General features: G+C 41.0%; 4 protein-coding genes across 5 annotated transcripts; 2 read left to right on the top strand and 2 right to left on the bottom strand.

Annotated features, from left to right (window-relative positions):
* Positions 1 to 20001: 20001 nt before the first annotated feature.
* Positions 20002 to 22226, top strand: HTR1E (5-hydroxytryptamine receptor 1E). The gene has a single exon (XM_059468914.1). The coding sequence runs from the start codon at positions 20102 to 20104 to the stop codon at positions 21194 to 21196; it is 1095 nt and encodes a 364-aa protein (XP_059324897.1). The 5' UTR covers positions 20002 to 20101; the 3' UTR covers positions 21197 to 22226.
* Positions 22227 to 52621: 30395 nt separating this feature from the next.
* On the bottom strand, positions 52622 to 55505 carry CGA (glycoprotein hormones, alpha polypeptide). Its single transcript, XM_059469260.1, has 3 exons — positions 55406 to 55505; positions 54286 to 54470; positions 52622 to 52840 (listed from the first exon to the last, which is right to left on the bottom strand). The coding sequence occupies exons 1-3, from the start codon at positions 55503 to 55505 to the stop codon at positions 52763 to 52765; spliced, it is 363 nt and encodes a 120-aa protein (XP_059325243.1). The 3' UTR covers positions 52622 to 52762.
* A 20680-nt stretch (positions 55506 to 76185) lies between these two features.
* On the top strand, positions 76186 to 128545 carry ZNF292 (zinc finger protein 292). 2 transcript variants are annotated; one of them, XM_059467316.1, is made up of 8 exons: positions 76186 to 76357; positions 102104 to 102258; positions 102736 to 102814; positions 104151 to 104286; positions 111265 to 111467; positions 114208 to 114344; positions 115519 to 115660; positions 117348 to 128545. In XM_059467316.1, exons 1-8 carry the CDS (start codon positions 76196 to 76198, stop codon positions 124515 to 124517), a joined length of 8184 nt encoding a protein of 2727 aa, XP_059323299.1. In that variant the 5' UTR covers positions 76186 to 76195; the 3' UTR covers positions 124518 to 128545. The 2 variants fall into 2 exon arrangements, with proteins under 2 accessions (XP_059323299.1, XP_059323300.1); XM_059467317.1 differs by lacking the exons at positions 76186 to 76357; positions 102104 to 102258; positions 102736 to 102814; positions 104151 to 104286; positions 115519 to 115660 and having other exon boundaries at positions 111266 to 111467.
* Positions 128546 to 131180: 2635 nt separating this feature from the next.
* On the bottom strand, positions 131181 to 132003 carry GJB7 (gap junction protein beta 7). The gene has a single exon (XM_059467318.1). The coding sequence runs from the start codon at positions 132001 to 132003 to the stop codon at positions 131209 to 131211; it is 795 nt and encodes a 264-aa protein (XP_059323301.1). The 3' UTR covers positions 131181 to 131208.
* Between the last annotated feature and the right edge of the window lie 12176 nt (positions 132004 to 144179).

Genomic DNA, 144179 nt, shown 5'->3' with positions numbered 1-144179 from the left:
ATGCAGAAGTCACGCTTTCACTTACTTTCTAAGCTTGGTGTTCCCTCTCCCATTTCACCATCTCTAATCCAAAAATCCCATCTCCAATTTAGCATCATGTGTTTGAGACTGTTGAAACATGCTTAAGGAGATTTAAATGCACAGCTGTGTGACTCAATCCCCTAGATAGGTTTTATAATCAGCCTTTATGCATAGCTCCAAGTTATTTTGAATAGAGGACTGCTGAAAATAACCAGAAAAAGAATTAAAGAAATTTTAAATGATCTCTTTTCCCACACCTCCAGATTAAGATACTCTCTGGTTAAATATCTCTGAATAAAGCTGTCCTAAATTAAATACTGGCTTTGGTAGAATATAAGATGAAGCTGGCAATAAAAAGTACATAATATCCCATCGAGATGCTGAAGTCTTAATCCAGAACTCAGTGGGAGCAGTGTGCACTGCTGCCAGCACACCTGGCCACAGTAGCTGTCTCACAGAGTGCTGTACCCTGATGTGGCCCATTTCTGCCTGCCTGGATTTGCTGTTCAGATGTCCAGGGCAGATTGCCAGCTCCTTCCCAAATGACACCTTGGGAGGTGGTGGTACAAAATTAAGTCACTGTTGTGACTCAGTCAAAGAGTAGTGAGAAACCAGTGAAGGGTCTGGAGCAAAAGAGTCTTATGTGGAGCAGTTGAGGTAGCTGGGGGTGTTTATCTCGAAAAAAAGGAGGCTCAGGGGAAACCTTATCACTCTGTACAACTAACTACCTGAAAGGAAGGGCATGTTCGTCCCTTCTAAGTAATAAGCTAGAGAGCAAGAGGAAAATGCCTCACATTTCGTCAGGAGAGGTTTAGATTGGATGCTGGGAACAATCTCTTGACTGAAAGGGTTGTCAAGCATTGGAATGGGCTGCCCAGGGAAGTTGTGGAATTGCTGTCCCTTGAAGTGCTTAAAAGCCATGTAGATGTGGCACTTAGGGACATGGTTGAGTGTTGGACTTGGCAGTGCTGGGTTAATGGTTGAAATGGATGACCTTCAAGGGCTTTTCAATTTTCCAAGGGCTAAACCTTTCTGTGGTTCTGTGACTGCTACACCTGGATAAGATCCAGCTTCAGTCCATGGGGCCTCCAGAAGGGTCACAAATTTGGGTGTTCTTCAAGGGCTCTCAAAAACCTTTGGGTTCAGCAGGGAAGCTCTTCTGCCTCTGGAAAAGCAGAGGCTCCTGCCAAGAGGCTTGCTCCTGGCTGCTATACTGTGGAGGCAGTCCAGTTATCATAGGGCCTTAGATGAAAATAAAAAGGCATATTTGAATCCAGTTGTGCTGAATACTTTAACTTGATAATTTGAAACATTTATATGATTCTCTTGAAACCCTCATTTTAGTTGATGGGGTTGTTTTTGCAAATAGTTCACAATTTCAGGTCACTTTTGAGATGGAAACATCTTAGAATTGGTTGTAAAAGCATTTTTAAAGTAACTTGTGGTTTATTTACTCTGTCACCAGATCATTTCATGTGCTAATGCACTGGGAATATCAAGCTGTGCTAATAAGAACAGTTTTCCTTCTATTTGTTGTTACTCCTATGTAAATATAATTAAGACAAAAAGTGTCTGAGGGGTGCCTGATCACATGCATTGAATTAGCTTCCTTTTTGGCTCCTAAGGCAAACACACCCAGAGCTGCAAGGTCTCTGGGAGAGACCCAGGGCTTAGGGCAGCACCTTACCTGCTAGCCCTGAGCCCATGTCTGTGCTGGCTCTATGCAGGAATCATGGAGGGTGATTCACTGGGAACTAAGTATGTGTCTCATCTTCAGCATGACAGCAGATCCAGCAACTGCCTCTGGGAGTACTGTCACGTTTCATGTTAGGCTTATGCTGAAGGTTTGTGTTGCAGCAAGACTCCAGCAAATGTGGAGTCTTGGGAAAACTGAGATTGGAAGATTTGGGAGTGAGTATTCCAAAAGTTGTGTGAAAATTGAGATTTTTCCACTATCTGCCAAGAACTCTGTGTTTGTCTTATGAAAGAAAGGTATGGAGTGGCACGTGCCTGCATATCTGGAGAACATGAGCCAGCATGCTTCCATGTAGCACAAGGGTAAGTACACAAGGGCACACTGAAGACATCCAAGATGCAGAGGAGGAAAATCTTTGGACTCAACTATATCTTAAGGGTAAACTTTGAAACTTGCTAAAGCACCACAGGGAACTTGCAGTATTCAGTGGGATTCTGGCTGGTCATGAGGCATCCAAAAGGCAGCTTCATCCATCTGCTGGAGGCTTCTGTGTGTCAGAGACCAGGCACACAAAAGGGAGGCTTGAGCCCAGACTACCTAGCAAGCAGTCTTTTGAGGTACTCTCACCATACAGACAGTCTTTTAGGCACTGGTCTGTGCATGCTGATGACTCCTAAAAAGCAGACTGCTTTTGATTAAGTACCCAAGAGTGGCTTCAGATGCCTGATATAAAAGCTTTTCAGATAAGGAGCCTAGCATGACCTGGTCAAACCACTCCATCACTACACCATATAATTTGAAGCGTATAATTTGACACTGCGTAATCCATCAGAGTTCATCTATCTCAACTAAAAATTACTTTTGTACATGAATACATGAAACCCTAATGCTGTCCCATTTTCCAGTTCCCATAAATTAAATGTGTTCAGGAGACGACTGAGAATATATAAGTGAAAGGATCAGCTCTCTGCCCTTTTACACTGGCAAAAGGTTGTAGCAGACTACAATTAAAAAGTAGTCATAACTTGTGCCACAAAAGAACCCTGAGGTGAGCACAATTAGAAAAAGAGAAATGATGGTATGTTGCCTCCATATGACAGAACTGCAGATGGACAGTGAAGTGTCAGTAACTTGAAGTGAGACTTACTGCTGTTGTTGCTATTTTTTTAAGCTACTCCAACATCCTGTGCCAAATAATTTCAACAGCTTCCAGCTATGAGGAAATACATTGGCAAAATTTATTGCTGTAAGCATATATTCAAGAGGAGGATGGAGTAATTCTCTGTGCTAATCACTGTGCTGTCAGCACACTGCTGAGTTGTGAGTGTTTACTGGATGATGAACATAGTGTTAGGAAAAAACCATTGTTTTTCTGTTTACATGGCTTTTTTTGTACTAGTTTCACCATCTTAACAAAATGTCAGATACAGTTGCCTCACACTGGTTTCAGCAGAGAGATCAAGTGGAATAACCTGTCAATACAATAATGCTCACAAAGATGCAGGGATGAAGACAAACCGTAGTAAGATCGGTAGTATAGCAGCATCGTTAACCTTTTTTTCTTTCCTGCACTAAATTTTCCACAGACAAGAGTGTTAGTAATTTTAGCTTTGATTGAGAACTGCTATTATCCACTCACAGCATGTGGGAGCAAACAGGCACTTGGATAAATCACAAAAAAGAAAACCACTTAGCATGCTGCTTCCCTCAACAACACCTTTTTGTGAAGGTGCAAGGCCGAGTGCTGCAGTGAGAGCACGCGTGAAGACAGAAGCAAAGCTGCAAAAGCCTCCTGAAGCATGCTCAAGGTCAGCCCCTCTTAAAGAAGACCAGGTCACATTTGACTTAAAAGGTATTCTGATGTGCTTAAAAAATTTAAGTAATTAAATAATTCAGTGAATGAAAGCCACCAGGATTCTAATGCAGTGTTAATGGGGTCTTTCAGAAATCATGAAGATGAGTTTCATGAGTGACACAAGTGGAGCCATTAGCAAACTCATCCAAGAGGAATCGTCCATTGAAGGTGAGTGCCTGCACCCCCTCAGTGCAGAGGAGCAGGAGGAGCAGCACAAGCATTCCTGTTTGTGACACCACTGCAGAGAAACACCCACAGGTAACTTCTGAACTGCTTCACCTTGCTCCTGCAGGCACTCAGCCCTCAGGTGTGTTTGTCACCCTTCAGCAACAGATGAAGCAGACAGTGACTCCACCAACATGAGTGTGCAAGAGGTCAGCTTCTCTACAACCAGTGCTGCTCCAGGAGATTGCTGGGTGAGAAGCAAGTCAAACTGATTTGAAACATGGAATACTTCACACATGGTCATTGAGAAAAGCACAACTTGCTGGACACTCTTCACAGAACTTCAACACTCTTTTGGAATGGCGTTTCCTACCAAGTGTGCCAACTGTGTCAGCGTGACAAAAGACAGCTAGTCCTAGGGGCTACAGCTGCTCCTTTGACATGGTTGGGACAGCCTCCAGAATAAACTTTCAGCTCCTACTGGCTCTTACTGGGTGTATCTTTGATGCCAAGGCCTCTGCAAAGTAACAGAATCAGAGGATATTTGGAACTATTTCTGTGCTGTGTAGAATCCAGCAATAAATTATTCCAATACAAAGGTCTAATAGAGTTAATAGAGCATATAAAACTGTCTATTAAGTGTCATCATATTTAATTTGCTGCAATAACCTGGAGATGTCCAGGTTTCAGCCTCCCTTTTGCAACCACCTCTGAGAAATGCTGTGCCAGCTGAGCAGTGTCTGTGTCACCAGCATCTCTGCATCAGCAGGCAGTGCAGTGCTTCCAGAGCTTTTGGCTGCTTCTCATCTTCCATTATGGTCCCGATGTGAAGCAGTGCCCTCAGCACTATGGGGAGAGCCGCAAGGGACCTATGGCCTGGTCATCCCCACAAAGAGTGGGCATTGAAGAGGGAAGACCCAGCCTTCGGCCACCCCCAGATACATCCTCTTATCTAAAAAAACTTTCCTAGGTAGATAGGCATTTTTATTTAAACTAGAATAATATTAGATGGCTGGCTCCCTCTTGTATTTTCTTGTAATAAGTGTGGCAGTGGCTGTAATCATAAAAGTCATGTAAGTTGGACCTTCAGAAGTCATGTAGTCCAACCTCTTTCTCCAAACATAAAGGATAGATTACTCTCCTGCAAGTATGTTGTGCCATGTGAAGGATCACATGAAATGATTGTTCAGGAGAATAAAGGTCTCTTGGGAAAGGGCAGTAGAGACATGACCCATCTCCTCATTGGGCAGGAGTGTGGATCTGCTGCAGGGTAGGAAGGCTCTGCAGCAGGATCTGGAGAGGCTGGATCAATGGACCAAATCCAATCATATAACATTCAACAAGGCCAAGTGCCAGGTCCTGCCATTCAGATATAACAACCCCACGCAGTGCTACAGGCTGGGGGAAGAGGGGCTGGAAAGCTGCTCAGTGGAAAAGGACCTTGGGGTGCTGGTCAACAGGAACCAGTGTGTGCCCAGGTGGTGAAGAAAACCAATGGTGCCTGGCCTGGATGAGCAGCAGTGTGGCCAGCGGGGCCAGGACGATGGCCAGCCCCCTGCACTCAGCACTGGTGAGGCTGCACCTCAACTGCTGTGTCCAGTTCTGGAGCCCTCACCTTAGAAAGGACTTCTTGGTACTGGAGCAAGCTGGTGAAGGGTCCAGTACTATGAGGGGCAGCTGAGGGAGGAAGGTTATTCAGCTTGGAGAAAAGGAGGCTCAGGGATGACCTTATCACTCTACAACCTCCTTTCAGGCAGTTGTAGCCAGGTGGGTCATGGCTTCTTTTCCTAGGGAACCTGCAACAGGACAAGTGTGTCACATTCATATTTTCTGAAAAATCCCTTTGCCCAGGATTTTTCTCCTGGGAAGCTGAGAAGCATCAGAGAAAAAGGAAAACAATCTTATCTCATTTGCTTTTCCTGTGCTGTGCTCACATGTGGAATGTGTTTGGAGATTGTTTATCCAACAGGTGATTGTTCCATTGGTTTTTGCTGTGAATAATTTTGACTCATTGGCCAATTATGGCCAAGCTGTGTTGGGGCTCTGGAAAGAGTCACAAGTTTTCATTATTATCTTTTTAGCCTTCTGTAAGTATCCTTTCTGTATTCTTTAGTATAGTTTAGTCTAGCATTCCTTAATATAATAAGTATCATAAAATAATAAATTAGCCTTCTGAGAACATGGAGTCAGATCCATCATTCATTCCTGCCACAGGGCACCCCACAAATACAATACAAGAGGATATAATCTCAAGATGTTCCAGGCTGATTCAGACTGGACATTAGAAGGATTTTCTTCACAGAAAGGGTTGTTGACTTTGGAACAGGCTTCCTAGGAAAGTGGTGGAGTCATTGTCTCTGGAACTGCTTAAGCAAACAATGGACATGGCACTGAGTTCCATGGTCTAGCTGACATGGTGGTGTCCAGTCAAAAGTTGGACTGGATCTCAAAGGTCTTTTCTAACTTAACTGTTTTGCAGCTCAATGCTACCAAGGATGCTGCAGCTGGAGACAAAGGATAACAGGGGACAGCCGCTACATGTCAGAGTCTGCCTCTGAACCTCTCATGTCCTTCCTCAGTGTGTGCAGGTGGTGCAGAACCACCTCCCAGCAGAAAGTGCCCTGGACTTACTGATGAAGTCCTCAGCAGGACAGGACAAACAGAATGCCCTGGGCTCTGGGGTCAGTGTGCTGAGGAGATGTTCCAGCAGGGGTAGAGCGCTCCTGCAAAGGCCTGTCAGAATTCCACATTCCTTTGGACATATTCTCTTTTGGTGACTTCTGAATTGTAAATTCTGTATCATAAGTGGTACCATATAAGCCCAGAAATAAACCCAGATAGCAGTGACACAGAATCACAGCAGCTCCTTTTCTTAACCCAAAGTCTGCTCTGTTTCCTTGGTACAATGCCCTAGAGACTGCTATGTGAAGGAAGAATATTTACCCTGCACAAGTTTTGACAGAGGAGATTTGTTTCTGCCTGGTAGAGTCTTCAGGACCATCCTGTTCAGAATCTAACTCTGTCCAGTTAATGTCATCCAGGTTGGTATATGTTTGCTTTAGAGACAGAGACGTGTTGCCTAGTGAGCAGTGTGCACATTTCACAAAGCAGGAGGGGTGTTGGGCCTGGCAGCCTGTTCAGAAAGGATTACAGGCGTTGTCTGTGTGGATGCTGCCCAGCATCTCCCACTGCAGGTAATGCTGGGCTGGGTATCAGCTGCAAAGCTGACAGAACCAAGGAAGTGAGACAGCAGCAGCTCTTCCCACGTGTGATGAGGAAGCCTCAAATGCTGTGAAAGAGTTGTTCCAGCCCCTTCTGGGGTGAACAGAGATCATGCAATGTCAGCTCCTTTCTTTTTGTTAGCTGGGGGGGGGCAGATGAGTCAGCACAGCTGTGGCATTCATGATTAGAATCCAAATTCTCAAACTGATGAGGATCTTCAGGTCCATGGACTTTCTTTAAGTGTTTAAGGAATAACATACTGGTTGTTCAATTTCACAGTGATATTGTATGTACAAAACATACACAGTGCACACATTTTTAGTGCCTGTATGAGTGAGAAAATGTACGCTGCTTTAATGTTATAGAACTGATGAATTTTAAGACACTTTGCTATATTTACCTTTGATCCCACAATAAGTTCTACCCAAGCCTGTATATACCCAAGCTTCCTGAAGCAGGTGTCTTGTAAAGCAAAAGAGACAAACATCTTCTATTCCCTCATCTCCCCCTTCATTTCTGAGGCAGAATAAATCAAGGCTTTGCTTGTGCTGCTGATTAAAGTATTCTGGTTTATTCCAGAAATTAATATTGTTCTTAGTGAGAAAAAATATTTGAAATGCACAGAGTAGGTGTGAAATATATTATGCCCTTAAAATCAGTCTTCTACCATTGAGAGAAGCACCTGGAGGAGCACTGAGGTGGAATTCTGGTTAATTCTTTTTTCCCATGACCCTGTTCTTGTTAGCATAATATTAATATATCTTAATTGTTTTGAGTGTGAACTGCTGCAGCAAAATCGAACCCAGGGCAGGACAAATGGTCACATAAGCATTTTTCAGGTTAAAAGGGCTATGTTGTGCTGGTCATCATAGAATGTTATTAGCATAAACCACAGTCTTCTGTATTCAGTATAATCAATTCACTGAAGAAGGGGAAAGTATAAATTTGGTATAAACAGTTTGTAGTTGAAAAGCAGGGGCATTGCCCTTTTTATTCCTACATCACACACACCAATTCCTGCTACTTTAATGTATACTACTTTCAACAGACTTTGATTCATCATATTTTATTGCACCTGCAAAAGGACAACTCAATCTTTGTAGTGAGTGAAATTTTGTAATTACTCCATATATGTGTTGTATCTGTGGGTTAATTTTAGTGTGCCTATGGTTTTTGACAGCAAATTATCACTAATTCATATAATGACATGTCTGAAACAGTTGACATTGAATAGTTTTCATAATGTTTTTTGATTATTCTGTATTTACATGATGCTCCAGATAAGTAATTAAAGTGCCAGTCATGTGAGCTTATTTGCAACTAAAAGTCTCCAAAAGCAGACACGTAGTTTAATTATTCCTAGCAATTCACAAAAGTAAACATTTTAGTTTGGTTGTGTGTATTGCAAGGGTTTCAGGGAAAAAGTATATCTTCCTATGAAAGCTACAGCTAGACATGGCTATTGCTAAGGCCCTGAATTATGTAACTGCAGTGGCTATTTTATTTGGGAAACCAAAAAATTGTTTGTATGTGCTGTCAGCTCAGGTCATGACTTCCACTACCAACAGCAAAGTTCTGGAAATAAAAGCAGGAACTCATTTTCATGGGATTTTTCAGGATCTACCAACCACATTTAGCTGGAAATTTTTTTTCAAATCCCAGCTCAGGACCCAACCCCTGGAGCATTTGCCCTAAGAATGCAATGCTAACATGAGTTCAGTTCAAATACAAACTTATACGGCCATAAATGTACGGCAGCAGCTTTGGACCTTCTTCAACTGGAAAACTGAGCGTGCGTCAGGCCACCATGGAAGCCAGAGCTCAGCCAGTCTAATATCTGAATGTCTCTGCCTCAGCAGGGTTTGCACCTAGGGCTTGTACAAGAAGTGTTTTCTCATACTAAACACGAGTCTGTCCTTGACCTTTATGTTGCTGTACAGCACATGTCAGTAATTCATTTCTCTTGTGCTTGCAGCGAGCGCACTGCCCAGATGGAAATCCCACGCTCACAGTGCCAGGCAGCAGGCTCGTGCCATCAGCCCAGTGCTTCTCTCCAACATGAGACATTTTCCTACATGATTAAGGACGCACAGCACCTTCTGCTACAATAAAACTATTTGTTCAGTAAGAGAATATTCCTTTCAAAGCAAGTCTAGAGCCATTGTGTGAGTCATCTCCTTTATTTTATCAGTGCAAAATAACGAGGATATTCACTAAGGCTTAATCTGAAATCTTTCTGCTCACAATGGTAACTTTTCCGTTGATTTCAAAGGATCTCAGATTAAGCTTCAAGAATTACTAAGTTTTAGTCTTTAGATTTGTTCATTTGAGGCCTTTATGAATTGCAGAGCAGTTGTGTACAGAACCAAGTCATGTGGAGATTAAATAAACTCCATTGACATCAGTCTCCTGACACAGAATAGCAGCAAGAAACAAATATTGACTAGAAAAACAACACATGTACAGTGACATTTAGCTTGTATAAAGTCATAGTCTCCACATAAATGCAAATAGCACCATTTCCCCAGAGCTGAATAAATGATATTCATTGGTAAATATTTGTGTGTCTTTGACATGTCACTAAGCAGCAAGATGAGAAATTGAGATGGAAAATACATTCACAGGTGAGAATTCAGTGCAGATTTTTCTAAAAGTTTTTCTCTCGATGCATTTGGGAGACCTTGAAAAGCAGATGCTTCCCTTTCTACTTAGTCACTTAAATGCAAAGCATCAGAACTACAACAGACCATAGCAGACTCAGCTCCTGTCAGTAGTTTCCTGACCCTGCCACTCATGCTGTGCTACATGGCAGGGCTCCAAGCCTGAGAACACTCCTCAGAAGAAACCCTAAAGCAGCTAATTAATTTAGAAGCTTCATACCGATGCTCAGAAGGGATTTATGCACCAGGAAGCCATTATTTAACTATCTTTATAAGAGATATAAAGAGAGTAGGGGATTTTATGGACCAGGGTTTCAGTGACCTATGTGACCTAAGCATCTTCAATAATGTAACACCTGTAGAAAGTACGTGCAGAAGCTCTATCCTCTGTATGAGGAGCAGCAGCACACCTCATCAGTGTGAGGAATGAGTGCTCAGGCTCTTCAGTTAGAAAAGAGAAGACTGGGAGCCCAAATTATTACAATAGAGGTCTTTAAAGCCACAGGTGGCACAGGTAAGGTGGCTAGGTAGTAACTGTTCACCATAGAGAATGAGTCTTCCCTACAAAGTTGCACCCTTAGAATCCTATTTAGGTTTGCTTCAAACCATAAAACAATGAAATTAAATAGGATTTCAGGCACATGCCTAGAGATGATAAACCCACTTCATGGGCAGCTTACAGTGCTGCTGAATTTCTAGAACTGACTCAGCATTCAGCCAGCAGGAGCTGCAAAAAAAGTCAATCCCATTGTGTTTACATGGTCTCCTAGTCACAAACTGCATTTGCCTCCCCAGAGGTGCTAGCAAATGAGGCATTGGACTGTGCCTCCTGCCAGGCCTGTGCACAATATGTGAAGTATTAGGCTTGCAAACTGTGTTGGGATCTTCAACTCAAGGAAGTAAAAATAAGGATTATCAGCATGTAAGAAAACCCAACTGTTCCCACAGCAACTCTTTCAAGTTATATTGGACATAGACCTCTTATTCTTCTCCTCAATTTTTAAGATGTTCCAGTGAGGTTCTTTAATAGTTTGCAAATGTAACAGACTTCTTTCTAATGAAGGATTCTTTTTTAAAAATAGTTTTCCCGCATGAGATTTTGCTCCAGCAAAACAGTCATGGTTTACAACAATTTCACAAGCTCTGCATGATTTCTGTTCCAAAAGACCATGGGAGGAGAATCATTACAAGGCAGTTTTGTTTCTAGTTACAAAACAGAATATTAGTTCAAAGGATACTAAACTTCAAAATAACTCATTTTAAAAGTTACATAGAGGTCTATGGATCTGGAGTTACCTGGAGGTCTGGAGATCTGTGGACAGTTCTTCCATTCTCCACATAAATGCAACCAGGGCAAGTCAAGAATTTTTTTTAAGAGTAAATATTATTCAAAATTAGTTTGAATAATGGATTTTCTTTTCTTTAGCCTATTCAAAAGGAGAAACAAAGATTTTTTTACTTAGAGAGACTACACTGTTAGTGACCAAGGGGACACTGAAACATTTTGTCCCTGGTGCCAGTTTTTCAAGTAAGACTTTTTTCAGAAGAAATGGAGTGAACCCCTCTCTTTCTGAGTCCTCCAGCAACTTTTCTGTGGTTCTGTATTTCTTTCAAACACCAAGAAGCTATCTTTGCTATTCCCAGCTGAGAAACAGGGGATCACTTCAGCACCAGTTTTCCAGTGCCTTGACAGCGTGGTCTCTGCAGTTGGAATTACTGTGGTTTTGTTTGGAGTTTTTTAAGGTGAATGTGACTGCTGTTTATTTTGCTATGCCAAAATGTTTCAGGGAGCTGTTATGGATGGATCTTCATCTTAGCTGTTGCCTGGCAGACTGAGTCATGGCTGCAGGAAGAATTGCAGGTTTGGGGGATGGACTCACCTGCTCAGGACCTTTCAGATGTTGTGTGCCTTCACTTTACCATTAAACCTTACTAACCAGCTTCATGAATGTCTGTCCCTGGGCCACTCATCAGTGAAGCACCACCCAAGTGTTGTTTTCCTAAGGAGGTCTGTAAGTGCTGGTGATGGCACACACTTGTCTGCCCTCTCCCCTTACCAGTTACAGGGAGTGATCTCGCACAGTTTAGCTGCCAATGTCTGATAGCATATCCCATTATCCAAGCTGTCCTCCCACCTGTATTTCATCTGATTGCAGGTTTTAGTCATACAGTCAATGAATAAATAGTCTGAATGGAAGGTCGAGCAGTAGGAGGAGGGATTGTGAAGGGCCCCAGGACCTGCCAATACCCAGCGTCGATGCTCTTTCCTTTGTGCCTGCGTGCACTTTGCTGAGCCATTCAGCGGAACAGAAGGGAAGAGCAGAGCAAAACAGCCAGGCCAAAAGCAGCAGTGGGTACTGGCAGCAGCGCAAAACCCTGGACAAATGTCTTCCCTTGCCATAACCACCTGCTCCATAGCCAGTGATTTGGGTCTGTCACCAGGTCTTTGAGGTTTTCATGTTTTCCTGAGGCATGAATAGATCCATAGCAGGGATTGGTGACATGGTCAACTTCATAAAACATCAGAGGCTAAAAGAAAATTTAAAAGCTTTAAAAATTTAATTAGAGGAGAGGGAATTTTGGTGACACAGCATGTTGTAAAAAAAAATGTGTGTACAAACTGAAGTAGGACCTAAAATAGAGAGGAAAAGTCTTTAGTAGTTAAAAACTTAGAAGTATGAAGGTCAAGAAACACAGTCTTAACCACAAGTTTTCTAAAACAAAAAATTAATCAGAGAATAATGTCTCTGTAAGAGTGACTGCTAAGCATGAAGGTTGCAAGGGTCAATAACAGGTACAGATTGTTTTATTACAGATTATTTTTCTTTCCAGATGAGAGGTTAAGTCTGTAGGTTATGTGTCTTCCGGGCCTGGCTATTTACTAGACTGGGATATCACCAGGGATCAAGAGCACTTTTGCACTGAGAAAAGATCAGGTGGGAAGCACCGCTCTGGAGGCGTTAAATGCTGCTCTGGGGGAATCAAACAAGCTTGCTGCCTCTGTTAATATAGATGTCATGCATGTACCAGGGGAGAGCATGCCAGCTAAATTTAATCAGGTTAACTCCTGTAACAAGGCTGTCTAGCTGTGGGAATCAGGAACTCCATGACTGAGAATTTCCAGTTCTTATCTGGGTGAATTAACCCATTCAGCTCTCCATGCTAGTGTAACATGATGTTTCTGTACACAAGCTAGCTCATTTCAGCACTTCTACAAAAGCTGTCTGCAAAACAAATGGAGGCAAATCACATCATCTTTTCATTTTCTGTTCTTTCAGACACAGATTTATAGTGAAAGAAGGTTTCTATCTCCATAAATAATCTCTGGAGGCATAATAGGTACAGTATAGGGAGAAGTTCTTTCTGCCACAATGTGGTGGAAAAGGCAGCACTTACATGTTTTAACAGTGTAGGGTTGTACAAAACTGATTACTATAAATTCTACCTCAAAAGATTTTGCAAGATCCAGCTACCCATGTCTCTTGGCTCTATGGTATGGGAAATTAGAACCTCTGGTGTCCATATGTTAAACATCTCAAGATATAAGGCAGGGCATGAAAAGGATATGGTGAAATGAACTACCAGGAATGAGCTGAAGTTTACACAGGTGTTTTGTGTAGTGTAAAACAAAAGAGACTTTTTATAAGTACAATGCTAAGGGTCTAAAGGGATGTGATGATGAGTTTTGAAGTTATTTTTTTATTTGATAGTCCCTTGAAAGCAAATTATTATAAATTTAGAGTGTTATTTATTGCAAAATATTGCAAGTACAGTAGGGTGCTACTCTATTTTTTATGAGAAATCTGTGTGTATCACTACCCCCGAGAATTTTGTCTGATGAAAACCAGGATTCAATCTGTATTGAGCCCTAGTTTGTATCAGGTTGCAGCTCAGCAGCATCTTGCCAGATTTCACTGCCTCAGATTTACTAACTTTCATATTGAAAGTAGATAAAAATGAGTAATCATCTGTGAATGATAATTATACCACTGCTTGTGGGAGGGAGCATGGTTTGAAGATCATCACTAATTATTGTTTCTCATATGCATGTGCCAAGGTCTGCACCACAAAAGCTCACCTCTATAGTGTAATGCTGGTGGAATTATTTTTTTAAAAACCTGAAAAACTGCACCAAGGGTTTTTGGAGGCAGCACCTCCTCTCTCCCATCAGTTTTCCCCCAGGCTTCTAATTTGGGAAGGAAATCCTCCAGGCTGTCAAAGTTCAGTGGGAAGGAAAGTAAAGTCTTTCTGATATGCAAGTGGAGATCCCCTTTCTGATGCTGATGGAGTTGAAACATCATGGTCACACTGACATTTACCCTGGGCTCTTGAGCAAAAGAGACAGAGAGCAACATCACAATATAGAGTATACAGTGACAAGACACAAATAGCAGTGCCCAAGCACTGCTTTGCAGCTTGACACTTTAGCAACCTCCTAGACACAATTTAGTTTTCAGTGGAAAATAAGCAGTGCCACAAGGGCTCCTGCACACACACACAGCTGGCCTGCAAGAACACTTGGTTTTGCTCTTGCAAGAGGACAAGAGGACACAGACTCACCACCTCTTTGCCCTGGAGAGGTGATGGGTGGCTTCCAAAGCCATCAGGCTTGGGGCAGGCATCAACACAGCAGCACCAGAGTGCTGCATTCCTCTGTCCCCTGGGTCCTCTGCTGGGTGGGAATGACCCAGACCTCCCAGCCTCCCAACAATGGTGTCAGGTTTGACTCATGTGCTCTGGTCTGAGAACAAGTTGGGTTATTTCCCTGATTATGGCTGTGGTTGAGTGAGGCATACTCACTTTTTCCCTTGTTATCTCTTCTTCCTCTTCTTGTCCTTTTTACTAGACTTGACACTCCCTTTCTCCATCTCAGCCTGCTCCCAAAAGAACAACTGGCCAAATCACTTCCTCTTCATCCATCCCAGTTTTGCAGCAAGCAGTGAAATCTGGTTTCTGATAGAATTGATATAGGCACGCTCAGCTTTATATGTGATTACTATTGGAGCAACTGAGGTGCTGTGGGTTCTGCAAGGCTGTGCTCCCAAAAAGCCCTCAGTGCTCCCCTCCGCTCTTCTGTGAATTTCAACCACTTCTCATGTAACTCCACTTGCAAAACCTAGCCATCCTTTGGGGCATCATCTGTGACTTGTGTCAGGTGCCTGTGCTGGCACCTGCCACGTCCAGCATGTTCTCTGCTGTGCCCAGCAGGGTCCCCAGTGCTGCCCACTCAGCCCATCCTCTCTGGCCAGACTGAAGCACAGATCTACATTACACAAAGACAGGCTGCAGGCCACTACATCCTTGATTACAACATGCTGTGCTTTGTCTGTTTAGGACAGGGTCACTGCATGCATGAACATTAGTAGGATGCCCACAGATGCAAACTCGCAGCTCTGCCTCCACACACCTTGCTTGCTGCTGAGTCCTTCCAACCTGTCTTTCCATCATGCTGCCTGTTTCAGTGGTGTGCACAGGGTGAATCTTAATTTGAAGGTCAATTCTATAGGTCAACTCGTACAAATTTCGTAGGAATTTCATTCCTAGCCTCATCCAGTCTGTGTAGGAAAAGGTTGCATCCCTAAATCTATGGCCCCATAATGGAGCTACAAATTCCTCAGGCACGTTCTTGTAAAATTTGGGGTTTCACACAAAAATAGCCATTTCCTTTATTGTCCTTCCCTGGTTTGTGCTTCTGTAAGGCAACCCCAATGCAGCTTTCATTCTAATAGTTTTCTTTCATTTTGCCTACAACTGGCACCAAAATATCATACTGTGGCTGTGAATATGAGCTGCTTGGTGACAACAAGATTTTGTTTTGCTGACAATTTTGCCACAGGTTGGTGTGATTCTGACCATTTCCATATTCTCAGCTTTTGCATGCTGCTTTTCCACATAAGGCATGTTACAAACAGCATCAGTGTCTGTATAAATACATAACGTGACCTCTGCAGCACTGACATCCTTAGAAACCCAAAGCAACACCAGCATGCCAGGATACAATACTTAGTGTTTGGAAACTTATAATCTTCAGTCAAACTCAGCTTATCATTTGATTACCAAGGAGCCATGAAATCCAAGATTTGTTGACCCTACAAAAGCAACACTAGAAAGTTGCAAGTGAAAGGCCTGAATTTCAGGGCTTTGTAAATAAAATTGGAAGAGAAAACCTCTTTGAAGGAAGAGCACTGAAAGTTTAACATCTTTTCATAGTTTGAAATATTAGCATTATCATAAATGTGCTGTCATATTTTCCATAAACCGTCTCACAAATCATGGCACAGATTCTTGACCTTCATAGCTCCAATCATGGAACTATTGAAGGTGAAAAGCACTCAGACCAATTCAGATTTTAACAGAGTCAAAGTGATTTATTGCTGTCTAGGGCACAAAGATGTAGCAGTCATAGAGTGCAATAATTGCTTAGAGGAAATGTAAAACCATGAATGCAAAGGAACCAACCTACCTTGTACATACACGTGTGCAATGCCAGTTGCACTTGTTTCCTCCAAGTGATATTATTCCATTTGTTACGAAATGGTGCAAAGTTTAGTGGCCAAGGAGTGGGAGTCAGTCCAGCAGAAATTCAGAGTACTCTGCCACACTGTGCTCTTCTGCTGACAAGAGGGAGATTTATTTTTTTTTTGGCAAGAGACATGGGCATTGCCACCTCACAGCCTCAAGTTGTCCAGTTCCTTTTAAGGAACAGTTAATCAAAGTCTTTCCCCTTTCTTCCTCCTAAACAGCACTCAAAGCCATTACCAATAATCAGCTACATGAAACATGATTGATTCCCATTTGGAGGAAGCCAGATGAGTTTCTTGCATCAAATGTGGGAAATTAGTCCGTGTGTGTAAAATCCTCTCTGTAGGAAATGACTGACAGCCTAAAGTGATACAGCTGCAAAACATAAACACAGCAGTGCTTTTAGTGAGAGCACTTTAGATAACTGTTATTAATGTCCCTTCCAAGATGTCACTTAGAAAACCACAATCAATTACTATAGTGATAGCAATACTATATATAGCAATTGTATGCAAGTGATGGAGATGCTGGAAACCAGCTATTATTGCTTAGACAGAGTAAAATTCTCCTTGTTAACACTCATGTTATAACCACAAACACACCTGCATTTTTAAAAGATTGATGATAAGTAGCATTTAAATCCTGCCCTCCTAGCAAGGTCAGTCACTGGCTTCTCTTTGTAAATCACTTCCCAGTTTAAAACATCATTTCTTTCCTGGGCCAAAGTACTCTCTATGTGTGTCTTCTTATTCAGAACTAGAGGGAAGTCAGTTGGACAAGCAAGGCCAAGGGGAGAGTGGCTGGGGAGGAGGCACTGGGGGAGAGTGGACCTGAGCCCTGGCTGAGCCCCGGGAGGCAGTGCTGGGATGGCACCAGCAGCTCAGGAGAGCCTCAGGCTGCCCTGGCACAGGAGCTGAGCTGGGAGGTGAACAGCCAGGGCCACAGTCAACTAATTATAGTTATAATGGCAGTGTGTATCCTCATCATGTGGGTAAAGGAGGACAAGAGGCACAAATTTAATCTGTAGAAGAAACCTTCAGCTCTCAAAAGCTGAAATTACTTTTCAGCATTTAAATATACTTCCCTAATAATACTGGTTTAGTGCTCTTATGTGGTGTTTATGTTGTCTGAATTGCTAAGGGCTCACTTCCCATGAGGAACACAGGAATTAAAACTGAATTAACTCTCCAGTGATGGGTTTGGATTACTGTGAGCTTGTGGGGTCTGAGGTACCTGCAGGCAGGCTTGATGCTTTGTTTTATATTTCTCCCTGTCTTCAATTATTGCAGTGATTTTCAGGCAAAAAAAGTTGGCCCTCCTGAGCAGTAGCAAACTTGTAAAGCCAAACTCCCCTGTGTTATCAGTGGTATCTTTTGTCCTAAAGGAAACCTGATGTTTGGATCTGATTAATTTTGTTTAAATACAAGTTAATTAAGGAAAGCAAAAATTTATTTTTCAGAGCATCCTTGAGGTACAGGGAGCAGGTAGAGCACTGAAAGGATTTTCCTTGGGATACATCAGTGTAGGCCATCTGGGGGGAGAACCACAGCAATTCAGGTCTTACTGGATTAAACCTGTATATAGGCAGAGAAAGTGGTGGGAACCACACAGGGTGGGGGGATGTCCCAGGGCCATGAAACTTCAGGGTCCCAGAGGAGTGAAGGACAAGCAGAAAGAAGTGCTGCTTACATCAAGAAGAATCACAAGATCCCCTGTGTGTGTGCAACAGATAACAAGTGGTTGTGGAGGAGATGTGAATTCCATGGTGTCTTCCCAGTATCCTTGAGTGTGGGCTGGGGTACACTCACTGAATGATAGTGCTGAGGAAAGGATGTGGATTACAGTTGGGTTTGGTCTGTGCTCCACGTGTGCAGAGAGGGAGAGAAAGCCTCTTTGTTTAATCCTCTGATTAAAGCATCAGACATCATGAGGGTGTAAACTAAGGAAACGAGAATCTGGCTTGACAGAAAAGACTCCCATGAACAATTTATGAAGAAGGTTTGAGCTGATATTTTGGCTTTAGGCCTAAACAATCAAATTGACATTTCCATGTGTGGTAGCCACATGAATACTGATGGATGGATTTCCATCTGACTTCTCTAGTCAATTTTCAATAAGCAGGCCTAATATTTCCTCCAAGGCTATTTGTAGTTTAAAGCTGCTTAAAGTAGTTTCTGAAGAATGGAGAATGCTTTGGGGGGAAGGCAGTTCTGCTGTTCCTTGAGCAGAATTAAAATTCACATTTTGCTAACCCAGAGACTACAGCAGTCCGGATCTGCTTTTCTAGAGCCTATCCACAAATGGAAGTTTTTATCTAAAGTCTCTATTTTTAATTTTTCCTCATTCAGCTCATTTTGAAATGGCACTCCAGTTTCTGAAGAAGAGCATATGTACACAAAGCTAAGCAGTCAACTACCTTTAAATACATAATTCCTCATTCAATTCCTTAATTCCTCATTAGCTTGCATGTGCAAACTCAGAGCCTAATCCAACTCCCACTGGTATCAGTGAGAATGGGTTTTACCTCTCAGATTTAGCCATCTAAAAACCAGGCATGTATTCTAAATGCAACTGTGGAGGAGCCGCTTGTAGTGAAAATAGAGAAAGATCAGCATTTCCAGGATATGATTCATAGCATCTTCCTTAAGGGTTGTATTGAGAGGGGACAAGTGTATTTCCAGCAGCCGCTATCTTTTTCCCCTGCTTGTAAAGGGAGCCTGTACAACTAACCTGGAAGCCTCCTTACTCTGATAAATGAAGCCAGGGAAAGAAATCTTTCTGTTTATTTCAGTGGATAAAGATTCTGACTTTCAGTTTTCCACATCCTTTATGCCAAGATAAATTACAAATGAGTAAGCAAGGTCCCAGAGGTCATCCCAAGCTGCATCTCATGGACTGTTAACTCTGGCTTCAGTGAGCATTTGGGATGTATTGAAAAGACATGTGAACTTCTGAAACAAAATTAAACTTTTTGTTAATTGTTGTTCCTTGCATCATGCTGGACTCCCTGACAGGGAGCACAATTAGATGGAAATCTCAAAGCAATGGCAGAAGCTTTTTGTCTGTCTCCTCTAAAGACACTCACAGTGGGATATGTGAAATGTCAGGAATAATTAGACAAAACTATATGAGCTCCTAGCAACACTGATGTGCTGTGTAAAACCAAGCATTTGCCATAAAGCTTTAAACGTTGTTGAAAACCTGCATGATAAAAGTAACCCGAATAATTTTTAAGTACCGTTCCTAATATATTAATACAGACATGGATATGAAAAAGCAGAATAGAAAGGTATGAAATGCTGGCATGCCTTTACTCAGGTAGGCTGCTCTGCTGCTTTTTTTCCAAAGGTGATATATAAAAGTAATTGATGCTGCTCATATAGCAATTAAAATGAAGAGGCAAATTCCCTCAGCTCTTCATCTGCTGGAGTGTATTTTAACAAGCAGGAAAAGGGCTATCTCCTGGTATCAGTATCACAAAGATCACAGTCATGTTTGTGAAAAGGGACCTGTGGAGGTCCCTTAGTCCAGCCTCCTACTTTAAGTAAAATCTCCAAAATGAAGAAGGAATAGCCATTTCACATCAGCAGGAAATCTGGCCCAAATTGCCCTTTAGAGAAGAAAAAAAAAAATGAATGATGAATGCAGAGAAAAAGCAAGAGAAGAGAAAGGAAAACAGACCAAAATTTTATTTGAGATGACAATATTAGAAATGCAAAACTTTTTTACCAAAAGGTGGGATTATCCTAGATTGACTAACAGATGTGCTTTTATCTTCTAGGAAAACAATGAACAATTAATTTCTTCTTTCCAGGAAGAAACCTGGAAGCTTTTTTGCTGCTCCGTTGAATATGGGATTATAAAAGTTTTTTAAAATTGCACATAGAACATCTCTTTCAAATGGATAACTTCTGAACCTGGAACTCTTCATTACCAACTTCTTGCATCCTGGAGGGGAAAATGAATTTCACAAATTGCACCACTGAAGCCAGTGAGGCTGCAAAGCCAAAGACAGTAACTGAAAAGATGCTCGTTACCCTGACCTTGGCCACAATCACAACCTTGACTATGCTGCTGAATTCTGCTGTAATTGCAGCAATCTCCACAACCAAGAAGCTCCACCAGCCGGCAAATTATCTCATATGTTCACTGGCTGTGACAGATCTCCTTGTTGCTGTTCTCGTCATGCCCTTGAGCATCACTTACATAATGATGGATAAATGGACTCTGGGGTACTTCATCTGTGAGATCTGGCTCAGTGTGGACATGACCTGCTGCACGTGCTCAATCCTTCATCTGTGTGTCATCGCGCTGGACAGGTACTGGGCTATCACAGACGCCATTGAGTACGCCAGGAAGAGAACGGCAAAAAGGGCCGGGCTGATGATAGTCACCGTGTGGACCATCTCCGTTTTCATATCAATGCCCCCCCTGTTTTGGAGAAACCACCACAGCGTCAGTATTCCCAGCGAGTGCCGCATTCAGCATGACCACGTCATCTACACTATTTATTCCACATTCGGGGCATTTTACATCCCCTTGACTCTGATCCTGATCCTGTACTACAGAATTTACCACGCTGCAAAGAGCCTTTACCAGAAGCGGGGTTCAAGCCGCCACCTCAGCAACAGGAGCACCGACAGCCAGAACTCTTTTGCCAGCTGCAAGCTCACACAGACGTTCTGCGTCTCGGACTTCTCCACGTCTGACCCAACCACAGAGTTTGATAAAATCAACGCATCCGTGAGGATCCCTCCTTTTGAGAATGACATGGACCCGGCTGGAGACCGGCAGCAGATCTCCACGACACGAGAACGAAAGGCTGCTCGCATCTTGGGGCTGATTTTAGGTGCTTTCATTTTGTCCTGGTTGCCCTTTTTCATCAAGGAGCTGCTTGTGGGCCTCCACATTTGCACTGTCTCTCCAGAAGTAGCAGACTTCTTGACCTGGCTTGGGTATGTCAACTCGCTCATCAACCCTTTGCTGTACACGAGCTTTAACGAGGATTTCAAGCTGGCCTTTAGAAAGCTCATCAGGTGTCGAGAGCATACTTAAAAGTACTGAGAGATGATGATGCTGGCATGACTCCTGGCCTTAAAAATGAGCAAAATGATTTGACTCTGCCACTGTTTCCCTTGATAAAGGGGATTTTGTGTTTGCCTATCTTCTTGACTGTTCTTCAGCCTGTAATTCATTATGCCATTTTTTAATCTCTAGTGAAATTCGTAGTAAAAGGTTTGAAATAAATTTATTCTACAAAGGAAAAGATTTTTTAGAAATGCAACAACAAAAAATATCACTAGTATTAGGTACTCATGTCTCTAAGACATTTTGTGTAATCAATGATTCAAGAAGAAAACAACCAAATTCACTTTTATACTTTTTCCATTTAAGAATCAAACATCGAAATTATGTACTGTATGAACTAAACCCCATAAATACATATTCAAAAATTAATAAACACTTCATGATCATGACAGTTAAACAGCACCTCTTTACTGCGGCGTTGTGAAAAAGCTGTAACAGCCATTTAGGAGGAAAATTACCACCATTTCCACCTTGGGTTGAGGCAGAGTAAACTATTCCTTTTTTCAGAAATACACTCCCAAAACAGAAAGCAAAGTTCAGTTCATTGCATCTAGAAATGATCCCATTTCATAACCCAAAGGCATTTTTTAAAGTGTCTCTCTTTGTGTAATATTCCAGATTTACATTCAACGTATTGGGCAGACAGTTGTGAGATTGTGTGGCAATTGAGAGGATGAAGCGAGCAAGTGTCATACTTGTGATACTAACTGCACATCTGAGCAGCCACACTTCCAATACCACTAACCCTATTTCTTCAGGCCTTGTGCCTCAGTCAGTTCTGGGGTGGTATTTTTCACTTGTGCCACACTTCACCTGAATGTTGTGGTGCACAACCCTAAGGATCTATGGATCTTACCTCCACCAACTCAGACAACTGGATATCTTCTCAGCAGGCCAGCTATATACAGAAATTCAAAAACATCAGTTAAACCTAATTATTTCTGAATATCAGGAAAAAAATTCAGTAAAATAATTCATTTTAAATAGCAGTCTGCACATATGCCTTGTTCTCATCTCAGAATTTCCTATGGCCATCTTGCCCACCTAACCTATGGTCAGGTGCTCTGGTAGGATTTCTTGCTCTGGGAGTCCTTCACAGACCTACTTCCCTTGTCCTGCGAGTCAAAAATTCCTTTGTATCCTATCTTTTCTGCTTATGGAAGTTAAAATTTTCTGATTCAAATTAATTGTGGAAATCAATCTGGGAAGAGGCAAAATCAAAGCTGAGAATTTGGTATTGTCCTTTTGAAACTCCTAAGCATGATTTAAATATTTATTACCACCTTGCACCCTTTTCTTCCCTGTCTATTTTTCTGGACAAATTCTTTTTGAATTACCCCAATACACAACAAAGGCAACACCACATATGTCAACCTGACATCCAATAAATGTGAAAGCTATAGTATGGTGGCTCCAAATCCATCAAAACAAATACTAGAGGTAGCAAAAGTGTTGTAACAGCACTGGAAGCCATCTCTGAAAAATGTTTTGGAAATTTACAAGATGACAATCATTTTTCTTATCAAGAGTCAAGGAAGTGTAAGTAATATGTGGGTAATAAACTGCAAATGGAACTGGGAAATGACATCCTTATTGGTGAGAGAAAGCATTTGGCTGGAAAGATGCAGTGCCACAAGCTGAGTGCAGACCAAGTCTGAAGGTGACAAAAGGGTGACCTGCTGCTTACCCACATGCAGTGGGACTCTTCCTCCAGGATTCCCTGCCTGAGTTCGGGAGGTCCAACTCCAGCTGTCCTTCTGAAGCTACTGTTGCAGTTGCCTCCAGCAGATACCTTTGGATTCCCTACTAGCAAACACTAATACCTAAAAAGAGAGGAAAATTATCTCAGCCACTAAAAATTTCTTTTAGTGAGGAAGCACAGACATCCGTTATGGTTTTTCCTTTTTGCAGCTTGTTGGAGGCGGAAATTGTTGATTGGAATCAGGGAAGTGTGTCCTGACCCTGCCTATCAACAAAGCTTCCAAAACAGTTCCTCAGGGTTGATATGCTAATAAGAAAAAAGAAAAAAGAAAAAAAAAAAAAAAAAACCACCCTGGAAATTAAAATAAAAATGTGGTATTTGTAAGAAGTGCTGCAGCATTTTTTTTTCTTTCAGAAAGAACAACAGAATTTATTATTAAAGAACAAGGATTCAGCACAATTTCTGAATTTCAGAGAAAACAGGACATACAAGCAGTTATGGCTAGAAGAGAGTAGATTTTGGTGTCCCTTAGGTGCACAAGGGTGCCCAGCTGCTGTGATGACCAGAAAGGGAAGAGTGAAAGTGCAAGACTGCCCCAGCAGACTGTCTGAGCCACCCCAAGGAGCTCAGCTGAGGCAGAAGCTGCACCCAGCCAGGTTCTTTGGGGCTGTCTCTGGCTCACCTGTGGGGTGGGTGGGCTGCACAGGGCTCTTTGCCAGGAGAAGCAAAGGGGTGGGAGTGACAGTGCTGGTGAAAGGTGTTTCAGAGGGGAAAACCAACAAAATGAGAGATGGTTCCAGCTCTGACTGCTGCTCCTAAGGACACACAGAATAATTTAGCTCAGATGGGACCTCTGGAGACCAGCTAGTCCAAGCCCCCTACAAACAGCAAACCTCAAAATGGGACCAGCCTCACAGCTCAGCACTGCTCTGACATGCTGTGTGCAGTCAGTTTTCTCCTGGAAAAACAACAGCTCAGTCAACTCTGTTGCCAAGACTGACACTCAATTAAACCCCTAAGTGTGGCTGAAGGGCTGGAAATGCTGGCTGTGACCTCCACAGCAGCTGCCATAGGCAGGTAGCAGTGCTTCAGAAACAGGGGTGAAAGCTGTAATACACAGGAGCTGCATCATCTTTATTTCTACTAAAGGATTCCTTTTAGTATGTGAACACTGTTATTACCACTCCAACTACCAATCAGGTTGAAGGCTGTATTCAATTTTAATATTTAGAGGTAATTAACAGGAAAAAACAGATGGATGGCTAATTTCCGTGCTTTCCTGTTAAATAAAGACTCACCATTCACTGCCAGCTGACTACTGATTTTCTAATTAAGTCATTAGCTAAACACAGAGAATGTTTTCCAACAAATGCCACTAGATTGATGAAGATGTATGTTTTCCCCATGATCAGAATCAAAGTCAGGAACAATATAAAGGATTGGCTACTTAACTCAACTTGATCAGAAATTACCAGTCTTCCCATGAAAATGAAAACTTTTGCTAGTCTGACACCACTGTTTGACAACATCTTTTCTTTTTTTTTTTTTTTCTGTTGAGTTTTTGCTGCTTTTACAATGGGTTTGGAGACATTTTTTGATGTGTCCATGGCAACTCCCCATTCACACCTCTCCTGGATCAGGTCCACCCACTCCATGCTGTGCAATAGAAGGTCTTCCCAACAAGCTCTTAGTGATGTATTCAAGACCTACAGACTACCTCCATCTTCATCAACCTCTCTAAACCATCCTGCAACCTCAAAGCCTTATTTTCTCTAATGGTGCCCTTGCAAAGGTGTCTTGCTGTACAACCCTCACTTCCTGCCTGTCCTGCCTTTGAGTTTCTGACTCTGTCTAATCCCTAAATTTATTGTGGTCCTACTGGAGCAAGCCCCTGTTCTCCCCTCCTCTCTATGTGGTTATTAGAATTCCCATGATTGTGGCTGTTCAAGTCTGCAAGATTTTACTGTCTTACATGTATCCAGGCCATTTCCAGGAGATTTTTACTCTCTGTAAGCAGCCAGTGCTTTGGAGTGAGTTCATACATCCCTGAAGACTGCATCAATCAACAAGTTGTCCTCCCCAAAACACAGACTCCTAAAATGCTATTTTACCTATTTTTTAATCTTCTTGTCTTTCTTCTGTAACCTATCTTTTTGTTCCCTTTCTTCCACATAAAAATTGACCCTTGTATTGTTCTTATTTGGACCATTATCTTTGCTTTTAGGGACCTGCCCCTGCACAGGTTACTCAGGTTTCACTCAGCTCCTACTCTTCCACCTGTGCCAACCACAACTCTCTTCTCTGCAAGGTTTGTCCTCACCACTTCCATGATCTTTCCACATCTCTCCTGTTCCTTGCAGCTAATGGGTTTTTTCCCTTCTCAAAACCATTTCTGATATGGTAAAACTCCTGAAAGAAAAGCAGTCAAACTCCTGAAACAAAAGCACAGTGTGTGTGTGTGTGTGTGTGTGTGTGTGTGTGTGTGTGTGTATTGCCTGTCTTTTTTTCTCCACCTTTCCCATACAGATCACATCCTTTTCTGAGGTGAGCTGTCTCTCTGAAGTGCGCAGCATACTCAGAGACAGCAAAAACACATTGAGAGTTGCATATGTCCTGAGCCACTTCTTTGATTTGGCACATGCACAGTACTTTAAAGTTGTGGGTTCCTCACCACAATGATGTACCAAGTTGTTCCAAGATAATTTGGTTTATCCAAGACAAGATATTAAAAGAATAAAGGAATCTTTTTTAAGGACTCTATTTCCACTCCTGTGTTTTGAATTCCAGTTATCAAAAAGTAAAGAGCATTAGAGTGTTGAGGGGAAATATAAGCTTCCAGCTTAAGTGCAGAGATACTCCTTGTGCCTGGTTATTGTTTAACTATTGCAAATATCAATAAGAGACAAGCTGGTTTATGTTAATCCTTTACACACCCAAATGATTTCTATGAAGAATTATCTCAAATTGCTTTATTGCTTAAGTAGGCACAGTAAATCTTGTGATATCTTTTATTGTTCAAGTAGTATTTCATAAGAGTCCTGCACAAAATATAGTCACTCTTTCTAATTACTGTTTTTCACTTGGGGCCAATTTTTTTTTTTTTTTTATTATCTGACTTTGGATAAATTCCAGCTTCATCAGCTGTAAAATTATTCTTCAGCATTCTCAATTTTACTCTGTGTACTTTTGCAAATATTGCTCCCTTCCTCTCTTATACTGCCAGGGGATCTTTACTTCTTCATTAATCCCGTGCAGGTGATCACCTATGGATAATGTTATATGATTAAATTACTCCTTCCTACGCAGCTAATTTCTATGCTTCTATGAATCAGTGCTTAAATATAAATTTTTGATGCTGCTGCTGTGAGTAGAAGATGTAACTATGAATGAGCTGTCGGAAAAAAATCACGATTAGAAAATTATATTAACATCTTTTCAAAAACCTAAGGGAGAGAGACTCATTTCAATTTTTTACCTTCTTAATCACTTTTCTTTCCTTCTCATTTCACTGTTTCCTGGCCTGTGAAGCCTGTTTGTTAACTTTTTCCCATGTTTATCTTTTTCTCCTTCTTTTCCTTGGCAGCCTTCCTCAGCACCACAGAGGCATCTGGTAACCTGTAGCAAGAAGCAAAGCCGCACTGTGCTATGTTGATACACATCACCTAAACATCTACTCTTGGTTTTAGGAAATCAGGCTGCAGGCTCTGTTCTTTGGCACTGTTCTGCACAGCCTCTACTTCAGCTTTACTGCAGTTTTACTACAAAACATATTTCTAATGTGCATCGAGATTGTTCCAAGTGAAAGATGCTTGTATTAAACCATGGTTTCTTCCCATTTGTCAAAATTTTTGAAGACATTTTTATTATAATTCCCCCTCTCTTCTACTCACCCATGGGGCTTCTATCAATAAAAACTAAAGCCACAGCTAGCATGGTTTCCAGATGCAGTAAGTGGTGCTGGAAATGCCCACTCCACTCCTCCCACTGCCCCTCATATTTCGCAGTCTTCCAGTTGCTTCCACTGCATACTTAAAACACATTAGCATATAGAGCAGATTTCTGACGCTTTTGTGGGTTAATTTCCTGCATGACAGGTTCTGAGCCTCGTTTCTATCTGGTGCAGGATCCCTTATCACTGGGGTACTCAAATTTTCCAATGTACTGCATCTCCCATATTCATTTTGTACACCACATAACTGCAGACAGCACACACTTCTATGAGGTGAGGCATAAAGCACCGTCTCCTTGCAACTACACTTTATAAAAGATGCATGTTTTGTCAATTAAGAAATAAAACATAACTTTTGGGAAAAGAGGGGACAGAACTCCTATTTATTTGGAAATCATTTTGTGCACAATTTGAAATGACTTCTGGATATTAGTTTTTAAAAAGAGCACCAAGAAACAAAACATAAAATCCCACGTGCGTGCCTGAACAACCTGCAACATGAAGAGTGACCCTCCAGTGGATTTTACAATAAAATATTGTTTCTCTCCAAATGACATTTCCAAGGGAATAAAAAGTTCCACACAAAAGACTTTCACCTTTGTAATACCACAAGAAATATTACCTCAGTCCTTTGTAGGAGGAACAGCCCTCCAAGCTGCTAGACTGCTGGGTTAAGCCTCACCAAGCTTATTTCTTCAATAAATAGAAAATGAGGCTAACACCTCCAGCCTGAGAGTTTTAAATTGAATTGACCACTAAAATAAAGTCTATCAGCTAGAGTTTTCCTTTTGTTCATACATGTTTCAGTTCAATTCCTCATTTGTTTATTGATAAGCCTGCATATGAGAAATTAAAATAATCACTTTTTAAATTCAGAGTAGCAAGAAAATACTCTCATGTTTTTCTGATTTCAAAACATTTGTGTATTGTGACTGGACAGTTGTGTTGAAGCTGGCAGAAAGAAAAAATTAATCCAATTAGATTCACAGAAGTTAATCTAGGACTGCAAAATTAAGTGTGGTTGTCTTGGTCTGCTGCTTGCATATACACACAAGTCACAGATCAAAATCTTTTAATTTTTCAGTACAGCAGTTTCACTGCTTGCTGAAGAGCAGGTTATCTGTGGTTTTAATTAGGATCAGTAGGAGGCTGTACCCTTTCCTCTGCATGTACCATGCATGCAGAGCCCACAGCAGGAAGGGGACTGAGACTGGGCCTTCATGGCTGGCCTAGACTGTGCGCTGGGGACATGGTGCCACCACTGCTCCCTGCCTTCCTCAGAGCCCAGTCTTCCCCCACACAAACCGTGGCTTCCACCTTCACCCAGAGGACCTCTGACCAAATAAAAGTGAGAAGTGTGAAGGACTGACCCACACTTCCTCCTGGGCTGTTCACTAAGTACTTGGCTGGAATTGTGTTCCCCAATGCCATCAAACCAGCAGGCACATGACAGGGCAGGACGGTCATCTGGACAGTGACAGACTGCAAACAAGCCACCTGCACAACCACCACACCCTGGGCACCTCTCAGCCAGGCACTGCCCCAAAGCTGTCACTGTCCCTCTCCCTGCAGCATGGTCCAGCACACCAAATGTGCTCCACACCTGCTGCAGGAACTCCCAGCAGAGCAGACCTGCCTGGAACAAGAAAAGCTGCCACATTCATCAAGCCCTTCTAGCACACTACAGCAGGGCACACAGCAGACAGGGCTCAGCATCATCCCTCTGTGGGGCTGTGCTTGTGTGTCAGCCTTGCAGAGGCTTGGACTGCAGCATCCTGACCAGCAGTACCCTGGTTAATGCAGAAAGGACACAGCACACGTTACAGGGATGCCTTCACCCTGCCCAGCTGGGCTGCTTTCCACTGCCAAACCCTTCTTGGTATGGCAGGCAGGCACACAGCTCTGGGGGAACACCAGACCAACTCATGGGGTAAAACAGCCACACAAGGGACAGTTTCTAAACCTCCCCATTCCCTAAAGCAGACTAACAAGTTCTGACAGTCTACAGATCAATATAGTCCCAAGCAGGAGAATCAACCCTCCTGTAAAAGGAAGCATTGCTGCCCTGCACATCCAGAGGTCCTGGCTGGAAGTAGAGTGTGTCTCTCCTACAGACACTGCAGTGGCAGCTCTGGCTGGCAGGGCTGACAGTGTTACTGGAACAAAACCTCACTCCCACACAAAGAGAGCCAAGGCACACAAAGACACTGAGACAACTGAAAGGTTGTGTGGGCAAAACCAAGGGAAGGGCTGATAAAACCCACCATCCAGTGACAGCATTAACCCCCAAGCTCTGTGGCTGGGATTCCTGACACCTCACACAGCAGCCACCAATGTTCCCAAAACAACCACTGCCAAGGCCTTACCAGTCTTTAAGAGCCTCTTGAGGTGACAGCAACTTCTCTGTTCAGTGCCCAGCTTAAACAGCTGAGAAAATGCAATGGAAAGCACCTTTTTTTGCCCCAGGCTGGGGAGCAATGAGCTGCTGCCACTGCAGCCCCAGAGCAACCACAAGCCTGTGGCTTAGCTGCTCTCTACCCCCAGGATGGGGACAAGTATGGAATAAGGCAGTTTTGGTCCCTAAAACTGATAGTTTTGTTTGCCCTTGAATGTGCCATGTGGCAACCACCAAGGGCAGCCTTGGCACTCAGCAAGAGTCAGGCATGTAAAAGTTTGTGGGGCACAGAGAGCACTGAGCAGCTCCCACTGACTCTCCTGCCTAATTGACATCCTCTCGCTGAATTTGTTCCTTCTCCTCTCCCTCTTTTGAAAAGCAGTCATTATTGATGGATCCTGCTAGAGTCAGCACAGTCTGACATTGACACATAAGTCTTAATATCAAACCCCTCAAGGTTTGAATCAAACTTTGCAATATTTTTAAAGTACCTATAGCGGGACTGTTGTGATTAAGCAACTGCATTGTGAACATTGTATGCTTGGCTAATCTTTTGTTTTAAGGAAGAGGGAAGACAATTCCAAGATGAATGGGCTGTCTGTCTGGGAGTGAAGTCAGCAGAACTGAGCATTAACTGAGGGAAAGTTAATTCTGGCTGTGGGAAATTGCAGTCACTGACTCATTGACCAAAAAACAGACCCCAGACTCAAATGGAGGAGTGCCTCCAAATGCCTGCACAGGCAGGCTAATTAGCATGAGAAACAAGAGGTTTAGTTAGCAAATAGGGATTTGAGTACTAATTTAAAAAAAAATGTAATCTCTAACCAATGGATGCTGATGCCAATGTTATGAAAACAGTGTAAAGTTTTGATGCCCAGTAAACCAGCCTTTTGCTCACCTAGCTCCCTACTTTGCACAAATTAGAATGAAAAATTACAATACCTCACCTTGGTGTGTAAATTGGTTCCATGTATCAGATAATGAGCCCACATGTGGGACAACAGTCTGACACTGACAGCCCAAGTCAATGGTAATGACTAACAGCACACAAAGTGTGGAGGTCCTCTGGGCCAGCTGCACTCCCTTTGGAGATTACAGTTACTTCCATACTAAAGAAACAGCTGAGGTGTTTCCTAAAGGAGAATGTTTTGAGAGGACAAAGTACTGAGAAGTTCTGGAGTGTGGTGATCTGTTCACCATGTTTATGTTTCATATATTGTACACCCATAAAATTTTGGAAACTGGATCCAAAGTCAAAAAAGCCAGTGTTGGAAACTAGATCCAAAGTCAAAAAAGCCAGTGTTAGACCTAGTACTGTCCTTAACTACCTTTGAATGAGTCTCTTGGTGTGCAAAATTTGGAGCTGTTTTTGGAGGCTGTTTGAAAACTTGCCCTATAATCTGCATTTTGGAGTTACAATAACCAGTTATGTCTGGATGCTGATTACCTTAGATGAGTGGCTTTTTCTTGGTCCTCTCTATTTTCTCCCTCTTCCACACATTCCCCCATTATACTGTTGGACTAGTATTTTACTGTGAATCATTATCTTCAACCCAGTGGGTCAGTTTGACTTTGGCAGCAGCACAGAGACTGGAATGTGATTTCCTCAAACTTTAACCAAAAGCCACAACAAACACGAGAAGCAGGATGTTAAACAGCAGCAGAGGTAGGGCATACCTTGGATGAGGGCTGATGAGTCCTCTAATATGCTCCTTACATGTCCACACTGAATTTCTTGACAATTTTGTATCTCTGCAAGGCACTCTGCACTTGGTGGCACTCTGAGATCAACTCTTCTGTCATCATAACGACAGGGGAAAACGCCAAGAAAACGGAAGAAATGACAAGTGAAATGTATTACGCTTTCACATATGTATGTGCACCACGAGGGACAGAACTGCCATCACCAGCATGAAACCCACAGGCTGCTGTCATCTGAGCTAAAAGGAGTGCTTCCCTAATGAAAAGCCTTGCCTCCTTGGCAGGCCAGCAGCTGGAGGCAGAGGGAATGTCACAGCCCCACACAGACCCTCAGTGCAGGGGGCAGGGAGGGCTGCCCTGGCACTGGGCTGTCAGGGAGCAGGCACTGCCCTGCCACCCCCACGGCTCTCATCGGGGATGCTCTGATTGAACAGTGGCACAGCTCAAGCCTGGGTTTAACTCACACTTGCTGAGTATTGTGCTCCTCTGCATAGGAGTGTGATTGCAGGGTGGAGATAACAGCTGCAGGGAAAACAAAGGTATGGAAGTGAACCTCCTGCCAAGGACTGTTCCACATCCATCCAGCTGCCGTGGATTTTGCCATGGGGCTGTGGATCCCAGGGAGGTTGTATAGAGTCAATGCATCCTGGGGTCTCCTGTACCATAAGCTAGAGAAAAAGCACTTTTACCTATATGAAGTTCAACTTTGTTTTCCCCATTTCAACAGGCATCACATATTTTTAACAGCATCACTGAAGAGTTTGATTTGAAGAGGCAGCCAGGACCAACCCCTCCAGGCACAATCCCTGGGTTCAAAAGCACAGCTGCCAGCCCCCATGCACATCTGCGTCATGGATGTCACCTCTCTGAGCTGGGGCAGGCAGTGGGAAGGCAGCAGCTTCATGCCCAGCACTTGCACCTGAAACTCCCTTTCTCAGGATGGCCATAAGCCATCTTCAGAAACATTCCTAAACACACTGCCTGCTCTATAGTGTGGACAGGTCTCTGTGTCAGAGCTCCAGTACCCTGAGGGTAGCTGTGTCTGAAAAAAGAAAGTTACTGTTTATTAAGTTAACTAGTAAGTTCTGCTTATTAAGAGGGTGTATTTCACAAGCAGGCTTCAAACATCATTTGTTAGATATGTAACTTGCCAAAATGTTATCAAAAATGAACATGCACAAGCCTAATAATAAAACAGATCCTGAAAATAATTATTTTAAAGGGAATTTTGAGCTAAGTAGAAGGAAACAGCCAGGGGTGCTCAGAGATGAATCTTTCCTACAGGCTTTCACTTAGGTTGATGAACTGCCTCCATGCTCTGTTGTTCCCTGTTACTTTACACTGAATACTTTCCAATGGTAGTTTTCTGGCTTTTAACCTACTTAAAACACAAGTTGTTTCCACAGCTCATCAGGTCTGCTAGTCACACAGTTCTTCACATAAGTCTTTCCATTTTCCCTGGAAACCCACCATCTCATGATCCTTTTAACCTATCTACCATTCTATGTAAGGTGACTGACAAGTAAGCAACTTGAGAAGCTGCATTAATTAGAAGCAAAAATCAAATACTTCCATAGATGTAAGACCTCTCTCTGGCACTAAAGCAGCTTTGCCACTTATCTTTCAAATTCCTGCCAGAGTAATTGCTACATTTTGCCTTACAAGAAGCTCATTTTCTTGCTAGCACAGGAAATGTAGTACTTGGCTTTCTTGGGATTCAAAGCTTTTTGGTGTCCAATTTGTGAGTGCATTATTTTCTAAAGGCAAAAAAGGAAAGTTATGATCATTTCACTTACCCTTCTGCTTAAAAAGAAGAAAGCTCAGTTGCTCTTTACCAGCAGTACAAAATGTATTGAAATACCAAATTGTCAAGGCTGCCTCATACCCCCAGCTTAATGAGGCTGAGACTGAGAGCACAAGAGGGATATCAGGGACTGTCTGGAATGGAGACAGGTGGGACAGGACATGGCTGCTTATGAAAACACAAAATTGAGATGCACAGAAACACCTATATGTGTGCTGGCTCTGTCTGCTCCCCTGACATCCAAGAGGGATTTGTCCAACATAGACTTTGGAATCAGGGACTGTGATTCACTTCATCCTGGAAGATACACCTGCCCCCAGGCATGACACAGGCCTCTCACACAGACCTGCAAAGCAATAGCAGGATACTTTAGGGCACCTCAGGAGTCAGTGGATGCCTACCTGGGGCAGTGGAGTTTAGCCCTAGATTTTCAATGTTTCCAAAGGGAGCTTGGACTCCTGCAAGGAAGTGCACATCAACTACACTTGAACACTGAAACACAGTCATGCAAGAATAAGTTTTCTACTTTGACCTTTTAAAAACAAAGTCTTTTAAAAATACCCCACACTCTCTGTGAAAAGCCCATTTCTTAAGTAAAAATAGTTTTCTTCTTTTTCCAGCTAAGCACTTGCTTTGCTCTGTCTTTGAATCACATAAAAGAATTTTCTACTGCACATTTTCAAGTTTGTCATGTGTAGGTCAACAGGGTGCTGGGAACAGCAAGGCTAGCCAAGGAAATAAAGGTGAAAAAATATATGAAGGAAATGGCCACCTTTTTCTTATAAATACATGAACATGCTGGAGAAAAGGGATGCAAACAAAGTCAGTCTTTCAGGTCACCTAATTCCAAGACCTGGAGATAAGAATAGGTTTCTGCACGCACACACACACACACACACGCACACACACACACAAAGAGAGGCTTAAAAATAACTGTTGAAAGGTAAGACAGTACAACTTCTCTGCTCACAAGCTCATGTGATACATGTGGGGCTGTGTTAACACAATTTTTATTGAGTGCATATTTTTATCTGATAGTGTATCTGTGTTGCTGAAATATTTGTTAATGATCTTTTGGTCTATAGGCAGAGATAGGAAATGCAAACATGGTGGAAGCTTCTTGTCTTGACGCTAGGCATGAATCCATGTGTGAGCTCCAGCCTGCTGACCGCCTGGGCAGCCCAGAGTCCTCAGCTGCATAAGAGAGAAGCACCAGTGCCTTGGGGAGCAGCATGGTTTGGGATTTGTCTCCAGGTCCATGGCTTCACCTGGTTCTGTCAGGTCTTCAGGACTGCCTCAACACTGATGTGCTCATGAATGCATGAGGTGATCAGGCACTATCACAGGGTAATAGTATGGTAATATCAGAAGCATCCCCACAGATGTTTTTAACATTCCAGTTAGCTCCCATCTTTGTCTCATCTCCATTCAGAGACTTGTGCCTACCCACAGGTTCCTGATCTTGCTGTGTTGGCCTCCCCACCTGCTCAAAAAGGGAAGGAAAAGCAGCAGGGAGTGCTTGCATGCCCCAGGTACAGGGGCATGCCACAATTCTCTGTCATCTGCAGATGTCTGCAAGTAACTGCAGATATCCCAGGGCTATTTTAGGAGCTGGAGCTCCAGCACCAGCACCAGCCAGTTTTTCACACACCAGAAGTATGGCGCATTGATGAGAGCTGTTGCCATCAATTGTAAATCTACTATATCTTACTACTAGGGACTGCTCCTGTTGGGAATACCCTGTACTTCTGATTCAGAAGAGTGCCAGGCTGCTCACCTGAGGATGTGGATCTTCCCAGTCCTGGGCTCAGAGCAGAGGAGCCAGCAGCTTTGTAGTGTCAGTTCACCAATGGCCAGCCTCAATCCCTCAATACAGATGCAGGTAACTGATTTCTTCTGAAAGCTCACATCAGTGACCCATCCCCACTGCCCCTGTAGGTGCTAACCATCCTCACCACAGGAGCCACACAAGGCATCTGCTGCCTCTGCAGCTTGCTCCCCCTGTCCCAGCCCAGGCCTCACCTCCCTCCCCCTCCCATGTAAGCAGTGCGTCTGACTGGTTTGGAGCTGCTGGGACTGGACATCCGTTATCACAATCACAATCACAATCACAATTTCTTCTTAGACCGAGGCCTCGGCAGTCACTGCCAAATGCACTCACAAAGCCTTTCTCAGAGACAGTGCTGGCATACTCTGGAACCCCGCTCTTCCTCCGACACATGTACCTATAGTGACACCTAGGGTGCAGTGACAATGACACTTGCCGATTTCACCACCACTTCTGGCATCCTAGCAATCATCGTGTTCCCTGGGAGACCAGCCTTGTTGTCATTTCCCAGCTGATGCTGTCAAGCACAGATTTCGGTGGCCAAAGGCCATCTGGCACTAACTACAAAACCACAGGGAACTGAGGAGGCTGCCTAGATCACTGTGACCAAACTGCAGTACACACACTCTGGCAAACTGCGGGGAGCAGATGCTGAGTGGGTGGAAGCTGACTGGATACTGGGAATGTACTTGCCCAGCCAGCTGACCACCCTGGACACAGCTTTGGTCCAGCAGGCTTCTGTAGAAGACATACATCATGTCACCTAAGGCTCTGATCAAAAATGTAGTGAGAGAAGGACAGACAGCAAGGGAAGCACAGGGAGAATGCAGGGAAAAGGCAATGTGCACCAGCAGTATCAGGAAGATGCTGTAATTCACACAGGTCTGCTGTACACCACTCAGGTTATGAATCAAGAGTAACTCACACGTGAAAAATAATCAACCTGCCCCTCTCCTGCTCGGTTCTTTAAAAACTGTAGTGCTGTATGAGCCAGTCTGCAATGTTAGAAGCAGCAAGTGTTACACTCAGACTTTTTAGAATAAGCTTCCTACGTAGATTCCTCCATCCCTTACTTCATTTTAGAAAATAAACTTCAATTAAATGTGAAGCATTAAACTCATATCTGTTAGGCTGACTATTTGTAGTCACAGTGATCCAATAGTCTGACAAGCACATTGTTGTGTTTACTCCAACAGGCTTGTCTGAATTAGATAATCCATCTCAGAAGGAGCAGATCATAAGGCTGGAAGGGCCTCATCCATTCCCTAGCCTCAAGGGAGGGTCACCTACAGCTATGTCACTTCTGACAAATATTTGTTCAATGTGTTCTCAGAGTTCTCCGGTGATGGAGATACCTCATCTTCCTCAGATAGCCAATTTCCTTGCTTCATTTCCTTCAGCAACAGAAAGCTTTATTCACTATCTAAACTGAATCTCCTCATTTGCTACGACTGGGTCATGTTGCTTTTTATCCCATCTACCACCAACAAAGAGAAAAAAAAAAGCCCTATTCTTTGCATCAGCCTCTGAGCCCTTACCATCCAACAAATCTTCCTTCATATTCCAGTTATGTCTTGCCCATAAGCAGATTGTGGCTATTTGGATATTACAATATCAAAAATTTCCCTCAAAATGTCATGCATTTTAAAAACTTCCACTGTGCAAACTGCTGCTGTGCTGCATTTGCTTCACAGACCTCCTGAGGCCCCTTCTTCTCAGCTCAGCCTTGGAAGGAGGCACTAATACTCCAGTCTCTGCTGAGAGTGTTTGCTGACAGCAAACTTCAAATTTGCTCAATATTAATAATTGCTGAGTAAACTTTGGCTGCATGAAAATACATGGAAAGTGAGCCAGAAAAGTTGGCTGTAGACAGACACTTGCTGTTCAGTGGAGGAAACCATGCACTGCAAAAGATGGTTAAAATAAACCAGTTAAATAAACAGCAGTCTTCACTGTCACTTCCTACCTGCACCCTCATGCAGGGTCCGCCTCCTGAGATTCCCAGTAATCTCCATCTCCTGGCCCATCAGCCTTCTCCTTGAGGCACCATCAACAGCCTCATCTTGTTCAGTGTCCTTCTGTCTGCCCCAGGCCCCAGGCAGAGCCACTGCCCAGGCTGAACCAGCGAGTTCAGCACTGCTCTGCAGGGCAGATGCTGCTCTGCCATCATGACATGTAGTGGTGGCAGCACTTCCAGGCTCATCTCACCAGTTAGCCAGCACTCAGGTGGGATTTATTTCACCTAGTTTTGGCCACCCAGAAATCTTGTTCACAACACAAGGGCACAAACGACCCCCTCTACAGGGACATGTCTCTCTGTACTGGTTATAGGGGTGATTTAAAAAATTCCATTCCTACTGAAGAGAAATAGCTTCCTTCATCAGTGCCCAAGTCATCAGACTTCACACAGCTTCTAGCAAAATTCAAACAAGAAGCAGTGTTTGAAGAAAATACTACTATCTCACACCTAACAATGGAAGGGTCAAGGTCAGCATCAAAGCCTCACTGCATAGACAATTACATTTTCTTCAGATGCCTGCTTTTCTGTGTATCTCAGTGCACAGGGAGCCTGAGGCCCATGAATTGCTAGTGAAAAAGATCATCAACTTCACCTCAGGTCAAGGGGAATAGAAGACAAGAAACCAGCCTACATTCAGTAAACAGTTCAGAATGACATGCTTTCTTATTATTCCTCTGCAGCGGGTGCCTATTACAAGAGGTACTTACAAGTTTGAAATGCCCCATCCAGCCTACACTTAACTATCAGAGCACTCTTCGACAACTCTTATTCCTGGAGATAAGTATTATGGGAAGCACACAGCTTAAGAAAGGACATGTGTACCAGAAAAAAAATAAAAATCACCTTTAGCAGCAAAAGTCTCTGATTCATACATCTGAGCTGCAGGCTTTACAGCCAATTGTTTTTCTTATGTCTCACATATATGCATGGAAAAGTTGCTTTTTGGTGAAGTACATAAGCCCTGCACATAAAATAACATTTATCCTCAGGTGGCATTCTCAAATATCCCAGGCAGGCACTGATTAGGAGAGGAGAGCACAAGTGACTCAGCTAGCAGATGGGTGGCAATCCAGGTGTCCAGCAGGTCTAGGACTAACTGGTACAATAGTGACAGCTCTTCTCATTTGAGATAGTTGTTAATTACACAGAGGTGGCTTTGACTGGCTCTTTCCATACTTGTTCAATCAGGCATGTTCAGCCCGACATAAACTGATCTTTTCTTTACCCATTCTCTCAATTATTTTTAGTCTATCTTTGATCACTTCTTGCCCTTTCTGACCTTGATGTGGAGAAAAGCAGAGAAAGTGCAAAAGTATCAGGACTGTCCTCCCCCCACAAATATGTTCTTCTTCAGGAGGGGAAGAGGAGGGGCAGGCACTGATCTGCTCTCTCTGGTGACCAGTGGCAAGGACACAAGGGAAAGGCCTGAAGCTGTGTCAGGGGAGGTTTAGTCTGGGTATTAGGAAAAGGTTCATCACACAGAGGGTGGTTGGGCACTACAACAAGCTCCTCAGGGAAGTGGTAACAGCACCAAGCCTGACAGAGTGCAATAAATGTTTGGAGAAGGTTCTCAGGTCCATTGTATGACTCTTTGGAATGGTCCTGTGCTGGGACAGGAGTCAGCCTTTGATGATTCTTGTGGGTCCCTTCCAAATCAAGATATTCTGTGATTCTATGATTCTATGTCAGAGAATCATAGAATCACAGAATATCATCAGCTTCTGATGTCTGATTAGTTTTGATGGCACCTGCTGGCAGACACAGGATGTGCCTCTGCAAAGCAGAGAGGAGCCAGCAGACAGACACAGACTGTCAACAGGAATACACGACGGAAACCAAAGTAAGGCAGAACTGAAAGGATAGGTCCTGCTGAAAATCATGATATCTTGTGAGGAAGTTATCTCCACTCAGCACCCAAACTTGTTCCTGTGCTGGTGGAAACAAGACCTTAACTGTACTACATGCAAACAGAGAGGAGCACTTCAAACAGCACAACACTACACAGAGTCAGAGATCTGAGGAGAGGCTCCAGGCTGAAGCCCAGCTGAAAGGCAGAAAACACACCTGTGTGGCAGTAGAACAGCATGGGTCTCGATATGGCTGCACAATGTATCTGTCAGCTTCTTCAGACATGAGAACCACGGCCTCTGGTTGTGCAGGACTGACAGAAAAACCAACTGCTAGGACTGGTGATCTGTGCTGCCTGCTGGTACTGCCACCATCCTGAGCACCAGCAGGACTGTCCAGGCAGGCACAAACACCACAGACATGGTACCTGTCTCAGGATTAACTCAGTGTAGCAGTCACATTCCTTCCCTGCTTCCTGAATCACCTTCCTTTACCCTTCTGCTTGGAATTAGTGGCTAACTCTGAAACTGGAGTGAGATACTGAGCCCCCTGGACAGCCTGAGGAGCCAAGGGAGATGGTGGAAGGACCATAGGCAGCCCTGCCAGTCTCTGATTGTCTCTCTCCACATGGGTGCAAGGGTACAAGGAAGGCAGGGAAGCTTAAAAGCATGGTACCACTAAGGGCTGTAAAACTAGCAAGCATAAATAAATAAATAAACTTACAAATGATTGCTGTGAATAATTGAATTATTTTTACACCAGGTTCTTAAATTTTGAGGCTTGATCTGTGCTTATTTTTCAGCACTTGAAGAACTGCTATCAATCCTGGTTTCTAGGAACACTTTGTTCCTTGAGATATGTGGCAGATAGAAGATAGATGCAATTTGCCTCCTCAAGAGAAGTGGATGCAAGATCCTAATGGAAAAAGCATAGGGAATATGTCTGTGAGAGCAAAGAGTAAAGAAAAGTTATACCAACAGGGCTAAGTGATACCTCTTCATTGGGATCAGTGTTCAGTGGCAGGCACACTTGGAGTGTGAATCCCAAAATGTATACCACTGCTGCTGCAATAGTTTCCCTGAAATTTTTACCTAGGGAATTCAGGGGCACTTCTGATCCCAAGGTCCCCAACCCATAGCAATCCTGACAAACATGCAAATTGTTTTAAACACTCAGAATGAAATGAAAATTTATTTCGTGCCTGGGTAGCCCTTAAGGCCAATGCCAAACATAACCTTCAACAGTGTCTGGGATTCAGGAGATGTTTGAGTACTATATTCTAGAAGTTCAGGACCTATACACAAAAAGTACAGACACTCAGCCATCTAACACCACTGGTCCTTGCTTCCAGCTCCTAAGGTGAGCTCAGGAGTTCTCTGTCCCTCTCCAAACTTTCCCTCCGAAACCGGAACCATACTGGAACAGTTCCAGATGTTTTCTGCTGAACCAGATCAGGTATTTCTGCTACATGGCATAAACTGACAACTGACACAGTGTCCTGGGTGTGCCAGTAGGCCACCAGTATGAATGTCCAAGTAGATGGAATCTGCTCAGATAGTGTCTGACAGTAGCCAGGGAGAAGGGAATTGTTAGGTGAAGACCATGAATATCCATTCATCTCTGCACCCCAAATCCTTGCAAGGCAATCCTTGAGGAAGGTTCACGAGCCTGAGGCTTCAGAACAGGGGCTGACCCTCATTGTTGGACTGATGGTTTAGCACCAGGCACCATAATGGGTCACAACTCAGGGTGAAAGTGGGGAGTGCCACTGGAGGGCAAGAAATCTGGGCAATAACCTCACTGAAAACCAGAAGTGACTGGGCAGAGAGTGTTTTAAATTTAAAAAGTCCCCAAATGTAATGAATTTTAAAGGAATGAAAATTCAGTTTTGTGGAGATGGAAGAAAGAACATGCTCTTCCATGTTAGAAGAAACAAGAAAATGAGGATTTGGTGGGGTTTCTTGTTCATTTAGAGTGGCTTTTTGAACTTTTTTTCTGTTTTTCCAGCGATTTCCTCTTTGTTCATTCTATATTGCCATCGTTAAATGGCAGTGTGAGGACAAAGCAGAAACTATGTGAGGAGAGCAAACAGTGAAAATGTGGCTTTAAATTGTGGTTTAAGAGCTGAACCGTGATAACTATTTGAAGAACTTCACTTATTCTATATGTTTGTTGCTTTGAGGTTTTTATTAAAAAAAAAAAAAAAAAAAAAAAAAAAAAAAGAAAAAACTTCAAAATATATTTCTGACTTCCAAACAAACCTGGTGTTTATTTGACAGGCTGAACTGTCTTTGTTGTTATCTGCAGTCTGTGTTTTTGTAATTGCATAGAATCGAATACTTACTGAATCCACACCATAGGAAAGGCAGGAAGTGCTATCACTTAGGTAATAATGTACTCTCAACAAGGCATATCTTGCAATCTCTGCGTGTTACATTTCCAAACACCCAAATATTCCAATGTCCTGCATGGAAATAGTTAACAAAGCTGTCTCCTTCCATGGCAGCTCACATTTTAGCTCTCTTGAGCAAGCAAATCCCAAGAGAAAATTCTGCCTTAAAAAATCATGATGAAGATGAAAAAGTCAGCCCTTTCAGTTGTTTGAAGCCTGAGCTTTAAAGCCAATTATAATTCAAATTATAAATAGTCTATTTCTGCCTCACATTTTAAAGAACTGTGAAACGCCAGATGGCTTTTCTGTCGCTGTGCCCTGCCATATAAAATATATTTTTATGGTTTCTGATCTCACTACAAATAGGGTATGAGAATGATAAGCTGTTAATGTAAAAATAATTTTCCGTGTGAACTTGCCGTGTCTGGAGGCAGTTTCTCAGCAGGCTGGGAGATGCCCTGCTTTTCCACCACTGGATGGCATTGAAGGGCCATAAATACTCACACTGGGAACTGCAGAAAAAGAAAATTAGAACAGTGTGTCCAAAGCTTTTGGATTCTTAGTAATGCTTCTGTAATGTATGCATGCTTTCAAGGTTCCTAGGAAATAAATCTGGAAAGATAAAAAAACAGTTTCGGAGGAGAAAGGAGCTTTCCTCTGAGATGAAACTGAATATGCATGTAGGATGTGGGACAGGAGATCTGAAAGCAGCATTCCAATAAGGAGAATCCAATAGTAATATCTCGGCATCTCAGTCTACATCAACATTAATACAGGTTGGCAGGAAACAATATGATGCGTCTTCTGTTTTTCCTACCCAATATGGACCCAACGGAGAGAGAAAAAGTGAAAAGTATTACTTTGACCTTGGGTCTACACAGACACGGTCGTGCAACACCTGCGCACACAAAAAAGCTCTTTAAAGGGTTTCTGCCTTTGTGTTCCTTCTTTAGAGCTCAGCCCCGTCCTACCGCCGGGCAGCATCATTAAATCCTCCCCATCTCACGGCTGAGCGGCTGAGAGGAGGCTGGGCCCGAGACCCCCTGGGGCCCCTTCCCACCTGAGCCGCCCTGCACTTCCAGCCCTCATTAACGATAAAGACAGACTGACCCTTCTCAGGGATCACACGAGCCCCCAGAGCGGGAGCAGCATTTGTGGGGGTGCAGCCCTGAGGGTCTGGGGGCGCGAGTAGGGCCGGGATTGCAGGGACAGCGATGTCCCACAGCAGCGTGTGTGCCCAGAGAGGGTCTGGGAGTGCGAGTAGGGCCGGGATTGCAGGGACAGCGATGTCCCACAGCAGCGGGTGTGCCCAGAGAGGGTCTGGGAGTGCGAGTAGGGCCGGGGTTGCAGGGACAGCGATGTCCCACAGCAGCGGGTGTGCCCAGAGAGGGTCTGGGAGTGCGAGTAGGGCCGGGGTTGCAGGGACAGCGCTGTCCCACAGCAGCGGGTGTGCCCAGAGAGGGTGAGCGCTGCTCGGACCAGGGGCTCCGCAGGCTGAGAGAGCCCAGCTCGCTTCAGGCCGGCAGCATTCGCTGGGTTTTACCAGGTAACACCTTTAAAGAAACACAGAGTTTGCACCTCTGCGGTACAAAGAAAAGTTTGGAAGAGGAGAGACGACAGAGCCACGGCCTCTGCTGTGTGAAGATGGAGTACAAGCAACAAAACACTCATCGGGAAAAGCTGTGATATTCTGGGCAGCCAGTGTTGCTGCCAAGTCTGTAGGGTTTGCTACGAAGTCTAGCTATGAATTTTTGTTCCCTCTTTAATTTTTTAAGTCTGTCTTGGGAAATCAGCCTTGCTGCAGCTTGCTGAGAGTGCGGTTGGTGGTGATTCTGGCCACGCTTGCCCAGAGGTGTTTGTGTTCCTCAGGCTGTGCTGCCTGGAGTGCTCCTCACGGTGTTTGTGGTGGGGTGCCCAGGACTCTTTGCTGCAATTTAATTCCATTTGGGGTATGATGGCAACAGGATATGTTGCCTTTTGGTGAGGATTTAACTCAGGTGCCTGCAGGTAAAAAGGGGTGAGGTCTAAGGATACCTAGGTTAAATGGTGATCTTCTCTAGTTGTTATACAGAGTGTCTTACAGCAAAAAGAAGTTGATGTGGCTAAATCTTCCTATTGCAGTGAATATGTCTGTAGTATTCAAGTATCTTATAAAAATATATGTATACTCTATAATAAATACAGTAAATAGTGTTTAATAAAGATATAAAAAAGTATTATGTTATATATTTAAATATTCATGTCCCTAAAGATGTGTCCTTTGTTCAGAGAAGATCCCCAGTGGCATGTGGGGTGAAGTCCTCACAACAGCCTGGTGGAATCTTAGCACCCAGTTACAGACAGCTTTTATGGGTGCTTGGTTGCTGGTTGTCTGGAGAGGCTCACATGGGTCCCTGGTTCTGACATGATAACGTGTAATTATCTCTCCAATGTAGTTTATGAAGCCTAAAAAGAAAATAGAGGAGGTACAACAGTCCTGCCTGTACAACCTTTTTCTCCCAGCCTGGGCTCTGTTCAAACCAGGGCTTGAGGGCAGGGAGCTCTCCCAGGGAGCAATCTTCTGGTCTTCTTTCATAGCAGTCTGCTCAGGAGACTTATCAGACATGGATCTTGTCCAAACCCTCCTCCTGTAAGGCCTATTTTATCTTACCTGAAGAGGTGGAAGCAGGTGGAGTTGTTATCAGTCTTAAACTACTATCGACTATGCACAAGATTTTCTACCCAGCCCATTGAAACAGGGTTTTACAATAACAGAAGCAGAACAACTTCTTTTCTTCCTGTGGAAGAAAACAGTAACCATGTTTTTGGCACTTAGTAGTATAGTGCAATGTAAAACAGAAGAAATAGGAAACATCAAGGGCAGAGTTTTAACTCTAAGTATCAAAACACTGAATTGGGTTTTAGAAACTACAAAGCACAGTTCAAACACATAGTAATTTCTCAACAGAGATTATGCACACAACAAAGGCATTGTGTTCTGACACATTCCCCATGTAGGAATCCCAGCGTTATCTTTGCCTCATGGCCATTCTGTAATGAAGCAGCTAAAAAGGAACAAATCTTCCTCATTACCTCCAGTACCCTCACAGCCCTATGGACACCCAGAATCACATCAGCCACTGAGATCAGTTGTTCTATGGTCACCTCCTTTTGCCTGTGGAGCCCTTATACCTAGATCAAGAGCCAGGAACTCAATTCATCCTTGAGGTGATCTGCAACACAACGCTGGATGGATCCAGAGCATAACCACTGGAATAATTTGTATTGTCACCAGCTTTCTCTTCCCAAGCACTTCACAGAAACCTAATACATCCATGGCACCAGCAAAAAGCCCCTGGGCTGATGCAGCCCAAGGATGGAGAAAATGAAGAGCACAGAAAGGCAAGTTGTTATAGTAAATAGCACCATGCTGTCTCCATGTTTATTATTCTGAACACTCTGCTGGTTTGCAGTCTCCCCACTGCTAGACCACACATCTAGAGAAAAATTATGTTTTCTCTTCTGCTTGGGACAGAAATTATTCAGTAATGCCAAGAAACTAGAAGACATCCTTATTAGGAATACTGGTGCACTGTGAAACCCCGTATCATTGCCCCAGCAATGGTTAATGCCTCATGCCCAAGAAAAGGAAAAAAAAAATTAATAAAACCTATCAGAAACAAGTATTTGATCTGACCAAAAAGCAATAAAAAGATCCCATTCCTTCTAATGCCTACAGGGCCAAAATCCTGATTTGTTTATGCTTCCCATTATCTTTGCATTTATGACTGTAAATGTTACTAATGGCTATGCAATTACCCATCTCTTTTAAGCATTAACTTAGAGCTCTTTCAGACTTCTACCTCCAGCTCTGTGCTTGGAGGCTCCATCAGCTGGAGCTATTTCCCCTGGGCTCTCAGGCAACTGTGCACCCTTATGTCTTCCAGTAATACATGGCTCAGTGTTCTGCCCTTTTATTTATTTTGTGACTTTTCAGAATTGCTTTGCTGTTGTATCCTCCTCTGGGAATATATTTACATGAAAGGAACATTATGAACCACTTAGTATAAAGACTTAAAAGAAGTGAAATGACAAACACATGTACAAACATAGTTATTCCAAATCAAGCTAACTCAAAAACCTGCAGGGGAAAGAAAAATCATTCTCCCTTCACACCTTCATCTAGCCTTACCTTACTTAAATTATCAAGTGTAGACTTGTGTTAAGGTGTGAGAACAAGGAATAATATTCTCTATCCCTGTCTGCTGAGGATGACACCTGATGGGCCTGGCACTCACTAGAGTATCACTATGAAGGAGATGGGCAGAAAATAATGATGGGGAATAAAATGGAAATTAAAAATAAAACAGCAAACAAACGAGAAATAGAGCATGTTGGCTTTTCCTCTTTAAACACTGATTCCCTTTGCTGTGATGGCGTGGTAGAAGTTACAATGATCATACAGGCTAGCAGTGACTTAGCAGTTACTAGAGTCATTTCTGGAAGAAGGAGAAACAGGGACAGGAGCTGTGTTTGGAGTGCTGGTTTTGTTTCTGGACTCACCCTTCTCTAGGCTGTCTCCATGCAGAGGTGTAGGAAGTTCAAACCTTTCTGTCTCTGAGTCAAACTATAGCTAGTCTTGCTCCAAAAGAAAATACCCGAACAAAATGTTCAAGAAACGAAAGCTGACTCCAAACCCTGCAGCAGAGGATAGGCAGTCTCAGCAATCACCAGGGGATTGTTCAGTCTCTATCAAGCAGCAGTGTGAGACAGCTTGAGCTGGATACTAAGATTTGGGGTGTTTTACTATTATAATACTGCAGAAGATGGAGACATGCCAAAATAATGCCTAAAGAGTGTTTTTAGAGAAGCTTAAGTTGCCACAAAATTGGAGAAAAAGTTTCTTTTACAAAGTAAAAGCCAGCTAAAGGATAGAAAACAAAGGGTAAAGCTGACTTGGACCTTTTACTTACAAGAATCAGTTTTAGTCAACATAGTAATCAGAAAACTAGAGAAGGAAATCCTCTGTGACAGTTCCAGATTCATAGATTGTACTAAACCCTTGTTCAGGCAGCCAACATTTATGCTGAAGGTGAAGAAACCCAGAAAGAGCAGACAAACCAAAATGGTCAAACAGATGTTGGATGAACTTCAGAGCATATAAATATAAGTTAATACTTTTAGGGAAAAGTAAGCCAAACCACAGATGATGCCAAATGCAGAACTGGAAGTGACATGCCAGAAAAAAAAAAAAAAAATTAAGAGTCATTATGTACAAGTCTCTGGTCTCACAAGTCTCTGGGCAGCAATATAAGATAAAACAGTATCATGAAAAAGGGAACCAGAATAAGACAGAGGGTATCATTTTACTGCTTCATGTAACTTTGGTATTACCACACTGGAGTACAGGTCAGGGTCTGCTTTCTGCATCTCAGGAAGGGTGAAGTAAAGTTAAAGCAGGTATGGGGGAAACCAATCAAAATGATCAAGCAGCTGCCTTACAAGGAAAGCCCTAAAAATTCTGGGGTTTTGTGAAAGAGAAGACAATGCTAAAAACAGGAACAGTTGAGTATTACAAAATAATTAAGGGAGTATCTAGGAAATTAGTTTAAAATAGAGTAAGTAATTATTATACTTCTCTTACTTATTGTGACAGGAAGTTATGAAAGCACATAATATCAGCAGGTTCAAACCAGAGTGGATAAATTAATACAAAAGAAATGCATGGGTAGATCCAAAAAGAGCAAGGCAGAGATGTAATCCCTAGCAGTCCCCAGTAAACCAGTGTGGGTACTGGCACATGTGGGAGTGATTCTGGGATACTGTGGGAGTGGCACAAGGGAAACCAACTGCAAGAAATGGCCAGAGTCTTGTGATCCCACAAAAAACATCTGATACTGCCAGAGTCAGAAACTGAGTGCTTGGGTAGAAGGATGATTGATTTGACCTGAAAGATGTTTCTTATGCTTTTAGACCACCAAAATTATTCAGAAATACAGATTATTTTAAAAACAAATTATAAAATCAATAAACCCCAAATTCTCAAGAAATTAACACCAAGCTGAAGTCCTCTCCCAAAGCAAATTTCCTGGCCTTTTGTTTCCCACAACCATAAGAACAGTGGTTTCTCTCATACCCCCAGACCTAGCATGGTTTGGCAGAGCAGTAACTATTAGATTTACTGCTTACACATGTGTGCAGATAATGAGACGGCATCTTACTCCAACCTGACAGCAGGCCAAGTGCTGGGTTAACATATGTCAGAGACGTGGGAGACTGCAGAGCAACTGCAGAGCAAACCCCAGAAATGGTGAAATCCTCCAGACACCTGTTATAACAGACACCTGATTAACTGTTAGTTTTATTTCATCACCAAGTGAGTTTACAAGTTTCCTGGCATCATCTTCAAATCAATCTTTTTTTATGGCAATTTCCATTGATGCCCTTCCCGCCACTGCAAGAGACTCCTGCTATGCATGCATATATTTAAGTGAATTCCAATTTAGTAAGGAGCTTTTTCCCAGCTATAAAAGGGAGACAGCCTGTGCTTTTCCAGAACAAGCCCTGGGATAACCTCTTTTCCCCTCACCACTAATAAAAAACATTGTTCAGGCAGTGTTAAAGGAAGGGAAAAGGACTTCTCACTTGGAACTTATCAGTCTTGCTAGGAGTAAGAGGTCTGGTCTGAAATGTCAATTCATTAAAATCCCTACAGCTTGAGAGCTTTATCCTTCTGCCAAGCAGATGCCCTTCCTGCTCTCACCTGCTGTGGACTGGAAATGGAAAGTCTTGTCAGCCTGGCACCTGGAAGCAGTGAGGTCCTCACAGTGTCTGTCTGTCCACCCAGGTGTCCAACAGTTGCTCCTCAGCAAATGTTTAACCCTCTGGTCAGTTATGAGTATTTTTGGATAAAGGGTAATGACCTCAGCTCTTGGCAGGTCTTAGCAGGTCTGTGAAAATAAACACCTACTAGTGGTAAAATATAAAAATTGGGATCTGGCCAAAAAGAAGTTGGTAGCACCCCTAAGAAAACATGCTGGATGGACAAACAGCAGCCCTGGCTCTGGCTAATGGCTCTGCAGCAGCTCAGGGGGCACCTGACAGGCCCTCCAGGTGGAAGAGGGGTTTGCTGAGGACATGGCAAAATGGATTTTCAATGAGACGTGGCACAGATAGTCAGGAAATCAAGCTTCACTAGCCCCTCTGCTCACAGAACGAATTTGTTATTAGGACTGTGGTGATATAAGTTTATATAGGTCACTGTGACAGCAAAAATATATCATTTTTATCTTCAGTCTGCTTGATATTCAGCATTTTTTATCCACAGTATCAGTCTGACTGATTCATTGTTACTTATAAACCACACTGACAAAGACGTCATTTTATCTCCATGCACAAATACCCTGTTCCTAAAATGTAGAAGATGTACATTGGCTATCTACATAAACAGGGGATTAGTTTCTCTTCTGATTTTATGACATTGTTTGTCCGTGCCCTCTTGAATATATATGACCAACTGAGCCTCTATTTCAGCCATTTTATAATGCAATGAAATTGTATTGTGCTGGTTTTACTGTTTTTCTTTTTTTTCTGCAAATATGGTATTTAATCCCTACAAATATAAATCTAGTCTTCCAGCACTCCTATTCATATCCCATTTATTCTTTATTATGGTCTGCTGTATTACCTTCCTTATAATATGTAGCATTGTTTTTCCTAGTCCTGACTGTAAGTGGGCCCACTGATCTACCATTGCCACTCCTTCAGCCATGGCCTGGATTTTTGCTCTTACTTTCAAATGTAAAGAAACACATTCTGACCTCATTCTGACAATGACCTAAGAAAATGTATTCAAATAATATACGCCAAAGATGTACAGTTTGGCTGCTGAATCCTGTGGACTTCAGGACTCAGGGATTTCTCTGGGCTTACTGGTGCAGCCCAGCTGTGGGCACACAGGGACTCTCCATCCCAGTCTGTTAGACACAGCTCCTGTCCTTGTGTGCAGGTTTGTCCAGCAGAAAAGATGAGCATTTGTCCCAGAGAGGCACCAAGGAAACTGCACAGAGATTACCCAGCAGACCACTGCCTTCAGCCATACTCACATAAACACAAAAAACCCTCACCCTCCTCCCTTCCAGCTGATGAGGACTGAAATCCTCTATGAAAACATATGTATCCTCACTTTTGAGATTCATGAGTGCAGTTGCATTCGCACTTCCTTGAATATCAGCTCAGCTTGCCTGGGCTCCCCTACCTAGACCAAGTGGGTCTCCTCCTACTCTCCAGACAGTCCAGCTTGAAGTTTGCTAGCAAGAAAATGTGTGGACCACACATTCATCTCACAAGCCTCTCCACAGTCATGGATTCCTTGAATTTAGCACAGCTTCTCTGTCCACTCATGCCCAGATCCTGTGTCGCTTTATTCAGCATGATCTCAGACCTTGAATCCTCCCAGGTTCAGGCTTCCTCCTGCTCATCAATTAGTCCAGCTTAAAATTTGTCATACAATTACACATACATGTCCATACAGGATTAAATTAACTAGGGGAAAAAGAAGAATATTTTTTAATTTACATGTGCTAATATTTAAACCTCTCCCACATAAATATACACCCTGGTCCCTTCAATTGCTGACAACTTGACCTACCCACTGTCCCTCCAATTGGAACAACCCTGATGTCTAGAGGAAAATAATTCCATCCCAGACGATGAGTGTTCTCTTTTAGAATGATAGAATCGTTTCACATGGAATAGATCTTTAAGATCATCTAATCTAGCCATTAACCCAGCCCTGCCAAGTCCCTTACTTAATCATGTCCCTAAGTGCCACATTTACACGTTTTTTAAACACCTCCAGGTTTGGTGACTCCACTCCCTGTACAGCCTGTTCCAGCGCTTAACAAGTTTCTCTGTGGAAAAATGTTTGCTAGTATTCAGTCCAAACCTCCCCTGCTGCAACTTGAGGCTACACCTCCTGCCCTATCACCTATCACCTGTTACTGAAAGGGGAAAGGGAAAGAGATAGAGCCTCACCTGGCTACAGCATCTGCTTAGGGAGTTCTAGAGCTTGGTAAGGTCTGCCCCGACCTTATCCTGCTGGCATATTGGTCTCGCTAGTTGCTGTCACCAAGAACTGTGGGTTCCTTCTCCTGTTCACTTAAATCTTGCAGCACTCACACATGGGATACAAAGTTTTGCCCAGTCCCCAAGCACCCACGGAACCGACAGGAGGCTCATTCCCCCTTCCCACTGTTTAGGAAGCCCAGGATGCCCCGCACTGCCCCAGTGTCATCCCTAATGGCCCATCGGCCGGGGGCTGAAGGGGTCTGGTCTGTCTCCTTGTTTCCCTTACCCCCTGCTGATAAGTTTGTGTATCTGCGTGCTTATTCCATCCCTTTCCTTGCTCTGTGTTGCTACTCCTGAACCGAAAAGTTAGAGCCAGGGAACTTAAAGAGGCCGGCGCTCCCCCATTCCACACAGCCTCCAATACACACTCTGCAAGCTCTTGGTGCCCGAGGTCGCCTGAAGGGGAGAGGGATCCGTGACTTGAGGAGTTCACGACTAAAGCAAAAGAAAAGTCCCTGAAAAAACGCCAGGCATCCTAGCAGGACACAGGGCTAGAGCATCTCTCTCTCTGTCTTTTTTTTTTTTTTTTTTTTTAATATAAATCATGGATTTCACTCTAATTGGTATTTCTATGGTTTTACAACCCGAAATATGGACGTTGATTCAGAAGTTGCAAACACAAGTTTATTGTGCGGCTACTGTGGGCAGCACAAGCATAGGTAGACAAGCAAGTGTTGGATTCTGCCGGAGGAGTTGATTGAGTAAGATGTCATCCAGGAAGGTCGGCAAAACAGAAAGGCACATCACTCCTGCAAGCAAACTTCAGGGAACCTGTTTCCCTGCTCTCCTTCTCAGTCCTGTCAAAGTTATGAGCAAACACAATACCATTCCCAAAGGTAATCATCAGCTTCAAATCACTCGTCTCTCATTGCCCAGAAATCCCAGGTAGGACCTGGCTTTCCTGCAAAAGTAGCCACATCAATCACATTTAATAAAATTGTACAGCAGCTTGGAATTGTGAGTCAGCTACAGCAGCTGCTTGACATGTATTCCCACAATGTTCGAGTGATGATCCAGAATGAGAAATTAGACTCCTCATCCTGAGAACCTGTACTGCTGGTGTTACTAAGCTAATCCTAAAGACTATCCTACTGAACTTTCTCTCCTCTGACCAAAAGTAACGTGGAAACAACTGAGACTTTGATAAAACACTAAGGGGAAAGCTTTCCAGAAAATTTTCCAGAATAATAAGAACAGTGAAGCAACTTGATCAGTCTCCTTCATAAATCGGTTTTTTCAAAAGCAAGTCAGGCAAAACATCTCCCAGGAATGGCACGGTGAAGCTGGACATAAGAGAGGGTTAAGGGGTTAAGGTGTGGAGATCAGCTTGGTAAAGTTTATTGAACATAAACTGAAAAACGCTTCTCTAAGCACCTCATCTCCTCTACAAACGAAAAGCCTTTTCTTCTCCACAAAGCCCCGCGATTGTATTCTTAGCAAATAGCACTGAATTTGCACTCCAGTAGACAGAAGGGGGCGTGATTGATGGGTTTAAACCATCATTAGAAACCAATCTTTAGCTCCTCAAGTTCCCCATCACAGCTTAGCCCTGGGGGTCCGTCTAAACTGCTTCAGTCATTTGGCATCGGCACAGGTATCAGGCACGGCCGTGGCCCGGGACACAGCAGCCACCCTCGCAGCGTCACTCAGGAAATCCTCCCTGACCCCACTGGAATCTCTTACTGCTGTCCTCACAGCTACAACTGCAGAGAAATCCCCCACAAATACATCTGAGGCTTTTTGGGTCACCACATTTAAACTCTTGCAGCCAGTGACCAAAGCAAGGATGATGTGTTCACCCCAGAAATTAGGATGAAGAGCAAAGAAATTCATTCACTTCAGTTCCCATGGGCAGGCTTCAGACCTGAGAGCAGCTCTTCCAGAACCCCCGATGCAACCCACTACAATTAAAGTTTTTGATACTAATGTCAGGTGTAATGAGTACATATTCTGTGGTCCTCTTCTCACCTAACACATTTCCTACCTTTTCCATTTGTATACCTGGGTCTAGCACAAGGCATTTGGGAATTACTAAAGCTCTATGCCTTGATGAAGACAAGCAAAAGGTAAGCAGCTTAAACAGCTAATACTCTTGTATGACTACTCTATTCCACCATTGCTACATGAAAATGTACAAAAATTCTTTATACTGTTTGATTTTGCATCATTTGCCTATCTTTATGGGAGGAGATTAAACTCAGAGAAATATAAAAGATGGCACAGAAAGACAGAGTACTGTGCATAGATTATATTATACTATACCATTATACTTTCTGTCCATTAGGTAAAATAAATATGGAAGAAAAGCAGGAGGAACAATATATTGCTACTTCAAAAAAATTAATCATTAAGTGAATAAGGGGAAAATAATTCTTCTGTTCAGTTTCCCATCCTTCTCTCCCCTTTTCCCTCTCTCTCCCATTAAAAAAAAAATCTAGAAATCTAGAAATTTAAATTGCATCAGAATATAGTTTTTTCTGTTAAGTTAATAAATCACCATTTTCCTCAATAAACATTGATGATTTAAGTGACAGTTTATTTTAAAAATAGATCAAGCATTTGGTCATGCAAGTGCTGTATTTTATCCCTAATGGAAATAATTACACTTACTTAAATGCATGAAGAAGCAAGGAGGAAATAAAATAGCCATCTATCTTATCCAGAGGTCTACCCAGAGTCTTTACCAGAAAACATAAGGTTTTACACTGTGGTGCTGTAAAAGCCGAAAACAAATGTTCCATTCACTGTTGTCCTGTTGTCCTTGACCATTAACAAAGGGACAGGCTTTAGGATTTATGGTAGTAGCAGGTACTGCAGTGACAATCTGTATGGTTCTCTATCTTCACATTGTCCTTAAGGGTAATCTTAAAAAGAGAAAACACATACATAAAACAAATAATTAGGATCAGCTAAGCAGTAAAAACAGTATTGTCAAGTAAAATATGTCTGAAAACTTCTTCTTAACTAAAAGTACACAGGCCCTTTGGGGTACATGTACTAGAATGACCTCAACACCAACCTATGAAGCTGCATCATCACTCTTCTTGGAGCTGTAATGTGAAAGTTTTCAGTAGTGACATGCACAGTGACACAATATGCTGCTCTTTAACTTGGACATTCCTTAAAGTGTCTCATTTTCCAAAAGCATCTAGTAACCAATCTATGGAAAATCAGAAAGTGTCCTTAAAATACATCACATAGGAATTACAAAAACAAAGGCAACAAACACAAGAGTCACCTTTATACTTAATCTCAACCAAATTCTAGCTGCTGCCTCAGGGCACATATAGCATTGTCGGTGTAGAGTAAGATCTATGTTGTCCTCAGGTGAAGAGCCCGGATTGGTTCAGCAGAGTTTAAAGTCAGGTGTCCAGCTCTCATCACAGCCAATGGAGACCCAGTGCTCTCCTCAGCTGCACCCACTGAGCTGTCCATTGTCATTTGAGGGGTCAGAGGGGATCTCACCAAGCCTCCAGCTGTCACTCTAGAAACACTTTCATGGGTTCTGTGTCTGCCAGCCATACCCATATGACTTCAGTACTCTAAGGTATTTCAAATGCACTGAATCTGTGAGTGGGTAACTGAGCTGAGCCTCTAGCCTGATTCAGGCCACCACAGGATAGACACCTTAGCTTGTTTCAACTAGCTCACCATTTATTACATAAAATGTAAGGTTTCTTCACTTGGAGCAGAAACACTCCCAAAATAATCAGAGTTAGAAGAAATTTTAAAAGATCCTTCCAGGTGAATGTTAAATGCTCACAGTACTTGCACACATTTACAGTTCCCTCTTGGTTATACTATGAAAAAGTAAAACACCATCTCAATTAATCTAACGAGCACAGATGGCTTTGGTCCCTCATTCCCATACATGTAATTGATAGTATTGACCAGGCACCTTCCCAGAGAACTCCTTTCTATGCAGGAAAGACACAAGGCAATTGACTTATTAAAATCACATAAACACTGCATAGCATTTAAGGGGAGGGTGCACATCCAGGAGAGCTGAAAATACTGGGACAAGTCCACCACCAGAGCTGCAGGTGTCATGAGACAAAGCAGTTTCACAGAATTCAGTGTCACTGCACCAATTGCCTCATCCCAGCTGAATATCAGACACATACTGGTTGATGATTTAATTTCTTCTTTATAAAAAAGAAAGAACCAAGGCATAAAGGACATAAATGACAAGGATTCTTCAAACTGCTCTCCAGTGTCCTCCAGCAAAACCATATTCTTTACTATTCAGTGCTTCACCTTAATATTGCATTCTAAAAGAAGCTAAAGCAGACCTCATTCTTACTCTCACCTTGGTAAAAGCCTTTGCTACACAGCATGTTGCTTCTGATGTAATGTTCTTTGGAACAAGCATGGTCTTCTTGGACCTCATTGGAGTGGGATAGGCACGGGAGAAACAGCACCCAGTGCACTGGTAAATGGGTGCTCCTGGCTTGGAAAAGAATCTGTTCTCCCCTAGCTTGCACTCTGGACAGCCTGCCATAAAAATATAAGGAAGAGGATTTTACTTGGTTTCCAGATGTACTTTTATTTTCAAAAAGAAAGGGAAAGTGCAGGCCATAAGAGGAAGCACAAGCCACATTCTGTTGCTTGATGTCTGCAGAACAGAAAAGCACAACACAAAAGATCTCTTCAGGTTTTTTCAACTCTGCAACACGCACCAGCTGTAAAACTAGGCTGTGACTTTCTAGGTAAACCATAAGCACTACTGGATCTTTTCTGGTTTTCTTTTCAATTTTGTTGATACTTGGGAAGGTTTGTTTCTGTCTACAGCACTAACTATTCCTAGAAAACTTCCTACTAGCTGTAGACAGTTAAAAGCACCAGCAGGATTTGTAGTGCTTCTTAAACACTGCCTGTTTTTAGCAAGATTTTGTTATAGAATACTTTTAAAGCATTCAGTGGTACCAAGATTTTTGTACATCACAATTTTTTATATTTTATTTAAAGCTAAATAAAAAACCCTGCAACCTCCAAAGTACCCTTAAAATCTAATATATGTCTTTCATAGAATGCTACACCACCAGCATCCCATATTCTGGGATCTTTGTAGGAAAAATATTCTGCATATTATGAGGAAAAGCTGTGGTTCTGCTGTTCCTATTGTTACATTGTAATTTAGTTCACAGGAGTACAAGAAACCAAACATTTCTATTCAATAGTGTTTCAAGGATTAAGTTTACCCATATCAACTTGAGGACATGGTCATCTCGGACATCGTTGACCAGGAGAAATTAAATTTAGGGAAGAAATAGGAAGCATGCTCATAGTGAAATTATCTTGATTTATTATACCCTCATTGTCAATAAATGCAACTGAATAATAAAATTTATGACCACATTTATAAAATGTGAAAATTTAATTAATACTCTTTATAATTGTTCTATTTCTGAATGCTGAAAGCAGCTTACCCTGCATGAGAAACTCTCCATCTGGGAAAGTATGAAGAAGATGTAGAAATACAGACAAAATGGTCAATGTGACAGCTGCATACTTCCCATAGCAATCCATGATCTGTCTAGAAATACAAATACACACATTTTTGAAGGCTGAGACCAAAGGCAGCATGAAAAGAACATGGCTCCTGCCTGACAGGGGTTACTAAATTGGAAAGAAACAAAGCTTATGAGCAAAACTGATATGCAGTGCTTTCCAGTGCAATGAATGAAGGCAGTGGAAACAAGCATCTTCCTAATAAGATAGAAAAAAAAAAATTAGAGGAAAGAGAATGATCTGGTGCTGAGCTAAGCAGAATGGCTAAGAGGCTGATGATGTGGTAGTCACCAGGCATCAAGGCTGGGTGCTGGGTACAAGTAACTTCATCTCCTCCCTCCCACCTGCCCAGTGAGTCAGTTCATGCTGGCAGAAAACAGAGGATAAAGGAATTAAAAGCAGCCAATAACAATCAGGAGGAGAAAACATTGGCAACAGTTTTGGAAGCACTAGAAATAAGCATTTAGAAGAGGCATCCAAAAGTTCTGTGTATGCATGTAGGTTTGCATCTAGGCTCTGTGAAACCTGTGGTTTCCCTTCTCTGCTTGGACTTTTCCTGAAAGCTTTGGAAGCATTGAACATGGCTGTCAGGTTCCTGAGGAGCAGCTGCCAGCCCTCTGTGACCTGTTCCTTCAACAAGAGTCAGCTGTGTCTGCAGGAGAAAGGCAGCCCTTCACACCATTTAGATCCACAACCTCTTATTGTCCTGCCAAGCATTTTGGGAACTGAATTGTACTCAACAGCATCTATGGAGCCAGCAGAGTGGATTGGCTGGACCTCTCCCTCCAGAAAATAAAGCACTTTTTATAAGGTTGTTTTCTGTATATCCTCTTTCCAATCCCTTAGAGGGGTGTGACTGCTGGCAGACTTACTTGCACCGGAACACAATTCCACAGTTTAAGGTTCAGCCCTGCTCCATCCAAGGGAACATTCCCCAGACTGCAAGAAGTCAGCTGGAGGGTCTCATGCACCAGCAGAAGACAGACAGACTTTTCTAAATCTGTTGCTACATCATCGTGAGCCTTTTGATAGCCTAAATGCTTCAATAGCTCAAATAAAAGAAGCCAGCCACAGGAAGAACACCACAACACTACACAGATTATCCTGTTTTTCATGTTTTTTGCTGAAGGCACTGTGGCATCCTTCACCCTAATTTTTCCGAGAAGATATAATGCTATAATTTGGTACATTGTAATGTCTCAAGGGAATCCCAGAGGGAAGGTGTTTTACATTATATTAACCAAAAGGGGAATTGAAATTGCAGTTTTGCACTTCCTCTATTGAGTCAGATTTTCAGGCTCATACCAAAACCACCAAAGAGACCTGAAAATAAACCACAGATGTGATCTTCTCTACTTTTCCAGAGGAATAGCTGTTTTGTCTGATGGTCTTACTTGAATTTTCTGACTGTGCCCATGCTGCTAAACCAGTTAATGTTCTCACCACTCATTGCATCTCACTGACAAATCCAAGGAAGCTTCTACTTTGTTCTATTAAATATTATCTTTCTTGAGCTACTGGAACAATACATAATGCCTGAATTTCAGGAGCTCTTTAGAAAGATGGCAATTTTAAATCTTTCCCAGCAGATTAATTCTCACCTCATTACTTACAAGATCTTGTGTTTTTCTGTTAAAGACTAAAAGATGCTCTAATACCACAGGTTGTGTAGTGTTTGATATTTGACATCAGTTGCCACCATTGAGAAGGAGAAAAACACAAAGTTACTAATGAAGAAGTTTGGGACCCAATCCAAAATCAAAAATTATCAATGTTTAGCTGCAATTTAATTCTAGAGCCTCATTTTCTCTTACTTATAAAGTAAGCTCAACTCTAAGCATTGATGTTTTAGTCCCAAAGCAACTTTTAAGTTAATGCTCAAAGCAAAAACTTTGACAGAATGGTAGGAGGAGGAAACTTCTGGAAAAGAAGGAAAAGAGAATGTCAAAACATATGCAATTGTTCCTCTGTAGCAGTAATGAAAAAATAAAAATATATTACCTCCCTTGTTCAACAAGAATAAATGAGAGAAACTGCAGGATGGTGTTTGAAGATGAGCTGTCCTCAATGCTTGGTGGTAAGTTGCCAAAACTGATGTATGAAAAAGTTGCACCTTTCTTTTATACCAGTAACAGCTAGATCATATTCCTCGCCCACATCTAAGCCATTGGATCAACTGTACAATTTCTCTAATGACTGAACATCACTTTATGTAATTACCAGCCCACCATGCTGATCTTATCTTCAACCTGACTTTCATAAGGATTATCTTTTTCTTATATAATGAAAAAAAGGTCAGATTGAGAGCACAAAGTCAGTGCTGTATGAGTTTCTGGGGGAACAGAAACACTGAACATCCATTTTTTTGCTACAGTTTTCAATTAATAGAAGCTCATTTTCAAAAAAGAACAAATTAATGTTTTCTAACACTTCTTTATTAACTGGGGAATATTATTAAAAATATATTATAAAACACTACTATAGGAATGGCATTGTTTTAGCAGAGAATTAAAAAAAGTGGAACAGTGATTGACACAAACACTTAGAAGAAATGTTCGCTTGTAAATTCCCCATTTGAATTTAATGCCCATAAAATGAATGCATGGATGAACATAAAAATGTAGAAGGAACACCTTTGTAAAGGTAAGATTTCTTGCAGGATCTTATCTTGTTTTTAGAATAAAGCTAATGCAATGGAGGGACTTCTGAAAACTGCATCAGAGTGCAGGTTAGAGACTTGTAAGTCCTCAATTTCAAGTGTCAAGAGTCTGTGTAGAGCTGGCTAAATAGGACGGGTCTTACTCTGCCTTCTGGCACCGAGGCCAAGCGGTACAGCCCGGCTCGCATCCATTGGATGTTTCCCCTCCTCTTCCCAAAGGGGAGGCCAACATTCAGGTGCCTTTTGGGAACAGCCCCTGGCTATGCAAACAGCCTTGGGTCCGTGCTCAAGACCCTGCTGTGTTTCCAAGTCCTGGAGACCTGAGGGAGGTTCACTTCAGATGTAAAAGCTCACTGCAGAAGTGAAGTGCCTAAACCCTCGTTACTCACACTGGATTGCCCTTACAGACAGTGCAGAGAAATAGCCCTAAACATCTATTTCAGTGCAAGATTAAGCCACTTTTACCGTGTGCTTATTTTTCATCATTGAGAGCCCAGGGTAGCTGCCTTGGACTGATCACTGTTCTACCCGGAGAGATTTACAAATGTTTTATAGTTTAAAAAAATTCTTAAACACCCAAAGGCTTAAAATTACCTTTTAAGGACCTGCTTTGTGTCACACACTGATGGAGATGGGATATTGAAAGAGACCCCCTGCAGCTTCTCGTGTTCCTATGAAAATGAGGCTTTTATTCACAAAACAATCATTCTCTTACAACAAGTTTATTGTATAGTTGGATTTGGTGAATTGCACCTCAGTAGATTTCTGCTCTTTGGTTTTCTTCTCCCTTGCCCTGACTCTCTTCTTAATAACAACAACACCCCCAGACTCCATTTGCTATTTCAGACACATTTATCGCAACCTTTATCACCTCTGCCTTCACTAACAACCTCATCTGCTTCAAAGTGTCAGACACCTTTTTCTCTTCTATTTGTTCAACTCATCACTGTAACAAAGTTAAACTCAAAACGATTGTCCCTAGCCTACGCTTGGCTTGAAATTGGCTCCTGTTCCACAACTGAAGACTGATTTCTACCGCTGTAAGTTTGTCTGGTTTTTTTTTTTAATGTGTGCTGGTCTAATAAAAGATAAATGAATTTTTAAAATGTCTCTCTCCCCACAGTTTTTGTTTCATTTAATAACAAAAGCATACAGCTGAAATCTGAGAGCTATTGGTAAACATAGTTTATTGAGAAGTGCTTCCCTGGAAGAGAGACGCTTAATATTTCTTGTCATTCAAAGCAAATTGATGAAAATTGCTGAAGTTTATGGAGTGCCTCTGTCCTGCCCATTTCATACTCACCTCAGCTTGCAGTCCTTTGGGAAAGCCAGGATGGCTTGTAAAAGCCAGAAAACTGTTTTCATAACAATGAAAATAAGTAAACTTTGTATTGTATATTTAATATTTTCCTATGAATTGTAGCAAATCTTCTACTAGTAAAAAGCAAAAGCTATGCAAAACATTTCTTTCATGAGAAGGATTCCAGCACAGTGACAATGTTATCCCCACAGTGAAAAAAAAAAAAATAAACCCACAACCTGCTACTCTTTCCCTATGAGAATGTATTAGGAAAAAATCTTGTGAAGTCAATGGAATTACACTGGCATAAAAGATAGTTTAAAAAAAGCTCCTATATTTATTAAGAGGATTTCTTACTTTAGCCGCTCCAAATCTCCAACTAAAAATACTTGGTCAAATCTGTCTTAATGTGTGAGTGAATGAGAAATGAGAGAAAGTGGCTCACTGTTTTGGAGGGGGAGAGGGCACCCTCTAGTTTATTAAATCACTTAGTGATACTCTCACAAGTATTTTTGCCACACTGATATCATGATTTCATGGCCTGTACAAGCACATGGATGAAAACAGAGGTAAATACGTACCCCAAACTAGACCATCGAATATGCTTTGCCAAGATCAGTATTTTGCCATTCTGCACTAGAAAAATGCAACAAATTGCTAAAATTTTCAAGTTTCTTTGAGGCCAGTGTGTTCCTAAATTGAGCTGGGACTCTATTAAGGAACATACATGACACTAAATATAGCACTTGTTAAGGCTGAAATCAGCATGAGCTCAGAACATTATGAGTCTGCAGAACTTTCGGCTCTTTTCTAGGAGCTGGGTCCCTACAGCTCCTTCTCTGGCTGTCTCTGGAAAGGAGAGCTCACGTCTCCTCCCTGGCTCTGCCAGATGCTGTCTCAGGGTATCTGTCCTACTTCCCTACTTAGCGATATCTGCTTATCTGCACGCTGCCTCCTGACGCTGCCTCTTCCTTGCTAGAGGAAAGATTTTCTACTCTGCCACTCAGCACTGACACCCAGCACTGTCTGTAGAAGACTGGGAAAGGGCTCTCTTGCTTCAGAAAACAAATGCTTCTATTAAAAATAAGTCCACTCTATCAATAAACAGAAACACAACTCCAAGTGTGTTTACATACTAGCACTGTTAAACAGAATCTGCCTACTTTATTAAGGGTAATACCTAAATAAAGGTTTACCATACCCCAGCAGAAAATACTGTAGAGCACACACATAACTTTTGGTTTTTAATTACTGCTGTGCTCATCCCTGCCTTCTTTAATGGTCTTCCCAATCCCTGCTGACAAGTAAATGAGAAGGAAAAACCTTTAAAATGAAGTTTTGATAGCATTTTTCGCTTGGATGGACAAGCAGGTTGAGCTTTGGAGGATATATTTTTTTTCAATAATAATTAAATTACATTTCAGAATTTCCTCCAAATGCAGCCAAAATTCACCATTCATCACTTGTGCAAAATCAGAAAAGAGCACTCTTCCATCTGAGAGAATGGAATCAGCTCAGCAGATGCCAGAAACTCCTCTTTCCTTCTCCCTTGCAATCTTCAAATGCCTCCTTGATATCTTTGTCCAGCCCTGCCCTACAGGCTGACACAGCACCCACAAGTGAGAGCCTGCACCAGAAGGCATCCTGAAGCACTGGCACTATCTTTTGCATTTTGGGTGTCACTTCCTTCATTTCTTATGCTATCTTCCAGACATTCCTAGGAGGAGAGAAAATCCCACATATCCCAAGTCACTCCACACCGACTTAACCAAATTATCAGGATGGCTGAAGAGATCAAACAACTAGAATGAGTGACAGCATATCTTGAAGAGAAAATATTTGCTGGGTATTCAAGGAACAAAAGAAGTAACTTGAGTGTTCAATAAAGAGATATGCAGGTATTTCAGTATTCCACAGAGTCTCCCTACTCCTTGTCAGTTTGATCCTAATTTTTTTAGCTGCCATCAGTTTATTCCCAGAGACAGTAACACCAGCTTAGTGCATACATGTGTGTGTGTACATATATATATATGTATATATATACATACATTTATATCTGTAAAAAAGGCCCCCCAAGGCAACAGAAAATATACATACACATCATTAGGAGGTCGCCTCTGCTAAAATACTTCATACTGTATTATGCAAAGAGTGAAAGTCAAATTTTCTATTCTTTTATAGATGCTTTAAACTGATTATCTAAAATTATCTCTCAAAGCAATACTTCTTGGCCTCTGCCTCCTTTGTTTAAAATTGACAGGAGTTCTGCCATTATTCAATTGACACTGGATCAAGACTTTTAAGATCAGCTATTAGTGTTCTCAAGTTTCAGCCAAACATTGATTATTCTGAGATAATAAGTCTTTCAGTACTTATTGCACATAAATAATTGACTGAAAAGCCTCTCCTGTTCTAAAACCATAGTGTGAAGGTGGTTCACTAATATTTTTTTTTGTCTGTTCTTAATGGAATTAATATTACAGACCATGGCACTTCAGAAATACCTGCAATAAACATTACTTCATGCAAGCTAAGTAAAAACTATGCCACTGAAGAAAATCAGAAAGATGATAAGAACTAAATATATTTTCCCCTGTCTTACTGCGATTTTCAAGGTCAAAATGTTTAATCATTGCTTGTTATTAGGCAACATACAGTACTAATAGGATGATGACTCTTGTTTAGCTCTGTTTTCATGCTTCTTTTATTAATAGGTTTATTTGAAATCCAATTCCTTTGAGCAAATTTAGAATAGATAATATTACAATTCTCACAGCATTGTGGGACAGGAAACAAAATATCATTAACATGTAGGTTTAACTTCAAGGGCTTCAGAGATTGCATGTCAATATTCTTATTCTCTACTTTAAATTAATAAAAGTAACTACACCTCATATGATGACTAAACGAGATCACAAGGTCAGGAAGGTCTGTTCCTGTGATGTATAATGCTGCTAAGTTGAAGTAACAGGTTTGTTAGACTCCTGAAACATTAATTACTTTTATTATTTATTATCAGACAGAGGTAAACCACTGGACTGAATAGACTACTGATCAAACCAATTATGTCAATGAATATGCTCCTGAACCACAAGGGTAGCCCCACAAGGATAGCCCATGAAAGATCCTGCCTTACTTTAAACATATTTCAACATTTCTCCCTTTTCTTGAAAAAAAAACCCACAAAGTCCACATACACCCCAAACCATACAAGTGCATCATTGCATGTGAGGTTTAGACTTGATAAATAGCCATGTAAAATTGAAATGTATGTCTCTAGTGCAGCTAAAACAAAGAAGACTGATCAATAATGCAGGATGTCTCATTTATACAACTAGCTATTTCAGCAACTCCCATTATCTTATACAGTAATAATTGCTCAGACAATTAGCTATTATCCTTTTCTAGTCCCAGATCTGAATGCTTTCATTTGCTCACTGTATCACCTCTTCTATTAGTAGAGGTTTATATTATTAATTGCTTTCACATTTCATAGAACTGTATTTCTTGATTTAAAAACGGAAGCAGAAAAAATGTGCAGGTTCCTCAACTTCCAATCAAATTGCAGCAAGCAAGAAACAGCCTACATTGCTGATAATAAAAAAATGCACTGACATAGAAACTTACCTGGGAAAAAGTTTCTGAAGAAAGTTCTAGAAAGAAGTTCTTTCTATCACATCACCAAGAGGGTCATTACCAGGTTGCTGTTACCCTCTCTTACTGTCCCTGCACAGAGAAAACTGGCTGCCAGGTAATCTGGCTGAATAAAAAACTCACCATACTTCAGTTCCATACTGCAGCAGCACCTAAGAAACCCACAGAGAGAACAAGCAGACAATGATCCTCTGCCCTGGAGAGTCACCACCTCATACTGGCTTTGGGGGACTAAAGTCCTTCCCCTAAACTCCTTCTGTTCAACCCACTTGGGCATTTTTCTTAACACATCAGATGTCAAACTGATGTTCTGGGCTTCACCAGAATTTTCAAATGTGGCCTTAGGTCTACATAGTGCAGCAGATCATTTCCCTCACTCACAGTGGTCGCTTCTGATCATGTCTAAGCTATCCCTTCATACAGCCACCTGCCCTCTGGAGGAACTGTGCACAGCATTTGTTTCACTTTTGCCAGAGACTATCAGAGCAACTAAGAAAGGAAATTAGACATGGTATTTGGCTATTGGTGTGAGTCAGCACATGGAAAATGGGCTAGAGAGTTCTAAGTAATGCCACGTTGGAAAGCAAAGTGGGCCAGTGTTGCCCACCTCCGTACAGTTGTCTATCAGAAATAAAAAGGGCTTACATTTACATAATAATGCTTCAAAATAGAACATACAGTGCTTTGAATGCTGGATATTTAGAGTTTATTTCCCACATTGTTGAAATTTAGCCATTCTCACATAGCAGAACAGTAAGCATTTGCTGCCAACAATACTGCATGGCTGTCTTCAGGGTCCAGCAATTCATTAAATTTATATCTCAAGTTTAGGCTAAATGTCTATCTAAGTAGACTATAAAGGTCTAAGCTGTAAATTTTAGAGGAGGGAGAAGGCAGGGAAGGTAGTCTGAAAACCAGAAAAGTTTTAAAGCTGCTATTTTATATTATTTTGTGATCTACACTATTTCTTAAGGTAAGTTAGAACACAAAATGAAATGACTGAATAAAGTCTCCTGATCAGATGGTCTAGATGGTGTGTGTCTCCTCTTTTCAGACATGAGAAATACAGTAAGAAATGCTTCAGGAGATCATTCCCTGCTTCAACACTCAGGAATTACTTTGTTCCTGCAACATTCTGTGTGCGCTTCAGTAGTAAACTGTCAAGAAGTATAGATTATTGATATTTTACCCTTGCACAAGTGCACAGAAGGAAAAAAAGCTACCAGAGTGGGATTCAAATCCCCTCAGCTTTAGACATCTGCAGTACACATGGGCAATGTCCATGCTGGCTGCTCTGGCAGTCAGTTGAAAGACACAGGCATGGGCTGTCAGCTCTCACCTTAGAATAAAATGGGTGATGCCCTACAATTGCTTGCTCCACTGCTTACACACAGGTCTAGAGAGCTGGCTTGGATAGTCATGCCCATTTTTTAAGATATTCACAATGAACTAGATCCAGTGCAAAGCATCTTTAATGTTTTGTCTAATTTGCTGGAATGAATATAATCATGTTTTTCTTTTGCAGTCAGATAACCTAAGAGACATGCTGTAAGTAGTTCTCTGTAACTTCCCACAACATATCCTGGAGGTTAGAAAGGGGAGGAAAGTGAGGATTGATCTTATCTGCTAATTGCCTCCCAGATTCTTTCTCTTTGTCTGTGTTCTTTGTAACCTTTTGTTTCAGTGGGTACTTAGCTTGAAAATTCTCTGAAGCAAAGGCTATCCTTTTATCCAAATTATTTTTATTCATGATGTATGGTCCTAGACAGTATAACAACTACAGACCAACACTCTGCTTGCTTGATACTGAGAAGGGAATGCTCTGTATCCTTTGAAAGGATGGTGCTGCAAGTGCAGCAGACTTTCAGGAATGTAGTCATCTTCCCACAGCTATTCACAGGTAGGAGTAACTTCTCTAGGACCTTGAGTCAGATAGACATAGATAAGTCCACAGACTAACACAAAATGCATTTAACAATATCAGGTTTGAAATACTAGAAATATGTATTGAAGATTGTCAGCTTGTAGAGTCTTTAGTAGAGGCAGATACTTACAGACTGGCAAAAAATCATGCTGGCATACAAAATCTTTAAAATGAACCTTCAGCTCCAGTCTCATGATGTTGATATCTGAGACTGAACTACTTGCTACTTTAAGAAGGCAATCAGACCGTTTGACTAGCAAGCTAATAAGAATATTTCAATGTCACCACTTGTTAATTGACTGTATTTTTTTTTCTTGCTAATATTCTTTACTTTTTTTTTGTATTAAAAAAAAAAAAAAAATTTTAAAAGCCATACCTAGATATTAGGTGGGAAATTCAGAGGCAGTTCAGTTTTGCTACTTCTGCTGGCTAGGACCAAATACTACCAAGCGAAGTACGACTAGGAAACAAATGTTAACATTTGATAGGCCTTGTCAAGCTGAAACTTACATTTTTAATTTAAACAGAGCTTCACTGCAGCACTGAACCAGGCAGAGTGTACTGGCCAGATTTGCTGCTGTTTGATATGCTGCAGAACACAGCAATACAAGTGATCCATTACAGCAAATAAGGTCATGAGTTTACCATTGATTTATTGGTTTAAAGGGTTGTGTGTGTGAAATCAGCTCACCCTGACAGGGAAAAGTAAAGCTCAGTGCCAATATCTTTGTGTTTTAACAGTTTCCTGGCTATTTGCTTTAAATCTTCCACCAATGCTGCTTTAATGTGCAGAGAAACCAGAGGAAGAAACATTCTTGGCAACTTTTTCAGACTGACATCCATAGCAGTATGCTTTAAAAACCTATATTAAGCAAATCATGAATTACTCACAAACATATGATTAGTATTCCTCAGAACACAACTTGCAGAACTGCTCAGTGCAAACAGGGAGGACAGGGAATGTAGTGAGTGATGAGTTCAGTTTCCTGGGGTGTATAAAAGAGTCCTCTGTGATTACCATCAGTTTATGTTGGAGTCACTCATCTTGCTGTGAACTGGGTCACAGTACTAGGTTACAAGTTTCTTGGTGGTGGTCTAGCAAATGTTTCCAAAAAGAAATATGAATCCTATGCACATGCTTTCCCTCCCACTCAACCAAATCCTACATACAAAGTTGTGATCAGTGCCAGTTACAAACAAGGAATGAGCAAGTGCTAACCATAAAGTAAGTGATTCATCAGTCTAGCAAATGAAAGTCTAACAAAATAAAATTGAATGCAGAGGAAAGTGTAGGGAAGGAAATTAGGGGGGGCAAAAAGCATGCATGGATATCAACTGATACTTTCATTATTTACCACATTTGGAATGGATCTATGGCTACACATAATCTGCAAAGTTTACTTGAATGAACCTGAGATTCACCTCATCAGACAGAGGCAACTGCAATTCCAGACAGACACCTGAACTGAGTTTCTAGACTCCCTCAGAATCAAAAGTGGGGGAAAAGGCGCTTTTAGACCTTTTTTTGACAACTATCTCAGGCCAAGACAAATTTGCCAATCTCCTTGGTTATAAGGGGAACCTAGACATCTATCTCAGATGTAAACATGTGCAGCTGCACTTCAGATTCTTACATTTGGCCAGATAAGGTTCACAACAAGCCCCAAAATACTAAAACTTCACCTTCTAGTGGCCCACCTAAATTTACTCTATCTACTCCCTATTTCAATCACTACAGTTTTTGTCAGAGCATCACTACAGGCACCAAGGCTCTGAAAACAGGTTTAAAAACGCCAAGGCAGGTATCAGCAGAGGATCCAGAGGTATTCTGCAGGCACCAAACGGCCCCAGGATACCACCGCTGTGATATGGCCCCGTATTAACACACCAGCTCAGCCACAAAAGCCTCAGAGACTCGGCACATCTGAATTACTGCGCTCGGCTGAGAAGCGAGGCTTGTCACGGGAGTCCCCGCAACACCGGTGCCGTCGGGTTGCTGCTGAACTCAGCATCAGCACGTTGCAGGCGCCTCCGCACAGCTTTCCCCGCTCGGGCGGAGCTGACACGATCGATGGGCCCGCGGCCCCCGGCAGGACTCGGTGCCTGAGGCGAGGCTGGCACACCCCGCAGCAGCCAGCCGCGCCTCCGCTCCCTCTGCGCTGCCAACACCCCTTCCCAGCCACGCCGGTATGCTCAGGGATAACACCCCACAGCAAGCAGCATTCAAACACAGCTCAGGGCAGCGATCACACCCGCTCCCCAGCGAGCAGTCTGCACTGTGTGCAGAGCAGGCGCTGGTGCGAAGTCTCATTAAGTTCGGCAGTGTCTCAAGTCCCAGTGACATGCCGATTTCAGAGGCATTTAATCATGTACTTACACGTTGGCCGAGCGGGGAGTACACCAGCGCACACGCTTTGCTGATTACAACAATTTTTTGACACTAAGCACACACGTTGCAGAATGGTATTGGAATTGTCAAGTACAAGTTTAGATCCAACCTTTGATCTCACGATACTTAGGGAGGGGAAAAGTTAGAGGTGGCTAAGTTGGGGGGTTGTTGCATTTTTAGTGGGCTGTTAGCGGGCTTTTGCATTTTCCGAGCTAGGCCCACGCTAGCCGGTCCTTTTCTTGGACGTGGCGTGGTGTGATAGCCTTCTGTAATTTAGTTGTCTTCATTATTTAAGGCAAAGGCTTGCCTGTGGTATTGGCCTCACTTTCCCTACCCTTTTGTACTGGGAAGAGTTCATCACAGATAGAAACCGACCCGGATTGCTGCGGTCTGAACTCAGATCATGTAGGACTGCCAATTGTTGAACAAACGAACCCCTAGCAGCGGGTGCACCACCAGGGTGTCCTGATCCAACATCGAGGCCCTAAACCTCCCTGTGGACACGGACACTCTGAGGAGATTGCGCTGTTATCCCTGGGGTAGCTTGGTCCAATGATCAATTGTATTGGGTTTGGGTGCTATTAGCACGTTGAGGGGTTGCTCTCAGATGAAATTAACCATGAATGTTCACAGAACTAACTGAAGTAATGTTTGAATCATTAATGATGATTTTCAAGAAGTAACAGCAAGCAAGGAAGGTTCAAACTGTAGAAAAGCATAAATGCAATACTTATTTTTAGAAGAGAGAATAGAAAACATAGAGCATTTTATACTGTCAACCTAAATTTTATCCCCTGAAATGGAACAAAGTATTAAATAAAAAATCGGTAAGTACCTGGAAGATTATGATAATTATTAAAAACCAGTTGAAATGGGTTAGTCATGAGAAAAATTTTATCAATTGATGCTAATCTCATGCTCTGACAAGATAATTGCTTTAACAAATAAGTGCAAATAGCAGATATGATGCATCATGACAATGACAAGCTTTTGACATTGTTCCACACAGCATTTTACTAAGTAAGCCACATCAGTGCATTCCAGAGATAAGTAGCAACCCTGTAGGTGCACAACATTTGTAAAATTGTTCTCAAAGCACAGTAATTGATGGTTTGTTGTCATTCTGGGAAGCTTTCTCAGGAGGAGTCCCGCAGCACATCATCCTGGGAACAGTTTTATACCCCACATCCATTTAACAGCCTGGGCGATGGCATGTGAGTGCACTGACACAGTCAGCGATAGCAGCTTGGGTAAAGTGGCAAAGTGCTGTGAAGGATGGAAATAGCACTAAAAATGGGTCTTGAAGAATCAGCCTAAAATCAATCAGACAAAATACAAACCAGGCAACACTCTGGAAAGACAAATCTAACGAGGGCAGAAATTTAAATATAGAATAGGAAACGACTGTGTAGGCAGAAAACAATGGGGGAGATCACAAACTAGAGCCAACAATGTAATAGATGACACAAACAGTAATCATTCCACTTAGCTCTGGCAAAGTGCCAGCAAAGGAGAACTGAGTTGGGCACTGGACACTGTGCTCCAAGAAATAAAAACTGCAGTCCATCACTGAGGGTGAGAGACACATATGCCAGCAAGGAAAGCAGGAAATACCAGCTGTGAGGAAAGCTGAAGGAATGAGGTTTATGCGGCTTAGAAATAAGGCAGTAAATTGCGAAATAAAGAGCTCAAGGAGAGGTATTATAGTGGCACTCAAAAATGTAGTAAGCTGCCATAAAAGATTTGGTGGCTATTGTTCCACCGTGACAACTAGAGAAAGAACAAAGATCAGATGAATTTCCAGCAGGGATTTAAGTAGAATACTGTGAATCCAATCAAACAGTTCAGTTTGGGAAGCATTTAAACAAGACACATTAGTCCTGAGCCTGCATCTTTTGAAATGCCACACAACAAATTTGTTTGTGTGATTAATAAAAATACTAAAGGTGTACATGGTCAGCAGTGAGTCTGAAAGGCTGTTTGGTCTCTGTAAGGCAAGTTACCCAGTATTGCTACATCATTGCAAGTCCACATCTCAATGATTTGCTTTCCTGTAAGCATGGGCTTGAACAGCAACAGGACCAGACCCACATTTTTCCTTGCACAATGGTGCCTAAGTAATGGCATGCACGTCTCAGATCTTTCAATGTAACATAATTTAATGCAGGTTTTGTATTTGAATAGCATGCAAAAATCACTGCAAAAGAATTGCTATCTCACTGTAAGAAAGGAGCTACTAAACTGTGTGTACTAGACAAAGGAAATATTTTTCAAGAGGTTTGCCTGAGGGAGGATTTAACAGAGGAAGTTAATGCATTCCAGCAAGAATCTCCATCACCATACCAGTGGATTAAATGTAAGTAAATCTAAGGGTCTGAGTGAGGAAAATTTGTAGCATAAGGAATGTAGATGAAAAGTGTGGGATGGCTGTTGAAGATAAATACATAGTCTGAAACAAATTCTTAACCAGCTATATTTTTTTCAGCATTTTGTTATTTCCATGACTAACTCTTAGCTATAAGAATGAGGTTTTGATTTAATTCCAAGAAATCATTTTTCAATCAAGAATTCATTAAATTGCCATCTTTTCATTTTCACTGCAGTGGTTTCTTTTTCTGTGCAATGATTTTATCATCTGATTGCAATCAATATTGCTGTAACTGGCAGTATATGTAGTTCATCATCAGTCAGAGAATGGTAAGGGATTACAGAACATTTATACTATCTCTTCTTAAAGTCCCTCCCTCTACCTCCTCCTCCTCCTGTCATTTGCAGGTTGTACCATTTTTTCCTTCTATTGACACAGGGATCTATGTTTTATCAAAGGCTTTCAATATTAATTTGCTGAAAAATTCAATGAAATATTTTTTTAAAATAAATGTGTTGCTGTAAAACATGTTCTTGAGAAGCAGTTTTACACTTCATCATAGCAAAGAGCTGGGTGTCAACACTAAGTAATTAACTGGTTATAAAACAGCTATATCCTGAAGAATCAGAAATCATGCAGAATGCAGATCAACATGAAAAACAAAATGTTCTTTTAACTGACCTTACACCTACACCTAAAGTAAATTCTTCCTTTACCTATTAGCAGGATTATGTTTTTATTTTAAATATACTCTCTCTTCTCCCTCCTTAACTTGTTCACAAGAACTGCCCTATCCGAGTGCCCAATCCCTTTCCTCCATACTCATGAAAAAGATTCAGCTCTTAGACACAAAATTAAAGTAACCACCAAAAAAAAAAAAAAAGTGTTTCTTTGGAATCCTCCTACTGAAAAGCCAAATCTTGCCAAATGGGGAAGAGAATGAAGAAAAGAATACAACGATGGGAAAACACATCCATCTCCAGGACACCCTTCCTTTCTCTTAATAATTTTTTAAGGTATAGCTAAAAGTCTGCTAGATTCTCTTAATGAGAACTAAACTATTGAGGGTTTAGGCAGTGTGCACTAAGGCAGGGAAGCGAACAAAGGAAAATGATAAACAGAAAACACAATTGGAAAGGTAGAAAGGCACCATTAATTACAGGTATTAGCACTGTGGTTTGTATTAAATTATGTAAATGAGAACACATCCACTCCCTTGCTTTTAAGATGGCTCTGAAAATATTTTGTAATATTTCCTTCTGAAAAAACAGCTCAAGCCATAACCCAGGCTGTATTTTCAAATGTGCTGTCCTCCCTCATCATTAATTTGCTCCTTTCTGCAACCTGAAAATGGATATTGCAAAAACTTTTTCCATTTCTCCCCCCAGCTTATGCAGAGACTCTGCTCAGTTGGTTTTTTCTTGCTGTCAGACATATAGGTCATGTTGATCACTGAGTGATAGATAGACCTATATCAGTGATTTTGAATACAGGTGAATGTGGACCCAGCCTTGACAGAAGGCAGCAATATCATTAAAGAAGATGTGACTACATAAGATTCATTTTCTTGCCTTTTTTGGAGTTTATGTTAAATTTGCAATTAATTTTCATTATCAGATCCCTTTGCACAAATCTACCACTCTACCATTTTCATGACATTTCTTTTTGTAACCTTGTGAAGGAACACTTACATGCCTCAGAAATAGCACTATTTATTGTCTAACATGACAGCTATGTCTATTTGAACATATTCAGTAATCAGTTAACCCATTTTTCTTCACACACTACCACCCTTCAGCTTGAAAAGCTTTTCTCCTAACTAATGCTTACTTCTACTGTTTCCAGAATGAAATTACACTTCTTTTCACCTTTTGTTTCTCTAGGCTAAATGAACCATTTTTATTCTCTTCTCATGAAACAGATTCTCCATTTTACTGATCTTTCTTTGAGTCCTCTCTGTACCTCCTGTGGTGCTATCTCATCTTTTCTAAATAATAGTGACCAGAATTGCATAAATCATTTCAGATGAGGTAAGACCACTGGTTTTTTCTGCAATATCTAATGGAAATAGCTGACCTGGCATGTCATGTGATTTTAGCAACTTTTTTTGCAGCTGGATTATATCTATGACTTGGTCATCCTCAACTAATGCAACGAGCACATCCTACCCACTGTTACTTCCAACTAATGAGGTTCTTCTCCAGCAGAAAGTATTGCTATCAGTCTCCTTGCATGTTGTGTTATTAAAATTAATCCATTCTGTTATTAAGGTTCTGCAGGTCATCTAGTCTCAATCCTTCTCATATTGAAATTGTCTCACTGTTTTGTATCATCAGCACATTTCATTATTATAGCTCATTTTTTTTCCCCTACACCATTAATGGAAATTCCTGGATGAATAAAGATTTTCTGATGTTTCAGATGGGTATGTGATAGGTTCTTTTCCTTCATCTCAAATGTGAAAACTTTTCATATCTTCTTTCTCATTAGCCCCTGCTTTAATTTCCTTTGTAAAGGAAGCTGAGCTTCTCAAAATTCTCACTTTACTCCTACCCTTCTTAATATTTTTCAAGTAATCATATTGTTCCTTTCCTTCCAAGCTTTTGATTGTTCCCAATAATCCTTTTGAAGTGGCTATTTATCAAGCTGGGACTGACTGTCGCTCTTGTTTGAGACTTGAATTACAGATATGTTTTTTCAGAGAGATTTGGCAGCTGCCAAACTTTTTCCACAAGCAAGTTCTCAACCACCTAGATGCATTTGTCACCACCAGCTCATTCCCTTAACTTCTCAAAGTTTGACCTAAGAAATTAAGAACCTTAGTTATCAATCTATTTTTGTTCCAAGTAGTATTTTTCCTAATTATTCTTCTATTTCCCTCCAGACTTGAAGCCAAACATGTCCAGCACATCTTCATGCTCTCCAACAGAAGTTCTTGGACACATTTTCCCAATAACGACTCTAACAAGTTCTACTTTATTTGTCCTGTTGCTGTTTGTTTCTTAAATATCTATCACACTGCAAATTCTAATCCTCCATTAATCCCCTTAACTTCCCAAACGCCTTGAGTGTTTTAATATTTGTGTGATCCCATCCTAATCTTTATTCTGTCATATCTTCTGTTATCCCTAAAAGATCTAGTTTTGTTGCCAGGGCTCCAGTGATACACACATATCACAGCTGTTTCTTGCTAACATGACATTCTCCCGGGAAGAGTTACTCCTCCTCCCAACTACTGGCTAAGTACAGTCTAAGCTGCACTGTCATCATTATTGGAACCCTCTCTCTTCGCTGTCATCATTCTAACCTCTGATACTTCTTATGCTACTTGCTCCATTTCCCTCGTCCACTACCTAAAATCAAATCGTGGGAGACTAATTTTTTAAATTATTTAAAGGTATTTCAAACAACTTGTCATGAAGACTCCCTTACCTCTTATGCATTTCTAACCAGGCCCTGCATCCCAAACCATAAAGAGTATCTGATGTGCCTCCTCTAAATGACAGCTTTGAGACATGAGATTCAAAGTATGGAGCCAGGAAAACACCACGCTGTGGAAATAATAAATCAGTCAAGGAAGAAGCAAGAGTAAGAGAACAGGGAAGAGTGTAATTGAACCCCAAAGCACTTTCTGATGGTGAGGAGCACTTACTGCAACAAGCCCTTATCTTAAATATTTATTTCTAGCACACCAAAGTAACAAGCCTTTCAGGACTTCTTGACAAAAAATTCCATCTTTGAACTGGTGTAAAAGTCAGGTCCTTTCCCTTCCAGTCTTTCTTTTTTTGTTCTTTCTCACCATCATCACAGTCTTTGTTCTTGGACTGTTTTAGCTGAGTTCATTTTTTTTCATCCCTCCTTTAATCGTCCATCCCAATACACGCATCTTCCTTATCTGCTTCTCTCTTCTCTGTATTTTTCTGTTTTAACAGCAAGCGAATTATTTGACTATAGTTACAATTACAGTCAATGTTTCTTCTTCTGCAATGTAAGCCTCCTCTCTCTTATATTCACATTCTTCCACTGTCACACAGCCTGCCCCACAGGCCCATGAGGAAAACAGGTATCTGAAAAGAACTTCTGCTCTGCACAATCTCTTTCTCCTGTCAACATTAAGCAACAGCTCTTCTCTTTCATGAGCTGTATCCACCATAGTGTAGCTTCTGTCAGGAGTCAAATACAGGATGAATAGCAAGGCCTTGCAGTTGCTCTTTTTTCTTTTCCTCTTTCTCAGGCCATTGCCACACTTGAATCAGTAGCTGTCATCACATTCTCACTATTGTCAAGAAAAAATAACTCCTTTGTTTTTCACTACTGTTTGTGGTCATTCCTTCTACTTAATTATTTTCTGTGTCTCTTAGATATAAGATTAGCAATTCTCTGCCTGTGAGTCATGATTAAAGACAGGAGTCCTCCCTTGCACAAAGCTCTTGGAGGTTAAAGTGCAAGTCCTCTTCAGGGCAGCATTGAAGGACTGAAGGACAGGCTACTTCTGGCTTGACCCCGAGGAGAAGAAAACAAACAATGCTTACTCTACCCTCTCCAAGTGCTAACCATTGGCATGACTGAGAAACCCATACTCCCCTTCTCCTTCCTTCCTGGCCTGGCCTCAATTCAGGACACCCCCTGGTCAAGGCAGAAACAATACAGCAAGCTAAAGCAAGGACAGATTATCAATTGGGGTATTGTGATTCACCCTTAAGTGAAAATAATTGCAAATGGCACAGTACAGGACAGAGTTATCCAGAGGAGGACGTATTTTAGATCCTGCAGATATATTAAGTGATTGAGAAAGAATAACCAGGTCTTCATGCCATTGTTTCTAGTATTTGCATGGTTGACTAGAACTGGCATTACAGGTGGCTCGGTAGCAAGGGATACATGCAAACCAGATTTACTTGGTGCTACACTAACCTCAAACGGAAAAGCTGGAAGTTTTCTCTTCTGCTGCTTGTAACAGAATGGATTTCCTGTGCAAAAAAAGTCAAGAAACTTAAAAATGTTTCAGGCTTACAAGTCACAAATAAGATACCTACTTGAACACTTGTATGGAAAACAAGAAACATACCACTTTGGGTTCACTGCTATGACCCAAAATGTGGTCATTTTTGGACCAGATTCCCACACCTGTCTGAAAGGCATGATTAGGGGTCTGCTGGTAGCCTCTTCCAGTCAAAATGCTGTTACACCCAATATAAGTTAGTGCAAAGTACTGGCGTTCCTAATTTTTCAGATGATGTGAAATGCCCAGTTTAAGACAGCGCTGGCTGGCTATGAGAAATGATCCAGTTCAGCTCAGACAGGGCTCTCGCTGCTGTAACACATTTCCTCCTCAATTCCTCAGTGAGGGCTGGCAACGTGAGGAGTGTGAAGCCATCAACACACGTCAACCAGTGTTGATTGCAAAACATGTATCCATGCCAATTCAGCATCCATCAGATCCATGTTTTCCTTCTCACCAGAATCAATGCCTCAGGCCCATCTCCAGTACTTCCAACACCTGTGACAGACGAAGGAATCTCCTCAGCTAATTCAGTAGATGCAGGGAAGGACAATGTCCATGACTGGAGCTTGGCACCATTGTGAGTACATCACCAGTGTGTGAGAGGGTGTTTGGCCTAGCATGCAAGGGCAACAAAGCCCTCCAGAACCTCCAGATCTCAACTGCTTCATTTGAGCTGCCAAGCTGCACTTCCCATTTCCAATTACGAAAGCAGGATGATCCAGGTGTGAAGACAACTCAGTGGCATCCTTGAGGCTAACACACTTCCTGCAAAGGAAGAAAGGTGAGGTAATCAACAAGCCACAAAACCTCGGGGGTGTGGGCCACGGCCCGTCCAGCAGTGGCTCACACCATACGGCGGTCTCAAGTGAGAGGAAGGATTGGATGTGACCCTTAGTGCCACGGTCTAGTTGACCTCATGGCGCTCAGTCATTGGCTGGATTCGATGATCTGAGAGGTCTTTCCCAACCTAATTGATTCCGCGATTCTGAACTCAAAGATCAGCGGCCAAACCGGAGCAATCCAGCGCTCCGTCACCGCCCCCGAGGCCGCCGCCATTTGCGGCCGCTTTGCCGCCAAAACGCGTCGCCGCGCGGGCGGGGGAGGGCCCCGTCACGTGGCCGCGCGGGGGCGCGCCCTGGCGCGCGTGGCGTGGCGTCACGTGAGGCGCGGAGGCCCCGCCCCCTCCCCGGCCCCAGTCCTTTGCGCCGCGGGGGGACGGCGGGCGGTGCGCGCGCGCGCGCGCCGCGCGCTCCCGCGCGTCTCCATCTCCTCCGCACGTGACCCCCCGTCCCTGGAACGTGGCATTGTGTAATCACGTGACCCGGAGCGGAGCGGGGGGAGCCGGGGGAGGCAGGCAGGGAGGAAAGGGGGGCGGGGGGGCTGCGTACGCGACGGAGCGGGGTGCGAAGATGGCGGACGAGGAGGCCGAGCGGGAGAGCGGCGGCCCGGGCGGCGACCTCCTGGAGCTGCGGCGCCTGCGGGAGCGGCTGCTGGAGCTGGAGACGGGGCTGCGGGAGAGCCGCGAGCCGGCCGTGCAGGCGGCCACCGAGTACTGCAAGCAGCTCTGCCAGGTCAGGCCGCCTCTTCCCTTTTCCCTTCCCTTCCTCCGTGCCCTGCCCCCGCCCGCTCCCTCCCCTCCCCGGCGGGGTGTGTGTGTGTGTGTGTGTGTGTGTGTGTGTGTGTGTGTGTGTGTGAGAGAGAGAGCTTGGCCAGGCCGGAGCGTGGGCGCCGGGCGGGACCAGCGCCGCCCCCGCCGCGGGGAACCCGCAGCCGGCGGCCCGGTGCTGCGGCCGGCGCGGGAGGGGAGAGCGGGGACTCGGTGCTCGGGACCCGGCCGGGCGATCGCCGCCGCCGCGCGTTGTGGGCTGAGGCGGAGTGGCCCCCGCGCCCGCTGCCGTTCCGGCCCGGCCCGTAATCCCCATCCCCCGCTTCGCCTCCCCCCGCCCCGGTTCTCGCGGTCTCCAGGCCCCTTTGTTGTGCTCTGCGGCTCGGCTTATCGAAGGGCCCTTTGTTCCTGGCGGTGGCGGACCGGGGGCCCCCCCGTCCCCGTGGCTCCGACACCCCTCCTCCCCTGGGGGCGAAGGGAGGGAGGCGGCGGCCCGGGAGGTGGGGGCTACGCCGCTCCCCCGAGGGGCCGGCCGGGAGCTGCAGTCCGTCCCGCGTCCCTCGGCGCGGGGCTCCTGCTCTGTGTCCCCTTCCTCCCCCCGCTCCCTTCCCTGTATCCTACTCGGGAGGGATAGTGGAGTTTCTGCCATGCTGGGAAGGTGAGGGTGGTGGTGCTGGTGACAGGTCTGTGGTGTTGCTCCCCGTTTTCTTGCCCTATCAAGGGAGCGCAGTCCCACCTCGGGCGAGGGCTCCCGAGCCGGCACTGTTTGAAGCACCATTGTGTGTAATTATTCAGCCGTCGGGTACAGGCCCGCTTCCCGGAGCTTGGGCTGCTCCTGAGGCAGGGCTTGTATGCAGGTGTTTCTTCTGAGCTGGTGAACCTGCTGAGTATTTGTTCCTAAACAAACTTTGTGGTACTAGCTCCACGGACTGCTAAAAAAGCAGACCATTTTAGTCATATCTATGTCTATACATGGCCTTGATTTCTCTTAGATATCCTTTCTTGGATAGCATTGGGTGCATCCCAGTGTATAAAACAAGTTCTCCAATAGTTCAGGCCACAGAAACCGCTACTTGTGTAGCTTTACTTTGTTTAATAGTCTGGCTGGTACAAGTGATAGTGTTTGTTTACACATTACTGTCACCCATTCATGGATGGTCAGGCAAATTATTAAAAGGTGGAATGAGTAAGAGTGAATTCACATGGTTCGTTTGAAATGTGTTTTATTTATTATTTTGTATCTGGTTTGTTAAGGAGTTGATTCTTGGTGGCCATTGTAGCATGCTAATTTCGCATCTGTCGCTTCTGGATTAAACTGGGCTCTACTTCCCACTAACCAGGAAGATTTGCTACTAAATATTTTAAGCATAGTTTTATTTTATGTTGTATATACGGTATTCATATGTCAGGTTTATTTTCCTCTGGTCAAAATTTATCATGTTGTGCCTGGTTAGAATGTCCATGTTGATGCACAGAAACATTGGATTAAGCACAGAGAGATTGGTTTATGTTGGTTCTGATCAGTGTGTTCTGAGTCTATTTTATCTTTGTGTCTACTTTCTTAACTTCTTACACTGAGAGGTGGAAATGTGCCTTTCCTGGCTGCGGCTCGACTTGTGAATGAGCTGTTCATTGAACTGAAGTAGTGTTGGGTAGGTGGGAATGAAGACACCATCCTTGACATGTACAGAGTAGATTACTGATGTCTAAAGCAGATTTATCACTGAAATCGTGGTTGTGTGTTCTTAGCGAGTGGCTTCTAGAGTTGATTGATTGATTTCAAGTTTAACAAGTATGAATATTCTTCTCATTACTTTAATGACTGTTACAAAAGTCCATTGTAAAGCCCAAGTTTACTACGTTTTTTAACCATGCACCTTTTCAAAACAAGTCTCACTAAGCAAATCAGTTGTGTGGAAACTGACATAGAAATCATGCTGTTTTGAAACGAGTTACTCTTCCTTCCATACCAAGATTTATAGTACGGCTGTATCTGTTTTTGCAGCCTGAAGGCTGATGTGTAACTCTGAGGGTTGAGACATGCCATTCAATGTTGAAAGATCCTGCTTTTCAAATTTTGAACAGAGGACTAAACAGATGCTTAATGTATTAAAAAGTGTTGTTATGCAAGCATTTTTGTACTGGTTCAGCAGGCGTCTTTTAAATCTGTTCACCTGTGCTTGTGGTGCCAGAATACTTATCCAGCCTCTTCTGCAGTTTTAATCCTTTATTTGGGCTAACACAAAATAGTATTCGTGATTCAGAGAGTAGGCTTAGCTACTTAGCTTGCACTGCATGACACGAGGTGTAGAAAAACCATGTAATATAAAAGCCAGCTCAGAAATGTCTTCCAAATAACAGTTTAAAGCTATCTGCCATGCTTTCTGGAATCAAGTCTTTGAAAATATATGCATGAAAGAAGGATTTGGTCAAATATATGAAACTGAGAGTTGTTATTTATTATATATATAAATTGAATATATATCACTTATTTATATCTTGGGTCTAGAAGCTCAGTAATGAAGAAATATTTTAGTATTTCTCTCAGTATTTCACATTATTTGTTTTTCCTGCTAGTTTCTACTCATGTAATAACTGCACAGATCTTGTTCTGGTGTCCTTGTTTTGTTTTGCCAGGTGGTCACTGGAGCCCAGCAGTCACCTAGCTTGTTGCCATAAATTAACTTTTATTTTTTTAATGAAGTGGATAACAGTGTTCAAGAAATAAGCTTCATGTCAAATCAAACTGATGAAAGCTAAAGAATGTGCAGTAAAGCGTGGAAAGATCCTTAGGTTCAAAGGCAAATAAAGGATTTAAGTATTCTGTTCTTATTAAATGAAGTGGGAGCTGTATAGCCAAGTCCTTTATCTCGTTTTGAAATACCTCAGTTTGAAATACTTTATTGTTTATAACTCAACAGTGTAGAATAACTATTAAAAACACAGGAAAACCAGACCCTTGTACCTTGACAGAAAATGTTATAGACCTGTTCTCTTGTAAGAATAAAGTTTACTTTGATGTATTTTATATGCCACATTTCATTAGCTATAAATATGTTTGTGTGTTGCTGCTGATTGCTCTGTGAAACAGTGCAATTATTCTTAAATTTTAAGGGGATTATAGACTGGACTGTAAATCTGTACTAGATCTGTGTGATTGTAGTTCTGTTCTCCCTTGTCAGCCTGCAATAGAGAGCATTATTTTCATTGTTATCAAGTGGAATTCACATCCATGTGGGTGTATGTAAAATGATTTTTTAATTGTGATTTGTGCTCTTCCATTGCAATTCGATAATGAGCAAATCCTTGAGAAACAATTATGTTTTCACAAACTGTATGAGTGCAGACTGTGGCTGACAAAACAAGTGTCTTCAGTTGTAGTGACTAAAACTTGCAAGTGTAAATTTTGCAAGAATTCAGAATGATCTGAAGAAGATTGCTCTTCTTGTCACCGTGTGGTGGCTGATTCAATTATTTTCAGACTTGGCTCTTAAAGGTGACCAGTTGTTTATATTCAGTTGGAGAAGACCAAAATGTGTGCCCAGGTTTTTGTGCTTGAGAGCTAGGTGAATGTACTGCTGGTGGGTATATCAGAGCTCCTCACTATGGGCTATGTTCCCTTCCAGTTGTCACTACACAGTGTGCCCCTTTTTTAAAAAAATTATTTTGTATAAATAAAAACAGATTGCAGACTGGTAACAAATTTTCTGTTGTCACCAGGTGGTTGTGAAATCTTTGTGGTGCTTCTACCTCTTCTGACTGTTTTTCTGTAGTTGACATGTTTTGAGTCTTCCCTCCTTTGTTATTTTGACACTTCATTTCTTTCCTGAATCTGCTTCTAAGGGTTGGGGTTTTTCTCTCCTGCTGTACTTTGTGGTACAAATTCTCCAAAAGTGTAAAGCAGTTTGGTTCGTTCTACTAATGTGCAAGTTGTGAGCATAAAGTGGCCTGTATTATAAGCATAAGATACAATTTGGATGGTTGTGTGGCCTTTCCTCAATACCTTTAAATGCATTTTTGGTTCATTTCTTGATTGTCTTATGTCTGCCTGTTATGAAAAAGATGTGTTAAAAGTGTGCTTAGCTGTTAGTAGACACATTTATATCCTTCTAGTGTTGGCAGTTTACCCAGTAGTAACCTTGAATATTCTTAACACTAGTAGCAGAAAAGGTGTAATGATGACAGGGAAATGGGGGGGGTAATAAAAATTTTGGGGTATTTTAAAAGATACCCTAAAACTTCTTATAAAGAAAAATTGTTTTTAACTGCTCTGCCTGTACAGTTTGTTCCTACTGCTTTAAGCTGATTTTTACTGTGTGTTGAGGTTCATGTGAGGTATTGGGACCTTAAGGTCTTACCCTGTTTTTGGGTGTGCTGTCATGCTAGAGTAGATCTTGGTAATATTTGGGGATCTATAATCTAAGATGTCCTTCCTAAAAGCAGACCTGCATGTCTCTACATAAAACCCTTTTTATTATTATTATTACATATTTGTAATCACTGTATAGTACAGGTTTCTGCTAATTATTTGTTTCTGTTGGAGGTTAGGCTTATGTTTTCTCTTACAAATTCTCCTGTTAATCTTACTATAATTGGCATTCAGTTTTTATACCTCACAGACTTGACAGCTTTCTGGTGCTGTCACCCTCTTCAGCTGTCATTGTCTTCCTCACTTTTAATCTCTGTATTCTCAACTTCCTCTTCAGACACCAGATGACAGAAATAATCTTCAGTTCTATACATAAAATCTGAAATAAAGCATTTCTTAAACCTTTTACCTAGATGCTCTGGATTTATCCAAACCTAGAGTCTGTCTTAATCTAGTGACAAGGAAGTGTTTCAGTAGGCTGCTTTATTTTTTCCTGCAGGAGTTAGAGATCCCTTGCCAGGAGTAATTCTGTGTCTAAAGACTTCAAGAGCCTTTGAAGGATGTTTTTTGCTATTTCATTGAACACCTGCAGTTGTGATGTGACCATAAGATTAGCGTTCACTGATGGTGAGAAACACCACCAGCAAAACATCAGGTGCCTTTTTAATATAAGTAAGACATTTCCTGTTTTGTTAATATCCTACCTGATTTCTTACTCCAGACAACTTTAATCAAACTCTTCACTGAGTGGATAGGTAGGTATCCATCTTAGATTTTGTTTAGCTCAACAGACATGATACAGGCACAAACTGATGGAATTTAATTGTTAGTAAGTTGATATTTTTGGAGCTTTCAGTTCAATTATGCCCTGTCTAATCAAGTATGTCTCTCTTCTTTTGGGTATGCTTCCACTTTCAGTAGAAAGTGTTTTCTGTTGAGTCCAGTGAGGGATTTTTACACTGAGGTAACACTTAAAAGTTTATGTTACTATGTTTCTATCTTTTTTCATTTCCTATTTCCTATTCCATTTTCTTACTTCCTATTTTTTTGTAAATACATTACCACAAGTGCAAGATTACCATTATAATTTCCAGTACCTTTGATTTTACTTTCATACCTGTGACCTCTAGATGTTCTGGTATTCAGGGAGAGATGTACAGCTGCCAGAAATAGCAAGGAATCTGCTAAAATATAGTGCATCACACAGATTCCCAAATGCATGAAGAGAAACACCTGCCACCACTGTGTCATCATGCAGACTTTCAGCTGCATCACTGTGAGACCTGACATGTCAAACAGTCACATTATCTCTTTGGATGGATAGAAGCAAAACCTCCTGATTTTTTTTTTTTTTTTCTTTTTAACTAAACTGCATGGAGTTAGGGAAATTGTCTTGCTTTCAAATAAAACAGTAAATGTACCTATCCAGTTAAAATGTGCGTAATACATTTTTAGAAGAAAGCACCCTTGCTGTTTAGGGTAAATCTGATGAGTGAACATAAATGTTCTAATCCTTGTCCTCAATAATGGCATCAAGCCCCAGCATCATACTAGATTGGAGCTGGTCTTTGTTAGAACTGTTGAGATCTGTACTAGAAGGTTTTATTAATAGATTTTCCTGTATTGAAATAAGCCAGCTAGACCATGATTCCAAAGCAGCATTGATTATTGATAGGCCATAGCTACAAATGCTTGTTTAATCTGTTCTCAAAACTATCCATTGAAGAAGATTAAAAAAAGCTCTCTGCATAATATTAGGTCTGTGCTTTTTGCATTGGTTAACAACTTAATGTGTCAGTTCAGTTTTCTTTGCCTTCAATAATTTCTTCTGGCCGCTCTTGCAGTATAACTTAATATCTTGTTGCAGCTTAAGACTATTGTGATTTATTGTATCCCATGTAGATAACGAAAAGTAGCATATTCTCTTTCTGTTGGAAGCAGCTCTTATATTTTCAATGCTATTTTCAGTTATTTTCTACTTTTTACTTTTGAGAACAGTTTTTGCAGTTCTTGATGTTATTTTTTTCCTATTTTCCTCTTTCCTTTTTGCTTTGTTGCTATGTCTTTGGAACATATGGGATTTTTTTAGTTTTTAATTGCAGGGAAGGTAGTAATCTAATAAGAATTTGGTAAGAAGGTGACAGTCTATCTAAGACTCAGGATTTAACTTAAAACGTTTCTCCTTCCGAGTACAAATATTAAAGAGAAAAGTGATAGTTCTATGAAGCTAACAAATTAAGGCTGTTAAGAACGTGCAAAACGTAGATGGAGGGATAAATATTACTAAAACTTCAGCATGTTGACAAAAGCTCATCTCTCCATGTAAGTTCAGCAAATAGATACTTAGTGTCATAGTTACCCTGATGCACATATTTTGTGGAGTTAAGTTACTTGATGCTTTTACTGAAGTTGCAGAGAAAACCCCTTCTGTCAGCAAACCACCATTTCTCTAGGAAACACTTCTGGTGAAAAGTTAATACTCAGAGGTCAAACATTTTTAATTGGTGTCTTTTAAAGGCCTCCATGCATATCCTTGCACAAGTATAATACAGTGTGTTTATTTCTATAGTTTTCAAGAGGGAAACTAGCCTGAGGTTCTTAGGCCACCAGCTTCTTTGCAATGATGATGTATAACAATTTGCAAATTTTAGTTTAAATAACAGGTAAACAGTATGGCTTGAAACGGTCTTTTGAGAGAGCATTTCCCATTTTATTAGGTCTGTGCTTTTTGCATTGGTTAACAACTTAATGTGTCATGTTTTGGGAAGTATGCAAGTCTTTTTTTGAGGTATGAAATATTTTTTTGTGTTTATTCTTCCAAATATACGTTAAATACAACTCCAGGGTATTATTTCTCAGGTCTTTCATCTCTAAGGATGAAGTACACTGCTTTCATTTGTGAAGAGTTAATCTAATAATACCTTGTACTTGGCAAAGACTTTCAGAAAGAAGATATGTGTAATGTCAAAAAAGCAGTGGAGCTTTATAAAACTGTTCTCTGAAAGTAGACCTGATCCAGTTGGTAATTGGACCAAACTTGCAAAAACATGTGCCTGTTTTTGGTGAAAATAGTTTGGTCAAATGTCTCTTCCATCTTCTGTTACTGTTGTACAGTCTTCTGGTATACAGTATTTCTAGCTTTATGATTTCTTGTATGTAGGTAAAGTAAACTAAACATTCATTAGAGAAATAGGAAAATCCTGTGCTAACTAATGTAGCTCTCACTTGACTATTACTCATTCTGAACCAGTCATACAGTTCATACAGTAGGAACTCATGTTATACAGACCACTACCAAAGCTCCATCCACCTTCAAACACTGACTCCTGGTGTTCCTTCTCTCCTAACTGCTGGATAGGTGCATTTGCTGCTTTGAGAACCTTAACTCCCTGAAGTAAAATTCTTTAGGATAAAGACCAGTCTTTATTTGTAACTCTCTGTTTTCTTTTGGATGAATAGAGCAGTTTTCATTTGAGCTGGTGTAGCATTCTCAGTGTCCTGTATATAAAAAAAAAAAACCCAGATTCGGGAAGGATTCCTCTTCTGTTTTTCAGAATGATGGAGAGAATGGGTTCTGTCAAGTAGACAAATCCTGTTTGGTGTTTGTATATCTAACAGACCAAATAATTGTTTCAGTGAATTGGTAAAGTACATTCAGTGATCAGGCATTAAATCATGAATAAGGAGTTCCTCAGTCTTGTGATTCATAGAGTGTTAGGGGGTTGGAATGAAACTTTAAGATCATCTAGTCTTAACCCCCCCTTGCCATGGGCAGGGACACCTCCTACGAGAACAGGTTGCTCAAGGCCTTATTCAGCCTGGCTTTGAACAGTGCCAGGTTTGTGGCATCCACATCCTTCCTGGGCAGCCTGTTCCAGTGTTTCATTGCCCTCACAATAAAGAATTTCTTCCTAATACTTAACCTAAACATTCCTGATTTCACTGTGTACCCGTTACTTCTTGTGCTATCACTACAGTTCCTGATCATGAGTCTCTCTGGATTCCCTGTAGGCCCCTTCGGATACTGGAAGGTTGCTATGAGGTTTCCACACAACCTTCTCTTCTCCAGGCTGATGGCCCCAATTTCTCAGCCTGTGTTCATAGGGAAGCGCTCCAGTCCTCTTGTCAACTTCATGGCCCTGAACTCTAACAATTGCTCTCACAATTCCATGTCCTTCTTATGTTGGGAACCCAGAATTGGATGCAGTACTGTAGATGGGGTCCCACAAGAGCAGAATAAAGGGGAAGAATCACCTCCTTTACCCTGCTGGCTCATGCTCCTTTTGATGCAGCTCAGGATTCCATCTGGCTTTCTGGGCTGTGAGCTCGCCCTGCTGGCTCATGGTGTCTTTCTTCACCCATCGCACCCAAGTATTTCTCTGCAGGGCTGCTCCCAGTGATTTCTCTGCCCAGCCTGTCGGTGTGTCTGGGATTGCGCTGACTCAGGTGTAGAGCCTTGCACCAATAGCACCTCTGAGCTCCATGAGGTTTGCACAGCCCTCACCTCCATCCTGTCAGGGTCCCTCTGGGTGGCATCCCTTCCCTCCAGCATGTTGGCTTCACCACACAGCTTGGTGTCGTCAGCAAATGTGCCGAGGGAGCGCTTGGTCCCACTTTCCCTGTCACCAGCAAAGGTGTTCAGTCAGCCCCAGCACTGACCCCTGAGGGGCACCGCTGGTCTCATGTGGACAATGAGCCTTTGACCAAAACTCTTTGCTGTGGCCATACAGCCAGTTCTTTATCCACAGTGTGGTCCATCCATCCAATCCATGCCTCTCCAGTTTGGAACCAAGCAGGTCAGTGCAGCAGAGCATCAAACACTCCTGAAGTCCACATTGCTCTGCCCCTATCCACCAGTGCTGGTCCTGTCATAGAGCGCTTGTTTCAGGAGCCTGTGGTGATATACAGGTTTTTAATACAGGGAACACAAGGATAGGTACAAGTAGAGAGAAAATGTTCAGAATCACAAAAGACACAATCTGAACGTCTTTATTTTTTTTTTAATTGTTGGAGGGTTGGTCTTATGAAGAGAATTGTTGGGATAAAAAGTAATTTCTGTTTATGAATCTGTAATAGTTAAGACGATAAAACTTCATAATCCCCATTCTGCAGACTGGGAACTTGCATAATGTTTTTGGTGAAACTTGTGCAGTGACTGAACTCTGCTTTTGGATACCCAGCCAGAATTGGTCATCATGTCAGTGTGACAGCAGGAACTCAGAGTTCTGCTCAGGTTTGTCAACATATTCAGGAGAAAGTGTGGCCTTGGTTCCTCTCCTTTTCCACATGTGGACATAGTGACAGTACTGTGACAACTGGTAAAAGGACAGTGGTGGTTATTAGACACAGTGTGGTAGATGTTGCCTTGTTCTTTCACTGGAAATATCAATCAGATGGAAGGCATCTGCCAATTTGACAGTGCTGAGTAGACAAGTTTAAAATAGCAATTGAGTAATCTCTCTATTGAGGATGAAGATTATCAGTTGTCATCACAATTAAAAGGGCAGTGGGAGAAGTTGATAAAGATGGCTAATGCAAAAATGTAATCTAGTTGGACTATAGAAGTATTGTAATGTCTCATTTCACTTGTTGAGAGAGCAAGTTTAAGTCACCTATGTTGCAGGAAATGTACATATTTCCAGATTAGACACAGTTATTTCTGCCTGTCTTCCTATTTTTAATCTGCCCATATGCCAGTCTGATAGTTAAAAGAATAGGTAAATTAGATTTCCTGGCAGTGGATAAAAGTTTACTGTAATGAACATCCCGCCACATTCATGAAATGCTTGTTTAATAGCCAACTGCTGAATGCTCTTTTTAAGTAAACAGACTAAAATATGAGTGTTGGGATGACAACACTGAATTGAGACATGATTGAATATCTGAATAGAGAGAAATGTAGCCTAGAACTATAGCAAGTTCACTTATGTTAGGATGCAAGAGAGAAATTTGATACCAATGACCCAATCGGAAAGAGCCTGTTAAATGCAAAATGTTGAAAGATTAAAGGCAAACCTAAAGAATGGTAATTTCTGTTACTGTATGTGGCAAAGCATGAGGCTTAATGAAATTGTTTGCTGGTGTTTTAAATAACTTTATTTGTTCTAAAATAGTTTATGGATGTAACCAGAGGCTCTCCATACATTTTCTAGGTTTTTCTAGGTCTTTTTCTAAAACTAGCTGGGATTTGAATTCTAAGCAAAATAATGCCTAAAAAATAAGAGGACAAATAGCACCAAGGTAATTTTGCTTTTACCTCTTTCAGTTTAATAATTAGCAAGCTGAACACCTTCACTATGTGTTCGGCATGCCCAGATGAAAAACATGCAAATTGCTTGTGCATTTTAACTTATATTGGGGGAGAGAAATATCTGTCAATTAAGAGAAGGTTCTGTGTTTAGTAATTAACTTTCAGTGGTCTCCCTTTCCTGTGGGGTTTTTTTTTTAACTTTCTGGGTGATGGTATATGACGTAATTACTTATGAGAGTTGTAGTAGAGCCCCACAAGCTGTTCTTCTATTTCTGCTTCTGTAGTTGCTGTAGTTGCTGAGGTGCTTTTTTTCAAACCTTCCTCTAAGATAGACTTTGTCTTAAAAATATAAACACATTTTCCAACAGCATAGTTAGATCTCTTGGTTTTGTATCTGTAAATTGAGGGTAGTGGGTACTTGCCCTTACACAGTTATATGCATTAGAGAACAAACCTGAGATTTTGTTGTTGTTGTTACGTTATCTGCCTAGTGATGTATAACTAATGGATTAGAAGCATGGCTAACTTTTTATGTTTGTGTGCCAAAGAGTTGGGGTGCTAATGTTCCTAAAAACTGAATTGTAATAATAGTTTTTAAAAAATCCTCAAGAAGTTGATAAAGAAACTTACCTTTAAGATTATGACACGGATTCTTCCCACAGTCTGTCTTAGCTCAGAGATGTACAACCCTGAGAGTTACTGGAAAGGAGTTGTAAGAAGTCATCAAGGTCATTTACACCTTAGGTGGTGTAAATATGTATAGGGAGAGCAGAGGGGAGTTCACATACTCAGTGCACTCTTCCATTTTCAGAGTCATTGAAATCTGTTTAGTAATTGCATATTGATGGTAACTAGAGCTGCAGTGAGTTTTATTTAAAAAAAAATCCACAGAAGTGACCTAAGTAGAAGTGGTTATTTGAGGCAAATCTGTTTAGGCAAGAGTTAAAAAGCAGCTAATGGTAATTCTTACTAACTTTCTATGTTTGTTCAACTTTGATATCTTCTAATTTTGTGGAATGATAAACAACATAATGTGTAGTTATGTTACAAGCTACTGAATATATGTATGAATGTGTAGTGCTTGAACAGACTGAGAAAATGAATCATTCATTGCAGGGTAGTTGGTTACGTTTACTGGATTTCAAAAGTATTCTAATTCTTTCTAACAAATCAAAATTAGTCAGCAAGTAGTGTCAGTTCTTTAACAATTACCTGTTCTCTCTTTGTATTCTGAACTTACTTGTTGTCTCTAAAAAGTCTCCAGGGAGGATAGCTTTCCTAAAGTATTAACAGAGGAATGAGTTACTGCATGTCTTGGTTTTTTGCTGTTTCTGTGAAGCTCCTTTTCCTTTTCTGATGGAGCTTGAACATAAAACCTAGATGTGTATTAATTTTTCCAGTTAATTTTTCCAGTTTCACCACAAAAAAAAAGTTCAGTTATAGATCAGTTATTTCTTTGTCTTCTGGTTTGATAGGCAAGATTTTAGATTTACTTGATCAGTCTGAGAACAAAAAAAATTAAGAGGATGATGGGGGGAGAATGTTTATTAAAAAAAGGCTTGTAGATGGGTGGAGTTTTGAAACACTTTTATGGATTACCTTTAAAACTGTTCAGGAAACTAGTACTTGAAGGTATTTGAGCTCATGTTTTCTTTGTTTAGATAACACCAAAAAAAATCAGTTCTTATTAAGTGATGGGTATCTATATCACAGAGTGCATACCTGTGTATCTGGGTTCTGAAGGTACCAGTAGTAAAAACCAGTGCTGCCTTGTAGATGGTACTTCAAATACATGGGTGAACAGAACTTGGGTGGACTAGTTTTTTGCCTGTGAAAAGAGAAACACTTATACAGACAAGAGTATGAAAACATAGCTGCTCATACAGTCTAACAAAACTTGCTTTTAGTGTTCTGAAATTCTCTCTTCAGTAGATGAATGAGACAGGGGTTGAAAGAACAGTTTTAGAAGTGTGAGCCGAAGGAGTGAGTTCCTGTATGTTAATACCCTGGATCAGACACAGGGTTTGCTTTGAAAGTGATCTGATCATCCCTGTTAGCACACTTCTTTCTGCGTTGTGGAACAGTGTAGTGTGGAAATTGTAATGTCTTTTGGATGAAACTAAACCAGAAGCTGTGCTCCAGAAGCAGTTGCAGACAGTCTACTTCAGCTGCTAACAAGTATGCAGTTAATGGAACCAGCTGAATGCCAGTCTGAAATACAACCACTTATGATGGGTTCAGAACTCTCTTTTCTGCTGTACTATCTACTCCTTGTGCATTGCTCTGGAATGATATAGTCATTGTGAGCTTTTTGTGGACCAGAACCTAATTGGCAAACTCAGATTCTGGTTTTGAAATTCATCTCTGAATGAGTGTTGACTTGCTGCTTCAGTATTTGCTAATCTTGACATGACTTTCCTTTGCTTTCAGCTGCAGGGTAGGGAAGCTGGTGATGTTAGGATGGGCTTGCAAAGTGTGAAAGCAGCTGGAGTTCTCTGTTTGAAGGGAAAGAAAAAAACCAGCAAAGATTGGAACTGCAGCCTGTCAGTGGAGGAGAGGAGTTGTAATGGGAAAAAAATTGGATAGCTCTGCACCATGCCTGCAGAAATTGAGAGTGAAAACAATTGCTTAAATACAATCTTGCAGTAAGTGATGGAATTAAGAGTCTGGCTTCAGTCCTCTCTTCTGGGCACAACTCAATATCTCCATTAGAATTAAAGCGCCATCATTGGACTCTTCAGCCAAAGGAGTCTTGGCTTTCTAGAGCTGTATTTTGCTTAACAACTTTATTGTGAAACAATTCAGAAGACACATTCAAGTAAAAATAGCATAGCAACAACTTAAAATCTTGATAGGCTTTAGAAATGAAAATTGAGTACAAATTGAGATTGATGTTCTTTGATCAGTACCATAATTTAAATAGTATTTGTCCTATAGAAAATACAATTGCATTGGCTTATGTCTTCCACAGTTTTGTATATGCAGTCTGATGCTGTGTATCTACTTGACTCCAGATATGTCTAAATTTGGATTTCTAATTTATTTTTAGTGTCTCAAATACTGGAGTTTTGCTGTTTGATTCTGGATAGTTTTGTATTATAATAACATGTAAGAGCTAATATTCTTGCAGCACTTGTGTAGCTACAAAATCAAGGTAACAGTGCTAAGCCTTGGTAAACAAATACTGAATCAGTTAAGTAGTGCCAGTTTTAATTTGTATCATTGAACTGCTTTGGAAATTATTTAGAAGTACAGTGCTGTGTTGTTTTGATGTAAAATGACCTCTCTGTGTACAGTTCTAAATAAATAAAAAGTGGTTTTGTTAATTTTATTACAGCAAATCTGTGATAGCAGTATTTTAGATGGGTGCTGTTCTGCTGTTCTGTCCGATGCTTGTGGACAGGTTTAAAATATGTGGTTTTCTATGTAAGTTTTGTTCTAACCTAAAAATCTGTAAAATAGCCTGTACGGTATCCCAACTGAAAAACAAAATGGAAACAAGTAATTTATGTTTGAGCTTTTCTGTTGGACACAGAGGTGAAAGGAAAGTAAAGATTGATTATGATCATGGTGATGTGGAGAATGTCTTGATCAGATGGTTGTCATACCACAGCAAAAGCAATAGATACTCATACTTTCTTTTCCCTTGTGCTTTTTTATATGGGAAAGAGATGAGATTTATACTATGTAACCATTTAGTTTACTCTTAAATGTTTTAAAAAATCATGTCTTATAGTATTTCTAATGCCTAATGGTAAAGTCTCATGGGCAGTCTGAAGTAGACTTGGTTTAAATTAGACATAGAAGTAAGGGGTTTTTTGACATGCCGAACTAGTTCAAGAACTGTTCAAGTTTTTGCTTGAATACTTTGTTCATTTGATATCTTAGCTGGGTAGTTTGTCCTTGTACAAATTGAATGTAAATGCTGGTTGCATCCCAGTGATTCCTTAACTGCCTCCACTTTCCTCAGATAAGGTGGGAACCTTTCATGGGAACCTTAACCTCACAGTTAAAAAAAAAAAAAAAAAAGAGTTGCAGCAGTTGGCATTTTTTGTGGTGAAGGGCTTGTTCTCCATCTTCTGGTAAAACACTGAACAACAAGGAGGAGAGAAAGGCAAGGAGAGACATCACAAAATAAAAGATAGTTTTCATCTTTAGAAGCTTTAGATCATCAAGGCTGAGAATAATTGTAACATAACACTGTAAAGATTTTTTTTTGTGTGTCCCTTTAGGATATAACTTTGCTGTGGGACTTCACAAAGACATCATCTGGTACTAATGTATTGGTAGGAAATCTTCTTGACTCCAGATATGTCTAAATTTGGATTTCTAATTTGTTTTTAGTGTCTCAAATAGTTAGTTAAAAAGAACACATGTTATGAAGCTATTCTGAACCAGTCTGTTCATTTTCCTTACAGGAGAGAGGCAGCACAGGCAATGTTGCTGTGTTCTCTTCAGTTCTGATGGTCTGGAAATGCTTCTTGAAGCAATTCCTTTTTAGAAGCTGTGAGGACGATTACCCAGTGCATGGTCTTCTGCTCAGTGGTCATGCCTGCTATCATCCTAGACATCTTCTAATTGAGTTCTTTGACACTGAATTCTTGGGGTGGGGATGATTTTACTATTGCAGGCCAGGACTGATACTCTGCAAGGAAGGGGAGATCAGTTCAGGTTCATTTACAGGTTCATTTCTGTTTTACTAGTTCAGTTCTGTGCCTTCATGTGATTCACTGGAATTGCACAAAAGACTCAAGGCCAGCAGGCTGGCATAGTTTGTAATCTATCATAAATTGACCTTAAAAGCAGACTATTATCAGCTTTCCAGGAATTTGAACAATGCTGTCTTCATCACATGCTCAGTTCTTTAATGGTTGTAGTAGTCAGATTATGCATCAGGCTCACAGTTTTACTCTGAAAAATACAGCTTTTAAAAATAAACTTGTATTGAATGAGATGAATGTTTAATCTCAGCCCAAGATTCAGTGTAATAGGTTTGTTTCCCAGAAAGCAACCCAAACAAACCAAAACTTTTTATTCTGCTATTTTAAAGTCAGAAGATAGTATCACCATCATGACTATACCTAGCTGCTTGATCAAGAATCCACGTCAAGTCAGCATGTTCCTTGTGTTTCATGTCTTAGGATTCAGGGCCTTTGTCAGGGACTAAGCTGTCTTGCAATTTCTAGCACTTTCTCCAGTATCCATGATCTGTTGCCATTCAAGGGCTTGTCACCTCTGCATGCAATTTGAGAACTTTTTCCTGCCTATCCTGAAAGACTGGAGAACATTTAATTCTGCTGTCTTTATTCTCCAAAGCAGTGTTTTAGTGGCCATTCAGCATTTTTTTGACTCCTTTTTTAAAGGTGTTTTATTTCTCACTATATTCTTCTGTTCTTGGTCTGAAGAATTTATGCATGTACAATAAATTTATTTATAACAGCTTTATGTTTACCTTGCAGTTAGAATATAATTCACAGATTAAAAAAAAAAAACCCAACTTTTTGTTCATCTATATTTAATGTAGGTATTTCAGTAGTGAATTTATTGGTATTAAAAAGCACCAGTATATTCATTTTTTAAAAGAAGTGTCTTCATCTTGGATATCTCAAAGCAACTGCATAAACCTATATATTTATGAAATGTTTTTAGAAGTTTCTGTATCTGCTGGTCTAGCTGCACAAATTGTAGCTCTCAAAATACTTGGTTACCCTAGCATCAGGATGTGTGCACACCCTTAATGTGACACCATCTGGGAGCTGTGCTTGTGCACAGTTGCCTTGCGTGCTTCTGCGATGGAGTGCTGCACATCTGAGATTGCTCAGCATTTCCTGTTGTTGTGAGTTGTGAGTGAGCTTATCTACTGGCGACATGTGACTGGTGCAGATTCTCAACTTCGAGCCGGGAGTTGTGTCTGTGTGCACATTCCAGTACTGATAACCAGTTCTTGTGGAACCATGGATACTGCGAGAACTTTATTGTATATTTCATGGTGCTCCTAACTCCCCTGGGAAAGGAAAGTTCAACCAGCAGTTTCAAATCTGGTTCTGTTTTCTTTTGAGTAATAGTTCAATGTAAGCAGTTAGTTGTTGTTCGTTACTACCATACCTGAAAGGTCAACAATGTGAAGAACATGCATGGGAAATACTTTTTTAGAGAGAAGCAGATAAGTCAGTTTTCCTTTCCAAAACTGCAACCTAAGATTATAGGTTGGAGTTAGGATTTGGGGGGGTGTCTTTAGTCTTACTAGTTGGGTTATTTTGGTAATTGAATAGTAGACTGCTTCTTTGTTGGAGAAAAAATACAGCAGAGAGAAATTATCGGGGCTCTACTAGTCAGACTTTCAAATCCATGTCTTCATGTAGTGATTGTCTTCAAGGTGTGGAGATCAGTGCAAAAGGCAACAAAAATGAAGTACAGAATCACGAAGGGGAAAATATTTTTTGCTAGAGATCTAGTAAATCTCACTTTTCTAAGCTTCAGTAAAATTACTTTATAAGTGTCAAAAGCAGAAGGATGGCAGTTCAGGAACAAGTAATTGCATAGGGTACAGAATATTGGGATACATTTCCATTTTAATTTCAGTTTAGCTTTAAATGGTAAGAGTCTTATAGCTTACCTTCAGGGCTACACTTTGTTTTGTAATACAAAGAGAGGATTGTGCTGGTAATACAAAACCAGGAGGCATCATCTGTTCTGTTTGCTTCACAAGACAGCATGGCTGCACTGTCAGTGTTCTTCACATTCAGCAGCAGTCAGCATAGGAAGGTTTCCAATAGACACAGTCAGTATTTTCATGCCCTTACTGCTCCAGTGTCTTGCTTTGCCAGCTTCTCGTGGCTCGCTGTTGCATGTTTTAGTAACTTGCACATTGACAAGCAGGAGTGAGACTATTACTGTGCATTACATTCTTAAAATACAGCTGTCTGTATTTGAAAGGTTGTTCCTGCTCATCTGTAGTACTACACAAGAAATTTGAGGAAGCAAGAGTTTAAATAATTGCAAGCAGACAGTAGTGTGGAACTTTTAAAGGTCAGTATTAGAATTGCCATTATCTTTCTGTGCTGTTCTTTAGCTGACCACAGGCAATATATTTCAAGACCTGAGGGAAATAAATACAGCCTTGTTTTTCACAGTTTGCATGGAAAAAGAAAACATCTTCTAGATGATGAGTTGTACTTGAACAGTACATATGTGGTAGAAATAGTATATGGTACTATAAAATATTTCCTTTCCCTTTTGTTACATGTGTTTAACAGGCAATGTCTGGCACTAGATCTGATTTTCTGACACGATCTAATGTACAAGACAACCATTCACAAAGAACATCTATTTCAATCATATCTCACTCCCCATGTCTTATTGTCAGATAATAGTATTGCCACGGTAAGCTGATTTATTCCTTTAAAAAACCTTGTCTTTCAGGTTGTGAGCTGACCATTGACTTAATTAATTGTGTGTATCTCTGTTGCTACAAACTACATTAACGGAATTGTCTGCTTTTCAGAGTATCTGAAAAATGACGTATGATTTTGACAAGAAATGTGTACTTTCATGCACTTTTTGAAAAAGGAAAACTAAAGATTTTGGCACTTGATGTTTTTGATCTACCTTTGGCCAGAATAATTGTGTGAGATCTTTCCTTACTAGTCTAGAAAACTTGCAGGCTCAAACAGACAAACTTCAGATATTCAAATACTGAAAGAAATCATTGTTATCTCTTCCCTGCTTTTTCATTTCTCTAAATTATAATCTTGTAGGGAGGAATAAGATAGCACAAATCATTTTCATGTATTGTCTCACCATAAGTCAGGGACTGGGAGATCAAAATCACTCTTAAGTCAAGGTCAGGTTCATGACCACCTGTGGAACCTGATTGTACAAAGTTCATTGAATCATAGAATGGTTTGGGTTGGAAGGGACTTGAAGATCATGTAGTTCCAAGCCATGGGCAGGGATGCCATTCACTAGATCAGGTTGCACAGGACCCATCCAGCCCAGCCTTGAGCAGTGCCTGGGATGAGACTTCACCACCTTCTGAGTAAAGAATTTCTTTCTAACATCTAATCTAGACTCGCCTGCTTTCAGTTAAAGCATTTCTCTTGTCCTGTTGATATCTGCCCATACAAAATTTGTTGCCCCCCCCCCCCCCCCCCATTAAATCCTGGAAGGCCACAATAAGGTCTCTCCAGAGTCTTTTCTTCTGTATGCTGATCAACCTCAGCTCCCAGCCTTTATTCACAGGAGTGCTTCTCCATTCCTCTGATCATCTATGTGGCCTCCTCTGGACCTGCTCAGCCAGGTCCATGCCTGTCTTATGCTGAGGACCGCAGGTGCAGCACTCCAGGCTGGGTCTCACAAGGACAGAGTAGAGGGGGAGAATCCCCTCCCTTGACCAGCTGGCCGCTCCTCTTGCGGTGCAGCCCAGGATGCAGTTGGCTCTGTGGGCTGTGAGCACACCTTGTTGGCTTATGTTCAGCTTTTTATCTATGAGAACAAGCAAGTCCTTTTCCTCAGGGCCGATCTCAATGAGTTCTCCCAGTTTGTACTCACATCCGGGCTTACCCTGACCGATGGCAGCACCTTGGACTTGGACTTGTAGAACTTCGTGATGTTCTTGTAGACACAGTTTGCAAGCTTGTCCAAGTCACTTGGGGTAGAATCCCTTTCTTCTCATGTCAACTACACCATTCAGCTTTGTATCATCTGCAAACTTGCTGAGGGTACTCTTGATCTCAGTGTCTGGGTCATGGATGAAGATATTGAAAAGCACTGGTCCCAAGATAATGTCCTCAGGGACACTTACTCTGGATCAAACTATGCTATATGTCTTCTTCCATTCAGTCCATTTAAAACTAAGCATCAAATTGTAAACCAGTCCAGAGCTGTCGGTGGAACTTGATTTGACTCAAGTGGTTATGTTATGTGGTTCATTACAGGGTACAGCATCTCTCTGCATCTTCCTCTGTATGGTGATACCAAACTCAGGGTCTCCAATTCATTTTCATTTCCTCATGATCCATCATCTAGGGACACAAGCTGTGACTGGTTATTAGAACATATCCGTCACCTTCACAGGGGAGAATCTTAGGCCAAGAAAAATATTCTTAAATCATATGCATGGTTTATATGGGAGACTTGCTTTGCTGGTTTTCTTCAGTTGCCCTTTCTTGACTGGAACCCTCACTTTCCTTTGAAATTTCTGTTCATGATAGCAGAACTGTAGCTATCCTTCACCAGCTTTGAATAAAGCTTGATGTGTTTTCTTGAATCAGGCCATTGGTGGTTCCTCTGAAGGCAGCTGCTGTTTTGTACCAGGTGGTTGTTGGCAGGTACTGGCCGAGTGAGAGGTGTGATTGTGTCAGGGGGAGCCCTGCCTCTGTGGGAGTGCTCCATGTGAGCAGCAAGCAGCAGAGTGATCTCACTGAGAAGTGCTGGAGCTCCTGCACCTGCCTGGGTGCGTGGAGCTCTGTCATTGCTTTGCTGTCTCTGCCACTGTGGAGCTTGTTTCATGGAGAGAGTTCCTTCAGCCACTCTCTGTGTGCAGCTCCCTAAGACTCATCTCCACATAACACAGTTGTGTCATTTTGTTTGGATTTTCTCCTGTGTGGATGTGCTTGAAGAAAGTCACTGAAATAAAGGTTTTGCTGCTTACTGCAGCTGTTTGAGAGATGCAGCTTACCTGTGTGACCACTGTCTGTCACTTTCCCAGCTTCTTAGTCCTATGGGTGTAGCAGGAAATGAAACTGACAGTCCCAGGCATGTCCTGACATAAATTTAAATAAACTGCCCTTATTCAGGTGTGTTCAGGGTAAGAATCTGTTCTTCAGAGCTGAAGAAACATGTAGGTGTGGACCATACATGTGAACTCCTGTTAACAGTTACTAACGCTGTCTTTTAATATGAAACATATTTTACCACTGCTTTGGTGTTGTAGGGCTAGTTTTAGCAAAGAAAATTGTTCAGTAAAGCATTCTCTGGTGGGTGGGTTGCTACAGCAACAGTCTTGTAAGGGTTCTGATAAAGATTGAAAAGGAAGGTCTGAACCTTACCTGTGATTGTATATTTTCTACAGTTTAAATCACAGGTATAGTACATATTTTTATTGTACAGGTCAAGATTATTCCACTTTTAGAGGATTCTTGACTGTATAACCTGCTGCTAAAATAAAAGGCCTGTTTCAGTCTCAAAGAGCAAAACTTTTGCTGCTGTGCTCAGAACACAGTACTTGGCTTGATTAACAAGCATGTCCCGAGTAGGGAGATAAATAACTTAATGAGGCCCAGGGCTGGGGGTAAAATTCTTTCTTTTTATGGTTGTAAGCAGAGCACAACACTGATTCATTAAGCAAAGCAGAATGAATTTAATTTTCTTTGTATAATGGCAGTGCTGTATAGTCTAGAGACATCCAGACAAGGAAATCTGTCATACTAACGAATATTTTTGAAGGGTGTGGTGGGTGTAAATGCTTAATATAGTTCACATAATGGCTTGGAAGAGGCTGATACATGTATATATATATATGAGATAAAAATAGCACTATTTAATGCTGAAATTAGTGCCACTGTGTTATAGTACAAACTTCTTCCTTTTTACAGTGTGTTTGCCACTTTAAAAGATGGCAATAACAGGTCACCAACACTCTGAATACTTTTTGTTAGATGGTGTATTCTGAGAATTTGCCAATCTGTTGATTATATCTATTTTGACTAACTGCTAATGAACTTCATGTCTTAAAAATGAGATTTTATTTACTTCAGTTTATTCTCAGTAATCTGAATGTAGATTGTAGTGATCTTTGTTGGACTGTCATAGTTTCTGCCAGTGCTTTTATAATTCTTCTCTCATCCAATTTTCTGGTATTAATGACTACATGGTATTTCTGCAAAGTTCCTATTTGTTTTATTCTCCATGCAGGGAGAATTCCTGCATGGTTGTGTCATAATGGGTCAGCAGCATTTGGTATCTCCCCATGTGCAGACTGGATGGTGATCCTGCCTATCTGGTGGTTCTTTAGCATGCTGACCACCCACCATGAGACTTGAGATGTCCTGATCTTGTTGCTACAGGTCTCAGGGGTCCCTTGCCATGTTATGAATCAGTGTCTCTCTACTGGGCCTGATGGTTTCTTCCTTAGGTTCTCATATTTGCAATGGCAGGTGAGAATATTTTTGATACTCTTCAGTCACATTTCTTAGACAAGTAATTGTTTAGTTATATTCTTCCTGCCTCCTTCTTTTTTCTTACCCTTTCTTGTTACTTCCTGTCCTCAACACTTTGAGACAGCTCCAGGATATGTTTCTTGGTTTGGTTGCAAAGTTGGAAATGTCCTTAATTTACCAAAGCTTACATTAATCTTGCTGTTTGCTGTGGTCTTCTGAAGAGGAGATGAGTAAAAGTAGCGTTACTGCCTTGGTCTTATATGTTAGCTACTACTTGGGAGGTTGGTCATTGTTGTGGTTTGGTTTGGGGGTTTTTTAATATATATTTAGTCTAAAAAGAGAAGTGTATTTGTTCAAATTAATCAGAAAGAGAAGTAATTCTATATGACAGTGTTAGTTTTAACTATTTATCACCAATTACAAATCTAATTGTCTGACTTAAGTAGCATTCCAAACTAATGCAAAGAATTTTCCTAGCATGTCTGTGAATCAGTATGAACAGTAAACTGTGCTGAATTTCAGATTAGCATGTTTGTCCCTCTTTTATTCAGTCTCACCAGCAACTTGTTTTCACATTTTCCCTTTACAAGGAAAATTGTCTTTTAAGCAAGTGTGAAATCGGTTAAGCTGTAATACTCTTTCAACAAAAAGCACTTGTGGGGTGTTTTCTCCAGTACAAAACTGCAAGTCATTCCAAAGCACTTAAAAGAAGAAAAAGTTTACTCCAAAAGGAAAAAGAATTATATGACTGTAGTTTTTATTTTAATTTTTCTGCAAGTACTATACCATGAAAGGTGCAGTATTGATTGCTCTAGTGAATTCTTAACAAGGAACAACATCAGTTTGAGGAGAGAGGGTTACTTTACAGGTCTCTGGCTTTCATGTGAACTGAAGCTTATGCTATTCACTCTTTTAAGGTGACTACTTATATCAGCTAGACAAAGGGAAGAAGTTATTGCCTTTTCTATCCAAAACACTGCTCCATGACCCAAAAACTGAAGAATATAGTGTACTTTCCTGGGCTGTTTTTTGTTCAGCTTTGCTGTTTTGCCACTAGCATCCTTAAACATGTCACATATGACAAGTCAGTAATGGAAATCACAGTACTTCTGCTTATGGGAGTATTAGGACAAAGGGAGACTTTTTGCTGGAGTTTCTTTCAAGGTTCTTTCAAGGCAACTGCTTTGTTCTGATCTGATTATTCTAGTGCATTGAGCAAAATTGCCAAGTGGTACTGAAATACTGTTTGCTAATATGCTTAGCTTGTTTGTGTAGTCCTCCTCTGTTTTTTCTTACATGCTTTGTCTCTGTTTTGGTCTTCCATCTTTTCTCTGCTGTGGTCTGTGGTGCTTTTTTGCTGCTCTTAGGAGAGCATCAAATTGAGTGTTACAGTAAAACAGACCATTTTCCAGTCAGGTTAAGGGTTCCAGTAGGAAGCACTCAATGCTTGGAAGCATCTTCTGCTGCAGGAGAGGGATAGAGTATGTAACTTCTTCACATATTGATTGTGTGGTAAGATTGCCTTTAAAACCAAACCAGGCTTTAGTGAAGCACTTTGCCAAAACTTGCATATTTCTTACCTTTTATGTCCTTGAATGAAATACATTTGGGCTTTTGTTTTGGGTGAAGGATATATAATGTGGTGATGGTATTGTAATTGCAAATGACCACACGAAACAGATTTCTTAAAAAAAATCTGTTCAGTATAGTTGACATTTTTTTGTTGAGAGGATTTATTTGGATATTAAAATATAACAATTTTAAGTTCTTAACATTACCACTGGTTAAGGCAGTACAGACAGACAATGCTGAATTTAACTTAAACTTAGCTTTTTAGATAAACTAGATTTGAAGACAGGAATAAACCTAGTTTTGTTTTGTCTTGTTTTTTTGATATGATGGCTTGCATTTCTAAAATAGTTAACATTGGTTTTTTTACTTTCTGATACATAAATTTGCACCAAGTTCTCTTTTATCATTTGAGTTGCATTGTATCCCAAATATAGCAAATTCTTTTAGATAGTGGTATTAATATGTTAGAAATTAAACAAATTTTCAACATTTGTTGTTAAATGAGTTGAGAACCACCTTATTTTGTTTCTTATTCAGGTGTGTGGGAAACTCTGTAGCAGAAGAGCTTTGTTGCTCAGAGGGCTCTGATTTTCCTTACCAGAACAAACCTTGTCAGAATTGAAAAAACGTTGTCAAAATTAGTTTAATTACAGCTGACCTTAAAAAAAAAAAAAAAGAGAGAACGGTGACTTTTGCTAAATGTCCTTGACACAATGAACTGTGTAACATGCTTTCACACTGACAAACCTGATTTCCTTCTGTGCAGACAAGGGGATAATGGCAGATGTTTTTCTGCCAGACATCAGCAGGCCGTAGTATTTCATCTCCACTAGTATTCTTATAAACAAATCTATGAAATAGTCCACTGCCTGAAGTGTGGGTCCCAAACACTTACTAATACAAAGTCCAGATGGCAGCCAGCTGCTTGTGGCTTCCTATCAAAGCTCAATACTGGAGCAAATAGTCTCTTAACTTCTTTACTAGTAACTGAATGAAGGGACAGAGCATATCTTCAGCACTTTTGTGGATGATAATGATTTGGTGGGAGCAAGCAAGGTAAGAGAGACTGTTGGGAGGGAGCTCAGCATCCAGCGGGAATGCACTGACACATAGTGGCTAAGGTGAGCACGAAGCTGGGGGGTGGGAGGGAGTGTAGCCCATGCACCAATAGAGGCTTGGCACCAGCTCTGGGGCAGCAGCCCAGCTGTTCTCCTGAGCAGCTCCAGTGTGCCCTGGCTGAGCACTTGCTACACTCTCGGCTGTGCTAGCACCAGTTTGAGGGGGACTAACCCCTCTGTTGAGAACCTGTGGGACTGCTTCTCTAGGTACTGGTGGAGGAAAATCTTAATAAATGGTATTCTAAACACTCAGAAACAGGTTGCCCATAAAGGCTATAGAGTCTCTGTTCTTCAGGATACACACAGCTCCATCAACATATTCCTCCAAGCTATATATCATAATGGCCCTGCTTTTGGCAGGGTGTCAGACAGCCAAAACTGCTCTCTCTTAATCTCAGCTTTCTGCGTGTTATGCCCCTCAAGAAGCAGACAGCACAATTGGTCATTGTAATATGACAGACTCCATGCAACCTTGGTGTAGGGATTAGTTTGCAATCCATCAAGTTACCCTAGGTGTGATAGCAGAGATCCATGGGGGATGTGGTTGGGATGATGACTTTGCCTAAATGCGTGTCTGAGTCCCCTGGCATTGACTGAAATGAATAGAAGTCTTCTGCACTTTGGTTGCTGATGTTTATTTCATCACTTTCATGAGTTTTAGTTTAATATCACTATTTGTAGGTATTCATGTGGCAAGTAGGAAACCACTTTTTTTACTAATGAGATTTTGATGTACAGATGATATCTTTAAAATGCGTAGAACATATTCCTTTCAGACCCTGTGAAAAGCAATGTCCTGAAGATACCTGTATCTTCAAGGTGGCAAGGCAGGGGAAAAGCAAAACTGTTTCTGGAAGTAGAAAATTAAAATGGAGACTTAAAACTTTCAAGTTTACTTGCTTTGAAAGCTGAATTGTAGAGATGAATGTCTAAAAATGAGTTTTCAGTCCCTTAACTATGATATGCTCTTCAGATTTCTATTTGGAAAATAGGAATGTAAAGTGAATCATATGATGTTACCACAGGGAGAAAGTGTCAGTCATAACGTTTTTATATGATCAGAGAATGATTGTGTGTGGAGTCTTAAGTGTCAGTTGTTAATGAAACAGTAAATTTTAAGGGAAAAAAAGCATGCTTTGAGAATATGTAATTCATATTAAGGAGATCTACTAGTGAGAAATTTAAAATTTTAAACTTACATTTGTTCCTGATTTTTGGATTTTGTTTTCCTTTTCCTAAATAGACTTTGTTGGAATATGCGGAAAAGTGGAAGACATCGGAAGATCCTCTGCCTCTGTTGGAGGTGTACACGGTGGCCATCCGAAGTTACGTTAAAGCACGACCTTACCTTACCTCTGAGTGTGAAAACGTTGCCTTTGTGCTGGAACGTTTAGCACTGTGAGTATGGTGTTCTGGTTACTGAAACCAGTCTGTATGGTGTTAACTTTTCATTGCCTAAATGTTTTCCCAATCCAGTTACGAGCACCTGCCTTCCTCATTCTGGATGCTGTATGTAAGGGAGAATATCTGGTTGCTGGAATTAAGGCAAGGATTCCTGACCTAGGGCAAGCCAACATTCCTGGCTTGAAACACTTTGCTATTATCAATTTCCATACAATCTGAAAGTGCATCAATTTGCACAGGCTTTTACAGAGTTGGATTCAATGATGTTTTTTTTTTTATAGTGTCTTAGAGAGCTTGCTTTTACAGTTTCTGCAAGAGTGTTCATGGCCTCTTTTTCTTTATGTGTTCAAAAAAGAAAACTGTTTTGTGGCTAGTGTTTCAAACAACTATTTTTATATTGGAATAAAGAACTGTTGATTATACAATTTCAATGTCAAAAATTTCCTCAAATAATTCCTTTTTGACTTCTAGAAGCTGTATTGAACTTCTACTGTGTCTGCCTCTGGACTTACCTGAAAATAAATGGGAAGAATTTCAGGCTTTTGTACAGGTGAGTTTAGTTCATAAAATAAAGAAAATAGCTTTTCAGAATGGTTTGGAAGCCATAGGGGATATTAAGTATGTAGCCTGTCTGTAAGGAGCAAGGTCTTCAGCTGGAAATCCTGCATACTCTGCAGTAATTGCTGAAGGTAATAACATCTGTCTGCATGCAGCAGCTGTGGAGAAAAAAAATAGTTATAGATTATTGAAATAAGATTCATGTTTTAAAATATAGTTGACTATTAACACACTTAGAAATTAAATATTATCATATAAGTAATTCTGTACTATTTATGGTTGTATGTTTGAAACTTATGAACTTCAGTTGATACTGAAGGGTTTTAAATCTCTCACAGGGCACTGGCTGGTTAAGGTTTGAGCACTGCATTAAAGGAGGGTGTTGGGACAAGTTCTGCTTCTCAGTATTTATCAGAAATATGTAGTGGGAGGTCCAGCATACAGTTTTTAAAAAATAGCAAAGTGGGGGAGGGGGAGAAAGGGATAATAATGAAAAGACCAGATACAGTTACCTCAGGATTCTGAGCCTAAATGACATGGGAAGATGAAAGGCTGAGTATTTTAGAGTGAATTCTGACTAGCAATTGCCTTATATAAATCAATTCTGAAGAAATGTGTTTGATGCTGAGGAGAGTTCCACAGCCTTGAGAGCAGGTGGAAAAGTAAAAGAAAAATGAGCCATTTCTTGGCTCATTTATTTTTAAAGGACCAGTGTAAGTTGTGCATTGCTACTTAAGCCACAGATTTTTGCAGGTATTTGTTTTGCTTCCAAATGTACATCTGCCCACAGAATTTATTCTAGTATATAAATGCCATGGAAGATATTTTAATTGATTTTAAGACTCCAGCCTGTTTATTCATATTTGCATAGAACTATGCAGTGAGATCTTAACAGCTAAAATCTTTCGACATTATAAAAATATTTTTTTCGCTGTCTCCAGTACATAGAAATTGAGCTGCTGAAGAGCTTGAGAAGATAAAGTTTAGGCGCCTGGTACCAGAACAATATGTGGACTAGAGAAATTGCTCATCCATTTTTAAGAGAGGCCTATTTCAAAATTTAGTTTCAGAAATTTCAGAAGTAGCCCTGTTAATAAATCTCAAGGTGAGTTTGAAGCACTCAGTTGTTTTGGTTTCTCAGCTTATATCTCAGGCAACAGAGGCAGAAGTAAAACCTGTATAGGCTGAAGGCTAAGGTAGTTTTGTTATACCTGTAACTCTGTCTGGTAAGGCATTAATGTGGTAACATAAGGTACAAAGGAGTATGAAAGACACATTATTTATGTCTTTTTAAAACAATACCTTGTTTTGTAAAATACATTATTCAGGTGGCTCATAAAAACTTGATGGAAAATGGCAGCCAGGAACTGCACATTTTAACAACACTTACACAAGAGAAGGGAGTGTGGAAGAACCCAGTATTGTGTGGTATTCTGTCCCAGGAACAGTTGGACCCAGATAAAGGTAAAATTTAGAGTTATTTACTTCAAGTTTATGGTATATTGAAATATTATTATGATCAACGGAAGTTTTTTGTTCAGTACAGTTTGTGGTAATATATAAGCTATATAAATAAATATGCATGTAGCATTTTCTGAACTATTAAGATAGTATGTTCATGGTAACATACAAATAATTTAATGTTGGTATTTTGCATAAAACATAATCATGCCCCAAATTCTTTTGCCGTTTTCTTTATAAGCCATGTGAAGGGAGTTTACATACAAGCTAATTTATGATGGGGTAAGTTCAATACTGATATGCAAAATTTATTTGACATAAACCCAAAAAATAAAAACTTCATGTGTTTTTTTAAATGGGAATGTCATTTATTGAGTTATGAAATGCCAAGAGGACCTTTACCGAAGTTCATTTGGAGCTGAGTTCTGAGAATGGCTAACAGTAGTTGCATAGGGAAGACTGTATGACCAGCAGAGGCTTACAAGGATAGTGCCCTGATACGTTATTTTTGGTTTGGTCACTGCAATTCAGAAGTGGTATCCTTGTGTGAATAAATCTTAGTTGTTTTTTTGATTCTTTGCCTAAATGGTTTTAGAATCTGTATAAAGCATCACGCATAAGCATCTATGGAAAAGTTGCACAGTCCTTACATCAAGTGAAGTAGTTCCTCTTAGTGTCTGCCTCCTTTTAGCCTGATGCCTGCTTATTTCATATGATATTTTCTATCTATTAACAAGGTAACTCTTCTCACATCTTTTAATGAATGCATCACAAGACCTGATTCGATAGACTGCTATCATGTCTCATCTTCTCTATTCTGTAGTGTCTTACATGTCTTCCCAATTTACTGTCCCATTCCTTATATGGAGAACTAAAGGTTTATTCAGCAGCCAGTATGATTTTCTGCTTTCTGCCACATTCCTTTCATAATATTTAATAATAATACTACTTTCATAACATTAGCCTTGCTGCTTGACTGAGCATTGAACCAATGTTTTCTTAAATCAGAATTAAGACATTTTTTTGAGGACTAGTACCTATTTCAGTGTTAGCTTTTTCCCCTATCATGCCTGTATGTACATTTAGGCTTGTGGTTTTTTCCTCCATGAAAACAATTTTGGGAGTTTTGTCAACATTTTAATTTTATCTGTTATGCTGTGTTATGGACTGTTGGCATGTTTTTACTACCCTGCTTTTGTCAGCATATTTTGTCATGGTTCTCTGCCCTTTTCCAAATGTTTATAATTGTTTGTGCTGGACAAAACCTGTCCCTGGTACAGATCCTACAGAAACCCACTGAGATTTTGTTTGGGTTTTTTTTTTCTTTTTCCGTTAACTGATAATTTATCTGTACAAGGCTCTTCTTTTAACTGCCAAGAGAGCTTGGTATCTTTAGGGATTTGATGGACTTCTTTTAGTGCTTTTAGAAAATAAGTTGGATCTCCTTTTATTCAAATTACCACAAGCTCCCTTGGATAAGTCCAGTAAATGTATAATAGGATTTTCAGTTTATTTTTTTTCCAGAAGTTGGGTGTACTCTTCCACAAGATTTGCATTTTGTTGCTTCTTTTAGTTACTTATACACCTAATACAGACTTTGGATTAGTATGTAGTCCTCAGAGTCCCACAGAGTACTCCTCTACTAGCTTCCTCTCTACCACACTGCTGCCATTGTAACTTGTAAGGTATGGGTAAGAGGGAGGTTTAATTAATATTTAATTGCCTTGCATTTGAGTCTTTCTAAGACCCTGCTCATGAGTTCAGTATTGGATGAGGAGGACACAGGGCAGTAAGTAAGATTGTGACCATGGACTTCAGGAGAGCTAACTTCACCATCTTTAAGGAATTTCTTGTAAGAGTCCCATGGGAACAGGTCCTGCACTGCTATCAGACATTGCATTGCATTGCATTTGCACGGTGACTGGACCTGCTATTACTTCAGGTTTCAACTGCAGGACGTTTTTTTCCTCAAGATTGCGTATGATAGACAAGAAACACTTGTATTCGGAGAGAGGAATTTTCTACATTTCTCCACTTCATTAATTGCTTACAGAAGGAAACCTTAGTAAAGTTGTCTTAATTTTCTCACATCATAGTGGGTCTTTTGTCTTACTGGCCTCCTCCTGAACTACAGATAGCTTAATGTGAGATCAGGACTGATACTAATCTAGAATTGAAACTGGTCTGAATTAATGACAACTGAAAATTAGGTTTCCTGAGGTCATGTGGCTGTCTGTGTAGCCTTATTGCTCAGTGTGCTGAAGACTGAAAGTTGAAGTACACCAAAGTGTTTAAGGTTATGCCATAGCCTATGCAACGTTAAAACACTGCACTTCCATCCTCAATTTCTATCAGTGTGGCTTGTGCTCTTTAGCATGAACTTTTCCATCCTCGAGGTTATGATATAATCCTTCAAAAGGAGTGATGGTATAATCCTTCAAAACTGTCATTGGTATCTCCTCTGCTGATACTGAGGGTGACTGGAGGAACTGTCTAGAGGAAAAGGATCTTTGATAACCTTATGAAAAGCCAGGCTGCTGCTGCTGCTTTTTTGCTATCTAATTCCAATTATCCTTAGAATTTAAACCTGGATGCCAGGAGTTGGGTTCTGGAATTTTTCATAAGTTTAAATGTAGTAGGGAGGCATCTAAAGAATATCTCACTGAAAGGAGAATCTGGATACAACCATCACTATCCAGAGATTGTCAAGGTGGATAACAGGCAGAATGTAACAGCCAATGTGGATCTATTTTCAGTAATTAGAGCACCTGTCACCAGAAGCTGAATGATACGAGTAGCCTCGGTTTTGACAGAAGGAAAACGTGTTTGCATCCTGGGTGTATTCAAAGCAGACATCTGGAACTTCTTGTACCCTTTCTCTAGACACTGTGCCACCACAGAGGCATCTAGGATTGATGCTGCATTCAGCAGAATTGTGCTGAGATGTTTGCATGAAGGATTCTGAGTCCCAGCTCCTGGTTGATATGGAAAGCATCAAGTCAGTTCAGAGTCACCCATAGTGTGAGTGCATATGTGGACTAACAATTGAAGATGATGGAGAAGGTGTCATGGCTCAACCCCAGCCAGCAGCAAAGCCCCACTCAGATGCTCTCTCATTCCCCCACCAGCAGCACTGGTGAGAGAATAGGAAGGGAAAGGTAGAAATCTCATAAGCTGAGATAAAGACAGTTCCATAGGGAAAGCAGAAGCCATGCATACAAGCAAAGCAAGGAATGAATTCCCTGCTTCCCATGGGCAGGTGGGAGTTCAGCCATGCCCAGGAGATCAGGGCCCCATCACACCTCAGGGTCACTTGGGAACACAAACGCCATCGCTGCAAACGTCCTCCCCTTCCTCCCTGCCTTATATACCGAGCGTGATGTTCCATGGTCTGGAATGTCCCTTTGGTCAGTGGGGTCACCTGTGTCTCCTCCCAGGCTCCCCAGCCTGGCAGCACAGAAATCAGTAAACGCCTTGGCTCTGTGTAAGCCCTGCCCAGCAATAACAAAAACGTCTCCACATCATCATCACTGTGTTCAGCACAAATCCAAAACACAGCCCTGTACCAGCCACTGTGAAGAAAATTAACCATACCCCAGCCAAAGCTAGTACACTGTTTCCTGACTAGCAGCTGAAGTTCTTGGAGATGGATTATCCATGTGTATATTCACCTCCTGGCTTCAGCCTCCCTGGCTAAAGTAAGGCTGATAAGACATAAAGGTGGTGGATTAATCTGTACCTATGCTACATCTGATGAGGGGTCTGGTAGTAGGATTATGAGTGCTTTGTAAGGCAGATACTCTTTGTGCTCTTAAGTCAGCTAAAACATGGCATTAATCTGGACTGTCTTCCACAGAGAACCTGTTAGTGCCTGGAGCTTATTTGTGCTCTCATGTGCCGCTAATCTGTGGATTACGTTTTCTCTGCTTTAGTCCATGTGTGGTACGAGCAATACCTGTAGTAAAAGTTCATATCCTTCTCGTGAACTTGGCATGGAATCACTTGGTAGTAGGGCCTGATATGCCAGCTATGGAATTCAAGGGAATCAGAGGGAAACTGCCCAAAAGGTTAGATCCCAGTCTGTCCAAATTAATTTGCTAGACTTAGTAGATTGTAGTACCACCTGTCAGATGCTATCTGCACATCTTCATTTTCCCTCATGTTCTGCAATTTTATATGAATTTTGCACGTCTTGCACAAACATGTTTGTGAATTTTAATGGATGAGAGAGCATTGCAGAAAAATTACATTCAATATTTGTCCAATAATTGTTCCCATTAAATATGTCAGGGTTTACACTCATAAAGTTTAAGTGATTTTTTTCTAGAAAAGCACTTGTGTCTCAAAGCCTTTTTATAAATTACTATTGGTATTGTAGGCTAGCAATTTGTCCACAATAACTTTTGAAATTTACATTGTACAATAACATGTATTTATCAAGTATTTGAAAATAAACAAAACCTTCCTCAGTAACCTCAAAATCTTATCCTTAAGACTGTTCCCCACCATAAACTTAGTCCTGTAACCCCTGTACTGTTTTTTTTCTTGAAATGTCTCCTTTAGTTCAGTTACAAAACAAATGTATTAAAATTCATGTTTTGAATAGCTTTCAGATGTTAAACATAATGGTTATAATCACTGGGATTGGAATAAAGGCTTAAGAGCTAATATGTAACTGGTAACCCTGAGGTCTTCCTGTGCCTTGTTGAGAAGATAACAGAAAATGTGCTGATGCTTATGCAAGGTAGGCTGGCTAAGCAGTAAACACTAAAGGAAGGGGATTACTGAGAACTAGCAGATAGAATGTAATGTTTACGATATTAAATGCAGCAATTATAGTAATAAATCGGAGTGAAACATCTTGGATTACCAATATATCTTAAAGTCTAAGGTCTTCCTGTATCTTGTTACAGAAATAAGGTAAAATGTTCCAATGTTATTCCTGACAGACTATCCAGGACTAAACGTTTTGGGTGAAGGGATTATTGGTACCTGGTGGAGGAAGAGCAAGGCTAGGCTATTGAATGTGGTTAGTCACAGGGTCATTTGTGGGTTGGCAGGAGTGTGAATGTCTTTTATAATGCATTGGTAATGATATTAAAGGAACATTTATCTGCTGCTTAGAATGTCCTCTAATAAATACAAAAACAAATGTTTACCCATTGTCTGTTAGCGTGCTCTGGTTTTCCTTTGTTACTGCATACATACAAATCTGGTCATAGCTTCACTGCCACGGGGAAAGGAAGAAGGAGCTCATTTGATTTGAATATTCTTACACATCAGTTAGCCATTGCTGATCATCTGTAGCGGGGTACAAGGGTATGGACAAATAACTAAGAAGTTGGTTGAAATGATAATCCACCCATAAATCTGAAAATGCCTTAAAGATAATGATGGGGTTTAACAGGCCTGATTTCTGCAAAAGGCAACATTTTCTGCCTGAAAGTCTTGTGCATTAAAGTGGTAAAGAAAATGGTTGACCTGATTCTGATTTCAGGATAGACTTTTAGTAATGTTCCATATAAGCAGCTAGAAGAAGGAGAAATCATGAAATGAAGACAGTAGTGAATCAAACTAAATATATGGAGAGAAGCAAAGAATGAGATGAGCTTTTTTTTAATTAAACCATGTTTTGTGTTCTACTAGTTCAAGTATTACAGAGAGAATTTTTTAGATGTTGAAAGTACTTATTTCATCAAATCGAAACAGGATTTGAAAAGTCAAGAAAATATAAATTAAGTGAATGGACAACATGATTTAGGTGGAATTCCGGATTAGGAAATTAAAAGGTATATGACAGTTCCTATCAAAATGTATCAGAAAGTGAGCACTGCAGATGACCAGAAGGTTTTGGGACTACTCAAAGGATGGAAAAAATCTCATTCAGAAATTATCAAGATTTTACTCCTAATACTGAAAGCATATGATGAATGTGCTAGTTTTCACAAAAGAAACAAAAATCAGTAGAAAAAGTCTGCTGGTTTTAAAAGATGTGAGAATGTGTTATGAAATTGAAGTGAGGGCACTTGAAAACCAAGGGGTTTTTTATGCAGTATATATCTACCTTGTGAAAACAGGGAGGGCATGATGTCAAAAGGATTAGAGAAAAGTGATTGTCTATGTGTCTAGTTTTAATAATTGACTTTAAATGTTCTAGAGGTAGTACTAAACCACATGCTTCAAAGCTAAAGCAATTTTGATCTTGAAGATCTGGATGAGACCCAGATATTGAAGATTCAGAACAGTAGCCTGTGTTCCCCTTTTTGTAGAATTTTTATGCCTTCTATTGAGCACCTAGAGTTGGACTGTTAGTGTAGACTACAGAGTTTGACTCTGGTGGGAGCATGTTTGAAAAATCCAGTTCAGTACCTATCTCTTCTGAGTTTTAGACTATGCACAGTCAAATGTATGCAAGATATGCCAATTTTTCAAATAAGGAAAATTCTTTGGTTGAAGAACCATAAAGTGATTGACTGTGTTCTGTGTGTATAATATGAAACATTTCACACCAATAAAAACAGGTTCGGAAACTTTTGTACTTATCACATATATCCTTCAATAGCAAGATCTTTAAAAGGCAACGTTAGCAAAGGCATAGCACAAGTGTACAGAGGGTGTGAGAATAGTGGCTTTGTGTTGTCTTTCTGTAGAACTATAATTAAATTGTATCTAAATATTTTAATATTTATATGATCTCTAAGTCTGTTTTGTGTGCAGCTGTTTAGCCAAGAAATTAGAATGAATTAAAACCTGCAAGTATATAAAAGGTCTGTGACAGGGAATCTTTATGATAAAGAAGTGCAGTTCACTGAGAAACTTCACTCATCTTTGCTTCGTATCTTTTGTATATCTGTTTTGATTTGTGTAAATTTTAGGGTCAACCATGATGAGTAAATACAGTCTGTTAACTCTGTAACATGCATGTAATGTTTTGGCTTTTTTTTTTCTTTTTTTTTGGTTTTTTTTTTCCTTTTTTTTAAGTGAATGAATTTTTAGTGTCAGAAGGCCCTGTCCTGCTGGATATGCGTATTAAGCACCTAATGAAAACAAAGCAATTAACGCAAGCTACTGCCCTGGCAAAACTCTGCTCTGACCATCCAGAAATCAGTGGGAAAGGCAATTTCAAACAAACCTACCTGGTCTGTCTTTGTTCAGGATCACCAAATGAAAGGCTAATGGAAGAAGTAAGTAAATAAAGAACTTTTTTTCTTAGACATTTCTTTAATGGTAGTAAAGTCACTAATCATAAGCTGGTGTTCTTATAGAATAGCTTTTTCTTTTAAAATATGATCTAAAATATTTTTGGTATTTTTTTCTTTTCATTCAAGTCACTTTTAAGCTGAGTAATGACTCAAAACACTCATGGAAGTGTATTATTAAGTCATTAATGGGCATTTTCTGGCTGTGCGATAATTTTGTGCTTGATTTTGCTTAAAGTATTTTAAAACTCTGCCTCAGACCTCCTTAGTAAAGTGAAGTTAATAATTTTCCCACTCTTATTACTTGAACTATATTGGTTTTTGTGTATACCTAATACATAGAATGGGGCCCTTTAGATGCTGCCTGCAGCTCAGAGAATAAATGTAACTTCACCCAAATTCCTGGGTGCAATTGAAGGTGAAATCAGATCTTTGGTCTGGTTTGTAATATAAAATCCTTCTAATTTAAATACAGAAGTCAGAGAGGAGATGACAGCTTTGCTCTTTTGCATTCTTTCAGGTGGCATCTTCATTTTTCACTCCAGAGTTTTAGCTGAGCCTTTTTCCTTCTTGAAGGAAAACGAACTGCAAATGTCACTTTTCTTGTCTGCCAGTGTCTCTGCTGTCTTTTTGTTGCTGTCATCTTTTTATGTTAAATATTAAGCATATTGCAATTGAACCTAAAGGGATAAGAGTTGTGCACTGATTAGAGCTGGAAAACTTTCCTGCCCTAGATACAGATGAAATTCTAAGATGACAGTTTCTCACTGACCGTGTTCTTCAGATACTCAGTAGAATTGGATCAGTCTTGCTCTCCTCCCAGCTCTGGCTGCTGCAGACCCTGTCAGAACAGGCTCAGGAGGGGCTGTGACAGGGCTGTGCAATCTTGCTTTTGTTTGCTGGAGACATGCAATGGAACTTTGAATTTATGACCCTGCAGACAGGCTTCCTTCATTACTCAGCCCAACACAGAATGGGCTGGTTCAGTGAATGAACTGTGAATGCCCTGGACAAAAGGAATGGGTTAGCCTTGTTTCTTTGGATGCCATAACATACAGTTCATACTGGGTTATCAGAGAGAGCCTAATCCAGGTATTTCTGAGTTTTGGATTGCTTAGATTAGCAGCTTTGGCTAACTGTTTGCAGTATTGCTAACAGTTTTGGAAAGATCACGTCTTACTAAGAAAAGGCAGATAAGTTTAACATGTCAGGGTGGACTTAAAAACTGAGAAGGACTGTCATTTTTGTAGTGTGAGACAGCAAGAAAATAGTAAAAAAAAGGTGCAAAAAAGTATATTATCGGTGTGGAAATTTTTATATCCATTCAGACTAGGTAGGAAAGCAACATTTAAGCAAGTTTTCAGCATGGTTTCCAAATAGTTTCTTCAATAATGTGAAGAATTCAGACCTACAGTATGTGAAATGGTAGACTGACAAACTTAATGTAGAAACCTTTGTTAGAAACAGGGTCCCTTAGGAAGTGTGACAGGCTGGAAAAGCTTTTAATGAAGTTCCCTTATTATAAGTTCGGTTTGCTGGATTCTTCTCTAAGCTTTTAATTGATAGTCCCTGTCTGAGATGGGGCACTGAGCAAAGCAGACTTTCAGTCTAAATTGCTATTAGATTTATACTGTTCCAGGTTAAGAAATGCCGTTTTCTCTAGAGGATGACTTTGAGGTTATTAAACCCCCAGTGACATTCAGTAAAGGGCTATTAGTATATTTACAAAGTGTCCATTTAGAGGTGTGAAAATAAGTAGTTGTACTATTCAAAATTGTAGTTTGATTGCTGGATGCCGTGGTGCCCAATCCAGCTGTGCTGCCGCCTTACCCAGAGTGCCGGACCAGCTGGGTGTTTGGGTGAGCACTTCTGTTTCTTGCTTTGGGTGGTCTTGTGATTTCTCAAGAGAGACTTCCAACAGTGCTGTTGTCATAGTCAAGCTATTCTTCAGCTGCTGGTGTCAAAGAATAAATACCAGCATGTCCTGCCAGATGCACTAATTGATGTACTCAAACCAGTCTGCTGAGAATCAAATTAGACAGTATTGTTACAGCAAGTGCACTGATTCAGTATTGATACAGCTGTCTAGTAGTACTGGGCAGCTGTGGTTTTTCCTTTGATTTGCCATAAAACTAAGTACTTCCATTGGTGCGTGACAAATAATTTATATTGCACAGACTGTAGTGTTCCTCTAGAACAGTATTCAGATGACCTGCTTCTTACTGTACAGCTTTCCTTTTCTTCATATCTTTGATTTTTCAAAAAGTACTAGAACAGTCATGTTAAACCTCAGATTCATTAACCATCCAGCTCATTGTGTGAAAGCAGTAGTGGCATCACTGACAAGTAAACTGGATTAGAATTACAAGTAATTTTCTTTGTTGTGTTAAGCTGCAATTTAAAGTTATAAGTCTTCATATCACTATTGCCAAATGTATGTGATATATATGAATAATTAATATACTTTAAAATTCTTAGGGGACTGGGACACTAGATACAAATAAGTCACATCTAAGAAAAAAGTTTATGTTCACTCTAATAAGACAGTTTTTCTGGTGGCATAATGAGTTTTGATACTAGAAATATACTGATTTGCTTTCATGCTCATCTCTATCCAACTGTTAAATTAAAGCTCTGAATTATTGTCTTGCAAAGGCTAATGTGACTGTGTGTTTGAAAATGCAACCACTTTCTGAGTCTTGTTCTTCTCTTTCTTCTCTTCTAGATTGCAGAAGTAGATTGCAAAGATGCACTAGAAATGATCTGTAACCTGGAATCTGATGGAGATGAAAAAAGTGCTCTAATTCTATGTGCAGCATTTCTATCTCGCCAGCTGCAGCAAGGGGAGATGTACTGTGCCTGGTGAGTTTGAATCTTGTTTTCTATCCAAGAACAAAAACTTAGTCTGGGGAAGATACATAAGCCATAGGTTAACTTTCTTTAGCTTGATCAAATCTGTGAGCTCAACAGAAAGAAGACTCTTGGAAAGCTAGAAAAGAAAATAAATAGATTTTGCAAGATAAGCATCCATTGCAGAAATTTGAAGGGTATATGTGTGATGAGGCAAATACCAATAGCTGGTTAATAATTTTTCCATAGAAATAAGAAATTTAATAACTGCAGGCAATTGGTCAGCATTATGTCAGCATTTAATGAGTAAGTACTGTTCTTTCTGTCCTGTAATAGCACAGTGTCTCTTTCTAACAAACTTAGAAAGGAAGAAGCTCTTTACTACTACTGTAACCACAATAATAAGCTAGATGAAGATACTTATTGTTTGGGGCTTGCTTTCTTAATGTGGGAACAAGTACTGGTCTTTGTTGGCAGATATTTGAGCTGTTAGGGTTTTAATTTCCTTCTGCTAACTAGCAAACCTGTATAATTCTTGAAGAATTTGATTTGTCTGTGCTTCTATGTGCAGCAGCAGGAGAAAACTGCTAATGCAGGATTTTGCTTTAAGAGATTCTGCTGAAGTTTTGGGTGTTACAGCATTTCACAAGGTACTAGGTACTTTTGGCTCTTTGCACCTGAGGAGGAATCAGCAAATAAGATAATGTAGATACTGTGATACTGTTTGGCTTTAGGAGCTAATTCCTTGCTAAATCACAGTCACATCCAGCTCTTAAAGCAGAGTAGCTTTAGAAAAGGTGTATCTACCACAGAGAAAAGCCAGGCTTCTGTAGGTATTAGTAATTACTAAGAGTTCAGAAGTATACAGTTCCAGTCTGTGAATAGTAAACTACTGTACAAGACTTCTTTTTTTCCAAGGCCACATAATGAGTAAATTATGTAGCATAAGTTGTGGTAATACAGGTTTTATTCTGAACTGTCCTTCTGGAAGTGAGGCATTGTCATAATTTTGAAATTTAGATACTTAATAGTGTGGATATTTTAATAAAAGATAAGGTGTAAATAAATAAATGGCAGGCTTTTTCCTTTCTCAAAGACAAAATGGAAACTGTTCTTAGTCTTGCATTTCTTGTTTTAAGACTAGTGGTTGCATTGCTGGCCCTGAAATATTGTTCTCTTGTTCTAGGGAACTGACTCTTTTCTGGAGTAAACTGCAGCAAAGGGTAGAGCCTTCTATTCAAGTGTATCTAGAGAGATGTCGTCAGCTTTCTGTGTTAACTAAGACTGTTTATCACATTTTCTTCCTGATTAAAGTAATTAATTCAGAGGTAAGGATACTCCTGAAAGAATATTTTTGCCACTTTCAATGGAACAGTAATCAGGAAAATTTATGAAAACTTCTTTGACATCCTGTCTTTCTGTATAGTATTAGTTTCAGGGCAATCCTAATTGGTTTTAGGAATGGCCATAGCTACTTCCTTCTGCAGGTAAATTATAAATTTATTCATTTTGAATCATTAAGACTTTGGTTCCTTTCCAAAAGAGTAGGATTAAACAGAAAAGCTGGATGCCACAACTGAGATGAAGAAAGAACCAAAGGTGAGGTTATGGCCTCTAGGTTTGTCTGTGTCCTCTAAATGTGGTATTTTCTGTAAGGAGGCCCTAACATTCCTCACCATTATTTTCCATATTTCAAAAATTACAGAAAATTGAGAGGACCAGCTTATGAGGAAAGGAAATGAAGGGTGTATGTTAATATATACGAAAAGGAAAATTACAGGACATTAGAAAAAAAAGAAGAAACTACAAAAAAACCCCAAAAACTACAACTCAAAACCTTTTGAATTGCCACTTATGAATGCAGTTTATTTTGATAAATGAAATACTTGTCACCTGTGGGCTTAGGTCCAGTGTTTTATTACAACCCTGCTCATCTTTCTCAGCTAACCTTGTCATCTAGTTTTCTTAGTTTCTTTAGTAGTTGCAATATTTAATATCGATAGCCAAATTGAGCTCCTATGAAGATTTCTGTAAGTTGGGAAATTAATTCTAAGAATAAAAATTCCTGGGTTTGTTTTTCAGTGTTCTGGTACAGCTAATCATGGGCTTCTAAATTTAAAGATTTTTTGCCCCCCTGTAAGATGTGAAATAAATTGGAATTAGAGAGGGGGAGGAAAATAACTTTCACAGAGTCTTGTGATATTAAGATCTCTGCCTGCTCTGTGCCATATTGATTTTTCTCCAGTGAGCATTTGAGCAATTACTTGTTGGCAGAAATTGGAGACCATGTAGGTAGTAGACTTGTACATTCATAAATTTACTGAACTTTATTCTCATGTATGCCACAGCCCCTCTCATGCATGCCTGGCAGCATAAAGAGCTTGTAAAGTCAATGTAAATGTAAATGGTGTTGCCTTAGGGTATGAATGAGTAAAGACCACATGACCTTTAGAACATTCAAATGATGGAACATTTAACAAAATGTAACTACACACACTGCTTTCAGTTGGACTGAAGCCATGTGTTCAGTTGAGGTCAGTTGATTTCTAAGTTATAGATCTTTCTGAAGATCATGTGTTTTTTTCTTTAACTGTAGCAGTTTCTGCCATTTGATTTCTACTCAGTGTTAAGTTGATGTTTCATAGAAGCTCATCTCAAATACCTGTGGCACAAGTGATAGGCTTTATTCCAAGGAAAAGGCTCAATATTGTTCTAATACAAACCAAACACCTCTAACATACAGTCCAAAAGTGCTCAAACTAGACAGGACATGCAATTAATTGGTCTTTAAGTTGTACGTAAACTTCAGCATTTGTTAGTAGCATGAAGACAAATTATGCAATTTAAGGAATAGCATCTGAGGAAAATCCATTCTGTTTCTTGAGGTAAAAAGTATTACTGTGAATGCCAGGTGCATTTTTTCTGACACTTATGATTGAATAATGACATCTTTTACTTTAAAAGTATAGAAAGAGTTAGATAAAATGACTTACTAAAATTAGTCTTGCTTTACAGATTGATGGTGCTGGACTTGCAACATGCATTGAACTGTGTGTGAAAGCATTACGCTTGGAATCCAGTGAAAATGCAGATGTCAAGATATCTATTTGCAAGACTATCTCCTGCTTACTTCCCGATGATTTGGAGGTGAAACGTGCTTGTCAGCTGAGTGAATTTCTTCTGGAACCCACTGTGGATGCGTATTATGCTGTTGAAATGCTATATAATCAGCCTGACCAGAAATATGATGAAGAGAATCTTCCAATACCAAATTCTTTGCGCTGTGAGCTCTTACTTGTACTGAAAACTCAGTGGCCTTTTGATCCAGAGTTCTGGGACTGGAAAACTCTGAAGCGTCAGTGTCTGGCACTTATGGGAGAGGAGGCATCCATTGTGTCATCCATAGACGAACTAAACGACAGTGAAGTTTATGAGAAGGCTGAGGATGACCAAGAAGATAGTAAAGAAACTTCTCTGAATGGCCTTGCTGGCATTGATGAGGCTAACAGCCTTCTTAGGGGTATCAGAGATGAAAAGCAGAAAAAGAGAGAAATCAAAAAACTCAGAGAGAGGGGGTTCATATCAGCTAGATTTAGGAACTGGCAAGCTTACATGCAGTATTGTGTGTTATGTGACAAGGAATTCCTAGGTCATAGAATAGTTAGACATGCACAGAAACATTATAAAGATGGAATTTACAGTTGCCCTATTTGTGCCCAAAATTTTAATTCTAAAGAAAACTTTGTTCCCCATGTAACTTTGCATGTGAAAAAATCTAGCAAAGAGAGATTGGCTGCTATGAAGCCACTGAGGCGACTGGGAAGACCTCCTAAAATAGCAACTGCCAATGAGAATCAGAAAACAAATTCTGTATCCAAACAGGAGCAGCGACCCATTAAGAAGAACAGCCTCTATTCAACAGACTTCATTGTGTTTAATGATAACGATGGCTCAGATGATGAAAACGATGATAAAGATAAACCTTACATACCAGAGATAGTGCCAGTTCAAAAGCCACCCCCTGTTAATGAATTCACCTGCCCTGTAACACTTTGCAAAAAAGGCTTTAAATATTTTAAAAATCTAATAGCACACGCAAAGGGCCATAAAGATAATGAAGAAGCTAAACGTTTTCTTGAAATGCAGAGCAAAAAAGTGATTTGTCAGTACTGTAGACGACATTTTGTAAGTGTTACTCACCTGAATGATCATTTACAAATGCACTGTGGCAGCAAGCCTTATATCTGCATACAGATGAAATGTAAGGCTGGCTTTAACAGTTACGCTGAGCTGCTGACCCATAGGAGAGAGCATCAAGTCTTCAGAGCTAAGTGTATGTTTCCCAAATGTGGCAGAGTGTTTTCTGAAGCCTATTTACTCTATGATCATGAAGCACAGCACTATAATACCTATACCTGCAGAGTCACAGGCTGTGGGAAGGTGTACCGCTCACAGAACGAACTGGAGAAGCATGTTGAGGATCACAACAAGCAACCTGAAAAAGAAGAGCAGCCTGAAAACCAAACTGATCAGCCTGATCTTAGTCAGCCTCCTAAAGCTAATGAAAGTACTGATGGAGTTGCAGTTAAAGAGGAATTGACATCTCCTCCTGCTGAAAACCGAAGCAGTTTCATTGAAGGAGAAAACATCTGGAACCAAATCAAAGCAGAACCAGTAGGGAATGAAAGTGTAAATGCATCAGTGAGTGTACTGCAGCAAAGCAATTCCTTGCCTAATGCTGGTTCAGAGCAGTCTCCTATGGGTTCAATAAAAACAGAAGAAACAGTTCCAGCAGGCAGCATTAAGCTGTCTGTTGTTAACCAGAAGATCCGAGATAACTTTGTGAAAAGAGGTAAATTGGCTGCTACTGCCAGTAAAGTAGATATTACTAAACCTGGAGTCCAGCAGTTGTGCCCATCAGTTGACTCTTGTCTTCCAGTTTTCCAGGAGAGAAAGGAGGAAGGCTGTCTCAGTCAGACTCAGAATGTTCAAACTGTCACCTCAGACACATTAAAACCAGAAGCCCTTGAATCAAAAAGCTTAGAAAGACAAGTGAGCATTGTAAATCCATTCAGCATGCAGAATCAGACGGGGTATCGAAACGGTGTACCCATTTCCAAACTTGAAATTGAAGACAGTATTAAAGCTGCAGCTAATCTATATAACCTGCCTTTAAAAACTTTAGAAAGTATTACATTTATTCCATCACAGCCTAACATAAATAGCTCTTTAGTTCCAGCTGTGTCACCAGCAGCCCCAGTTCAGAAATTTAATTGTCAGGTTGAGGGGTGTACTCGAACGTACAATTCGTCACAGAGCATTGGCAAACACATGAAGGCAGCCCACCCTGATGAATATGCTGCTTTTAAAATGCAGCGTAAGAATAAGAAGCCGCGGAAATCCAGCAATCTGCAAAACGTGCCGAATGATGGGAAGATTGTGTATCTTATGCCATCACAGGTGGGCAATCCCAGTGGTGCTGCTTTTACTGCACAGAACAAATCAAATTTGAATCCCACCTCTTCCAGTCAAGTGCAGCATGTCTCAAGTACTCTTTTCCCAACCCACCTAGAAAATCTGGCGAATCCTATGTTGCCTATAGTGGAGAGTGTCATAAATCCAAATTTGTCTGCTCGTATTAAAAGTGAGCCTGAGAGTGTTTTGTGTTCACAAATGGAAAATTTGTCTGCTGCAACCTTACCTACCCAGTTGGATGATCTGGCAAAAACAGTTATGCCTCTTAATATTGATGGTGGTTCAGATCCTTTTCTTCCTTTGCCTGCAGAAAATGGTCCAATGTCTCTATTTCCTTCATCAGCAGAGAATCCTCCAAATTCAGTCTTCTCACAACTGGAAAATAACACAAATAACTTTTCTTTGCAACTAGAAGGAAACGCTAGTTCTGCCTTCCCAAAAGAGGAGACTGTTGATCAAATATTTCCCTCACAACTGAGTAGTGAAAATAACTTCAGTGAAACTAGTTCTCAGCACCCAGCTTCTGAAAAGGTGAAAAAAGATCGTGGCAGGGGCTCAAATGGGAAAGATAGGAAGCCAAAGCATAACAAGCGAGCAAAGTGGCCAGCAATAATTAGAGATGGGAAATTTATCTGTAGCAGGTGTTTCAGAGTTTTTACTAATCCTAGATCACTTGGTGGTCACTTGTCTAAGAGGTCTTACTGTAAGCCTCTTGAAGGATCAGAAATTTCTCCAGAAGCTCTGCAAGCTAATGGACAATCTTTGCTTGCCAGTATGATTCTTTCTTCAAATTCATTAAACTTGCAGCAACCTCCGGATTCTGCCTTCAATCCAGAGACGTGTTTTAAAGATCCATCATTCCTCCAGTTACTTGCAGCCGAAAATCGTTCTGCACTGCAGACTATGTTTCCACGGGCCAATGTGACTAACTTTAATACCAGTGGGAATGAGGAAGGTAATCAAATTATAAAGCAAGCCTTGGAAACTGCAGGCATCCCAAGTAGCTTTGATAACACAGAAGTACTTCCACGTGTGGTTACAACAAGTTGTGTCTCTGGTACAACTCAGATGAATGCAGCTGTTCTCCCCAGCTCAGCCACGCCCTCTCTGCTGCAGACAGTCTGTAACCCCAGTACCCTGCTGACTGACCAAAACAGGACCCTCAATGCCAAAATTCCTCCATTAAATGAATGCAAGACTTTGCCTGTTTTTGCAACAGAGGACTTAATGCTAAAGACTGTTGAAAATGGCTTGTGTCCTAGCTCATATTCTAACACTGTTGCAGCAGCACAAAGCTTTGCAGGGAACAGTTCACGTGTTTCAGTTATTAGTAGTCCCAAGAATTCAGGATCAAGCAACTTGAATAAGAAGGGAACTAGCTCCTCAAAGAGGAAGAGAAAAACACCTACACCCCTGCTTGTGCCCAATACATCACAGAAATTAGCAGTAAACAATGCAACAGTAATGGGACTTCTAGCCAAAAGCACTGAAGGAAACATGCAAATACAGGGAGAAAGTTTTCAGTCCAACTTGCTGGCAAATTGTGGCTCTCAAAGAGTGGTGGAGAACCTTGCACAGAAACTCAGTAATGTTGACAATCAGTTATTCATGGCCAGTATCAAAGATAATTTCAAAACAAACCTTGAGGCTCATACAGGTCTGCCCCCTTTAACAGTAAAAACTGAAAATGGGGATTCCCAAATGATGGCTACAAATTCTTGTGTGCAGGCAAATTCGGAACAACAGATTTCACAGGACAGCGTTATGCAGAACTTCGAAAAAACCCTGGAAATAATTAAAACTGCTATGAATTCACAGATGCTTGAGGTGAAAACTGAAATTCAGGATACTGTTGCTGCTTCAGGACAGAACTTGCAAGTAAATAACACCCAGTCTGCTTCAGAAAATTCAGCACACAGTGTAAAACTACCCACTTCTACACAGCTTGCTGTGCACACAGGGAATGTTACTGCCGCAAAGGGTAGCTCTACTCAGGCTGATATACCTCAAAAGGTTGATACTCAAATGTCAGAAATTTTGGAAGGCTTGCAAAAACTGAAGCTAGAAGATGATTCTCCCATTCCAATTTCTGAGACTGTTTCTCAGTGTCCTCCAGCAGATAAGCTAGCACCAGCAGTTCCTGTTGTATCACTTGAAAATAAACCCCTCATCCAGCTATCTCCAGAGGCAAGTAACATTCAGTTTAGTGATAGAGTTAATAAACCTTTTGTATGTCAGAATCCTGGCTGCAGTTACAGTGCTATGACAAAAGACGCATTATTTAAACACTATGGCAAGATCCATCAGTACACTGCAGAAATGATACTAGAAATAAAGAAACATCAACTGAAGTATGCCCCTTTCAAATGTGTTGTAGCTACCTGTCCAAAAACATTCACAAGAAACTCCAATCTCCGAGCACACTGTCAGCTTGTACATCATTTTACAACAGAGGAGATGGTAAAATTAAAAATTAAGAGGCCTTATGGCAGAAGATCTCAAAATGAAACCGTAAACACAGCCCCACTACCTGTTGAAATAAAAACTGTGCAGACACTAGTAATAGAAAACAAAGCTGTAGCTCCATTGGTCAAAGAAACTCAGATGAAGGAAGTTGTAGAGCCTGTAAAAGTATTGGAAAAGCTTCTACCAGAAAATAATATTCCTGAAAGACTGGGAAAACCTCCCCAGGTGGTTTCTGTTCCACTGGAGCAGCACAATCCAGCATCTTTTGATGGTATGCAGGAACAAGCCAAAGTACGCAAGGCGAGGAAGCACAGGAAGGAGAAAGAGGAGAGGAATGGTAGGAAGCCCGTAACAAAATCTCTGGAGTTCCCCACTAGATACAGCCCTTACAGACCGTACCGGTGCGTCCATCAGGGCTGCTTTGCAGCTTTCACAATACAACAAAACCTCATTCTTCATTACCAGGCTGTGCACAAATCAGACCTCCCTGCTTTCTCTGCTGAAGTGGAGGAGGAGAACGAACAAGGCAGAGAAGAACGTGAGGAGGTGGAAACCAAACCTGCTGTCAGAGAGTTCAGGTGCGAGGTCAGTGATTGCTCTCGTATTTTCCAGGAAGTTACCAGCTTGATACAGCATTATATGAAGCTTCATGACATGACCCCAGAGCAAATTGGTAGCATGAAATCCGCTCCAGAAGTGGGAAGGTTTTTTTGTGACCAGTCTCAGTGTAAGTCTTCGTTTACAGCGTATCTTAATTATGTCGTGCATCTTGAGACGGAGCACAGTGTTGAGATAAAGCCAAACAAAGTAGAAGATGATGGCATGTTCAAGTGTGACTGTGAAGGCTGTGACCGTATTTATGCTACTAGGTCTAACCTCTTGAGGCATATTTTTAACAAACATAATGACAGGCATAAAGATCATCTAATAAGACCCAGGAGGCTGACACCAGGCCAGGAAAACATTTCAAGCAAAGCAAATCAGGAGAAACCGTTGAGGTCTAAACAGAGAGGACTCAAAAACAGATCAGGAAAAGAGGGCAGCAGGCTGTCAGTGAAAACAAAACGAAAGAAAAACATGAACTTGGAAAACAAAAACTCAAAAGGAATACAGGTTCAGGAAAATAAGGCTTATTCACTGAAACGCGGCAAGTACGTGTATTTAATAAAGGCCAGAAACGATGCCTTATCGGAATGTACCAGCAGGTTCATAACTCAGTATCCCTGTATGATAAAGGGATGCTCGTCCGTAGTCACAAGTGAAAGTAACATAATAAGGCATTATAAATGTCACAAACTGTCCAAAGCTTTTACTTCCCAACACAGGAATCTTCTTATTGTATCTAAAAAACACTCTGTCTCCCAAGTAAATGAAGCCTCCTGTGAGCAGGAGGAAACTGATAAAAAAACTGATGTGAAAGAGCCTGAACAGAGTTTGACAGCGAGCAATAATGATTCAAGCACAACTACCTTATCACAAAAGGAAACTGAAAAAGGTGAGAAGGATGAAGTGGACGAACTGACAGAACTATTCATTACTAAACTAATTAATGAGGATTCTTCAACTGCTGAAAATCAAGCAAAAATCTCTTCCAGTGTAAATAGTGACTTGCAGGAGACCAGCTCCTGCCCCTCAGAGAAGCAAAAATCAAACAACCTGAAAAGAGTAAATAAAGAAAAAAACGTATCTCAGAGTAAGAGAAAGAGAGCTGAGAAAACAGAGGAGGCACTGCCCAGTGGTGTGAGTAACCTGCACAAGGAGGAAGAGACCGCTGTTGCCATTCAAACGGCCGAGGAGCAACCTGCAGCTTTTGACTGGAGCTCATTCAAGCCAATGGGTTTTGAAGTGTCGTTCCTCAAATTCCTTGAAGAATCTGCTGTGAAGCAAAAGAAAAACTCTGAAAGAGAATACCATAGCAGTGGAACCAAAAAAGGATCCCATTCAAACTCTCGGAAAGCCAGCGAGAAGGCCCCCGTAGCAAGTGATAACGTCTCTGGGTCGTGTTCTGAACCTGAAACCCTTGTAGTGTTTGCCAACCCATCACGGCTTCCATGTGGTGATAATGTAAAGATAGTGTTAGACAAGACTCTTAAAGACTGCACTGAGTGTCTGTTGAAGCAGCTTCAGGAAATGAAACCTGTGGTCAGTTTGAGAAAGCTCGAAGGACGTTGGGAGGATGATCCAGAGGTTATAGCTGCAAAAGTAATTGTTTTGGGTACTGAGGAGGGGGAATCAAAATACTGAAAACCTAATGTGTTTAACCATGACCTGTAATAGAATTTATTTTGAATAGGAAGCCATCAAGCATGCTAGTAACTGTGGAGCTCTTTTATTTTGAAGTGATTTAATCTAGCAAAAAACATGACATGAGTCATGTAAATGTCTTATTTGTTTTTATCCCTATGGGACTTGAAGAAAGTAATTGCTTCAGTTTTGTAAATACTTGATCAAGACCTCAACTTTCTATCAGATTGTCCTTTCCATAAACTAAATCTTTGTGAGTTGTCTGTGATTGGTATCTTTCACCAGGTTACTTCTCATGTATAACAGTTTTCTTTATTTGTAGATACATTTTTTTGTATATATTTATTATTGTAAATCATTTGCTGCCACCAGCAGTCTGTAAGTCTAAACTATTAAATGACACATTTATATTCGGAATTTTAATTTGTAACTAAGTGAGCAAGTTTTTAAAACTGTCCTTTAATCATTTTAAATTAAGAACTTTTGAACTAAAGCTAGCTAAGTCTGCCATATCCAGTTTATTTTGCATAAAACATTTATTTACAGAAGAAAAGCTGGATAAGATCACATTTCATAGGTTAAACGTACTGACACTCTCATTTTGTAAATTTTAACATCCAGTATCTATGGATGATATTCATATGTAGTTAACACATAAATATATTAGTTTTCTTATAGCTACATTTTTCATTGCTTTTAATTGGTTACAAAGCATTTATGATTCCATAATAAAAATGGAAATGTGAATAAAAATAGTTTGCTACATTGAAGATTTAAAACAATATTTGGTATTAAAGAATCCGTTGTGAATGTGATAGAAAATTAGTAGTGTGGAGCAGTGTATATATTTGAGGTGGTGATTTGTGAAGTAGCCCAGTATTGCCTTAAATAAAAACACATTTCATTTCTTGTTTTATACATGTGATCTTATAAAGGTTATTTTTGTTTCTGTAACTTAGATTGGTGTATAGTTTAATTTTTGTTAAAAAAACAAAACAAAACAAAAAAACTTCAGAAACCGTTTTTGTAAATAATGGGTTTATAAAACAGATGGGTTTATTTTGATAATACCAGTTTGGTATCTATCTATAAAATACACGAGTCCTTATTGCCATACCATTAAAAACTAAATAAACAAGGCACTTTCTGAAAGGGAAGTGAGATGGTGATCTTACAGATAAACTCGGTGGTTGTGCTCTGTTGGTGGCATGGGCTCCCTTTGCGCTCTCTGCCTCTCGCTGACTGCATGTGGCACCTGTCACAGCCTCTCTTTTCCACACTGGAACGAGCCTCAGAAGCTGCTGGTGCTGCTTGTAGTGCCCGGGATTGGAGCAATTCCTCTGTATGCTGCTAACTGAAATGACAGGTATCCCGTTTGTTGAGTAACCAAAAGTGTGAATGCATTGGTGGGAGCTGTCAGTACCCAGGAATCTTCAGTGTTGGTTTTCATGCGTGGTTATGTTTGACTCAGCCAGCTGGATTGTGTGGTACCAAAAACTTTTCTTGGATTATTATCGTTACTGGATGTGACCTACCTTCAGTAATATAAAAGAGTCTTCATCTTGGGTGAGATTGGCTTGATTTTTTTTTCTATAAACTTGTCTTGCTGTGTAAAGCTTTTGCATTTAGTGCTAGATTTGACTGCTTGTAAGCTATTCGCCTGGAATCTCTGACAGTTTTCCTAAATATCAGTGCAGAGAGCACCTTCGTTCAGCCGAATGAAGTGACTTATTGCGAGAGTGAGGATTATGTGTGAACAGCAGCAGCATTGGACCTGGGGCACAGCCCTTGGTTTGCTTCATGGTGCTAAATTGCTTACCTTCGCAGAAAGCCCGTGCTTCCATTTCAACAGAGCCCATCAGCTCCTCTCACTTTCCATCCCTCCCAAGTGACCAAACTCTTACTATGCCACGTTAGTAAATCAAAGGTGCAGTCTGAGAATGATAAAACCAAAACAAACCCTTGCATTGTGACTCTTAAGAGTGATCATTATAATCATTACAAGTATACAGTGCCATTTTCTACCAGCCAGAGGCCGCTGATCCCCCTGGATGGAGCTGCTGTTGGATACCAACGACGGTGATTGTACAGGGAACTTCTGCAGGGAAGAAGAGGGCAGAGATCCTCAGGAGAGGATCCTCAAAGCTCACCTGAATTCTCTTGTTTTCAGCTGTACCTAACCAGTCACTGTCAACAGACCTCGCAACTGTTAGTCTTTAGAAGAATGTTTGTGTTGTGTAAGTTGAATAGTTTCAACATTCCCAATGATTGATACTGTATCATTTGCAGTTCTTGGACTGAGAATAGTATACAACTATTTAGCTACACAGTGTTATACTAGAATGCTATTTTCAAAAAGGATTTAAAAATCCAATGCCATAAATATTCAGGAAGCAAGTTCTGATTTGGATCTGAATTTCTGAGAATAAAATATTTAATATTGTCTCATCCCAATCAATCCAATTAAAGCAGATGCTATACCCATATAGTTAGTACGTTCCCTGGCACACTCCCTTTTACATAGTTACTGACAGCCTGTCCAACAGGTAAGCTAGTATGGGGCTTGTTGTTTCCTTTTTTAAATAGCCAAGAGGAGTATTTTGAGCTTAAAATGTACCAAAGGCAGGGTCTGATTTAAAATGTCACAGACTGCAGAGGGTACTCTAGTTTGTAAAGCCACCTACAGAAACTCCCAAGGAGATAAAGTTGGTGTTTGCATTCAGATGTTTTACCTTGGGTGATAGAGAAAACCTCCCACCCTAGCAGTTGTAGCACACCTGGATGAGCAGCCTCTCTGGGGCCTGTAGCCACAGCCCTGCCCTCAGGGCTGCTGGGTGGGAGGGGGCTTCAAGGTGGCCGAGCCAGATGTACCTGCAGCACTTCAGCCTGCTTTGGGGTGCCCCAGAGTGCTGGCCTCACTGCCCAGTCCCCTGTCTTCTGCCTTTTCTTTCTCCTTCCTCTGTGTCTCTGCCTTCCAGAATTATCACCCATTAACTGTGGAGCATTCAAACAAGGTCCTTTCTTTGAAGCCCCATGTTGCCATCAGGAATGTGCTGACTACAGCTGCAGGTGTTGCTGATGGGGAAGCAACCAAATTGAGGGGTGTGTCTGAATGCAGAGCATGGACTGTTTTGTGATCAAAAGACACCTCTAAACTGACAGACTCTCTGGTGCTCAACTATGTCTACAAAGAAATCTGCTATTACCTGAGCCCTAATTCAGGGTAAATAAGAGTAGTGGGTTTATCCCCACATGTTTCAGAGTAGTCCTTCTCAGCAGGATGGGGGAATGGTGGCTTCTGGAGCATTCTGCTGGGACGTTTGGTTTAGGATGCTGGATAGTAAGTGAGCAGTGCTTGTACAAACAGCACTGGAATCAGTTGTTGGGTCGGGTGAAGGGCAAGTAGTTGGCTAATTGTTGCAATTAGTTTCTGTGCCAAAGAATTGGTTGGGGCTCCCACCTTTGTGCAGGGGAGGAGGGACAGGGGCAGGGACAGGCTACACTGGGGTTTAGGTCCCCACGTTGTAGAAGGTCCTGCTCATGCGCTGCTCAGCCCTGCCTGCTATGGAGATGATACAATTAAAGGGATAGGAAATGGGGCCTCTGGTACTGGAGAAGGGACTAGAGGAAAGAAACTATCAGCAAATAGCGAAATATTTTGTCTGTGTCTTTTTTTTCAAACTTCTTCTGTCCCAAGGCAAGAAGCTTACTTGCATTTTAAGGAAAATGAGAGTCTATGTAAGACACAGATCTTTTGATGTTTGCAGGGATGTTTTGAAATACTAATGAGGTAAATATTTTTGTATGAACATGCATGCAGTGATTATGTTATTTCTCCATTACAGTATGGGCTCAGAGCAGCTTCCTATCAATTGTTTATATCCTTGCAGAACATAGAACTTGAGTTCAGTTTTTTAAAATGTTAGTCTGAGTGATTCAGAAGTTTAGGGACCAAACCTGTAAACTCCTTTGAACCAAAAATGTAACAGCAAATGCCTTCAGGGGTGCATGGATGAGTGAAACTTAAACTGGAGAACAAAAGCATATAAAAGCAGAGAAAGGGAAGGAGCCAACAAAAGACTAAATGGTTGCCAAGAGCAAGGGTTCAGAAAGCAGATGAATTGGTTTCTGTTCTCTCAGGTTAAGTGATGCTCATTTTCTTTTCATTAGTAGCCATGTCAAACACACAAATTTTGCAGCACATGATGTGAAGGCTACTTGGCAATTTGCTGCGAGTGAGTCGGGTTATGTGGAGTTGGTCCATAATAATTTTTCATAGTATTTCTCATGTAAGGTACTGGCTTTGTCAAATCTGGAGCATCCTCCAAGACTCGAAACATTGATTTTGGGATTTATTTATAATGTCTTGGCTGTTGGAAGGTAGAATTAAAAATAAAACTTTGAATATCCATTCCAAAGAATTAGAGTTCTTGTTTGATGGGAAAATTTTTGGTCTAAGTGGTAATCTCTGACCAGTCACAGAGCTTTAGGGGGTCTCTAAAACCCTTCAAGCCCTGACTTAATATACTTTTTTATTAGAGAGTGGCTAATGCACTAATTTTATCAGAAACCTGTGTTGGCTAAACTGTGTTTGCTTCTCTTCATTTTCTATCAAATAAACCTTACCTTAAAAACAATGAATAAATATTTTTTCATTAATGTGCTCTTAAAAATCTGTCCACAGTTATTAAAACCCAGATATTTCAGAAACATTTTTTTATTTTATAGTTTTGCCCTTGTCTTTATAAAAGGATGCATGAGGGTCCAGACAGGCCAAGGTAATTTTGGGGTTTATTCTCAGTTACTTAAGCTGCAGCAGTTGCAGTTTCACAGGGTTCATGGGCAGTTTTGCTTCAGACACACTTTGGTGGGCTGTGTCCAGGAGCTGCAAAAGACTTTCTAACTGTATTTCTGTCATGAGCTGCCTTCTGTGTATGTAGAGGTTTAGCAGAAAATATTCTGAATTGTATAAAGTGCCCTGTCTCTATATATAAGCACTGATTCAGCATCAATCAAGAGTTAAAACTATCTGGCTGCAAGCTGGTATCTGAGGGACTGCTGTTGCTGCTAATTTCAGCAGCAGCAAATGTCTAACCATATTTGATAAAAGTAGGTTTATTCTAGGGGAAAAAACCAACCAAACAAACAACGAACCCTACTTTGAAAATCACCATCAAATTACCATGCATAGCTTGTTCATTAGTTGCTAAGTTTTGTTCTGTAACTGCTACTCATTAAATGTAATGCTTTGTAACCAAAGCCATGGGGCTGGAGGGGGCCTCGGAGGAAAAAAAAAAAGTAGTTAACCTGCTTTTGCCACTGTTTCTTCCTCCTTATTCTGGCACAAACAATAAAATTAGTTCAGCATTCAGGCAGCTCCACTTCAGTTGGTGTTTTTCTCTAAACCGTGCATTTTGATCAGGCTCAGTACCAGATGTATGTCCAAAGGTCTTTCATTCCAACAACAGAAAGCGAGCACTACCCTGAAGAATGTTTTAAGGCACTACTTTCCATTGTCTTAGAAGCCTAGGTTCAACAGAAGATGTCTTAGCTGATTTCTGTCCCTTTCCTGTTAACCCAAACAACACAGATAACCAAGAACACAGGTGTGTGGTGTTTATGAGATACTTTGAAATTTGGGGGAGGGAACAGATGATTCTTTTTTACTTTGTTTCTACTGGAGACTTTTCACATTTTTATATTTCATGTGTTCTTCTGCAGCAGAGAAAGCTACTGAAGGAGTAGCATATTTTCAGCCTTACTAAAGGGACCAGATTCTTGGCTACTTAAGACTAGGGACTACTGGCTACTGTATTGTTCTGCTGTGTTGTGTGGTCTGCAGTTCTCTATTCCGATCCTAGGGAAGTAGGAATGATCTGTTCGCCTAAATGCCACAGAGCAGAAGACAATGACATGGGAGCTGCTTGGTGCAGGTGACCAGGAGTTAACTCTGTACCCTGGTACATGCTGCTTGCACAAATTTGAGCAAGTGCCTTTCTTAAGGGATGCTTTTGGATTATTAACACCCTAATAGCTGTAAAGGCTTAATTCCAGAAGGAGGTGCTCCACAAACAGCTAAATAACCAAATCTGTCTTTATCACATGGGCTAAACTAGATGTGTCTACCTCTTCTTGGTTCTTCTGTTTTTGAGATCTTTTATAGTACAATGGAGTGGACTCGTGACTATCCAGCTCACTTCAAGGCACAGCAATCACTCTATGCCAGCACTTTGCCATTGCCATTTCAGCAGTTACCAGGTCTGATCCACCCACCTGACAAATCCTGTACACCCCTTGCTGTTCATCTTAATCAACCCCAGGTTCTTCCTATCTCTGCATATAAAATGCCTATTTTTTCTTGTACCAAAGCAATTCTGTGTAATACTCAGCACACAACTGTTTGAGCAATTGTTTCAGCATGATTTATCATAAGCATCTGTGTTTATATTAAAGCTTCATGGAATTCTCAGAACTTCTACATTTCTTTTTTCAACATGAAAAGCTCTCAGTGATTCTATGTACGACATACATAATATAACCGAATTTATCAGCTCAAGTAATGGGGAACTAACAGAGAAACAGCATTTCCTATGTAACTATCCTTTCAAAGGATAGTTCTGCAAAGCACTGATTGGAAAAGCAATTTGTCAAAAACAGCTTGTGTAATGGGAGGGTGGTCTCCAGCCTTCTTTCAAGTCAGCGGGGAATGTTTTTCATGTTCATCTTGCATATTCAGAGGCAAGGATGATGAGCTGTTGTGGAGTCGCCCTGCAGCTGCTGCTCTGTTGTGCCTGATGAGTTCTGATTCGCAGCAATTGCTTTTTGAGCCTTGCTGCTTCTTCACGTGTCTCTTCAGATAACATTTTACGGAGTATTTGAACATCAGATAACTCAGTTCACTTAGATTTAATACAATGCACAAGCATGAAGTTGCCACCAGAAAATAGAGGAAAATCATTTTCTCTGTGGGTTTGGGAATATAACAGTCTACAGTATTGGGACATGGTTTTATGTCACATTTCACAAGATGTGGTATTTTGAATCCGTTGTACAATTTATAGAACAGAACAAGAAAAAATATTTCAAGTCCTATTTTTAAAATGAGGCTGATTAGGTAAGTGCACAGCAATCCACCATCTATCTTTCCTGGATTTTTGTAAAGTTTCTGGTTGTGGTGTTTCTCTCTGTTCTCTCTGTAAGCAACATGAAAGACAACCAAGAGTGAAGGGGTGGAGACTATGATTAATTGCAAAGCCCAGAATCTGATGTGAGAGACAGGGAAGAAATGGTCAAAGCAGACATTTTCACAACCAGGCTGCTTGATGTTGCACTCAAATTCATCATGTTCATGTTTCCAGATGTTTTCTGCGGCAGCAACATAAAGCAGTAAGCGGAACAGGAACACAACAGCTACCCAAATTCTTCCAATTCCTGTTGAGTATTTATTCACTCCACTCAGCAGATCACGTAAGAACACCCAGCTCATTTTTCTCATCAAGGAAAGATGGAAGTGCTAAATCAAAGAAACACAAGATCAGAGAGATGCATCCTCTTGGGTGAAGACAAATGAGACATTCATTCAACATGAAATATAACCAGTAGCTGAAACAATTTAAACTTATTAAGCATTTAAAATTAATTTAATATTATGAAGCATTTAAATAAGAACAACAAGCTGTTCTTATTTCTGATAATTTAATAATTCTGATACATTCTGAGGCTATTGAACAAAATTTATTTGCTGTTTAAATACATTTTGTCAATTAGGCTGAAGTCTGATCACTCTGTTAAGCTGTCCTCTGTAAGAAATGTGCCTGTTCTCCCTGAGGGTCTCCTGACTGTCAGGTAGGGCTTTCCCTGGCAAGTTCAGGCTGGCACTACCACTGAATTACACCCAACTTAGCCCTGTCAGTTATGCAGATAATACACACAGTCAAGTCAGATTTCACTTTCACATTTATGCATAGGAACCAAGTGTCCATACTAAGTTGACTGCAAAAATGCAAATTGATTGCTTTTTGTCTGTAGTCTAACTTTTGGGTAAACTTGTGCAATATTTTAAATATTTTCCTGCTTCATTGGATTTTATTTGTTGTATTTCTTACCATTACTCCAAAATATGTGTGCACATTTTGTGTGCGTGTGTTTTACAGTTTCTTATCTGCACAAGCCTTCCCCTGTCCTAACTCTAGAACACTTCTTTTGGAAGAGCTACCTAAGGAGCCACTGACAGGGAGACTCATCAGAGTCAAAAGGAGACCTGAGGCACCCACCAAGAATATACAGTCACCATTGCACCTGGCCCCATCTCCGGGTCTGACTGGATCCTTGGGGGTGTCAAGCTCCTTCGTTTGTAAGAGCAAAAAGTGGATGCATTCCTGGCACACAGAGTAGATGGGAGACACAAGGTGAGGATGGAAATCAGAAGTTTCCATGTGTTATGTCATTTAATGTCCTCATGGAAACTTCTGCTTCTGCAAGCTCTGCCTAGCAGGAGAGAAGATGCCCCTCCGTGGCTGCAGGGGCACAAAATCCCACTGACCCTGCTGTAGCTGCAGGTACTGCTGATGGAAAAGTTCATCAGCAGGCAAGTTGGAGTAGTAATCAGGCCACAGCATCACAAAGCTTCATGAAAAGGTATTTAAGCACTGGAATGGGCTGCCCAGGGAGGTGGTGGGGTCACCATCCCTTCAAGGTCTTCTAGAAATGACTGGACGAGGCATTTAGTGCCATGGTCTATTGATCATGAGGTGGGCATCGGTCAAAGGTTGGACTCAATCTTGGAGGTCTTTTTTGACTTAAATGATTCTGTGATTCTCTAAGGCTCAACACACATGGAAAGCTCACTGCTTCTTTTGCTGTCCCTCGTTCTGCAGCCCTATGGTCAGGCTTCTGCAGGGAAGCAAGGTTATTTGGATATTCCTGCATTGCTACCATCAGAGCTCAGCACTAGCTTGAGGAGCAGAGGGACAGCTGCAGAAATTTATATATTCCTGATTTATACTGCCAAGAATGGTTACCAAGCTACTCCTTTATGCTGCAGATAAAAAACATAACAGGGAAATACCAGCTTATATCCTTTCAGACATATGCTCCTATGCTTTTAAATATGTTTGGCAGTGTGGTTACTTTTTCATTAAAGTACTTTTAAGTTACTTTTTCATTCCTGTCCTCCACACACAGAGTTCAAGCAGAAGTTTAAATCAAACTTTTGAAGACATGAGCTTCAAGGCTTTAATGCTTTCTAAATAAGCAATACACAGTCACAACAGTCTCAAAGGAGCTGAACAGCAAACATGAACACACCACCACTGGTGGTATATATTACCACTATGTAATAAATCACAGGAAAGGAAACAAAGCATTCACTGAGCAATGTTAGCACATGCATGTGCATCTTGTGGATGAGCTGTCCTCTGGAGATTTGAAGAAAAACCTCAAGAGACCTCTTCTAAGGTTTTAAGATGTGCCATGGACTGTTGGAGGGAATTCTGAATTTTGTTATTCCATGGAAAACAAGCGTGGCTGCAAGGGGGCTTTTTTGCTGGTGGCCACGATAAGTGCACCATCCTTTTCTAAAGAAAAAAAGCCTGATTCCACCTATAGATCCATGGCTGGAGTTCCACCAGTTCTGAGCCTCCAGGTGAACAGAAATGAAAGATACGCTGGGTCACCAGCAAGGCACAAAAATCAGTGGGAACCTACACTGGTGGAAATCAGGCCATGGTTTTACCAAAATACAGATTGAGAAATTTACCTCGAGGTCTCTTTTTACCAAAGCTGAGCTGCTACTTCCTTAACTGAGCAGCAGGAGGGATTAGAAAAGAGCAACTTTACACTTTCTTTGCCAGTCCCACACTGAGAACAAAAAAGGAGGGTGAGAAGTCCTGACCAAAGAAAACAGGGACCAGGAATTTGACTAAAGTCAACAGATCCTGAGCAAGGGGCAAAATCCTGCCAGACAGAAGATTGGATGGATGAAATTCCTGCAAAGCTAATTTGAAAGAGAGCAACACATTCTGTAAACTATATGTTTAGTAATAAGGCATCAGGGATTCCATAGAACTGAAACTGATTCCTGGTCTGTGTGCTCTGTTGAAGAGAAACTAAAATTTATTGAAGGACTGCAGGGCAGGTCTTGTGGCCCACAGTGCTTCTGCAGCCAGAGGTCTGCAGAACTTTAGTTATATTTTTCCAGTCGCAGCCTTAACTTGATAATGAGAAATGGCTGTAGAGAACAACCTTCAGCTTCAAACCTAAAGGGCCACAGAGCCTCTTTTGTAGTATTGTTTGTAACTAGCACAGCTCCCCTGTTCAAAGGAGCTGCAAATGTGCTTTGGAAAGGTTATGTTTGCTTTTTTACCACTGTTGCTATAGATGTGGATGTTAACTGATGCTTTTGCATCCTTTGAAAATACAATTAATTCACTGAAGCATTGCAAAGAACACATGGAATGGAAAAAAAAAAAGAAAATGGACTTCAAAGACAAGGAGTTACTCAACAGGTAAACAACAGAGAATTGATTTATGGGACAGCACAGGCACAAGACTGATGAGGGGTCAAGTCAGCTCAGACTAGAGAAGACATATTAAGTGGGCTGTATAAAATTCAGAGCAAGGTGAGGATTCAGACAATGAAAAAAAAATCCTCTAGTAAACACATAGCTGGGCAGTATGAAAAATATGACAGTGGTATTTTGTAACACTTCAAGAAGTGGCAGTACACATGGCAGCAGACGCTGAGTAGTGTTGGGGCATGATGTTTTAGCGAAATTGTATTCTGGCTAATGTAAGGACAAGAGAGGAAAAGTGTGATTCAAATCCTTGCAACCAAGGAGAGATTTTAGCCTTAGAATCTGGAGAAGGTTCATGTTGTGCAGAAAGAAACAAAGGGAGTCAAGAAGGGAAGCTAGCTAAAGAAATTGAGTAGATTGTGGGAAATGTAGATTACATCAATTTGTGTCGGGGTAATGTCCGATGCTGAAGCTAAAAATGAAATTACTCAAAGTTTTAAGAAAGTTACAAAAGCATTCAAGGGGGATCCCCTTGACACTGTGGACATAAAGACGACAAAAGAGACTTGGCTTCTACTAGAAATTACCAAGGAGGCATTAGAGAGAGTTAAACAGTAGAAGATAGGTTATTTGCACCAAGTACTCAAGGAAACATTAAATGGAGCAAGAAGTGAAAAGCAGGGATTTGTGGTTAGACTTACTTCAACCCTCTGCTCAATACACACATGCACACCCCAGTTTGAACAAAAGCTGAAGATAAGAAATATGTTGATTTGTTTTTCTCATTACTAGCTGAAGTGTGAGTGGTAAGCATGAAAACAAGATTTGCCGGCCAGGAAATAGAGCAAATAATCTCTTCCTCATCACATACATCCTTTATTCCCTATATGGGATTTAAACACCCCCACCAACATACACATGCACTTTGTCCTGCTCATGAGAGGCACAAATGACCAGAAAAGGCTTCCCACCCTATTTCCCTGACATGTATCAGTGACTTGATTTTCCCCCTTGGGGTTGGGCACGTGTTCTGCTGAGCAAACAGAGTAACCTGAATGCACCATTAACTTCTGAGTGTGCTGAATGCTCTTTATTGAGTAAAGTGTTTGAGTAATGCTATTGTTGTTGAATATATTCATCAAATATTAATTTCTGTCATTCACTGATGCCTACAGGAGGTTGGCTAATGTGCATTGAGTAATGCATCCATTGAAAAGCACAGTGCTCAGAGATTTACTTCACCTAGATTTCAATCAGCTCTGCTAATTTAATTACTTTAAAATCAGAAAGGGTATTTTTGTGTGGAGGAAAATGGCAGGCAGAAGGCAGTGACAGGAAAGTAAGAAAATGCAAGAACAAACTGAATAACAGGAAAGGAAGTGGGGAAGCATCCTAAGTGTTAGAGGCACAAAGGGCAGGCAACTTGGAGATCAAAGAGCTGGCAAATTACAGGAAGAAGGCACAGTATTTTGGGAAATAGAGATGGAACAGTGAAAAATAAGAGAAAGAACACAAGCCTCTGAACAGTGGATCTATCAATTCTGTACAAGCAAGCTAAATTATCCTCACAGTTTGAGAGATGGAAGAGCTCTTTTTTCTGATCTAAACATTGCTGGGGAGTTTTTGCTGCACCTACAACTTATCTTTATTTATTTATTTATTTTTAATAACAAGAAGAAAGAGAACCATAAATAGTAACAAAACATGATAAAGAAGAGAGCAGAAGTAGAAATCACAGAGGATATATAGGACCATAAAAAAGAAGAGCTGGTAACAATCTTTAAAGTCCATTCTCTCCTTTATTCTTTACACTTCAATCAAAACAACATCACAGCACCTTTTTTTTTCCCCAAACACCGAGGATCCTCCCAGTGTTATGAGGAAAATAAAAAACAAGTACTGGCACAATGGTTCCCATAAACAACCAAACAAATAATGAAGCTTATCTTCAGGTGTTCATTTAGTAACTGCTTTTTGCCCTTATCTTTTCTGTTTGTTGATATTAGCAGGCATACATCCATTTTATGGTTGCTGAGTCTGTTTCATGGACTGCCTACGGCTTCCTTAGTGACTACCAGAGGTGTGAGGTCCACAGGCTGAGAAACACTGATTTGCTTTGTTCTCTGGCCCTAAAAAGGCTTAGTTGTGCAGAAACTGTTCCTGGCAGTTCAGAAGCTCCACTACTCCCCCCAGCATGCTGCTCTCATTACTCAGTGCTCTGCTACAGAAGAGGAGGGATCCAGGAATCCTCCTGGGAACACCAAGGAACAGTACCACTTGATTCAAAGGCACATTACCAAGCTGCACATGTACCAGCTGTGCAAACTATTGCACATCTGCAATAGGGGCTGAAAAACTCTTGCTACAAGTCACTAACCTTGCAATGACTTTGCTTCTTGTTCAGTGCTGAGAGTGCCACGGTGATCTCCAGGTCCTTATGAGAGAGTCAGCAAGAGAAAACAGAAAACATTAAAAGTAACTTTGTCTTCTTCAGACAACTCACCTCTTTTTATTAAAATTTATCCAAATTTATTAAAATAAGTAAAGCTCTAACATTAATGTAATATTGACAGTCATTTTTTAAGGCTCTTCAAAAACAAGCCAGGTAGAACCTGACAACCCCTGAGCAAACACAGCCCTCCTGGGTCTGTGTCCTGGCCAAGCTGTTCACTTCTGCCATGACCACTGCTAGTCGCTGGTAGTGCAGCAAAGCCCATGGTTCCAAGGCTGATGTGAGCCAAAACTTTCCCACCTATTTCATCCTTCAGGTGCTTCCAGAGGAAGGAGAGGCCCCCAAATGGCAGAGGTAAACATACTGGCAATAGCTTACTCTTCTCATGTGCAGACAAAAAGTAGACACTGTAGATACTTTAGAATGAAATTCATTTATATGAACCCATGAACCCTTCATTAACATGTAATGGGGAAAGGGCATCCTCTCCTACAAACATTGCCAATCTAGACAGAGAAAATGTGCTGTCAAGGGGCAGATGTGGTTTATCCAGCATCACTCAGTACATCAGAGGCAGAGCTAAGAAAAGAGCCATGGTCTCTCATAGCCCAGGCCCTTGCTTTCACCTGCCTTAGCTTGCTGATTCTAACCTCTCACTGTTCCATGCCCATTATTAACTTTTAACTCCTTGGAGCAAGAAATAAGCTCTTTGGTCCACTGGGAGATAAACATCTAACTACTGTGATATTAAAAGCAGAAATAAATAAGGCTTAAAATAGACATGTGGTATGTAAAGACATTAGCCTAGATACTTATTTGTCAACCAACTACAGGAAGGAAAAGTAAACACTAGATGGAAGAGGGCTCAGCTGGCCATTTAGCACAATACTGGAGCAGGTTGATTTGGCTTTACATCGGACTTTCACATGGTTTTCTGCCGTGGCTTGGGACAAATCTCTTTTTTTTCCTGTGCTCCAGGATCTTAGTTGCCAAACATTCACTTTCCTGAAAATACAACTTGTAAACTATGGCAAAATCCCATCTTGTTTTGTATTTAGGGAAACCACAAACATCACTTAAAAAACCAGCAGCTGCTGAGTGTAATGCTTTGCCAGCTGCTAATTGCTGTGGTCTCTTCTCTGCAGCAATGAATGGTTTTTGAGAAGGCAGAAACAGTTCACTGTTTTCTTTGTTACTTGGTAAATAATGTATTTTTAAAAAATTAAGCTCAGAAGTAGCCAAAATTATTTAATTTTTAAAGCCATGATATTCTTATCTCACCTACATGACAACGACTTCATTTCTCATCACCTTCATGCCAAACAGATAACCCATCAATACCTTGCTCTCCTGATGTAAACAAAAATCTCCCTCCACAGCAAATGATCTTCAACGTTAATAAATATTATTGCTCCATTCAGACTACTGTTACTATTTAGTCACACTTTAGTCAACTTGTAAAATAATAAAAAGAATTGACAAAGTCAAAAGATTTCCACTTGGACAATAAATTGTCACTGGCATTTAACTCTGTAATATTATGAAGTGCTGTAATAGTGCAACAAAAAGCAGATTATATCCATGGTTTATGTTGGCTGATGGGACACTTGCATGAGGCTACTATCAATCCTATTTAATGTTAGAAAATCAACTTCTCATTCAGTGAAACTGTATTTCATAACAAGAAAATCCAACTCACCTGTGCCCCAGTGAATGATTACAGATGGATCCCAGCTTTCTAGTGGAATTAACAATCAAGAGCTCATTTCTGAGAAAGGGAGTTACATTTTATGCCTGGAAAATGAGAACTGTTTATCTCCTAGGTAATACAAACTAAATGAGTGCAACCTGATCATCTCTGCTGGCACACAGCTCAAACCAGAACCATAAAGCAGCTTGTATCATCAGAAAAATATGAGGAAACTGGCATTTATTTGAAGTTGTAGGATTTATCTGCATCTCTTTTGAGCACTCACTGGCATCAGCTCAGATGCTGCACTCTGTGTTTTCACAGTAGCACAGCCTGAAGATGTATGCTGTGAGCCTTAACTCACACTGTTTGCCCTTTGACATTTTATATCAGATTTGCATTTTGTGTTCTCCTGGGCAAGTCAGCTGTCCACAAAACACATATATTCTCCCAACAATACATTACACAAATGCTCAGAAAAGCCTTTCTCTTCGAATTTCAACATACAGTGGTTTTCCCAAGCAAGTGAAGCCTGGGGTTTTTTATTGAAATGTGTTTTGTTTACTGTACATGTAATCAGTACCCACACTGGCCTACACAGCTGAACCACTCCCCACCAGGAAGCCTAGAACTTTACTCTCAATAACTGAGCAATGGAATAAGTGTTTATGGCCTGCCTCATGCATCTCATATCAGAGCTTTCGTGGCTGATTTCACCTGGGATGTGGCTGTTCTGCTGAGTAACATTGCAAAATATGCAGAAAGACTGAACTCCTTGCCTATTAAATGAATTATTCACACTCTAATTGATTCATAGTATAATTTAATTAGCTCAAACTTACTGTGGCTTTTATCTGGGAATTACATGTGAATGTTTGGTAGTTTTACAGAGAGGAAACTATCACACATCCCTACACATGTGCCTGAACCTGCACCTTGGTACTGCCCCCAGAGAAGCTGATGCCTTCAGAGGGTGGCTAAAGGTGCCAGAGCTGGGAGCTGGACTGCAGGTAATGCAAAGCTTCCCAGATACCTGCTGGCAGCTGCTCACAGTGGAGAGCAGGCAGTCTAGGAAGCTCCTGGGGTGTGTGGAAGGTGGCTCCCTGACACAGCTGGTAAGGGAGCTTGCCAGGGCAGTGCTCTGCTGGACCTGCTGCCTGCTGACAGAGAAGGGCAGGTGGGAGGTGTGGTGGTCGGTGGCTATCCTGGGCACCCCAACCACAAAATAATAATTTCTGGTCCTGGGTGAAGTAAGAAAGGGGGATCACCAAAGCCTCTACCTTGGACTGCCAGAGCATGGACTTCAGTCTGCTCAGGACAATGGCTCACAGACTCCCTTGGGAAACAGCCCTTAAAAACAAAGGGATCCAGGAAGGTTGGACATATTTTAAGAAGGAAATCTCAGAGGTCCAGGAGCAGGCCATTGCTGTGTGCTGGAAGATGAGCTGGTGTGGAAGAAAACCGGCCTAACTGAATAGGGAGCTTTTACTGAAACTCAGGGAAAAAAAGAGTTTGTGACCTTTGGAACCAGAGGCAGAAAACTCAAGAAGTGCACAAGGATGTCATTAGGTTATGAAGAATAAAAATAAGAAAGGCAAAAGCTCAGCTAGAATTTGATTTGGCCACTGCTGTGAAAAGTAATAAAAAGTGGTTTTATAAATACATTAACAACATAAAAAGGGCCAAGGAAAATATCCATCTCTTACTGGCTGCAGAGGGGAACAGTGTAACCAAAGATGAGAAGAAGGTTGTAGTACTTGATGCCTTCTTTGCTTCATTCTTCAACAGAAAGACCAGTGATCCTCAGGGCAACCAGTCTCCTGAGCTAGTAGGGACAGGGAGCAGAGCAGACCTCCTGCACTGCAACAGGAAGTAGCTGGTGGACTGCTGAGCCATTTGGACCCTCACAAGTCTGTGGAACCAGATGGAATTCATCTGAGGGTAGCGAGGGAGCTGAAGAGCTTGCCAAGCCCCTCTCCATCACTTACCATGAGCCCTGACTAACTAGGGAGGTCTCAGTGGGATGAAGGTTGGCCTGTGTGACTCATCACAAGAAGGGCTGGAAGGGGGATCCAGGAAACTACAGAGCAGTCAGCTTGATCTCAGTGCTGGAGAAGGTTATGGAATAGAACATCTCAAGTGCCATCATGCAGCACGTACAGGACAACCAGGGGATCAGACCCAGCCAGCCAGGGGGTAGGGAAAACAGGTCCTACCTGACCAACCTCATCTCCTTTTATGACCAGGTGACCCACCCAGTGGATGAGGGAAAGGCTGTGACCTGACCTTCAGCAAAGCCTTTGAAACCGTTTCCCAGGGCATTCTCCTGGCAGCCCATGGCTTGGACAGGCACACTCCTGTCCTGGTTTAAAACTGGCTGAGTGGCCTGGTTCAGAGAAGGGCGGTGAACGGCGCTGCATCCATTTGGCATCCAGTCACTAATGGTGTCCCACAGGGATCAGTATTGGGACCAGCCCTGTTCAACATCTTCATTAATTATTTGAACAGGGGGATAGAATGCACCCTCAGAAAGGCTGTGGATGACACTAAGTTGAGTGGGAGTGCTGAGACCCTCTACTTGAGAGCAGGAAGGATCTGCAGAGGGATCTGGACAAGCTGGATCAATGGGCTGAAGCCAATTTTATAAGGTTCAACAATCAACACTTCCATCCCTGGAGGCATTTAAGAAATGACTGGACATGGCACTTAGTGCTATGGTTTAACTGGCATTGTGAAATACAAAGCTGTGTTTCGTGTCAGGTACATACAGGCAACGTGTGCATTTGTGACTATAATATGTGTGGAAGCTGACCATGGGACAGTTATAAAGATGAATTCTAATAATAATTGACAAAAGTAAAGCATGGAAGAAGGTCTTTGAACCTATCTTTTGTTTGCAATTAACATTTATAAGTCTTCAGTTGATTTAGGAGCATTTGAATTAAAGCATTAAGGATGTCGCTTTTCGATAGGAACTTTCTGCTTGTATTTAACACTTAAAGAGTTTTGGAATAATAACCTTTTGAAGTATAATTTTAGAATATTGCTTGTAGTAAGGATCTTTGAAACTACAGCTTTAGAATATATAAAAAGGAAACGTACTTATCTCACGCCTTAACAAAACAGTGAAAAGCAGCTTGAGAAAGGAAGATGAACATCAACTCAAGGATTAATAGTTTTGACCAGGGGAAGCTGGACATCACTGTTATGAGATTTATAGTCCTTGCAATCAAAAGGTGGACCCACATCTGGAGAACTGGACCTCACCAGATGGGATACTTCTTCCTTCTTTCGGAAACCGGATCCCACCATCTGGGGATACTCCTTTCTGGGATACATCCTGAGAAAAACTAAATCACAGTTGTGTATAGAATTGTGACGTAAAAATTGGGAATAGAAACCACTGATGAGTAAAAATTGGGAATAGAAACTGCTGAGAAAGCTTCTGGGTACCCCTCTAAATACCTGTAAGCTTCAACTATCGGTGTGCAGTTGGAGTGAAAACTTCCCCCACTGTACCCAGTGCTGTATTGCTCACACTTTACCATATTAAATAATAAATTGACTGCTGCTTGAATATTGGCCTAATCAAGCTTCTCATTTATATCAACATCCATGTCAGTCAGACATTGGATTCACAGATCACAGAAACCAGAAGGGACCACAAGGACCATCAAGTCCAGCTCTTAAGTAAATGGCCCATCCAGGGATTGAAGACACAATTTCAGTGTTATCAGCACCATGCTCTAACCAGCTGAGTTCCTCTCAGGATCAATGATCTGGAGGTATTTTCTAACCTTAACAATTCTATTATTCTGTGTGGTGGTATTTATATATTGAAAGACAACTGTAAGGTGTAGAAAATCTGAAGAGTTCCAGAATACTGAGTCAGATTCCCTTACAACAGAGTTTGTTCTGTTGACACTGTGAAATTTCTACCCTCTGTAGTCTTCTTAGGAGCTGAATTCCCTGCCTGAGATTAGAAAGGGTGCCTACATTACAAAGGATTTTAAGTTCTCACAGCTTAAACTGATTGGGAGTCCTGGTGTCAGAGGCAGAGGTTAGTCGTGGTCTGTGCCTCCACTTCCAACTGCCTTCCCAACTGCATTGCCCTGCTTACATTAGACTGAAAAATAAACTTTATTATTTTTTCTTTTCTGGCAATGGACCAGGGAACAAAATTGGCATACTACAAAGCTGAGCAATTATGACATTGCATGCAAAGAAGTCCAGAGCAATTACAAGTGAAAAGAGGTCTCCCCTTGCCCTTCCTTTTTGGGGATGCAGTCTTAGCTCAAATTTGTCTTTAAACCTCATGTACATTGTTGTAGTGAGAAAATTCAATGCTGCATATGTTTCTCTGCTCATCTTTTGTAGTAGAAACCACCTTTTCCTTTCTAGAGGGGATGCTTTGAGTTTTGATATTCTGTTCCTAGTCAGAACTAATTTACCCACTCAAAAATGAAAGTAGAACCAAACAAAGTACCTGTTTCCTTCCATAGTGAATTCAGTTGAAAAAGATTTATAAGCTTGATCAATGTTTGAAGAATAACAATTGCATTAATCTTTGCTGGAAAGCACGGCTGAGTGATTTGTTTTGTCTCACAGAGACAGGGCTGGCTAAGTGTTATGGAAGACATACAAATAATGTTATGAAACAGAAGAGTCTTGGTTTTAAAAAGCATATTGCCTTAAAACTGCTTGGGATTGTAAGTGGTAGGGTTCCAAACAGTGTATGCTGCTGTCTGAAAACAGCTTTCTTTCAATGGGAACAACACAAAGGAGCAAAAGCTGCTGAAACTCAACATAAGGACTCTTGAGACTGACATGAGCAGAGCAACAACCACACAGAAAACCCTCAATACCCTCAGTGCCACCCCTGTCTAGCTGGTCTGTTTGTTTCTCATGCATTTATGTCCTTAATATAGCCACACTGCTTCACATGCCTCACTGCAACAACGATTACTCTCATCATTAGCTTTGAGCAAGGAAGGAAAAAGTACTTT

This window comes from Ammospiza nelsoni, chromosome 3 (assembly GCF_027579445.1).
Source record: "Ammospiza nelsoni isolate bAmmNel1 chromosome 3, bAmmNel1.pri, whole genome shotgun sequence".
Classification (NCBI taxonomy): domain Eukaryota; kingdom Metazoa; phylum Chordata; class Aves; order Passeriformes; family Passerellidae; genus Ammospiza; species Ammospiza nelsoni.
Note: the sequence above shows the minus strand (reverse complement) of the source record. Positions and strands in the feature narration are given on the sequence as shown.

Excerpts from the sequence above, each read along its gene's own strand:
- HTR1E (XM_059468914.1), top strand. The coding sequence starts at position 20,102 with ATGAATTTCACAAATTGCACCACTGAAGCCAGTGAGGCTGCAAAGCCA.
- CGA (XM_059469260.1), bottom strand. The coding sequence starts at position 55,505 with ATGGATTGCTATGGGAAGTATGCAGCTGTCACATTGACCATTTTGTCT. Across the intron at positions 54,471-55,405 it reads TGGAGAGTTTCTCATGCAGG|GCTGTCCAGAGTGCAAGCTA; the intron begins GTAAGCTGCTTT and ends TTTTTATGGCAG. Across the intron at positions 52,841-54,285 it reads TAGCAAAGGCTTTTACCAAG|ATTACCCTTAAGGACAATGT; the intron begins GTGAGAGTAAGA and ends TCTCTTTTTAAG.
- ZNF292 (XM_059467316.1), top strand. The coding sequence starts at position 76,196 with ATGGCGGACGAGGAGGCCGAGCGGGAGAGCGGCGGCCCGGGCGGCGAC. Across the intron at positions 76,358-102,103 it reads ACTGCAAGCAGCTCTGCCAG|ACTTTGTTGGAATATGCGGA; the intron begins GTCAGGCCGCCT and ends TTTCCTAAATAG. Across the intron at positions 102,815-104,150 it reads AATTTCAGGCTTTTGTACAG|GTGGCTCATAAAAACTTGAT; the intron begins GTGAGTTTAGTT and ends TACATTATTCAG.
- GJB7 (XM_059467318.1), bottom strand. The coding sequence starts at position 132,003 with ATGAGCTGGGTGTTCTTACGTGATCTGCTGAGTGGAGTGAATAAATAC.